This window comes from Strongylocentrotus purpuratus, unplaced genomic scaffold, assembly GCF_000002235.5.
Source record: "Strongylocentrotus purpuratus isolate Spur 01 unplaced genomic scaffold, Spur_5.0 spur5_scaffold_11, whole genome shotgun sequence".
NCBI classification, from domain to species: domain Eukaryota; kingdom Metazoa; phylum Echinodermata; class Echinoidea; order Camarodonta; family Strongylocentrotidae; genus Strongylocentrotus; species Strongylocentrotus purpuratus.
Genome location: NW_022145596.1, coordinates 31,302,728 through 31,432,491, shown reverse-complemented (window position 1 = coordinate 31,432,491; position 129,764 = coordinate 31,302,728). Strand labels below are relative to the sequence as shown.

General features: G+C 37.9%; 7 protein-coding genes across 8 annotated transcripts; 3 read left to right on the top strand and 4 right to left on the bottom strand.

Moving 5' to 3' along the window:
- Positions 1-924: 924 nt before the first annotated feature.
- LOC587886 (glutamyl-tRNA(Gln) amidotransferase subunit B, mitochondrial) lies at positions 925-10,914 on the bottom strand. Its single transcript, XM_030981163.1, has 12 exons — positions 10,774-10,914; positions 9,484-9,643; positions 8,534-8,647; positions 7,819-8,017; positions 6,752-6,874; positions 6,018-6,131; positions 5,277-5,361; positions 3,983-4,217; positions 3,109-3,245; positions 2,207-2,330; positions 1,830-1,919; positions 925-1,210 (listed from the first exon to the last, which is right to left on the bottom strand). Exons 1-12 carry the CDS (start codon positions 10,911-10,913, stop codon positions 1,079-1,081), a joined length of 1,653 nt encoding a protein of 550 aa, XP_030837023.1. The 5' UTR covers position 10,914; the 3' UTR covers positions 925-1,078.
- Positions 10,915-14,123: 3,209 nt separating this feature from the next.
- LOC100890751 (probable phosphoglycerate kinase) lies at positions 14,124-27,489 on the bottom strand. The gene is made up of 12 exons (XM_011668183.2): positions 27,316-27,489; positions 23,454-23,504; positions 22,642-22,794; positions 21,476-21,620; positions 20,941-21,044; positions 19,806-19,925; positions 19,122-19,236; positions 18,021-18,200; positions 17,467-17,543; positions 16,526-16,626; positions 15,628-15,726; positions 14,124-14,323 (listed from the first exon to the last, which is right to left on the bottom strand). The coding sequence occupies exons 1-12, from the start codon at positions 27,378-27,380 to the stop codon at positions 14,283-14,285; spliced, it is 1,251 nt and encodes a 416-aa protein (XP_011666485.2). The 5' UTR covers positions 27,381-27,489; the 3' UTR covers positions 14,124-14,282.
- Positions 27,490-27,950: 461 nt separating this feature from the next.
- Positions 27,951-32,245, top strand: LOC100890832 (solute carrier family 25 member 43). The gene is made up of 4 exons (XM_003729995.3): positions 27,951-28,635; positions 30,006-30,178; positions 30,929-31,063; positions 31,772-32,245. Exons 1-4 carry the CDS (start codon positions 28,113-28,115, stop codon positions 31,940-31,942), a joined length of 1,002 nt encoding a protein of 333 aa, XP_003730043.3. The 5' UTR covers positions 27,951-28,112; the 3' UTR covers positions 31,943-32,245.
- Positions 32,246-64,022: 31,777 nt separating this feature from the next.
- On the bottom strand, positions 64,023-70,696 carry LOC588631 (iduronate 2-sulfatase). The gene is made up of 7 exons (XM_030981161.1): positions 70,509-70,696; positions 68,595-68,737; positions 67,701-67,878; positions 66,873-66,961; positions 65,936-66,367; positions 65,362-65,488; positions 64,023-64,848 (listed from the first exon to the last, which is right to left on the bottom strand). The coding sequence occupies exons 1-7, from the start codon at positions 70,567-70,569 to the stop codon at positions 64,115-64,117; spliced, it is 1,764 nt and encodes a 587-aa protein (XP_030837021.1). The 5' UTR covers positions 70,570-70,696; the 3' UTR covers positions 64,023-64,114.
- Positions 70,697-72,506: 1,810 nt separating this feature from the next.
- Positions 72,507-87,843, bottom strand: LOC588607 (iduronate 2-sulfatase). Its single transcript, XM_030981160.1, has 7 exons — positions 87,633-87,843; positions 78,692-78,834; positions 77,120-77,297; positions 76,262-76,350; positions 75,334-75,768; positions 74,748-74,874; positions 72,507-74,240 (listed from the first exon to the last, which is right to left on the bottom strand). The coding sequence occupies exons 1-7, from the start codon at positions 87,706-87,708 to the stop codon at positions 73,507-73,509; spliced, it is 1,782 nt and encodes a 593-aa protein (XP_030837020.1). The 5' UTR covers positions 87,709-87,843; the 3' UTR covers positions 72,507-73,506.
- A 5,867-nt stretch (positions 87,844-93,710) lies between these two features.
- On the top strand, positions 93,711-107,645 carry LOC579372 (probable asparagine--tRNA ligase, mitochondrial). Of its 2 annotated transcripts, XM_030981158.1 has the most exons (12): positions 93,713-94,105; positions 96,586-96,701; positions 97,479-97,599; positions 98,029-98,250; positions 98,831-98,925; positions 99,975-100,107; positions 101,413-101,517; positions 102,432-102,469; positions 103,415-103,481; positions 103,976-104,107; positions 105,421-105,545; positions 106,299-107,645. In XM_030981158.1, the coding sequence occupies exons 1-12, from the start codon at positions 93,848-93,850 to the stop codon at positions 106,441-106,443; spliced, it is 1,557 nt and encodes a 518-aa protein (XP_030837018.1). In that variant the 5' UTR covers positions 93,713-93,847; the 3' UTR covers positions 106,444-107,645. The 2 variants fall into 2 exon arrangements, with proteins under 2 accessions (XP_030837019.1, XP_030837018.1); XM_030981159.1 differs by lacking the exons at positions 102,432-102,469; positions 103,415-103,481 and having other exon boundaries at positions 93,711-94,105.
- Positions 107,646-108,740: 1,095 nt separating this feature from the next.
- Positions 108,741-129,240, top strand: LOC584730 (iduronate 2-sulfatase). Its single transcript, XM_030981157.1, has 7 exons — positions 108,741-108,986; positions 121,501-121,643; positions 122,541-122,718; positions 123,445-123,533; positions 124,167-124,598; positions 126,417-126,543; positions 127,374-129,240. The coding sequence occupies exons 2-7, from the start codon at positions 121,635-121,637 to the stop codon at positions 128,105-128,107; spliced, it is 1,569 nt and encodes a 522-aa protein (XP_030837017.1). The 5' UTR covers positions 108,741-108,986; positions 121,501-121,634; the 3' UTR covers positions 128,108-129,240.
- Positions 129,241-129,764: the final 524 nt, after the last annotated feature.

Sequence of the window (129,764 nt, the reverse complement as noted above, 5' to 3'; positions counted from 1 at the left end):
AATATCTTTTATTTTGGAAGCATAGACATTACATGGACACAAAATGGAATTTCCAATGAAAACTGAAATTCAGAGAGAACTGGAATACACATTTTTGCTTGCCTAACTGACTTTATCTCAGAGAAACAGAGCAGGAATACCAACATTTGATCTGTAAGCGAACAGCAATGGCACACTGTACTTCATAGTTCACCACTCGGCTAGGCATGTGTGAACCTAATTTCAATACACATGCATACACATTTGCTGAGCTGAAGAAGAAAGCCGTTCGATTTTAATTATTTTAAAGTATATGTACCGATACTTTTGAATGGCCTGTAGTCATTGAGTTAAAGGTATTACAAAGTTTTGGGAAATTTTGAAAAATGGGTGGATAGTGAATCTTTACAATTTTGATATATTTGGATGCCCCTGTGGATGTATTAAAAGCAATAGAAATTTTAGCCCTTAAAACATTTCTGCTTTCTAGAAAAATTGAATATTAAGATTTACCGGTGCTCCCGGTAAATTTTGATAAATTTCAAATAGCTCCTACGGCCGTAAAATGATAGATGCGACCATGAAAATTTCAGAATATGTAGTTATGGTATATAATTTCCGAACGGGAATGGCTTATCGGTCGATTTTAGTCAAGAAACATTGTTTTATAGCTTAATTAATATCTTGACCTTGAGAGGGAGCTATACAACATGAAGTGTTTATTATTTACAATTTCATAACTTTAGAGTCGATTTCGACTGCGACAACGATCAGTGAATATTGTAGTATCGCATATGCTTCCAATATCTTCATTTGAACCAAATTCACGACCCCATACCAAAACTTTGTATTCCCTTTAAATACATGACATACGTATCTCACATAGAGGATATATCACATGTAGATTGGTGATAGAATATCTTTGAACTCATGACTATTTTCGACTGTTTCAGAGAAATCTATCTTCAGAACCTGTTTCTTTTCTTCATGATGACAGAACTCTTCTGTCTGCCTCAACGGCTTGTTAGCTTATGATACAGCTTGAGGTAGGGTGAGTCATTCCAATCCATTCGGTATGATAGGCTAACTATGCAAGATGTCATCTCGACTCCAGCAGTTGTTTGAATGTTGCCATGGCAATGCCTGGCTCCACCCTTCCCTGTGTCTCTTTCTGAACATCTCCCATCAGCCTGTTGATTGCTTTCTTGTTGCCACGACGATATTCCTCCACCTGTACATAAATAAAGTAGATGAAGTACAAGATTAATTTGTCACGAGCATGACAAATATTATTCCTTCCACTGGAAATGATTTGAGATACTTTTAAAAACATCTATTGTGCTATGTTTGGACCAAACTATGACCAATTATGCGATTAAGGGGAAATAATGCAAAGCAGTTATCATCATAATAGCATTTTACAAATTACCAGAAAATCCAAAGAAAATTAGATTGTCAGATACCCTTGATAAAATACAGCTGATATTTTTTTAAATGAGGCAACACATGATGATTTACAGCATTTATGTGACACCATACTCTTGTTCATTTTGTTTTTGTTTAAACCTTTAAAGGCTCTGGGAAGCGTCTCACGAAACCGTCATAAGTACAAGTTCACCGACATCCCATTGAAATGCGTGTATTAAGTTTAACTTGCATTTCAATGGGATGTCGGTAAACTTGTACTTATGATGGTTTCGTGAAACCCTGCCCATGTTCTTCCACTTGAGTCAGTATTTTCACAAATCCTGAAATAGGTCAACAAATATCCTTCTTAAAATTGAAAGTAATTAAAGTTTACAGATAATCTAGGAATGTATTAAGGTGGCTAGTATTACTAGTGTACTCACTGTGTTTGCGCTGTTCTTTATGATTCCTTCACAGATCTGCCTTATTGCATCTTCATCTGTAATTAATCCCCATCCATTCTCTTCAATAATCTGTCATGAAATAGAAAATGTTAAATTGATAGCTATTAATCACAATGTAGATGAACTATACGTAAAATGACCCTGTCTCACTTCAGCTTAAGTTTGTTTTAAGCATAGAATTTAATTTTTAGTCAGAGAATAGTTGAATTGTATTAAGAGGCCAACATCAATGTCACTTGAATATGCATTAATTAATCACTCAAGATAATATTCTTCACATGGAGCCCTAAAGGATTCTGTACTAATTTATTCCAGCAAAACATACATAAATGTTAAAAGTATGAAAACTGACAAACCTCCATCAAATCCCTCTTGTCCCCATCAAATATCATTGCAGTGAGCGTCTTGCCTGTCTTAGCCGATATGGTCCCTCTCTGCATCAGGTCTATAAGTTCACCAAACAATGATGCACACAATGGGCTGTAAGAACAGAAATGCAGGAAGAAAACGTCCAATCAGTAAATCAGTAGAGGTGACGAAGTCGAGTGGTTTAATCACTCGACTGGAAAAGCAAAGGTCATGGGTTCGAGCCCCGGCATGGCACTTATGTCCTTGAGCAAGGCATTTTATCTGCATTGCTCCTCTCCACCCAGGTGCAAAATGGGTAACCGGTAGGATGCAAACGTCATTGTGGTTGGATTAGCATGTGTTTGCCTGTAGGAAGGCGACTAGCTGGAATGCTACCCAGGGAGTGGAGAATGTACACTTTTATGTGCCGAATAGTTATTGAATCCAGCAACCGGGTTAAGAATAATACTGTAAGCGCTTTGGTCAGTCGTAGCTAGTAAAGAGCTTTACCTGAGTACTAGAGTACTTCAGGCCTAAATTGCAGGATTCCTTTCAAGCAAATTAAATATAAACACAGTTACCTAGAAACCTCTCACGTACATGGCTGATTTGCAAATTTTAGTTTCCTGATCATTTCTGAACTTTTTCTAATCTTTTAAAAACTTTTTACGGTAATCACCCATTTTCTCTGCATTTTCCAATTTTTATTCAAAACGCCTTGGAGATTATTTTATTTCATTTTTATTCAGTATTCCTTACTGTTTTCCTTCATGTAAGTACAGACCACTGTATGGTGTATTCTCATAATATTCAAGGTGCAAGCAAGCCAAGTACAGTGTCTCAATACAAATGACCTACTACAGGGAACTATGCACAGGTTCATGTCTATACACACAAGATAAGGACGTACCTGCTGGACACAGATATGTGATTGAGATTAAGATGTTTGAGAAGCTCTGTCGTCAGCCAGTTCAACACCCTTTTACTGTATCTTGTAGAGTCTTCTTGTAACACAGACTCAAAGTACTCTACCAAGCCAGGCTCATTCTGTTAGGACAAATATCAGGGGAAAGGTGTTATATTTTGTCACGCTACATAGGGAAAGTGTCACATCTGTATTCCTTTTACCTAGTCAAAATTTTCTCAATGTATTTCACATATTTGAATAATAGCAATAAAAACAGACATACTAAAGATTTTTGTCTTGCCCTCATCAGAGTACCTTGCAAGAATCGAAAGAAAGCCAAAGTCAGACAAGATAAGCGGAACTAAAAGCACAAATAACGGGCTGTGATTAGATGCCAGAAAGTAATTGGATGCTAGCAATGATAGCTAGAATTACGCATAACAACATGACTTTAAAAAACTTCGTCTCAGGAAATGTAATTCTATACTACATTGTACATACTGGAACAGTTTATTTCTTACTGTAATTTTTTTTCTTCCTATTGATATTGACAACTTTCGAGTAGAATACTTTCTATTCAATCAGAAAGATAAAATTGTTGCATTCAGCTCTGCAGTTCTGTACAAAACAGTGACGCCTTGATACTTACAACTAGAACATAGGCAACGTCCAGTGACATGCCATACTGGTCTGCTAGTCTTTGTCTCCTAGCCCTTGATACTTACAACTAGAACATAGGCAACGTCCAGTGACATGTCATACTGGTCTGCTAGTCTTTGTCTCCTAGACCTTGATACTTACAACTAGAACATAGGCAACGTCCAGTGACATGCCATACTGGTCTGCTAGTCTTTGTCTCCTAGCCCTTGATACTTACAACTAGAACATAGGCAACGTCCAGCGACATGGCATACTGGTCGGCCAGTCTTTGTCTCCTAGCTCTTGGGAGCTCCGGTAAGCTGTCTCTCAAGGCATCCACATTGATAGCTCTTAGAGGCTGGCAGGATTGATGGATGGTGGTGTTATCATGCAGGATGAGAGGGGGTAGGTTTGGTTCCGCCATGAACCGGTAGTCTATCTTACCCTCCTTATCTCTCATTGGTACCGTGATCCTATGATGAAAGATGATGGCAATATACATGGACAAGTGGACAAGGTTTTGTTCATAAGGTGTCTCATACATTCATTACTAAGTGGATTATGGCATATCAATACAACTTGCCATCAATATGTCATCATACTTGATATCTGGGCTGGTCCATTGTGCATACATTATAATAATAATAATATTCGGTTCTTGCATAGCGCATATCAAATTTGATTTGATTTGATTTATTTATTTCTGTTTGATTTTCTTTTACTTTTGCATTTTTACAAATATATAACAAACAAACATTGCAAATTTACACATGACAAAAGAATATATGTAGAATAAAGTAAGGCTGGCTGTAACTAATCGAAAACATCAAACAGGAGGGTTGACAAAGTAAGCAAAGCTTGGATACATAATAATACAAATATGGAGGAAAAAAAATTTTGGTAAAAGGGGAAAAAGACAGATAAAGACGAAGAAAACAAAGAAAGAGGGGATGCACATCAAGGTTTACAGATGTATGTGGTAGTTAGATTTCAATTTAAACGTCTCTATGCGCTTCTAAATTTTGAAATTATTACCCCGGCCTTAGCTGTGCTGCCATTACGGCGCTCTAGTATTTCAAGGAATTAATTACTGCCAGGTACCCATTTACTTCACCTGGGTCGAGTGTGGCAAATGTAGATTAATGTCTTGCCAAAGGACATTAGTGTCGCGGCGGAACTCCAAACCGGGACTTTGTGATCCATCACAGGGGATGCTCAAGTCACCTACAAAGTATTTTTATTACCCTGGCTTTAGCCTAGCTGCCCTAAGAAACTACAAGTATTCAAGGAATAAATTCCTACCAGATACCCTTTTATGAAATCTGGGTAGAGATTGGCAAATGTAGACCAATATCTCACCAATTTTTTCTCTTGTTTTACAAGAAAGGGCTTTAAACATTTGTGGCTTACACCCAAATAATTAAAATTTCTCCCAGGAAGCATTACATTTATAAAAGAAGGACTTATTTTCAAGTTACAACACCAATCAGATTAACCTCTTTACTGAGTTCTTTGATGTTGTTTTGACTTACCCTAGTGAATTATCAAATGATCTGGTTTCATACTGGATCTTCTCACCCCTTTCCAGTAATTTTATGTGTCTCTTGATTTCAAAATCTGCCAAAGAGTAAAAGAGGAAAATTAGATCACCTTTATATTCATTCATCATTCTATTATCACTTTGTAGCAATTTCATCCAAGAAATAAACAATCTTCTTACAAGTACAATTTATAAATAATAAGTCTAATGATAATAGCTCCTAGAACATTCATATCATGCACATATCTACCAAGGGGTCGTTTCAGGAACCGTTCCAGGCACCTAAACAGTACACTTACCCTGGTGTTAACACCATTGTTTTAAGAAATTTAAAGCATTCTACAAATTACCCATTTAATACCCTGGGTGGGAATGGCAAATGCAGATTAATGTCTATAAAGAATTTTTTTTTTTTTAAAGTCATGCGTTCACTGTGACTTATACAGGGAACCAAAGGATTCAGTCCGCTGACAGTGACAGATCTATCCATGAGACCACAGCACCTCTATGGTTTAATATACAGCACATGGCACATGTAACTGCGACAAATGCTTCCAGACAATTCCTACACTAACCAAATCCCTAACTTCAACCCTGCACCCAACTTGATACCTGACCCTAACTTTGAACCTAACCTAAACCCTAATTACAAACCCAACCCTAACCCTTTTTTTAAACGATATAAAGCCTGGGGCAATTATCATGTTCTGCTGCTTAATGACATTGTACTCACCTACAGCTTGTTTAACAAAGCGGACACTATTGATGTTTTTGACCTCTGACCTCACACCTGGAGGCTGACCTGGTCGACTGACCGACACATTGGCATCAACTCTGAGAGATCCCTCTATTGACCACAACAACAAAAGATGAATTTTGTAAGTGGAAAAATCTACAGTTTAAGATAACTACATCATCTATTTGGAGCCAAGAAGGGATTTAACTCAGATCTTTTTACACAGAAATAACATCCTTTTGATTCCAAAAAGAGGATATAAGAATAAATTTATTCTTTTATCATGATTTTGACCTTTCTAGTAGAAAAAAAGGTTAAATCATATTTGAGGGTGTAAACAGGTATAGTATAAGGTTAGAAGATTGGTTATTTTGTCTAATTGAATGAACTACTACAACTACAGGTATGTTTTTACCGATAATGCCTCATATGAAATAGCAAATTTTTGCTAACTGCTTAAAGTAATATCATTTTGCACATTAAGTCCTACATTTTTAAAGGCAAAACAAGAGTCAGAGAGAGAGAGAGGGGGAGAAAGAGGGAAGAAGGAAATTCAACGTAAACAGGTGATTGCACTCCCCCACACCCTCATCTCACAAGACAGCCTTGTAATTTTGCTTTTCATTCACATCACCAGTCCCTCCCCTCCCCCATGACACCAGTGAGAGCCCCCCCCCCCCTAATAACTGGACCCACACTACACCCCTGTATCTACCCTTGTGTCTACCTACCATCCATCTTGCCGTCACATGTTCCTAGGGCCTGGAAAAGAAGCTGTAGTTCTCTCACCAGAGCTGCTGAGTCAGTACCGTTGGTCAGGTCTGGCTCTGTTACTAACTCCATGAGACCAACTCCTGATATAAAGCAACAAGAGTTACAATATCGAAATTCAAAAATAATATTGCTAGTGACATTCGAGAGGCCGGAACGTTTACTTTGAAAAATTGGAGTGTTCAAAGCAGGCCTCGCGCCTGAACAGCAGATAACGGACAAGACCTATTGGTCGAAGCACACGAAACAGCGGCACATGAAACATCATGATCTTTTAGATCCCTTGTTGACCATACATTGCGAGACAATCGAATGTCACTAGCGATAATATTTTTTATACTATATCCGCAATGAGTAATAAATATATTTAGCATTAAGAGTTATAATCATCGCAGGATTGTTGTGAATGGACAAACTATGATAGCTGAATCAGTCAATAACTCCATGAGACCAACTCCTGATTTAAAGAAACACGAGTTATAATCATTGCAGAAGTGGGGTCGATGGACAACCACCTTTGCATGATACGAACGCACTGCACTATTTGAATAAGAGTAGTGGTCCATCTGTACTTCCCCAATCAGTTATATCAGGAGGAGAGACATCGAGGGTTACAGTGATTAAGATAGCTGGCATAGGTAACGCTAAATATTAAATATTAACAATAACAATAATAATAATAATAATGGTGATGATGATGATTTCATTTATTCAACCAGTATAAAACAATTTACAATGAAAATACAATATACAATATACAATATACAATATAATGGTTAGGACCCCTTAGAAGCAGAAATCTGCTTGTAATCGGGGCCCTGTAACAAACAATAACAAGATAATGCACATACATTACCAATAAAAAGTAAAAGACTTGAATAATACAAGTACGCACATCCATAAAGAAGGTTACAGAAAAAGAATAGAACGGAGCAAAAAATAGGAAAGAAAGAGATATTAGAAGAAAGATGAGAATGATGATGATGATGATAAAGTTGATGATGAAGTTGATGATGATGTGACTAACCTGCTCTGTTGAGGTCAACTAGTGTCTCAGCGTTCTCCTCGTCGTGGAGACTTTTTCCACTGTCCTGCTCCAGCTGGACTTGTTTGATGCGAACAGATCGATAAGACGGAGGCCTCTTCCTTCTCTCATCAAAGATGTTGAAATGCACCTGCCCATCTACAGCCAGGGGAAGTCTCTGCTGGGTAATCTGATAACCTGCCTGCAAAGTGTGAGGGTTTAATCAAAATAATTATAATAAATGAAATGATAATAATAATAATAATGATAATAATATGTTTTTTTTTACCCAGGATAGCCTCATCAGTATCAATACTGTTCTCCCGGAGAGCCCTGGATTCATATTATTACCACGGCTTTAGCACATAACAATAACAATAACAACAACTATAACCACAACAATAATAAAAATGAAAATGAAATAAATATGAAGTCAAGGACCCAAACTGCTCAATCTTCATACAATATAAGTTCCTTGTTTTATTGGACTGAGCATTATTAAAATCTTTACCCCCTATGGTCAAACAAATGTACAAAATATGATCAATGTACATTTACATCAAGATTCCATTAAAATCATTAAATACTTTTTAAATAATTTACATTACTGAGTTACAATGAATTCAGAAACATAATGTCAACATGATTATACTGTCATATATTTTTTATATTTTTTTAAATTTATTGATCATTATCAAGAATACTAAAAGCAATATACCGGTAGATCAGCATAGAAGTAGTGTTTTCGATCAAAGACCGAACGCATGTTGATAGAGCAAGAAAGGGCTAGTGCTGTCAGAACTCCTGCTTCTACACATCTCCTATTCAAGACCTAAAATGAGAAGGAATAAAAGTTGTGAAATAGCTAAATTATGTTTGCATATCTTTTTGTGTGAAATAAATCTTGAAATAAATAAAAAATAATCAACTAACAAAGTCTTACAAGGCACTCTTGAAACATTAAAATGAAACTAAATTAAATTTAAATGAAACATCCAATATTTCCACATTCAAACCTGTGGCGCACCAACCTGCTTACAACAAGCACTGTTACAAGATTTTCATAATAACAAGCAAATTATCATGACATTTGGAGAGGGGAAATGTAAAAACAGTGTCATGTGGTGCAATACAGGGCACTGCAAAGTGCAATGGCATTCTTTTAGTGAGAATTCTGAAAGTTGTTTTTTGTGGAGAATCAAAGCCAAACTTAGACTGAAAAGATCATTCGATAACTTGCAACCAGAGTTCCTTAAAGAGATACTTTACATGTTGATTTAACAACTAAATTATTCATACAATTATGTCATGTGTTTTTTGTAACTTAACAATTAACGGTGGACTGGTGGACTTAAAGCCTTTGTTGAATACTTTTAGATGTAAACTTTAATATGTCACATTCTCAAGAAACATAAATCAGGCCGAATCAACTTTAACATACTTAAGAAACTACAAAACTTGGCAAGGGTATGAAAAATTTAGTTGTTAACTGTATGTATTGATAATAATGCAACTATGTTGGGAAAAGCCAATCTCCTTCTTTTCTCTAACTCTAACTCATCTCACACTCCCCCCCCCCCCCCCTCCACCTCCCATCTCCTCCCCTCCCCCCTCCCCAATCTTTCTCTACTCCACCATCTTCTGGAATTCCAGACATTGCATACTTACTGGTAGAGTTCCAGGTAGTGAGGCATCAAAGAAAGAGACGAGTGAGTTTGGTGGTGCCATGAATTCAGCCTTAGAAGCAGAGAATAGTTTGGTATTGGAGAGTATCTGGGCATGTATCTCAAGACCAACCATACTGGACCAGCCTTCATGTGAAGATGAACTATATACAACAGAAAGGTATTCAAAGTATTTGAAAATATTAATAAATATTTGTATTGTTACCATTACATATATCAAAGCTCACGCTCTCTGCATTTCTTTTTGCTGTTCTTCCCTCCCCATTTATTTGGCACTGACTTTATGATAATAGCAATAAAAAATTCTGTAAGATTTTGAAAATCTGATACTACCAATGGAAAGAAGAACCTATAATTATTATGAGACCAAATGTTTCTTTGAAATCAGGTTTAAAAATGATGAACATATATTGACAAATGATCAGCAAATTTCGCTGTCTTTTGTGTCTGTTTCGAAAATTTTAAACTACCGGTAACCAAAATGGTCTAGGAATCTTCATTTCGAGAGATGTCATCAAAATTGTAAATAAAAAAGTGATAGCAACTACAATTGGGTGATATTTTGCCTTGCAAATTATTGATTATCTTATAATTGATGGATCACCTTTTTTGAAAAATCAGCTGTAAAATCCTGTGCGCGAATTAAATTCTTGTTTTTTTTAATGACTTTTCCATCAGTTGAAGGCTTGAAGTGCATCCAAATCCATAGAAATTTTAGATTATGATGATATCTCCAGAATTCTTTGATGATGAACCTTCTGTTATTAATTATTCAAACTCAAGGTGCAGCACTTTGTAATAAAAAACTTTGCTGCTCTTTGGGAATGATTGAACTAAACAGATTTGGGTAGAATATGAGAATTCATGGATCGGATATCACATTTCCTAATTTTCAAAAATCTCTGTTAACTTCCCCATCATCATTCATAATCAAGCTGGCAACCCAAACAAAATTATATTTACTAAAGTAAGGTATTCTTAGAAGATATAGGTATGCATTAGCATACTGTGACAGTTCTCTAGACCTACTTCTATTATCTATTATCTTCGGAGAAATACCCGGTACACGTAGGCCTACACGAAGTTTGTGCGCTACCCTACGGCTCTAACGAGCGAGAACCTCCGCCTGACTCTGGCGCTGAGCGGCCGCGACGCCTGGCCAGCTCCAGTCCAGCTGGTTGCGGTAGATATGCAACTCCAAGACAAAAGTTGTCTTCAACCTAATTCAACTTATGGGCAAACTTCGTAGCTTCTCATAATTTCCTATACTTACCAATCCGCATTAACCGAATAATGTCTTCTTACGCTTTCCTTCCATCTATTAATCGGTTTCTTTGAACATAGTTTTCTCGGAGAAATTGCAACTGGTTTCCCGACAGCAGACAACCACGATTTGCCTATGTAAGTCGCCATCTTGAATTTGATTACAGTTACACAGCGCCACCTACGATCATAACTGTCTAAGCCTTGTTATCAATCCCCTTATTTTTTCTTAATAATTAGTATTTGATATTGGTTTATTTAAAAATCTCAAAATGAACCTTTCACAGATATACAATTTCAAATCAATTAGCTTACAATAAACTACAAAGCCTCCACCCATTTTTTTTTTAATGGGGGGGGGGGGGGGGGGGGGGGTAGCAAGATAACAAAAAAACTGCAATAACCAAGAATATTTCTCAAGAACTAAAATTTGCAGATGATTATAAACATGTATGATTCGGTGAACAGACAGGAAAAAAACAAAGGCAGGTTCATTTTCTCTTGTCATGCCTCTTTGTTTGATTGGCGTCTTTTACCCCTCTTTCATCGATACATATGAAGAAAAAAAACTCTTTACAAACTACTGGTCATCACTTTTTAGAGCCATCTTCACCTCTTTCTTCTGGTTCCCCCTTTCTCTGCCAACACTCGTCTATATCTCTCAGAGAATACATCTCTCATATACCCACAATCATTCTTTCCTTGTCTATTTGGTCCTATCTCCCTCCTTTTCTCTCTCTCTCTCTCTCTCTCTCTCTCTCTCTCTCTCTCTCCTCACTTGTTTTTTTTTCTCTCCAATCGCTCCACAAAACACTCTACTAGTAATATATCAATGAAAATGTAACACATGGTGTGATTGAATGTCTTCCTTGCACTGAAGCCTGCAAAAACACAAACAAATGTTTCAATTTTCATAATTTCTCCATTTATTCAAATTAGTGTATTATACCTACACCACAGCACATAATTGTATTTTAGCTCAGTATTCACATACATTGATCGGTATTAGCATGCTGTTACATGTTCAAAGACATTTCTACCACCATGGACTTGATTGATCACATTCCTGACTTAGGAGGGAAGTACAGAAGCCCTGTGGTGAATCCAAGATTTGAAGGGTGCTCACCTCCACTGTGTCAAACGTATACTAAGTTACATGATGCTATGGGGAGTTGATAAAACAATTTAGAGGCGAGCACCTTCTCACTCGCTGGATCCACCACAGATACTAAAATGAAATGGATAGGTCCATAATGGAAGAGTGCATACATACAGATGATTGCAATCCATGACCAAAGCCCCTAGCTGCGATAGTAATTGCTAAGCCCTCATAGTGACCGTATGGTAGGAATACTCCCCAGGGAGTGGAGATGGTGCCCATTGTGTGTGTGTGTGTGTGTGAATGAATCCAATGACAGGGGAAATAATATTTTGTATGATGTGCTATATAAAGGCAGATTTATTATAAGACTAGTTACATTTGGCAAATTCCTAAGAAATTTTGTGCTTTGCACAACTAGTGATATCATACATCCTAGATGTATATCCAACACTAAAGTATATCTACCTGAAACAAAAAATCTCACACATATCTAACATAAATGTATGTATCATTCTAGCCTATGTATTCATCAACTCGCAAATAATTATTCTGATGAGAAAAGAAGTTTCTATGTGAGGAGATAGGCAAGATGAAAAGTACATTAATCTCAGGTTCAAATGTACAATTCATGATTGTGTCCAAAAATATTCAAAAATTATCTGCTTTGTACACAAAGAGTCTGAATTTGGCCCAAAAAAGTGATCTGCAGCAAAATTAATTCATGCTTGAGCTTGAATTAAGGATTTCCTTTTGCCTGAAAACATGCATCCCTGATTTATACAGATCCACATCAATTGCAACTCCTCATAAAAGGAAATTGATGGCTTATACTCTGCGACTGATTAGAGGGCATACGATTGAAACTCATTACAAGACAGACATATCAAGTTACCTGAACACACTCAGGACAACTTTTTGTGCCAAATTATAGGAGTGAAGACAAAATACTGGTAGCATAGTTTGGTTGAAGAATGATGACATTTTGGCAAATAATGACATTCTGTGGTTGCCATCCAAAAAATAAAGCCCACTACTATAAAAATCATGACAATTCTGGTAGCAATCTTCTTTTAAAACAATACCCTGCCAAACAGACAAATAGACTTAGCCCCCAGCCCTTTCATGGTGGATATTATAATACATTGAATTAGGAGAAAGATATTAGAAGTGTATGTGATTGAAGATATATCCAAGATGTAGTAACATAATACCTGATTGTCCATGAAGACAAGCTCTTCACATTACTGTTCAGGGCTATAAGAAGTACATCATTTTATTCAATTTAACTCGGTACTTACGAAACCTATTTCCACCTCCAGACTATGTCAAGCTATACAAAAATAACATCTTTGTAGAACAGCTCCCGATTACAAAAAAATAATATATAGTTTATGCTACATTGGTAGTGACTTTAGAGGTCTATTAAATGTAGCTATCAAAAGTCCATTTAATAGTCTAGAATATACACATATCATTTTCCATTGCATGGATAACTTTGGAGATAAATATTAGAATTGTCTTGATTATTTTTTTTTAAACACAAAGTCACATAAGTTTTAAAAAAACTTACAAAACTAGATTATATCTATTAAAGTTTGCTTTACTATTTTTTTTTCAGTACAGAGTACTGCTCGACTAATCACTACCGGTATACAGAAACAAACTGACGGGCTGCATGCCACATGAAGATATTGCAACCACTCTCAGACACTGTGAGAAAAGTGAGAGTCATATGACTTAACTATTTCTTTACAATATTACTAAGAATATGAAGTAAACAAACATTACATGAGTGTAGGCACTCCCATTCGCCCCCAACCCTTCTTGTCAATAATCCTTTCTTTGACTGCTCAAAAAGAAATGAATTAAGCCATTCACTGCTTGATTCTTTCATTCCTATAGGCTTTTATACAGAAGCAACCCAGTCACCATAGGTAATGGGGTAAGATGATATCTCACAGAAATCCTGGCAGTGCTGAGTTTGAAATGAAAAATATCAAAGAACCCGTCGCCTTGGTTGAGAATGGGACAAGGTCAGCCACGAGGTTGGGGCAAAGGTGGGGGCTGCTCTAAAAATAATTGTTTTAATTGCCTTGCATTGCATCAGGTAGATACAATACATGATGGATGGATTGATAGATACAGTCAAACCTGTCTATAGCAACCACCCAAGGGAAACACAAAAAGAGGCCTTTGTAGACAGGTGGTCTTTGTAGACAGGTTCATTTAGTACATGATTCAATGAGAATTCGTTTTCAAGGGAAACAACAAATATGGCCTTTGTAGACAGGTGGTCACTAAAGCAGGTTTAACTGTAGTACATGATTATACATCCCACTCCTGCCACTTATAATATGACCGCTCAAGCCTACAGGATTGGGTCACAGCACACTGCTGGGGATGGGTGATCTGGGTAGTCACGCGTTGGTCAAAGCATCAATACCGGGTAGTACCTTGCCTGTATGAAAAGACGCAGCAAAGAAATCATTAAAATTGTGAGACAATGTACAAACAGAAAGCAAAATATAGAATAATCATAATGATTAAAACATTTAAAGAGAAGGTTGAGTTCTGGGAAGAGGTGAAAAATAATTTGTGAGCATTACTCACTCTTATTATGCAAGTGTGGAAGAACATCAGTTAAGACATGTTCCCTGAAAAGCATGGCTCTTCAAATGCCTTCATATTCTAAATATGCATGTAACATCGTAAAAATCGGGGGGCCGGCTTTTTACGCCACATGTTCGTGTAGTCCCATATACATCTTTCTGTGCAAGTGTTTGTAACTACCAAGACTTGGCCAAATTTCTTATCATTTTGATGATTCCAGAACCTTGCAGTACACACAAATTCTTATATGCTAGATGATCAACCTTTTCTGGTCGGTTCCACACCGTTTCTTTCACAATGCAATCGCATGACCAGAACTCAACTTCATCTTTAAAGGAATGTAAAATTGTACACTATTAGAATAATAATTATTCCTGGATCACATATTTATATAATATTGACTGGCTTTAAGAGCAATACGAGACCATTACATTTGAGTAATAAAATCATCTGATTCAAAGACAAGGGCAATGTGGTAACGCCAAGAGTAAAATTGTCACAGATTACCTCTTAAATGAGCCAGTGAATAATACTGTTATCATTTATCCACTTTTTATGATACTAAACATAACTTTTATCAGATTAAAATTCCCAGAAGTGAGACAAAGAATATTATGCTCTCATACTGCCCATGGTACAACAGTATGCTAATCTATGCACAATAGAAGTTATACACTGTGTCCAAGAAAAAACGTGATTATAACACTAGATTGCCCTCAATTTAATAAACTGGATTGCCCTCTTTTTACTTGGGCAACATGATTTAAATCTAGCAATATAGTCTCATATCCCCCTTAAAGCCAGCAAATACTCTATCATCACTTCAGTATTCTTAAGTATTAGGGATGAGAAAGAGAAATTCCCCAAAAGAAGGAAGATTAAATTGGGGTCTGGGTAAACTTTAGAATGTATTTATGTAAAAGGACACGTTTTCCTTGCATTTAAATTCTAAATTTGAGAAATATTTGTCACCCCATCTTGCTTAAAGGTTCAGATGAGAGAAAAATAATGTTAGATTTACAATTAATGATAATCTGAAAGTTAAATTTTGATTTCTATTTGTTTACTCCCCGTCTTGAAATCTCGTGGATCGGCGGAGGAATCTCATCCCTGAAATAACCAGTATAATACATAATATGACGTAAAACGTACCTTCCAAGAGCTCTAAACTGGCTCCACCTCCAGTACTGACATGACTGACAAGGTCCTCAGTTTTATACTTCGCTGCACACGTTGCTGTATCACCTCCACCTGTCATAAGACAGTGACAAATTTATCCATCAAATATATGCTAGTTAGATCTCCATTTTAAACAGGTTACAATAATTCTTGCGTTGTATATTTGTATTAATCAATTTCATGCCACAGATTTCTTTTTCTAAATGTAACAAATATAATGTAGAGATGGAATTTGAAGCCTTTCCCTGCTTTAATGTATAAAGACATCCAATAAATTCAATGCATAACCTTGTTGATTCAAAATCTGACATAACTTAACATATATATTATACAAATTAACACTACACCAAATTATTTTCCGTGAACTCACAGTACGAATTCCGATAATTTGTAATGTGAGGGCAAAACAAATCATTAATGTGAACAAATTAATTGAAAAGGGAGAGGGGGAGTGTACGTTACCCACAATCCTATAGTCACATGTCAACAGCTTTTCTTGATATTTTCTCTCCAAATACATGTGGTAGGGTTTGGGAAAGGGTTAAGTCTTCACACCTAAGTTATGTCAATGACCTCCTTTTTGTATCGGATCCAGGGCTACCCCCATGGACATAATATTATTAGCAGGGCGCAACACTGATTTTTTTTAAAGGGATCCAGATTTAACTTTTTAGAATTTATACGCATGAGCCCTATATAAAAGTTTGGGAATTCTGGTGGTCCAGACTTAGTTTTTGGGTGCCCATGTGTCCCAGGAGCCCGGTAGTGTTGAGCAAAGTCCTATCATTAGAATCCACTAGCTTCTAAATAAATCAGACTCATAGGTCAAAGAGAAATCAATCAATTTTGTAATATTCAATGAGTAGCTCACCTATGATGGTTGTTGTTCCTTTCTTAGTAGCTTCGACTACAGCATTCATGACAGACTTGGTTCCAGCACTAAACTTCTCAAACTCAAACACACCCACAGGTCTACGGTAGACAATAGAGGAAGGACAAGATAAGATTAATGTGATGGACTCCTGCCATCTTGAACCTCATCAGATATAAAATATATCTCAATGTCTTGTGATTTCGCAAATGCCAAAATTGATTCATTCTTCATCATAATGCCACTTATTAATTCACTATGAATACACTGTGCAAAATACAATGTCACTTCTGTACAATGATCACTAATATCACAGAAATTGTAGAATCCTTTTAAGACTATTTTCATTTCACTGATAGAAATTTGTTTAAATAAATGTAATAGAAAATATATCAAATTGATATATTGGGGAAAATAGGACATTAGGTATTGCAAAAGACTATGCGAACAGGGATACATGTATTTCTAAATCAAACTTAGGAAACGTGACATGCTATAATTATGTCTGGCATATTTACAACTTCCATTTTGGAGCAATTCACTCTATGTGAGTTAATACATTTGTAGCTCCAACCAGACAAAAATAGTCGTTTGTGTTAATGTGTTCAGTTGGAAAAAATGTAATAAGCCTATGGCAGAGAACCGATGGGAGCATGGGAAAATTTCAATGGCAGATCGGTCAAACTTACTTTAGACTACTGATAGTTTCTTGAAAGACCATTGGTTACTTTTATACCCATAACATTCTTGACTAATTTTGCATGGATTCATAATGAATAGATCCCAAAAGCAACAAGTCAACGCAAAGCGTAGCATCCCCTCGCAGGGTACAAATGGCCTATACAGTATGTCAGAACAAGTTACCTCCATTAGACTATACTATTATATTTCTAGGCAAGGAAGTTGACCAAATTTTCACTTATAAAAGCAATAAGACTCACCCATTCCACACAATCAACTTGGCCCTGGCAACTGCCTGGTTGAAGAACTCTACACTCTTTGGCCCACAGTCCAGACCCTTTGATACAAACAGAAAATCATATATCATATTTTAGAGTCGATGCTTACATTTTCCCCTTTCTTAACAGATGATATATCAAACAAACAGACGTTCCTTGTCTAATACATGTAGTATACATCAATATTGAAGCCATCTGCTCTGTTCCCGTTTTTCTCCCTCGCCAGTCTGTTTACCTATCCCCATTCCTCTATACTTCTTTCCCTCTCTCTCTCTCCCTCCATCTCCCCTTTCTCTCTCTCTTTCTCTCTCTCTCTCTCTCTCTCTCTCTTCATCTCTCCCTCTTTTGTCCCCCATTGACTTTCAACTTTTACCATCTTCCTAATTTGTGTAATTTCTTCAGCCCAATTCCACCATAAAACCACCAAAAAGTTGCTCTATGCGATTATAATTAGAGCTCAAAGATGCGGTTGGTCACCATGGTCACATTTAATTTAAGTCTTTGTATTTCCTTTCAAGATCAGACTATCATCTTACCATCCAACCATCAGGGATGCCAGAAGAGACGGTAGCTGTTCCTACGGCAGCATCATCTGCAAACTTATCACCGGTTACAAAGTCTTCTGGTAGATGAATTTTGACACCTTTCTTCTCAGCCTTCTCCATCAACTTGGCGACTATTTTGGATCCCTCCTCATCAAACAGAGAGTTGCCAATCTGGAATTAACAATGACAATGGTCATAAATTATTCAGTTATTTCTGTGGTTCATATCAAACCTATGAATCATACTTCACCATGGCACAAATTTTAGTTGTGCATATCTTCATAAACAATACTGCCATATTAGATTATTATTTTCTCATGATTGAAATAGCTTTCAAAATCAAACTAAGACTAATTTCAAGGCTGTGTTCTTATTATCATGTAATATGACATTGAAATGTTGTCTTACAGCTACAAAGGTGATGCATGATTTGGCCAATGAAACAGCCTATAGATTTTTGTTTTCCTTTTTTAAATCTTAAAGACTATGTTCTTTTTCATCAAAAAAACCCCCAAAATACTGTTAGGTGTTTTTTTGTATTATTTGTTCTTTTCTTTTAACTTCTAATTTTGTATACAAAAGAATATGTTAATAACATATCCATTCATATCACGCAGTTACTATACGAATATACTCTACTGCACTTAAATAATACAAAGTATCACATTGTCCCGTCTGTAACTGAGCTGCCATGATAAGGCGCTAAAGCATTCAAGGAATTTCTTTGTACCGGGTACCATTCACTTCACCTGGGTGGAGAGTGGCAAATGTAGATTACTGTCTGACCAAAGACATTAGTGCCACTGCAGGACTCCAACCTCAAACCATGTGATCCACAGTCTGGCGAGGTATCCACTAGACAACGACACCTCTACATTAGATTCCCATCCTTTCTCCCTAATAGGAGAGCAAATCTGAAGTCGAAGCTGGATTTGTGGATTCTGCACTACAAATAGAAAGCAACTTAACAAATCTTAAAAGGTGGAGATGACAGGTCAATTGATTGTTAACAAACATAAAGAAAGTCATCTTTTTTGCTGGTGGATTTTTTGGAAAATTAAAGTGTCACATCATTTTAAATAATCCCTTTACCTTCATACCCTGTAGTGTCTTGAGGAAGGTGAAAGCCATCCCACCTACTATCGCCATCTCATCCACCTTGTCTAGCAGATTCTCAATCAGTTGGATCTTATCCTTGACCTTGGCTCTGCAGATATAAAGAAGAGAACATCATCTATGATCATCATCTCCTGCACTTTGACTAGGAGATTCCCAATCCATAGTATCTTATCACTAACTTTGGATCTAAGGATAACCAATTACAAAGAAGAATTTGTATAATTCACAACCTATGATCATCATCTCCTGCTCTTTGACTAGGAGATTCCCTATCCATAGTATCTTATCACTAACTTTGGATCTTAAGGATACACAATTACAAAGATGGAGAGTTGATATTATTTGTAACATATGATCATTATCTCCTGCGCATTGATTAGGACATCACAATTCATGGTAACTTATCACTATTAACTTTGGATTTTAAGGATACACAATTACAAAGAAGAAGAGTTGATATTATTATCTGCCCATGCAAATGGTAACCCCTAAAAGTTACTGTTTTTTTAACGCAAATATCTACATTGGGTTCTGGCAATTTATTCCTATATCAAGTTACGATATGCCATCTTTCCACTTCAAAGTAATAGCAGTACCCTACTCATGCTGTTGAATGGCTAATTAGTTACATCATGAAACCTGTGGAAGTCCACTTACCCTCCAAGAATGGCCAAGAATGGTTTCTCTGGGCAATCCAGAGCCTTGGCAAAATAGTTCAGCTCCTTCTCCATTAAGAATCCTGCTGCACGCTGGTTTAGATTCACACCCACCATAGAACTATCATCAAGAAAAAAACACAAAACGATTTCATCAGCACATCAATATCTAACACAACTGAAAGACAGAATATATTGTTATAATGTAAAGGGACAATTTTTTCTATTGGAATTGGAATTTTTAAAATATTTGGAGCTCCCTTGTGATGGTTTTCATATGGTTTTCACAATGGTTTTCATATTCATTACGTTAAATCAGAGGTTCTGGGATAAAATTCAAGCTTTCCTAACAGGGTTCTATGTCAAATGTAATTGTTCTAACTGTTTAAAGTGCAGAAAGTACTATAGCAGAGACTTTAAAATTTGCTTTGAAAGTATGAAAAATTAAAATCATTTACCGGTAGAGAATTCGTGAGACTGTAAAGCTACATAGAGATTTCTTACCGGTGAGCATGTAACCCACTGCAGCTCTACTGAAATGTGACTTAGAACAATATTCTGCTATATCTTGTATTATAGTTCAGTCTAAGTACATTCCATTAGCATATCATTTAGAATAGGAATCCTACACACACAAAGATATACTATGGTATCTGCTCTCAACATTACTTATCCAGATTTCTCCTATACCCCTTTCGTGACAGATCGACAGTCATTCCACATTTTGTGGTTAGACTCTATCCATTTTGATTCAGAGCCCAAACGATTCTACCAGACGCACAAGTTGAAAGGAAAAAATTTCTGCACAAAACTGGGTCAATGTTTGTTGCATGACCACATCGAGTTTGATGTCAGTAATTCTAAAAAGGAAAATATGATTTAAAATCCTCCAAGTGGCAACACATTGAGAGTTTTAAACCATTGCTTTTTTATTTAAATTTGATGTGTTCTTTTAATAACTTTGTCACAAAGTTTCTACAGACATATATCGTTTTCAAAGACTTTACACTTCATTAGAACAATGTTCTAATAATAAAAGAAACATAATTGTTGCCAATTTAAAGAACAAAATGTGACCAACTTTGCCCTTAGAACATTCCTGTCCTGGAAGGGATATATCCCTATCTCCTACATACCTGTGACCCCTATGTGCTGTACCAAATGCATCATTAACATAGATGTCTCCTAGCTTAGAGAGTGAAGCTCTGAATGCTGCAACTGCCTCAGGACTAGCTTTCACCTGTTCATCATAGGGTCAATATACAAACAGAGAATATATATAAAATGAATTTGAAAGCTGATATCTCATTAAGTGATTTTGAATATTAGCAGTCATTTTCCAGCAAAGGGCATAAAATTCTTTCTGAATGTGTATGTCTATGCTGCATTAGCAAATCAAGACTATCTGAGATAGTTTCTAGTACTTTGGCCGCCAAGATATGCAATCTATCATTTCTCATGTGACCATATTCAGACCAATCGTGTTGCAAGATTCTTGGTGTGTGGGATATAATAGATACATGTTTCATTTGCTTAAAACCAGAAGGGTTTTCAATTGCAAATTTTTTCTATTGCAAATGCTTTCCTTTTCGGTCTCAGCAAATGACACTATCATTCAACTTGGTGATGGAGTTGGACAATTTGAAACTAGATAAGAGAAGAAATAGTAACCTTCTGGCCAGACTCATCGACACCTTTGCCCTCTTCCTCGATGTGGAAACGGAGATTCTCCAAGAGGATGACTGTCCCTGGGGCGGGGTCAGCACAAGCAGCTTCTACATCTGCTCCTACACAGTCCGAAAGGAACTTCACCTCCCTGGAAATATACAGTATCATATTCAATTACATGATACTCACTTTTAGTCACTTTAGGAAACTACAGATTGTTCTAAAGTCATCTGATTACTAAATGGATTTTCTCCAAGCGCAAAGATTTCTGATTCGTGATAATAGTGAAGTCATTTATTTCTTCAGAAAATCTTGGTGAATCCTGAAAATACTTGATATCAGAAGGCTAGTACCTTAAAAATAAATTGCAAATTTGTTACACAATCAATGAATTATCAAATATATGGGTTTTGAAATATACGAAGCATAGACTGAATATTTGATTTGTGACAGGGTTTAGCATAATAATAATAATTCTGCTTTCATATACCGGTAGTGCTTAATACATCTATGTCTCTAAGCACTTTACGAATATACTATTACCCCGGTCTTGGATTCAATACTTGCCCACACATACTGTGTGCATAATCTCTACTCCCTGGGCTGCATTCCAGCCAGGCGTTACCTGATGCATACCAGGTTTAACATTCAGCAAAAGACAAGTTAATATTTATTTAATATGAAAGACTTGCAAGTTGCAATAGTTAAAGGGGAATCAAGTTCTAAGAGCAAATACTTTAATAGAAAGCAGAAAAATCATAGAAACACACTAGTAAAAGTTTTAAAAGAAATCAGATAAAAAGTAAGGAAATTATGAATTTTTTGAAAAAATTTCTAATCTGAATCACTATTAATATGGCAATTTCAAATTGGCTAAATCATTATTGTAGAGCGCTTAGAGACTTCTGACAAAGTAAGTGTTAGGCGCTATATAAGCACTGTAATTATTATTATTATCCATGAGGTCACTCTGACATTTGTTTTGACAACACACAAAATGAACAAAATTGGATTTTGCTAAAATTTTCTGATCAGTGATATTTCTCTCATTTTTTGTCCGGCTGCTATCAAAGCTAACTTAATATCGGATTTAACTTCCCCTTTACATACTTTAATATTCCTTATTATTCATTCTACCACTGGGCCTTGTGAAGAAGTAACATACTCACTTGTTCAAGAGTTTCTGTAGCTCCTCTGCTGCTGGTTTGAGGGAGAACTTGTCCTGTCGCCTGCCATCAGGTCTCCCTAGATGGCTCATAAGTACAAGAGACTTGGCACCATGCTCCAAGATATACTTGATACTTAAAAGAGCAGCGGCAATCCTGAGAGTAAAATTCATCCAAAATAATAGATACATGAACAAAAAACATCATCACATTCACAATATCTAAATTTATATTGCAATCTTTTTATCTTTTAAATCTTTGTCAACCACACTTCCTCTATAAAATACATGTCTTCATCCTTTCAGTGACAGAGGACATCATATTCACCTCGATCTACATCATCTTCGTCCTTTCTCATTACCAAATTACAGAATGAAGAAAGTCGCTTCCATTAGAAAAATACATTGACATTATTATCCCACTTTATAATATTTTTGTAGTATAATTCTCTATTGGTTTTTATCTGACACATCTTTATGCCTTACAGATCTAGTACAGCTTTCAAATTGGAATGAAAATAGAAAAATAAAAACAGGGCAATTTTAACTATTTTAAAATAATGTTTTCCTCTCCTACAAGGTTGAATAAAACTGAAAACATTCATTACAATGCAAAGAGATGTGCACATAAATAAAACAATAATGGATCGATGTGAGAACTTAGAGACTAATACAAGTAATAGAGAGGCTCACAGAGGAAATCCTGAAGTTCCTGAACATTAAAATGCAATGCACTACTTCTAGTATTACTATAGAAGGGGGAAAAAAGATAATCTATCAACATCAATATTGCTGATGATCATTGCAAACACTTACCTCTGGTTATTGGTAATCTTCCCATCTTTTAGTGGAACATTGAAATCCACTCTGAAAATTAGAAATTAAATAAAAACTAGCTTTAGACAATCAATATCAATATGATATAAATGAAGTTTGCACTAGTTACCGGTATGTAATGTAGTTTGGGCAAATGATACTGCATTTCATTTAGTACTCACTGCAGAGCAAAATCTCTAAAGGCCTCCAGTGTCATCACAACATTTAGTTCTGCATCCTCTATTAGAAGATTTCACCTCTGAGCTCTGCTTACCTACATGACATTTTTACTTCTTGCATTTGAATCTTACCTCAGTCTCTGCTCTCTAGGGGCGTGTTCATGCTTCACTTTTTCTGGCCAGAATCAGGCATCTGTTACGCGTTTAGTTTAAAACACGGTTGCGTCTTAGCTCACTTTTGTAGAATCACCGAAAAACGGCGATCACGATCGCCGATCGTAAACTCACAAAAAGATGCGTTTACAATTTGTAAACGCGTTTAAATGGAGTCAACGCACTGACCTCTAGTGGGTCTACGTAGCATGCACAGTGAAGGTTTGCGAATCCAGCTGGAAGACCAATTAGGGCCAAACATGGAGAATTGCCTTGAGGAGCCAGAGAAGTTAGCATGAACAGTACACCGTGGAACTGCGATCACGATGAGCGTTTACGATGAGCGTTTCAGATCGCTCATTCTACCTTCAAAATCAAGCATGAACGCAGCCTAGCATATATACTCTGAGCCATATATGTTTGTAGTTATGGATTATGGAATATTGGCTGTACAATTAACACAGCACAGAATGAGCAGTCTGTGCAAGCTCGGAAGGAGATCGAGCATTAAAAAACAAAATTGGTTTTAAAAACATAACAATTAGCAGACTGATTTTTCTGTCTTATAACCTTGCTAAATTTAGATATGCTATAAACAAGTCAATATACTACAAATTACACTACACTAACTAGACAGAAATAACCGTCTAGTATGGGTCATTCGTTAATCAAACGGACATTTGTCAACATTCTCAGAGGTGGTCAGAGGAGCCAGATGTAATCTCAGCAGAACAGCCGTCAATATCAGAGGCTGAAGCTTTCGGTCTATACACTAACTTATTACTATAAATAGTAGTAGTACAGTTGGAAGATGATTAATCATTAAAGGGAAATCCAGCCCAAATCAGTAGGGGTCCGAGAATGAGGATCGTCTTCGTAAGCGCGGACAGACGCGTCCTGAAAAATAAGGATTGTAAGCATTTTTTGCGGAAGATTTTTATTTCCGAACCATGAGTTGGCAATGCGAAAAACGGATTCCGCGATGATGCTCCTTGATGCATTTCACATTGACTTTGTACAGAAACTTTCATGTTATGAGCGATAAATCCTCCGGAAGACAGACACCCATAAAAGTAGACGGTGAACTGGGGGAATTTTATTACGCGGAATCCATTTTTTACATAGCCAGCGCGCAGATTAGGAATCCTACACCCACAGCTGCACAGAGAGCCGAAGAAAAAAAATGTGGACGATCCTTATTTTTTAGATGCGTTTTGTCCAGACCAGCACCCCTATTGCACTGTCAATAGACAACTACTAGATCTAGGCCTACTCTAAAAGAAAGCAGAAATATCAGAGAAGCAAACTAGCTGATGAAAGTTTCAATATTATGATGAAATCTGACTACGTACCGGTAAATTATAAGAAAGTTATGAATGTTTGAAAGTTGTAATCACTATATGTATGGGAACTTCAAATTGGCTGAAGTGGTAATAATAGCAATGTGATGTAGGTTTAGTGCCGGACTACTTTCTCATCTGTTCCAAAATGACTGAAATTTAAATTTTCCCCAATTAATGGCTTAGCTCAGGTAGTCAGGATGGTTTATTCTTTTTAGAATTATAGGACCTAGTAAAACCTTCTTGGTAAAACAGAAATTCATTATATTTTTATACACTGCAAATGGAAGTTATTTATCCACATCACGCCACAATCCACTGACCAAACGTAACTACCAATTTGAGATTCAGACTTTGATTACCAGTAGTGCCTCAAAGGCTATAAGTCCAGATCAAGTCCCGAATCAAGCCTTGAAGTTAGCAGCAGATGAAATTGCTCCTGTATCTATTTCAGCAATCACTCGACCTGGGTGACCTCCCGGAGGATTGGAGGAAAGCAAACATCACACGCATCTACAAGAAAGGGCCCACAACAAATCCAGCGAATTACCATCCGGTCTCTTTAACGTGTGTTTGCTGTAAGCTCCTGGAACATATCATTGATTCGAATCTTATGACCCATTTATCAAAATGGGACATACTCTCTGACAACCAGCATGCTTTCAGAAAGGCAAGATCTTGTGAAACCCAGCTCATCTTGACAACTCATGATCTTACAAAGAGTATTGATACTGGACTGACAACGGATGTAGCTATACTGGATATTTTTAAGGCCTTCGATGAGATGCCGCATCATAGCCTTCTCACTAAACTGGACTTCTACGGGATTAGATCCAAAACCAAAAAGTTAATATCATCCTTCCTTACTAAGAGATCCCAGAGGGTCATGATTAACGGCGAGTGTTCTGACTGGGTTCCCGTCCTTAGTGGGACTCCACAGGGTACGGTCCTCGGGCCTCATCTCTTTCTCCTTCATATCAATGATATTGATAATGGTGTGAAGAGTACTATCAGACTCTATGCGGATGATTGCTTAATGTATAACACCATAAGATCACCCAAAGATGAGGAAATACTGCAAACGGATCTTAACACCTTGGTCAACTGGGCCAATACCTGGGGAATGACTTTCAACCCGAGCAAATGCACAACTATGCGAGTCACAAGGAGCAGGAAACCAAACAGAACATCCTACCAGATGATGGGAGTCAATCTCGAAGAAACCACACACACCAGATACTTGGGTATAATCATACAAAATGATATGAGATGGAACAAGCAGGTTGAAAATTCAAGAAGTAAGGCCATGAAAGTAGTCAACTTCTTGAAAAGGAACTTCTATCAATCTTCAACAAAAACAAAGGAGAAGCTGTATTCTATGCTGGTTAAACCTCATCTTAACTATGCTTCTTCAGCCTGGGATCCATATAAGAGCACCAACATCAGCAACATTGAGAGAGTCCAGAATGCAGCAGCTAGATTCGTCAAAAACACTTATACAAGATATTCAAGTGTCACTGATTTGAAGGACTCAATGGGTTGGATCCCCCTCCAGGAGGAAAGACGGAAGTCTCGTATCACCTGCTTGTACAAAATGATTCACGACTTGATGGACATCAACTACAAGAATTACATCTCACCCAAGGTAGAACGAACAAGACGGGGCCATGACCAACAATTCTATATCAACAAAGTCAGGACGGACGCATACGCTTACTCATTCTTCCCAAGGACAGTTAAGGACTGGAACAGTCTTTCTCCCTCAATTGTAGCCCAACCTTCCTTAAATACTTTGAAATCTGTGCTTAAAACAAACTTAAAACCAGCACCTTAAGTTGGTGGCCGCACACGACGACACACATCCAGTTTAAACACCTTTAAGGCGTCTTTTGGAGGAATCCTACCAAGTACCAAGTACCAAGATCGCGATCTCATCATGATCATAATTTCATTATTTCAAACATTCATAACTTCCTGTCCAATTCATTTAAAACTTTTGCTAGAGTCTATTAAGTTTCTGTTATTTTTTTGCTTTCATTCAAATCAACATAATTATGATTACGACAACAGTCTGTACTCTTTATCATGTTTATCATGTTATTATTACAAGGAAGGGTTGGAATCTTTGAAGTTGGATTGCCATTTAAACACTTTAAATTAATTAAGTTCACTGAAAAGTCTGAAGTTTACCTCATAATAACTCTTTTCCCACTTATATCTGTTGCAGCTAACTTCATCTTCTTGAGTCCCGACATGATTGAACTTGTGTTGAGTTAATTTCTAGTAGATCTAGATGTCAGTATTCAGACAATTTCCACTTCTCTTCGACGATCAGAGCTGAGTTTGCCTACGTGCACAATCCTCGATCCAGGCCAGCCAGGTCAATTCAATCGCTTGTAATTTAATTGTGCGTTCGCAACTTCGCGTGCATGCTGCGTTGGCTCACATGCAACACATGTACCGGTACCTGGCCGGGTCAAAGATTTTGAGCGGCACGGCGCGAGTGGACTACCCGAGAGCTTGGGGCAGATCTTGGTCAGGATCCGTGCTCTGCAGCGCAGAGGGACGGATCGGAGCTATCAGGCTGAAGTCGAAAGGATTGGATATCAGCGTTGCCAAGTTAAAAGGAGAGTCTAAATTACTTTTCAAAATCATATTTTATTTATAATAAATTTCTAATAAAACTTACTTTTTATATCAAATTATCTAGCACTTTATATTTTGAGGGAATATTTGAAATTAAAAACCGAGCAAATATTTACTAATTCTCAAAAGAACACTTTTTAACATGTTGTAAATTGCATATGCTCAATTTTAGTGAGCTAACGTCAGTTCATGAAGTTGCTAGCTAGGAATCCATAATAAAATAAGTAAAACTAAAAGGGAGTGTGAAAATGGCAATTTACAGGAGTTATCTGAGATGAAAATATTTCCTATCAATCCACTAATACTTTGCGGATCAGAATAGGGCATTTATTCTAATCAAGATGGTCAGAGGAGGAAGAGATAACCGACTAACTTACGCACAAAATTTATCATGTGGAGCCGCCGCTGGACTTGTCAGCCGCACACTAACTTCACCGCTCGATGTAGTGAAAATACGGATGCAAGTTGGGACCAAAGAAACGCTTCAGCAAGGTTCCCTACGTAGTTTTGGCAACATTTATACAGCACATGGTGTCAGAGCATTTTGGAAAGGAAATCTTATCGGTTGTTTACGCTTGAGTCCATTCACTGCCGTCCAGTTTTTGGCGTTTTCTCGGTGCAAGGCTTTGCTAGCAGACGACACAGGTCGGCTAACGGCAGCCAGAGCGATGATGGCCGGGGCTCTCGGCGGCATGGCTGCGACCATAGTCACATACCCCACGGACATGGTGAAGACACGCTTGATCGTGCAGCCGACTGCACCAACAAGAAAGAGATACAGGGGCATCATTCATGCATTTAAACTCATTTTAAAAGAAGAGGGATTGCTGGCATTCTACAAAGGAATGCTTACTTCATTGCTAGGCAAGTTTATGTAATTGATCAGACAGAACTCATTCAAAAATGATCTCATAATATGATGCAGTTTGTTATGAAATCAAGAAAAGAGGGAAAGTGGTTTCAACTCTTTGTCCCATCATTTAGCTTTTGGCTCAGCTCCTTGACTTTGTCTATATGATGAGGAAATGTTACTATTTTTTTATTTGACATGCCATTATAATGCAATTTTCTGTTTTGTTTTGTTTTTCTTTCTTTTAAATGCATCAATTTTTAATTTCGGGCCGGGCCCAGAGGATCGTGTTAATTATTGAATTCTAAAGTGGCAATTTTATCACATTTTATTAAATATGAAAAAAAATAATTTGACACCTCTTCATTTTGCAATATGCAGGTCTGGCCTGCTTAATAGTTAGATTTTTTAGAAGCACTTTCAAATTGTTATTTTGAATTGAGTCAAACTCAATCTACTTTTGCACTTTTCATGAATTCAAAGACCGAAAAAAATTTGTCTATTTTATTTTTGTTCAGAGATATGTCTTATGTTCACCTTTCTAACCCCACAGTCCCCACCAAATTTATTGATGAGGAGGAAAGCCCCCAAAATCAAAAGATGTTGAAGTGAACTAAGAAACAAGGAAAGAGAGAGAGAGAGAGAGAGAGAGAGAGAGAGACACACACACACACACACTGGCTGACTGAGATATTTTAGCATTAAAGATGAAGTTGATTTCTGGTCATGCGATTGCAAAAGAAAGAAACGGTGTGGAATCGACCAGAAAAGGTTGATCATCTAGCATATAAGAATTTGTGTGTATTGCAAGGTTCTGGAATCATCAAAATGATAAGAAATTTGGCCAAGTCTTGGTAAAGTTACGAACACTGTACACAGAAAGATGTATAATGGACTACACGAGCACGTGGCGTAAAAATCCTACCCTGGAGTTTTACGATGTTACATGACATATTTAGAATATGAAGGCATTTGAAGAGCCATGCTTTTCAGGGAACATGTATTATCTGATGTTCTTCCACACTTGCATAATAAGAATGATAACGCTCACAAATTATTTTTCACCTCTTCCCAGAACTCAACCTTCTTTTTAAGGGGTATTTTCTTTTTCTTCTCTCTAAATCAAAGGGCTTTTTTTTTTCATTTGTGTTGATTTTCTGATGAGAACTATACTTGTCATTTTCTATATCATTTTTTTAAAACTGAAAACAATTGATAAATATTTGTTAATGACAACTCTATTTTATGTCCAAAAAAAAATCACTCATCTCACACTTTTATTAAGAGATGTAAATGTTGTACAGTACAAGATACCAAATTTTTATTGTGATTTTTTCATTACGCAACTAAGATATAGCATTACTGTTTCCTCTTTCTTTTTCAGGCTCCATCCCATTCTCTGCTGGAACCTTTGCAGCATATGAGCTTTTGGACATGGCTTGGACCAAACCTCGCTACATGTTAACTCCAGTGGAGAACTTTATCAATGGTTGCCTGGCTGGAGCCATAGCTCAAACCATCTCGTATCCATTTGACACAATCAGGAAAAAGCTCCAGGTATATAACAGGCACAAAACTTCACAAAAGAAATGCAATTCTTCTTCTATAAGATACATTTCAATTGAGCTATGTAACAAGCAGCTACATATCTCTATGAGTTTGATGCATGCTTATAATTGTGTTTAATATCCTGTGATGTGCATGTACGCACATGTTACCAGTCCACATGACTGCTACTTTTATCTAAAATGAAAGATTTATGGCCTTGCTGCATTCTAGGGTGTGATGTGGGCAAACTCAAATTTTTAGCAGGTTGCAAGCAGGAAGGTTGCAAGTACACACTGACTTACAATTATGTTACCCTTGTCAGAGAAAATTTACCCTCAGTAATACTGGCACAAAGCAGGGCCCCACACTAACTCTCATTATTTAGGAGGTTTGGATTTAACAGTTTGGTGTTACTGTTTATGAGCCCTTATGTTACGATTTTGAAATTTATGAGATCTGGATATAGGTTTGTACACCAGTGTGTCTCGGCTCCTCTAATCTTAGTGTCGATCCCTGACCAATATCCTGCCATGTACAGGAAGACTAGTACATGATGTATTCTTCAACATCTCTCATCCTATCATTTTGGTTAATAAAACAAAAAATAACCAGATGAATTGAGTCAAGAATCCTAGCTAGAAATATGCAAATTCACAAAGTAAATTGCTGTAGGCTAACCTGCATGTGATATCTTTTGTGATATAGATAATAATAGTGATTGTCTTTTTTTAAATTATTATACATTTGGATGTTTTTTAGGCTCAGAGTCGAGTAATGAAGGATGGTGGAGGAGTGGACATCAAGTTCCAGGGCATGGTCTCAGGCTTCAAGAAGACTGTGGCTCAGTATGGCTGGAAGGGACTTTGGAGAGGCAATCTACCTAATCTATGCAAGGTGAAATTATACCACATTTTATTAAAAGTAATATTAAATAACACATGGTATTTATATAATAATAATAATAATAATAATAGGCATTTGTATAGCGCCGTCTATCTAGACAATGCTGTTCCGAGGCGCACAAGGAAATAGAAATAATGAGAAAGTTTGGACGAGAAAGTTTGGATGAGTGTTATAGTGCCAAGTACATGTATTCTTAAAAAAGATAAGATTTCAGCTTGGATTTAAACATAATGCAGTTTTGACATGCATTTTGAAGCACTTTTCAATTAAGAAAATAATAAAAGAAAAATTATAGAAGACTTTCATCAGCATGGTTTTAATAATGGTTTGAAAGTTCCTCTCATCCAAAAGTAAAAATTACCGATAACAGTTTGATGTCTTGAGTTCAGATGGGGTTAAATATCAGCTGTCCGACATATACGATGCAGTAATTGCCAGAACAACTACTGGCAATCAAAAAATGGGCAGCTAACTTCAGTCTGCCGATTCGCATCTGAGGAAGATGTATTAGACTGTAGTCATAAAAAGTGTTACAGGTAACTTTTACTTTTGACATCTCAGCCATACATTATAACTTTTAGCTGTGGGTGATCACTTTATGATGGGAACTGCTTTGCACAGTAGGCGTGGTCGGAAAGAATGATGCACAATCACATGGTGCCTTTTGACCAATGAGATTACGTTCATTCTTCATTGCAGATTGCTCCATATGCTGGTTTCATGTTCATGACCTATGAAACATGCAAGAAGGTATTCCTATACGAGAACGGGTTCTCAATATCACCTTACGATGACACCCCCATCAGTGGAGTGGATCAGTCCTTGAAACCAGATGAACTCCGGATGTGGAAGGAGAGACATAGTTCATGATGGTCCGTCTCTATTGGAATTTTTCCATCACTACTTTTATGGGTTTCTATATCAGTGCTAATGTAGCCTATATAAGGCAAGTCAGAATCTTGATAAGTTATTGTGACATTGAATTATATACTGAAAGGATAATTATTAATCCAGGATTTTAAATCTTAACGTCTCTATAGATGCAGAATTAAGAAACTCTGTACTTATGTTAAAAGAGCTGCCTGATTTTGTGGAGTTTCCTTGACCCTCTTTCAGATGCTATCTATTCAATCCAAAGTTGCGCAATTTTTTTTTTTTTTCATTTACTCTGGAAATAATGGCGCTGAATGATATTGGTAAATAACTACTTTTTAAATAGTATTTGACCTACCAACTTTCTGAGCTGCGCATTCAAATAGTTAGAGGTTTCCTGATGGAGGCAGATAAACCTTAAACCTTAGTTATTGTAAGTCGGCAGATGGCAACATTGATCTCTTATCATAGAAGTTTTTAAAGCTATGATTGTTGTAAAACAATGTTCACAATGTTTCTCTCGTTTAAATTGTTCTTTATTTCATGCCGTTTCCCCCTGTGCAATCAGTGTCAATGTATTTCAGTTGTAGATTGATGATCGTGTATGTTACTGTTACATATTCTGCTCTTGGGCGATTCCATGCAACGTGTTCATAGCTGTAAGACATTAAGGTGTATCACATTTATCCATTTATTTTATTCCTTAATGAAAAATCTCTTGATATGATAAAATTGATAACGACTTATTGACTAATGCTTCCTGGGAGAAATTTCACATTTTTGGCTTACACCCAGTAAATAAAGATTGCGTCCTTGATCTGTAATTATGAATAAGTGAATAAGTGAGAACCACCATAGTACATGATATCATTCATACTAATGTACAGTGTATGATGACGATGTTGGACAACGTCTAATTTACTCTAATATTGACTGGCATTTCAGCTTCCTACGAAAAGTAATTAGACATTGGTTTTAAGTGAGGAAGTGCGAAGCTGCTGCCATAGCAGCATTATGTGGTGAAATTGAGAGCATTTTGGATTTAAATGTTGGGGTTCCCAAGCTTTCCATAACTATATATTTGTATTCTGTAAATTCCCTCGTATGCACCTTGCATCGTTGTACATGTAGATATATCTATATGTAGGACTAGTTCCATGTCAAATGGACACATTTTGTGCAGCAATATGCACTAGTAGTGGTCACTGATGGCTATTAACATTTGAATTAATATCTATGCCTTCTTTCTGATTTTCCATTGCTGCTCTTTCTTTCTGTGTTCATAAAACGTATGAAGTCTGCATTTGTGGTGATATGTGCTGTAGAATTACGGTTTCTTATCACCATTGGTAGTATTGTTATAATAATTCTTGTTAATAAACATGTGAATGGTATATCGATCCAGACATTGTTTGTTCATTCTTGATACCTCACTATTCTATTATACTTCACACATTTCATCATGAAGACGTCAGTGTAGAACTGGAAATACTATGTTTGTATCTTAACTTAAATGTAGGAAACATTCTTTGGCATATCATTCAAAAGCTGATCAGATTTTAAGTTCATTTATAAACTAGTAATAAAAATGATGATGATGATGATAATCATAATATTTGAAGTCTCGGTTAATTGGGTAGATTATATTAATAAATAAATCTGTTAGAGCATGTGGTAGGCCGATTGTAACCATTATTTTTAATGCAAATCTCAATTTATAATGGTACTTGAATTATATGAAATATGAGTGACTTTATAACGATGGCCTTCAACAATCTTGTTCAGCTTCTTCCAATAAATGTTTTTGCTATCATTTTCAGAGTTTGTTATCAACAAATGATATATCATGATAAGTTTACAAAAATGTTTGTTGGCCCGGTTGATTCGACTTGATATGTTGTTAATATCCTGTGATATATAACATAAACATTGTAAACTGATATCAGCTTTGTTAAAAGGAGAATATATTTGTTAAGTGATTTATGAATTAAATCAAATTTTTATCATGAAACAAATGTCTTGAAATTAATTCTTGTTTAACTGATCAGGAAGTGCTTATGTGGTTGTGAATGATCTATTTCCACTATATTATATCAGTCATACAATGAATAAGTTTAATTTAAAGTCCTGACTCTATCTAGGCTTGTAATATTCTCAGTTTGTGCGGGCAAGCACTGAATCCAATGACCGGGGTAAAAGTATATTTGTAAAGCGCTTAGAGACATTTGTATTAAGCACTATATAAAAATCAAATATTATTATTATTATTAGTTTAGAAGGGTAATATTATTGTAACTAAGTTATTTTATGTCAAGATCTTGTCATGGCTATGTCTTTGATTGTCATTTTGTCCCTCCCATTGTGTCCCATTTTACTTTTTACCATTTTACTTTTTACCGTAATTATTAGTGCATCATACTGCAATATATAAGAAATTTATGTCCCTTTCTCTGTTCCACATTTCACATTTAAACAGGTTAATAGAATGCTGGGAATGGGAAGAGTTACATACTTGTATGTTCATTCATGGGGGATTAAGCCATATGATAAGTACAGAAACTAAAGTGTTTCCACTAATTCCCAGGGACAATGGAATATAGCAAAGGCTTTAATACCAGTAACACTAACACACACGTCTTTATAGCAAAGACAAGATGAATGAAATTTCACTGGTTTATTTCAATTTATTGCAAGTGTTGGCATGACATGAACAGTTACTTTCCCCCAAACCAAAAACAACAAAAAATCTTTTTATCACTTAATATCAGCTATCATATTTCATATGGCACGACATATGTATATACTCTTTGATGCATAAGTCTTTGTAAAGTGCCTCATATAGGACCCCGTTGGAAATAAGCCTTTTCCGGCTTTCATGGGTTATCCTGTCAATGTATCTTCTCGTTCCATTTGCTTTATGTATGCATTCAATGTACTATACTTGACGAATAAAATCAATCAATCAATCAATACAATTCATGTCATTCACCTGATAAGAATAACAATATTTCAATAAACAGAATCCAAACTGCATACATTACAGGGACGGATCCAGAGGGGGGGGGGGGGGGGGGGGGGGGTGGGGGGGGGGGGGGGGGGGGGGGGGGGGGGGGGGGGCACAGGGGCACGTGCCCCCCCCCCCCCGGCCAAAAAAAAAGGTTAAAATCAGCCATAAATTCGCCAAAAATGCACTGAAAAACAAGAACGTGCCCCCCCCCCCTGCCCGCAAAATTCTATAAAAATTTGTATTTAAAAAAAAAAAAAAAAAAAAAAAAAAAAAAATACAAATTGCAGACCTAAAGACATTACCTTACCCCCCAACGGATCAAAATGTCAAATTTACAAATGTCGTGACCCCCCCCCCCCCAAAAAAAAAGTGTCTCCTTACCTCCTTACCTCGTCCCCCCCCCCCCCCCCCATGTGCCCCGGGAAGAAATTCTTGGATCCGCCCTTGCATTAGTTGCTGCCAGGTATGACAGATATTATGTCTTGACCTACCTAGCAACACTTAATATATGCAGTTTGCATTCTGACTATTGAAATACTATTATTCTTATCAGGTGAATGAAATAATTTATATTGAGGCACTTCACAAAGATTTATGTATAATATTTGGTTACATTACGAATATGGCCTATTGTATTTCAAAAGTCAGAATCGGAATTGCAAACATTATGGCTTGTCTTATTTAACAACACGTATTGTATGCAATTCGCGTTCTGACCATTTAAATACAATTATTCGTAACAGGTGGAAACAAAACTTATTATTTGTAACGACTAACGAGGCACTGGACAAAGATTTGTGCACTGAATTTGATTATATTACTCAAATGGGAATTCTTGTAGATTAATAGACAAAAATACAATAAACCACGTACTAAGGTTATTTTGGGGCCGAGGTTTCCTTAAAAGTTCATTGACACGTTATCAAAATAAACCACCTCAATTTACCGCGTGATATGTGAACTTATGATAACTCTGGTTTTATGTCAGGGTATCACTCATATTCGCCATAGCATGTTATTTATTTATTTATATTTAAATTCTTTTATGTGTACTATTAGGTAGTTCTAGACAATATCCCTGTCTACTAAATATTTGATTACATTTCGAACAAAGGTTTATCTTTACAACATAAGCTTGCAAGATGATTGTCTGACGTAGCATCAACTAATGTATGCAAAGTGGATTCCGCCTATATATGCCATTTTATGCATAGCAGGTATTAAAATGAAATGGTAACTAAGGTTCAGGAGAGATTGAAATACATTTAGTAAACGGGTCTATTTTAGCAACAGTTAATTGGACACCCTCTCTCCACGGAGGAGGCCTTTGTATCTGTCCAAATCGCGTTCCAGACAAGGCATGAGATGAGAAGTATGAATTAGGACGGAAGTTTGCACTCTAAACCCTACCAACCCGCGCACGCACTCGCACACACAATGACAAGTCCCACAATGTCACCTCTCGCAGCTCACCTAATAGGCAATTAATCATCCGTTACATATCGTCATCTCATTAATAGACAACACTTTCATAGCCAGGCAACCATGGATATATTAATCATAATATATACGCATGTCTTATAAACGAATTAGTAAATGGGTGTATTTTAAAATAGACCCTTTTACTAATAAGTTTATAATTAGCAACAGTGCATTGGGCGATTTTCTTCACGAGTTGTCATTTTGTTCTGCAATGACCTTTGTCTTCTCATACTGCAACTGTGAACTGGCTTATTTAGGAAAGGATCTGTTTGTTTCTTTCTTTCTTTCTTTTTCATTTTCAGATTAGGTCCTTACTGCTCAATCGAGGGATATATGCCTATACATATTCAGGTTATATTCATCAAATAGGTTTTACTTTCAAATGTAAACTCATGTGACACTAGGCATTGCATAATATCGGTGAGAGTGTGAGACATTTCATCAGAATCCTTAATATAGGATATCAAGGACGTAGTGGTATATCGATAAAATTTTCATTCACTGAACATCAGGAAGTTTTTTGTTTGTTTTGTTTGTGAGTAAGGATATTGTCATAACGAGGTTCGATTATATATATTTATATATACAGGGGCGTCTCCAAAGGGGTGTGGGGCGTGCGACACCCCCTCCCACCTGTCAGGATATTGTCGGTAAAATTGCGCTGCCGTCGGGGAAAAAAAAGAAAAGGGGGAGGGGAAAGAGAGAGGGAAAGGGAAAGAAAAGGAAAAAAGAAAAGGAAAAGAAAAGAAAGGAAAGAAAGGAAAAGAAAGGAAAGAAAAGAGAAGAAAGAAAGAGAGGGAGGAGAGGAAAGAAAGGAAAAGAAAGAAAAGAAAGAAAAGGAAAAGAGAAGAAAAAGAGAAAGGGAAACTAAAGAAACGGAGGATGAAAGAGAGGGGAGGTAAGAGCCTAAGCGAGGAGGAATGGGAGTAAAAGAGAGAGAGGGGGTTGTTGGGTGGAGTCGTCTCGTCGAGGGAGCAAGAAAGACATGGGTAAATATGTTGCTGTGTCGGGTCAGCTGTGTCGGTATTCTTGCTCGATCCTCGTGTACTATATCCAATGCAGAAGTTTGAAGTCGGTGAGATGGATTGTCGGTCGGCCGACAAGTTGTTTTCCCTACGGAGTGTGACTTTTTATCCGCTGCGCACGACTTCGAGAGTGACTACAACCACTGGCGTACCTGAGGGGGGCAAGGGGGGCAGAGTGCCCCCCTGACGGGCTGCAGGGAAAAAAGAAAAAGGGGAAGGGGAAAGGAAAAAAGGGGGAAAGAGAAGAAAAAAAGGAAAGAAAAGAAAGGAAAGGAAAGGGGGAAAAAAGGAAAAGGGGAAAGAAAAAAAGAAAAAAAAGAAAGAAAGAGAAAATAGGAAAAGGAAAGAAAAAAGGAAAAAGAAGAGAAAAGGAAGAAATAGGGAAAAGAAAGGAGAGAAAAAAATGGGGAAATTAAAAAAAAAGACCATGACCGTACGCACCGGGAAGGGGGGCAGTTGACCCCAGACATTTTGAAACGTACAGTGTTTTCCTGAAAATGTTTAACAAAGCTCACAAGTAGTGAAGACCTATACCAAATCATTCAATTCTATGTTTGAAAATGCAAAGGTACCCTCATGACCAGTTCGGTCGCTCGAACTCCCTTCACTCCTTTCGCTTTTGAGTTTCTTCGAAAACTTTTTACGCATCTCTCCCCCTCCCCCACCAGGAAAATATTCCGCATACGGCCTCTGAAAAAGACAAATGAAAATAGGAAAATATAAGTGATATAACAAATTCGACACTCTTCGCTAGCGCATAGCTGCTTGCTAGCCTATTTTGTATTAATTGTTTTCACTTGCTCGTCCCCCTGAAGAAAAAAAGGATTAGCATTGCCTAGAATACAATCGTGCCTACCCCGACTGGCCCCGACCTGCAACCATGGCAACAATAACACCCAATTTATGTACCAAATGTTACTAAAAGAGACTAAGTCATTTTTTTTCTCTCTCGCTACGCTCGCTCGCGAATAAATGGAATAGACATTGCTTTGAAAACAATTGTGCCCACCCTTGACCTGCAACAATATCATTAAAAATGGAAGTGTTTTTTCGCCCTCTCGCCAAAAAGGAATTGATTTCGCGTTAACCGCCATTGCGCCCATCCCGACCTGCACCAATAAAAACAAGTTTATGTATTAATTTCTATTAAAAGAGAATTTTTTTTTTGCTTGCTCGCTATGCTCGCTCGCCAAAATGGAATTGACGCCCCCTTGCCTGTAACAATAATCCCAGTAAATAAGTACCAAACGTTTTTTAAGAGATATTGTTTCCTTGCTCTTCAGAATTGATGTATTTATTGATTTTAGTGATAGATATATGAGTTGATTTTGTTTTTACCCTCTCTTGTTACGCTTTCTTTACAATTAACATCGCTAACATGCTCGCCCCAACCTACAACAAATTACCAGTTAATAATTACGTACCAAACGTTATTAAAAGAAAATTTGGTTTGCTCTCTAGCTACGCTCCCTCGCCAAAATGGAATTAACATCACCTTAAACATGATTGTGTAAGCCCCGACGTGCAACAAAAAACCTGAAAATTATGTACCAATCATCATTAAATTTGTTTTACTCGCTCGCTACGCTCGCTCGCCAAAATAGGAGTAACATTCGCTTTTACTATAAATCACGCTTGTGCCGCCCCGACCAAGTTTATGTACCATGTTCTCACTAAAAGAGAAGTGATTTTTTTTCGCTCGCTCGCCGAAGTGGAATTATGTTTACATTACTAACAAATGTGCCCGCCACTGACCTGCTACAATATCATTAAAAAGTGAAATGTGGGGGGGGGGGGTTGCCTGCCCGCCAAAATGGGATTGACAACTCGATTGTACCCACTCCCGACCTGCAACAATGAAACAAAGTTTATGTACCAATTCATTGAGGACAATTGAACCAAGTTTAATTGGCAATTATTAAAAAAGAAGCGATTTTTTTTTCTTGCCCGCTACTCTCGCTCGCCAAAATGAAATTAATAATTATGTACCAAACGTTATTCAAAGAGGTTTTGGTGTGCTCTCTCGCGAAAACGGAATTAACACCACTTTATACATGATTGTGTAAGCCCTGACCTGCAACCAAAAAAATGAAATTTATGAACCAATTATCATTACACAAATTTTGCTCGCTCGCTACCCTCGCTCGCCAAAATAGAAATAACATCGTTTTTAATAATCACGTCCCTGACATGGAACAATGAACCAAGTTCATGTACCATGTTCGCTCGCTCACTACGCTCGCTAGCTCGTGGAATTATGTGCCCACCACTGACCTGCTACAATATCATTAAAAAGAGAAATGTAGGGGGGTTTGCCTGCCCGCCAATATGAGATTGACATTGCCTGAAACACGATTGTGCCCGCCCCCGACCTGGAACAATGAAACAAATTTGATAGCAATTCATTAAGAGAAATTGTATTTTCGCTCGCTAGCTAAAATGGGTATAAAATCACCCTAAACACAATATTGTTCCCGCACCCGGCATGGGACAATTGAACCAATTATTAAAAAGAAGGGAATTTTTTTCTTGCTCGCTACGCTCGCTTGCAAAAAATGAAATTAATGTCGCTAACAAACGAATGTGCCCACCCCGACTTGCGACAATACCGGTTTATATACCAAACGTTACTTAAAGATATTTTTTGCCCGCTCGCTCACCAGAAGTGAAAACTAACATCGCCTTTTTTTTCTCGATCGCTTGCCCCTCCTGATGGAGTACCCCAGGTACGCCACTGACTACAACTACAATACTTGTATTTTCTCGAAGTTTCACTTTCCTATAACATCAGCTAAAGAAATCAGAGGTTTAAAATTTTCGGGAAAACTAAATTCAAACAAGGATTAAGAGTCAACAACGGTACGACGATTCGTCTTCCTTTCTCTACATTTTTGATGAAACGCCAAAAATTCCGCGCTTTGCGCGGGAGAGGGGAAAACTTCATTTAGACGAGTCGAGAACGGTACAATGAATCGTCTTCTTTCTCTCATAATTTAAGCAAACGTACGTCAAAGCTTCCGGAAACTGAATTCATACAAATTAGGGTTAAGAGTCACGAACGGTACAACGAATCGTCTGCTTTCTCTAATAATTTGAGGAAACGTCAAAACTTTCGCGCTTCTCGCGGGAGGGAGAGAACTGAATTCAGATAAGGATTAAGAGTCGAGAACAGTATACCGAATCGTTTTATTTTTATAATAATTTAATGAAACGTCAACGCTTTTGCGCTTCGCGCGGGAGGGGGGGGGGAACTGAATTCAGACAAGGATTAACAGTCGAGAACGGTACAATAAATCGTCTTCTTTTCCTAATAATTTAAGGAAACTTCTAAGCTTCCACGCTTCGCGCGGGAGGCCTATCACCCACACCCCCCTAATGTTCGCTTGCTCACTACCGCCCCTCCCTAAAATAAGATGGTAGCTCCGCGCCGGCATTTAAATATATAGCTATGATGCTGACTATGTTGACGAAATCATTCATAAATTTATGTCGTCTAGGAAAATGACTATTTGCGCATACGCAAGTACTTTAGATAGTCCATAGGAAAAACAATTTAGCCTTCGGCCCCGGGTTTATACGGTTAAATTTGTAGATATTGGGACATTTAATTTTGTCGGTAATTGGGTGGCTAGTTTTGTCGGTAATCGTTGGCCTCTACACCCCCCCCCCCCCCCCCTCACTGAAAAGGTCTAGCGACGCCCTTGTATATATTATATATAAATTTATTTATATATTATTTTGTAATAATTAGACGGGTGTCTTATTATTATTTAAGGCCTATATCTTATTATTTTATATCTGTGAGTGGTTTGTTTTCAATAAAAAAGGATAGCCTAAAAGTGAAATTGTTGTTTAACTTTTGAAACAATTGTATTTGTTTATATAAAATCTTTCTATTTGTCACGTTCGCGTAGATAGAATATTAATTTAAGCCTGAATATTAGAACTTGAATAGAGAGAGAATATGTAGCCTATATATAACTAGTGGTATGGACGTATAGAGTAGGGGATAGAATACAGCAAGTTGGCAAAATGCATTTTGACCTGTGTATGTAATGTGTAAAAAATCAAATCCCTCAAAAATATTTATGTATTTCATTTCTGTCTGCAGTGTTATCATTTTCGGAAGTATGAGCAATTTTGTAATGAACAATGTTTTCATTTGTTATGAATAGTAAATCCGCATCACCACCACTCCTACATGTTAAGCAGGCCCTGGGAACGTATTTCAAAATGGGGGGGGGGGGCTAAAGTATTAACGATAGGGTAGAGCAAAGCAAAGCAAAGTAGAGCGTAAATTGGCGTGGGGTCCAGGGGCAAAGCCCCGGTGGTGTCAAGGGGCGGAGCTTCATAAAGCTCAGGGGTTTTTAGGCGTTCAGCAAGGTCAGATGAGCATCCTGGGGCGGAGCCCTCCGGAAGCCCAGGGGTTTAAGGCATTTAATTACGGTCAGATGTGCATATTTTGATACCTTATTTGTGACACTGGCATGCAGGTCACTTATTGGAGTGGGGTCCAGGGGCGGAGCCCCCAGAAGCTCAGGGGTTTTAGGCATTAAATTACGATCAGGTGAGCACCCTAGGGCCGCCTTATGGCCCTTGGTGGGGTTCAGGGGGCTGAGCCCCCGGAAGCCCAGGGAAGCTCAGCCATTTCAACAACATTTGTAAATCACTGGTATCGAATGAGAAATAAACCACGTTGGAATCTCATTTGGGGGAACTGCCCCCAAAGCCCCCCCCATCAGTACGCAAGTGCGAGGGAGCATAGTGAATGAGAGGGATGAAGGTGACTGAAGTGACTGCCCCCTCACATGTTTTTGAAGTTTTGTCGCATTATAAAATTACATTCCTTAGCAAAACTATAGTATAAAAACAAGCACTATACTTTCTTCACACTTCAATTTTTTTTCGGTATTTACTTGTAAATTTTGAAGGATAATGCGAGGGAGCGTAGCTACCGAGTAAGAAGATTTTTGCATTTTAATTGGTCTAAACCCCGCCCCCCCCCCTCCCACTCCGGTGTCGGAATGACCGCATGCGTGTTACCAAAATGTCCGGTAAAGGGGTACTTTTCACGCACCAAAGTCCGGCTCGTAGTACACAAACATTGACTTTACACACCGTCCCCCCGTCCCCCGGAATCGCCGCCCCTAACAATGAGACGAATGACTAGACTACCGTAGAATTCTCGTAAAGTTAATTAACTACTTTTATAATAGTGATGACGTATGCCTAATGAATATTATTTAACCTGATCATTAATCATGAATAAAATTTGACTCGACGCCGATATTTGGCTCCCTCTGAGGAGGGTTGGTCCAGGCTTCAAATTTTAATCATAATAAAGGGTTGTTTGATAACCTTGCTATTTACCAATTATTAGTTCGCGGAATTGATCAAGGGAGATCTATCAGCACAGAGTCATTTCTCTTAATGCGATCAATGCTATTCATACCTGACATTAGACCTTCCCATAAAAATGTCAAGATCGTCTCGTTTTTATAAGCTCTCCATTCCTCTCCGATGAAGCTCATCTTTTGACACTCTACCGTCGAGTTTCGGATATTCAATAAATATACATCAACAGACCGTCATTCGGTGCGTGAGTTAAGTCCATGGTGAGGAAATCATTTGTTCAATGTTTCAAAAGACTCGGAGCTGAGTAGAAAGAAGAACAAAACACAATGTTCATCTCCATGAATATGGCCGACTGTACGAAAATATTATTCATCTGCATTTCATTATTCGGTAAGATATATTTCTTCCTCATATAGTGAAGATATTATGGCATTCTTTCCTTCTATTTCCCTTTCAATTCGGGATTATGAACGTGGAGTGTTACTCATGATATCTGTTAGTAATTATAATTTGCATTCCCCCCTTTTTCAAACAAACTTGAATTGTTCTAGTTCCATTTGACTTAAAATTTGGATTAGATTGAAAAAGAAGAAAGAAAATTGCCGAAAGATTTAAGAAAATGATCAAAGTTGTGTTACGGAAAGATCAATGCTCCTATCGTATAGAATGAAATAATCTTACTATGATAAAAGTTTATACAAATTTTCTAAATCATGGGTGATTTCATATTAATATACAAAGGAGCAAGTTCACAATAAATTATATAAAATTAATTCCTCTTTATATACTACTACTACTACTACTACTACTTCTACTACTACTACTACTATCACTACTGTTACTAGTACTAGCGCTACTACTACTAGTACTAAAATTTCGCAACGACTCAGCCAGCCGCTGAATAAGCGGGTAAGGGGGGGGGGGGGGGGGGGGGGGTGGGGGGGGGGGGGGGGGGGGGGGGGGGGGGGGGGGGGGGGGGGGGGGGGGGGGGGGGGGGGGGGGGGGGGGGGGGGTAAGAGCACATTTTTTATTTCATTTTTTGGTCCAGTTTTTGAGGAAAATAAGCGGGGGGGGGGGTAAGAGCGCATTTTTTTTTTTTTTTTTGCCCCCGGATTGGAAAATTACGTCGTCAGATATTTCGTTCAGTGCCTTGGGGGAGGGGGGGGGAACCTTTTTTTGTGCCTCCTTTTTTTTCTCCATTACAAACATTTGAGGGGGGTTAACCCCAACCCCTCCCCCCCCCCTGCGTACGAGCCTGCTACTACTACTACTACTACTACTACTACTACTACTACTACAACTACTACTTTTACTACTACTTGAAACGCAGCGCGCGTAACAGCTGCACTGCTAAAGCCAGGGTAATTATGCTGCATTATTGTAGAGCGCTTCTAAGAGACTTCTGACAAAGTAAGTGTTAGGCGCTATATAAGCACTGTAATTATTATTATTATTACTACTACTAATACTACTTCTAAAAAAAATCTTTGCACATTTCTGAGTCAGATCTAGCATGTAGCATAACGGACGTGGCACACTTTTGTCAGCTATTTATAGACCTGCATAGATACTTTCTTAAATGTTGATTGCGTCATGCGAACCTTTTTCCATTCATATGGTGTGAAAATGTTCCCGAAAGATATAGGATGATTTGACCATGATCGACACCTTCTTTTGCCCTTAAATAAATGTTATTCTTTCTTTTCTTTTTTCTTAGAAATCATGCATTAATCCTAATGCATCCTTTGCTACAACCAAATAAAAGATCCTTTTGGACCTTTTTGTTTGATACTAAATTCATCAGGGTACCCCAATATCGCTAGCGTTATCGCAAAATTTATGATATTTGGCTAGCAAACATATAACGTGGAATTGCCAATTACGGATCCGAGTTGGGCCTAGATATACCCACCGTTGATCGGTCACATTATTACGCTCATCACTACCTGTAGATTATCAGGTGAGTTATGTTTCAAAGGGAAGCCCATCCTGATATTAAGTTGGTTTTAATGAAAAAAAAACAGAAAAATGAGATAAACAGGTAAGTGAAAGTTCGAGCAAATCCGATTAAAAATTACAAAGTTTTGAATTTTGGAAGGTTCGATCAATCAAACACTTATTGGCACTCATACACGTATTTTGCGAGGTTCCATTAAAAAACTTAAGATAATTTGTTGATCATACATTCACCCTGAATATAATTATCGCAAAAGCGTTTTTATACATATCTGACAATTACCCCCTGGACAATCAACTCCGGAAAATTACCCCCCCCCCCCGAAAGGCTACCCCAAGGACAATAACCCCCCGAAAAATTGTCCCCCCGGAAAATTACCCCCTAGGACAATTATTACCCCCCCCCCCACCCCTGGAAATAGCCCCTAGGATAATTACCTCTCCTCCCCGCTCCCCTCCCCATGGCAATTAACCCCCCCCCCCCGTCCATTAAAAGGGAAGTCCACTCTGATACTGATTTGGTTTTAATAGAAGGAGATTATTTTTTTATGTCGGGGGGGGGGTTAATTCTCTTCGTGTGGGGGGCGGTGATTGTCTAAGGGGGTGATTTTCAGATGGAGGGGGTAATTTTCCACGGGGAGAGGGGAGTACTTGTCCCGCTGTTAATTGACGGGGGGTTATTGTCCAGGAGGTAATTGTCCTAGAATCGTTTTTATACAACCAATGTATGAAACAAATCTATTCCGTCATAACTAATAAATGAAAGTTTATGACAATTTCTGGAAAAAAAATTGGAGAGGAGCTCGCAAGATACGTTGAAGTGTTGCATATTTGTGTTTTGACTGATGACAACTTCAAAAATTCATAAATTTCCTATTTCTGATTAACCTTAGCTCAACCAGGGGCGTACGCAGGGGGGGGGGGGGGGTTGGGGTCAAACCCCCCCCCCCCCCCTTTGGTATTTTTATGTATGTAAACCCCCCTAAAAAACCTAAAACCCCCCCCCCCCCCCCCCCCCCCTTTGGTTTTTTTTTTTTTTTTTTTTTTTTTTTTATTATTTAAAAAAAAATAAATAAATAAATTATACCCACGGCTAACCTAAATAAGGTGACCTTACCCCCCCCCCCCCCAACGACAAAAAATGTCAAATTATGAAATTTCGAGACCAAAAAAAAAAAAAAAATGTGTCCGCTTACCCCCCCCCCCCCCCCCCCCCCCCCCACTGAGCGACTTTTCGGCCGGCGCGATTTTCAAATTTTCGGGAGCAAAATATTTTAAAAACCCCCCCCCCCCCTTGAAAAAATCCTGCGTACGCCCCTGGCTCAAACATTCGCTTTATTTGTATCTCTCTTTTTCCCGCTTTATTAAAACCACATTAATATCGTGGTGGACTTCCCCCTTTAATGTAACTTGCATATTCATTAGTGTCGTGCCTTGATCGAAATAATACACAATATGTGTTACAGTGTATATCTCGTACATCTTTTTCTTATCAAGTTATTGTTACTCAAGTAACATCATCCGGAGACTGTCCAAAATTCGTCTGTCCAACTGTTCACGATGATATCGCGGATGATGAGATCCAGTTAGAGGCTGTGCAAATACCTCGTCCACCAATCGTTGATCTGCAGAAATACGGTATCAATGAAGATATTACCCACTGGTCATGTGAAAGACCCCTAGAAGGTAAGTTTAAGAACTTTATGTTCAAGTTAATAATGTTTAGTTTAGTTTCGGTTTTGTTTTCTAGCTTTTTGTTCCATAATTTCACATTTTCACATTTCACATGGTTTTTACAAAATAAATGGTATTAAAAACATGAATTCTATTGTAAAATACACGATCAGAGGAACTGTCTGGAAGCAAAGGGAAAGGGTTTATTTTATATGTCGTAGAGGTGTCGTAGTCGAGTGGTTTAAAGCCCCTCTTGAGTGTTGGGATCGAGCCACAAATTCGCCACACATTTGATGGCAAAATTTGTGTGAAAGAGGACGTCATTTTGAGACACACTTCTGATTTGATTTGATTTCATTTATTGGTTTCTGCATCTTTTTTTTTTCATCATACATTTTCATGAATATAATATGGTTTGATACAATATTTCATATAATTTTATACAGAAAATATACGAAATTAAACAAATATATTGAATGCATAATTAACATATACATTAGATATTGGAGAGCTACAGCATAAGCAAAGATTTCCCCCAAAAAATGCGTTTGAAGACAAATGTTGATAAAAGAATACATAATTTGAGTTTTCTGTTGTACGCAGAAAACCTTAATTTTGTATTCTTCTCATTAACATGCGACTTCAAACACATTTGTGTTGAAAATCCTTGCAGAAATGTTTCTTGAATGACATCCTCTTTCACATTATGATACAATTTAAGTGAAATTTTGCCATCAAATGTTTCGGGCTCCCAACACTTTAGGGAGGCTTTAAGCACTTGGCTTTAAATGCAAAGGCTGTATAGGGTCTATTCTCGACTTGGAACTATTGCCCTTTAGCAAGGCACTAATCTACATTTGCCACTCCATACTCAGGAGAGAAAAAGGTCCCTGCTAGAATGACGAAAGCTTGTGTGTTAGTAATTGCCATATATCCTCACCATGACTATATGGTAGGAATACTCCCCAGGGAGTGAAGATGGTGCACATTGTGTGTGTAAGAATCAGATAACAAAAGCGCTTAGAGATGTTAATTAGTATTAAAGTGATAGTTTAGTTTTGTTTTCAGACCGCAAATGCCTTTAAAGTGCATGGTTAATGTTCTTTTTCTTAACTATGACATTTAGAGTTCTCTTTTAGAACCTAAAATTGCTATGAAGGTGATTTCAGACCCCAAAATGTGTGAAATTTAGCCAATACGATCATACCAATTCAGCTCCACTTTAAAAAAAACACGGTGACCGTTAATTAATTATTTAATCAAAATAACAATACATGAGCCGGCTAATTGTGGGTAATATAAGCAACACGAAAATGCCAACAAAAAAGCCAACATCTGCATCAGGGGCGTACGCAGGGGGGGGGGGGGTTTGGGGTTCAAAACCCCCCCCCCCCCCCCCCCCCCCCTTTGGTATTTTTATGTATGTAAACCCCCCTAAAAATCCTAAACCCCCCCCCCCCCCTTTGTTTGTTTGTTGTTGTTTTTTTTTTATTATTAAAAAAAAAAAAAAAAAAAAAATTATACCCACGGCTAACCTAAATAAGGTGACCTTACCCCCCCCCCCCCCCCCCCAACGACAAAAAATGTCAAATTTTGAAATTTCGAGACCAAAAAAAAAAAAAAAAGTGTCCGCTTGCATGCAGTGTTGAGTGACAAGACCGAACTAAAAGAAGAGTGAAATGGAGCTATATAAGGGTGAAAACTATCGTTGTGGATAATAAGCACCAAAGGCTAGTGAGATGTATATAGTGTTAAAATAAATTGTCTTGTCATTATTCAACAGATGTTCGATTGGAATGGAACGAGAATTCTCACGGCGAGGGACGAGTTGAGATCTTCTATTCCAACCAATGGGGCACAGTATGTAATACGACATGGGACATGACGGTGAGCTGTACATGTCGTCTTACATTCACCTAACTCTTACAATACTCGGCCTCGTTTGATGAACATCTCTTGAATTATTTATGAGATTGGTGTTTGTTTTCATCCCCCTTTTATAAATGAGTTTAGGACCTCATAAAAATGTCACTGGAGGATGTATGACATTGTTAATTGCCTCGTGTAATGCTCCTTTATTGGTGATACAATTAATCAAAAAAACAATTAACGTTGAGTGGTTATTTGTTAGGATATATGGCATTGCAATGACGTAATACCAGGTACTAAAACCTAGGGTTAGTTAATATGATGGGCAAAACTTTTTATAATTTTGATCTGAATTTTTTTCAAAAATTCCTCAATACTCGTTAATTTGTCTGTCTCTCTTTCACCCTTTCAATCGGCCTATATTAGGTATTAACATAGGAAACATAATTTTTAGAAAATAACAAACTTTCCTTGTTTAGAATTATAAATAATTGGAAATCCCTCCGTTTATCTAGGCTGCCAATGTGGTTTGCAGACAGCTTGGTTTCTGGAGGGCCTACGCCTCAGTGGACGGTGGCGTCTTTGGATCTACTACAGGGCCAGTGTGGCTCGACAGAACCGAATGTTCCGGGGACGAGGATTCACTGTACAGATGCAGAAAGGATCGAGTAGGGCAGAACCAATGCCAACATGAAACAGACGCTGCCGTCATCTGTGACCTTACAGGTGCGATACACTATACCTCTTGGTCTGTATGAAGGAACATGCATTGTCAGGTTTATGACATACACACGCACACCATCGCGCGCGCACACTCATTCACCCAAGGTTGTTTTTTAACGACAAAAACAAAAACAAAAACATGAAGCCCAAACGACTTTGTACTATATTCTGTCATTCATCTGCTAGGTATTTTTTCTCCAATGTGTGTTCTGTTTAATGCTGATCCAAAAAATTAGCCATGTGTAAAATAAGCAGAACTCAATACTTTCTTATTTAAAAAAAAAAAAATATATATATATATATATATATATTTATATATATATGTATATACACATTCTATTCTCCTTTTGTTTTCAATAATTTTTTTAATTGATTCCAAACGATACAGATCAATCTTAGAAATAAAAATCAGTTGTTTTTCATCTTCAAAACATTTTCATTACATAGATTGTACGATTGATGAAAACAAAAATGAAATCAGTTGTAACATAAAACAAATAACCCCATCCAACCAAACACCACTACACCACACCACTGCCCTCCCTGCAATATTCTTTTCTTCTTCCCTAAATTCGAACAGTTCTTTTTGAAACTCCCCCAAAGACAATATTACGGACTTTCCCCTGCATCTATATATCCAATATTTCATTGCAAAAATAATTGTATTAAATATCTTTGTGCGGAATTACCGGACAACCCTAAATGAATACCCAGTCGATGGATCCCTTTAGCTCAAACTTAGCTATTACATTCTGCCATAACCTTTGAACATGTACACATTCCCAGAATAAGTGTAAATATGTTTCAACCTTTTGCTTACAAAATGAGCACAAGTTATCTATAACAAAGCCGAATCTGAATAAGTGTTTTTTTACTATATATTGCTCCATGAAGCAGTTTATACTGAATTTCTCTTAGTCTGTTAACAAGAGTAACTTTCCTAGGCCTACTCAATATCTCCCTACATACCTCATTCGAAAAATCTGAAAATTCCCGTCCATCGTGAATCTTCAAGACAAATAAATTGTGTAACTTCTTTATAAAATATTCATAAACCTTCCTCGATAATACATCTCTGAGGAGCTTCACAGTATTGTTAAACTGCATTAAAATACCATACTATTTTACATCCACTAAGCTCCAGTTATCTTTTTTCCGCTTCTCAAAATAGCTTCCCCAATATTCTATACATCAACACTTTCGTTTCCTTTTAACTCCAAATGTTGAAAATGAGATATTGCCCGCATGCCATTTTCAGTAAAAAATATCTTGGACTGAAATTATATTGCGTGTAAACAACTCCTCATCAAAAATCATTTTCTTTTTCAATAAGAAATTTGTATTGCTAAAATTAATTGAATTATTATTGTCTTAAACATTCCTACAACCTTCTAACTCTTCCCATGCTTTGCAGGCGCGGATCCAGGATTTTCCAATAGGGGGGGCCGGAAATTTGAAAATTGCGCAGACCATTTTTTCAACTCAACATACCAATACTGACAAGGTCATATTAGAAGCACGAAACCGGTAGAATTTTTGACATTTTCATCGGGGGGGGGGGCTATAGCCTCTTGCCCGGAAAGTAATTTTCTGGTTTCACAATTCGAAATAGTGAGCGAAGCGAGCGAGCAACAATAATTTGTGGTGAAAGTGTTACTTATCACCAAAATAAACGAGAAAAGATATCAAAACTCATATTCGGGCAGCTTGCTGTCCCCCCCCCCCCCTCCATTACGCGCGAAGCGCGGAAGCTTTGACCCTTCATTAATTGTTACTAGAGAAGGAAGACGATTTGTTGTACCATTCTCGACCCTTAATCCTTCTCTGAACTAAGTTTCCCCCCCCCCCTCCCGCGCGAAGCGCGGAAGCTTTGGTGTTTCATTAAATTATAAGGGAAAGGAGACGATTCTTTGTACTATTCTCGACTCTTTATCCTTGTCTGAATTCAGTTTTTCCCCGCCCGCGCGTAGCGCGTAAGCTTTGACGGTTTATTAAATTATTAGAGGAAGAAGACGAATCGTTGTACCATTCTCGTCTCTTAATTCTTGTTTGAATTCAGTTTTCCGGCCCCTCCCGCGCGAAGCGCGGAAGCTTTAACGTTTCATTAATTATTAGAGAAAGAAGAAGATTTGTTGTACCATTCTCGACTCTTATTACTTGACTGAATTCAGCCCCCCGCCTCCCGCGCGAAGCACGGAAACTTTGGCTTTTCATAGTTTAATGAAATTATTTGAGAACGATGATTCGTTGTTCCATTTTCGACCCTTAATCCTTCTCTGAACTAAGTCCTCCCCCCCCCTCCCGCGCAAAGCGCGGAAGCTTTGGCGTTTCATTAAATTATAAGGGAAAGGAGACGATTCTTTGTACTATTCTCGACTCTTTATCCTTGTCTGAATTCAGTTTTCCCCCGCGTAGCGCGTAAGCTTTGACAGTTTATTAAATTATTAGAGGAAGAAGACGAATCGTTGTACCATTCTCGTCTCTTAATTCTTGTTTGAATTCAGTTTTCCCCCTCCCGCGCGAAGCGCGGAAGCTTTGACGTTTCATTAATTATTAGAGAAAGAAGAAGATTTGTTGTACCATTCTCGACTCTTATTACTTGACTGAATTCAGCCCCCCCCCGCCTCCCGTGCGAAGCACGGAAACTTCGGCCTTTCATAGTTTAATGAAATTATTAGAGAAAGATGATTCGTTGTTCCATTTTCGACTCTTAATCCTTCTCTGAATTGAGTCCCCCCCCCCTTCCGCGCGAACCGCGGAAGCTTTGACGTTTCATTAAATTATTAGAGAAAGAAGACGATTCTTTGTACCGTCCTCGACTTTTTATCCTTGTCTGAATCGAGTGCTCCCTCCCCCCCCCCCCCCTCCCGCGCGAAGCGCGGAAGCTTTGACGTTTCATTAAATTATTAGAGAAAGAAGACAATTCGTAACTCTTAATCCTTGTCTGAATTGAGTTCCGCCCCCCCCCTCCCGCGCGAAGCGCGGAAGCTTTGTCGTTTCATTAAATTATAATGGGAAAGGAGACGATTCTTTGTACCATTCTCGACTCTTAATCCTTGTCTGAATTCAGTTTTTCCCCGCCCGCGCGTAGCGCGTAAGCTTTGACGGTTCATTACATTATTAGAGGAAGAAGACTAATCGTTGTACCATTATCGTCTCTTATCCTTCTTTGATTTCAGTTTTCCCCCTCTCGCGCGAAGCGCGGGAGCTTTGACGTTTCATTGAATTATTAGAGAAAGAAGATGATTCGTTGTTCCATTCTCGACTCTAAATCCTTGGCTGAATTCAGTTTTTCCCCGCCCGCGCGTAGCGCGTAAACTTCTGACGTTTCATTAAATTATTAGACAAAGAAGACGATTCGTTTTACCATTCCTTGTCTGATTTCAGTTGCCCCCCTCCCGAGCGAAGCGCGGAAGCTTTGACATTACATATAATTATTAGAGAAAGAAGACGATTCGTTGTACCGTACTCGACTTGTCAGAATTTTTTTTTTCTTTGTCTGCTCCTTTTTCGTCCTATGTCCTCTTCCTGCCCCTACCGCCCCTGGCTACGCGCCTGCTTTAAAGGGAAAATGAAACAATCATGATTGTGATAGCACACAATTAGGTTAGTAGAAATGAAAGGGAGAAAAGATCTATTACACTAACCATGGATAAATCACGGCCGGGAGCGTCATATCATAGTTTTGTGTTATCGGGCGAGGGCCGGGGCGTAGCAACCAAGCAAGATTATGCAATGTTGAAATTATGCATTCTAGAAAATTCCGCTATATTTCTTTCTAGCTATATTTCTAAATTTCCTGGGGGACGTGTCTCCCTATCGGGCCCAGGATTGCCGCCCCTGTCCATGATTACTACCAACATGAGTTCAAATACAAACACGAGCGAGTTGGTATGAGCTTGAATTCAAATGAAGGGAAAAATAAGAGTAATGAAGCGGCCCAACCGTTAATTTAAAATTTGACTGTTGAGTATATAGCTTCTATTTAAAAGACATCCAAAATATTGTGCCCTTTTCAAATTTCTCACTAAAGAGTGATGACCTTTGTAGCGCAGGGGGCTGTTTTTTACGTTTAACTTTGAATCCGCGGCTCGAGATTTTATGCGGCCGGCCCGGCCCCCTCTATTCAATAACGTTTGCCCAACCTTCTGGAATGACCCCAAATCTCCCGATTACAGTTCTCCCTTATTCGTCGTTACTGTCACTTAGCGCCATTTCCTTGTCTTTCCCCCTTTCTCACCGAATCCCCCCCCCCCCACCCACTTACTATAGGGTACGCACATGTATGTTCCCTCTCTTTGAAAGCACCCCTCTATCTTCGTTGTAAGTCAGTACGGGCCGGATTTTTGTGTATTACGGGCCGGACTTTGTTGCGTGAAAAGTAACTCTTTATCGGAAATTTTGGGAACACAAATTCGGTCCCTCCGACCCCGGAGTGGGAGGGAAGCAAAGGGGGAGGGGGGAGGGGGGGGGGAGGTGGGCTTTCTTCTTTATCTTTTCTTTTCTCTTTTCTCTTCTCTTCCTTTTTCTTTTCCCTTCTCCTTTCTTTTCTCTTCTCCTTTTTTTCGTCTCCTCTTCTCCCTTTTTTTTTCTTTTCTTCCTTTTTTTTGCGCCGCCAATAGGGGGGGCCGCGGCCGTTTCGGCCCCCCCCTGGATCCGCCACTGCTTTGATCATTTCTAAATAGAACTTAGGTTCTTTGAAACTTAATAACTTGGAATCATATTTACACAAAAAAATAATCTACCCCTTACCATCTTGAAGCAGAAATCAAAGTATAGCTTCCATCTCATAGATTTTTCTCCGTACAATATTCTTTTCACCCACATTAGCCGTTGGTTTTTTTGCAAACGAGTCAAAATTAGTCAAACCTCCTTCATTATACAGTGCAACCCAGAAAAACGAAACCGAGAATTATCGATGTTTTATCATAACTTAATCACAATTATAATTAATAAATGACACATATTTCACGCATGAGGGAATAAAAGCAATTTGAAGGAAGGAAACACATTTCTAGAAAGTTCATTTTCTGCTCTTTCATATGACACCTCAATCGGGAAAAATAAGCCAGGAATAACAAAGTTCTGTTTGTTTAAAGTGATGCTTGCATTTCCATAATTTGATTAAACGAATTCGTTTTCACTGGCTGTCTATGTCTGATCGTCAACGAAACGGAGTTAAGTCTTTCGTCAATTCCGTTTGTTGCTACGGCAGGCAGCCAGTGAAAACGAATTCGTTTAATCAAATTATGGAAATACAAGCATCAGAACTTTGTTATTCCTGGCTTATTTTTCCCGATTGAGATGTCATATGAAAGAGCAGAAAATGAAATTTCTAGAAATGTGAATTTTCCTTCGAAATCCAGATACCGCCCGCCAAATGACGTTTTGGTTTCCTTCCTTAAAATTGCTTTTAATCACTCATGCGTGAAATATGCATCATATGAATTGCATCAAATGAAATAGAAGGATCTAAGCTTTACAAATATATGTCATTTATTAATTATAATTGTGATTAAGTTATGTTAAAACATCGATAATTCTCGGTTTCGTTTTTTCTGGGTCGCACTGTATATCCTTGATACAATATTAATCTCTTAATTCGATCTTTCCCATTCCATATGAATTAAAAACATATTTTCTGCATTTTCGATATGACCCACTTCGGAACCACTAGTGAAGGACACACACACACAACGCATACACACAAACACACATATGTTCATGTGAGGGGGGTTGGGCGACTGACTGCCCTTTCCATTTTGCTTACCTGATTTGACTTCAACTAGTGAGACAAAACTTTGAAACATACCCATCGGATGTCCAGGCGTTTTTTCCAATTGATATAACGATGCCATACAGAATTATTTGTTCTCGATATTTGTGCAGGTCAATTAATTGTCAGCACCACCGGCGGAGACAACGGGACACTGTTGTATTCCAACACTTCAGATTCATCTGGGTTCTATGAAGGAGCCCCGGCTAACATCCCTGCGATTACTATGCACTACCATAAAGAAGAAAACACTTTGTACTGGATCCAAGACGTAGAGGGCTCTTCGTCGTGTGAACTGAGACGTATGGTTATGAATGGTAGTAACCAATGGGAAACGTTTGCATCGGTCACTGTGTGCAACGGTTTGTATTTTGACATTCATCTAGAATAAGAGTACAAAATAGCCGAATACAAAAAGATGTGTTTTTTTCTCTCTCTCTCTCTCTCTCTCTCTCTCTCTCTCTCTCTCTCTCTCTTTCCAATTTTAGCAGAGCCATTAATTTGTAGTTTAGATGCTGCTTATAAGTATTGGCTTGCATGGTGATGTAGATATACGGTAGGCTTACAACCCATCCTCTCCATCCGGCGCTATAGTTCTCCTTAGAACTTTAAGCTCAAGAAATCCAACAGTCCTTTTCAGGACCCCCAATCCCCCCCCCCCTCTCATATGGTGCAACCGTAAGCCTACTGTACAGTTGTATTTTGTTAAATTTGTTATTTGTCCGGTGTATCTGTATTCTATTTTTTGTATATTGAGTCAGTAGTTAATTAGGTGAACCTACATGCAACAAGCCAAGATTTTAAGTAGGTTCACATTCCATTTTTATTTATTGATTTACAGAACAGCCTTTCATGTCATTGAAGGGCAATCTAACCCTTGTAATAGGTTGATTTAGCAGAAAAATAACAGAAACAGACAGGCAAAAGTTTGAAATGAATCGGACCAATAGTATATAAGGAAGTTATGAATGTTTGAAAAATATGAGATCACCCAGTCTACGCGAATCTCAAATTGGTAGTTTGGTCAGTGGATTGTGACGTATAGGACGTGGATTACTCTCCCATTTGCCGTGCTACAAAAAATATCACTAATTTCTTTTTATCTCGTAAGCTCCTTTTCCCTTGTGGCACTACTCAAAATATATTATAGATAGCATATTATTATAGGTCCTCAAAAAAGAAAAGACCCTGGCTGAGCCATGGATTTGTGAATTTAGTCATTTTATATGTTGGAACAGATAGGAAAGTAGTCCGACACTACATCGCTTCAGCCAATTTGAAGTGCCCATACGTATAGTGATTACATCTTTCAGAAATTCATAACCCTTTTATATTTAGTCAGATTTAATTGAAACTTTCATCAGTAACTGTTTGCTTCTCTGATTTTCTGTTTTTTGTTATAGTAAAATGTTTATTTGGGTTGGATTTCCCTTTAATTAACCATTTTGATAACCAATTTCACCAATGCTCTTTCAACTTCTAATAGCATAATTATTATACTGTTTCATGCATATAATTTTTTATTTTTCTTGATCTATGAGAGAATGTAAAATACAACCAATTGTTGTCAATGAGAGGAAGAAAAGCTGATTTGTTTAGACCGTTAGAAAACTTTGATCTGCTATGGGTTTACAAATCCTTTAATAATAATAATAATAGCTCGTTCTTATATAGCGCTTTTCAGGACCGGAGGCCCTCACAAAGCGCTTTACAGATAAGTATATTATTACCCCGGTCATTGGATTCAGGCTTACCCGCACACAATGTATGCACATTCTCCAATCCCTGTGGAGCATTCCAGCCAGGCGTCATTTTTTACATGCGCACACTTGCTAATCTATCCACATTAGCTTTCGCATCCTACCGGGTACCCATTTAACACCTGGGTGGAGAGTGGCAAATGTAGATCAATGTCTTGCCAAACGACATTAGTGCTGCGGCGGGACTTGAACCACGGACCTTGTGATCCACAGTCCGGCGACTTATCCACTCGTCCACAACACCTTTACCTATTTACATTGCAGAATATTCATCAGTTACTGTAGATGATGTCAGTGGGCTTGTATTTTGGGTTGAGCCACCATCATCAGGAAGGGTCATGAAGAAAGCTATCATTGGATCTAACCAGGCTGTTACACTGCATACATACAAAACATTGACTCGCTACGCAACAACAATCGCTATCCGCAAGGCCACAAGGTAAAGCAATAGCACGACCAGTCATACACTGGCGGATTTGAGGGACAGGCGGGGCAGGGGCATTCTCGGTACCCCACCCCACCCCATTTTTGAAGCCTAAGTGAAATACCTGTATTTCTAAAGGATCTTTATTTGTTTGTTTTTATTTCCGTAACATTACAAATATTAAAAAATAAAAAATATGCATACTAAATCATAAATACATGGCCGATAGCCCATTTCGTTGGCCTTAAATGCACAATTCTACTGTTCTACGGGATTTTAAGAGTAAATTAAAAAGACAAATATAAAACAATCATAAATAATCGAAAATCAAATAATCAAATTATTAAAAAAATGATTCAACTACCACAAGAATACGAAAACCTGACCAATAAACCAGAAATAAAATTGCAACAAAAGATGAATTATCGAGGTAAGCTAGTAGATTTTAATGACCGACTTGTGGAAATAATACTCAAATGCGATGGTAGTTAATTATATATTGAAGCCCTAAGTAAACGATCTATAAAATGTGGCCCCACCAATGCCCAACCCACCCCTCCGTTTTTCACATTTTCAACCTTCAAATTACACCTGAAAATATCTTTACCCCTCTTTCACATAACTCATCCTTCAGTCAGTGTCAGTCATAATTACTGAATCGACTCCAAACTGATTTCAAACTGACCATTTCTCGGCCATACGGGGTAATCCTTTTCGGTGTTTCGTCAGCCTGGCATCGGTCTCGTCGACATAACTGGGAAACAACACCGAAGCTTGTTCAAAATTATAATCCGTAATCTTTATTTAATGTTTTGTTTCCTCGTGAAAGACAACTGTACATCATAAAGAAAGGTTGGATAACACGAAGCGACATGGATTTCAGGAATTGGGTTGACGTACTTGTGTTCCCTCAATCGACCACCACTGGCAAGTGTCTGACCTTAGACGAACCAGGTGAGTGGTCTTTCGTATTCTTAGAAGCCAGTGTCATTGCTTAGAGGAGTTTGGCCAACCCGGTTCGAGTTATGCACAGTATAGTAAACTTTGCTTTGTTGGGCAAGCAAAGAAAACAACATCAACAAACAAACAAAAGAAATGTGCCATGTCGTGACTGACTGGAATCAGGTTGGCCACAGTGTCTCGTTGGCCAGGCTCTAGTGTGGTTCAGGTTTTCATTTACATGATTGGGGGCATGGAATAGGAAAGGAAATGCGGTATAGATAGAAGAACTCCATGTTTTTATGTTTTTATTTTATTTTGCTACTACCCATCATAATAAAAATTTCATGCAAGGTTTTGTATTTCAGTGCACTGTACGTTCACTCTTTGCAAAAAGTAATACATATATTTATGACAAATATTTACTTTGTATTTTAACATTTCTCTCATCTGAACGAAGTTTTCTTAATATTTTGTGATATATATGTAATTATGCATGTACGGGACCTGGTGTCTAGGTTCATGTATGTATACATTTCTTGAAAGCTTAATCAGTCAAAAATATGACCAGTCCTTCGAGAATGAAAAAAAATATTGGGTTTGAATTGTAAATACATTCTCAAATAAAGTATTTTTGATACGTATCATTGTTAAAGTAGAATTTTAAAATATTTGATACTCTTAAAATTTTGTATGAGGTCTGCCAAAAGACCTCCATATCATTTGCATAAGATATCAATTTTCTATGATCCTACAGTCAGGGACTTGGATAACAACTTTGATTCCAAGTAGGTTAATGTTGATTTAATTGAGATAAAAACGACCACTTCCCCTCTTTTCTTAAAGAAAAGCCTAATTGTTGATATATATTATGGAATTTTCATATTTCAGGGTTAAAGTATACTGACCAATATCGCTGTGAAGGACCAAACGAATAACACACTTAACACGAGCGCAATGACTTTCGAAAAATAATCAGTGGGCAATTCCAAAGCCTTGGACGTCACTTTTTGAAATTTGCAACCATTTCGATTTTTTTTAAAAGGTATAGACTGGTTTTGGAAACGCCCCCCCCCCTCTCAAAAAATGAAATGGAAGCTCTTATTACCAATCATGTGAAAGAATATGTTTTGACTAATACGTGATGATACAAATTTTGCCGGGAAACCGCCTACTAATTGATATATTTGGTAAATTATTATATCTATCCGGACCGGATAGATATCGCACACGTGCCGCGTAGTCCCATATACATCTTTCAGTGTACAGTGCTTGTAACTTACCAAGACTTGGCCAAATTTCTTATCATTTTGATGATTCAAGTACCTTGCAGTACACACCAATACTTATATGTTAGATGATCAACCTTTTCTAATCGATTCCACAACGTTTCTTTCACTATGCAATCGCATGACCATAACTGGTCTATACCTTTAATATCATCATGGTTTTCATGGGATATATAACAAGGTATCAATAGTACCCGTGAGATGATTTCTTGAAAGTCTATGCAATCGTGTACACTTAATTTAAACATTGGTGGCTATTGACATCTATGCACTGTTGACCTTTTTCCTGCTAGGTGGTATGATGTACTTCGTGGATGATCCTGGTGTCATAAAAATGGCGCCTATTGATCGCGGACAGGAGCAGGTAGTCTTTTTGGACATCGGTGAAACACCATCGAGCATGCTGTTTGCATCGGGTTGGCTGGTATGGGTAGAACCAACCAACCGACGGGTTGGTCGCATCGCCTTGAGGGGTAGCTCTCAAGAGATAATATATCAGGGGCTTAATGATGAGGTGGAATCTCCTTCGGGTGTCGCATTCATTCCATAGTCAGGAATGATTCTAGATTATTATTATATATATTTTTTTTTGGGGGGGATAGGTGTTGTTGTTTGTGTTGTTGTTGTTGTTGTTGTTGTTGTTGGATGTGGTGGTATTGATGTTTTTGCTTTGCATTTAAAAGCGCTCGTCATTCAAATGTCAATATTTGGGAGTAGCAATAAAGAAAGACGTGATCAAGTTTAAATTACTGATAAATTAGCATTAATAATTAAATGTACACAAAAAAAGTAATACGTGCATGTAGCTATGGTCACCCAATCTAAACAATGAAAGCGTGAAACTTGTAAGCCCAATAGTAATAGAGAGATAGAGAGAGAGAGAGAGAGGAATGAAAGGCAAAATCTTTTCGTTGCACTTATGCATTTTAAAAGGAATTTTTGAGGTTACGCCTGAATGAATATAGTAAGGGAAGTTTGGTTATGTCCAAACTATTCCAAACCATTGTTATTTACAAAGATTTGTTTGTATGAAATAGTGGTTTGTATTTGCACGAAAATGAGCATAAGATATTTCTTCATGGCTTTTGGGGGGTCGTATTTTCAAGTTGGATTTCATTTTCACTTTAGAACGAATCTCCCTACGCTAGCATTACAAGTATAGTGAAGTATAGTAGCAGTAACGTATTATATAAGGTTCGTAATAATAGATATTTTCCTTGGGGGCAGTAATGTTTAAGTATAATGATGCATGACACCAACATTTCTTGAAAGTAATTTATAAATGAATACACAAAAAATCGGAATGGACTTTCCATTGTGTTTTAATTCATAACCATTCATTAAAAGCTGACCAGGTTATGTATTAACTCATTACTAATAATCATATAATTAGTTTTCCTAAAATTAAGGAACAACTTATTTGCCTGTATCCACTCCCATACGAATTGTAACTTATTATTCAAACCATTAAGAAGATTCTATGGATTATCTTGAGTATATAACATACATGTTTTTGTGTCATCTACAACGAGAACAAATAGAGGAGAATTTTTGAAAATCATCGACATAGAGGATAAACAGAAGAGGACCAAAAAGGGAGCCTTGGGTGTATATTTAGATTATAATCATTAATAGCAACAAATTGACAAATTGAGTCCTATTAGACAGTACTTCTGAACCACCCCAAGGCAAGAATATACAATTTTTTCAATAATTTGGGAAACTGAAGTGAGTGATCCTGGACGATAGTTTCCCAACTCATCCTCTTTCCCTTTTTATGTGAAGGTATTACTTTGACAGTTTAAGTTTGTCACAGACAGCACCATTTTCTAAAAACGAATTAAATAGGCCTATATGAGTTAATGGCAAGACGATAACATGTATAATATTTGTTATTCCAAATTATATCATAACCCGAACTTTTTTCGCCAGTAAGTTGCTAACAATATATATACTTTCTGCTTTAATGACAGTGAAAAGAAGAGGGATTGGGGATTTCGATTTATTAAAAATGAATACATACATACATATTGATATTTATATAGCGCCTTTACATAAACATGATCAAAGCGTTATACATTTTAGTAAATAAAAACAATAATTATTTTGCTCTCCAAGTGCATTACACTGTAAAAAATAAAAAAATTCCAAAGAAAGGTTCATTTGTAGTTATAAGATATTATTTGGGCCAGTAGTTACAAGACATAAATTAAATGCTTTAGGGATATCAAAGGGAACTTTAATTTCGTTTCCTTCATGAATAATTTTATAAATATACTTTTTTCCATCCCTTTTGAGAACACTATTGATAACTTTTCATGTGGACTTGGTCTTATTTGTGAACTTGGAACACAGACGTTAGTACATTGCGATATGAAGAATATTCTGACTATTTTTCCTATTGATTGCTTTGAGTAAGGATCTTGTGATCCAAGGAACCTGAGGTATTGTTTGATATTTTGATCTTGATGATGTTTGCAGTGGAAATAAAATTCCTAAAGGCTAAAGGTAGTATGTTATCCTATTAATTGATTCGAGTAAGGATCTTGTGATCCAAGGAAACTGTGGTATTGTTTGATATCATGATCTTGATGATGTTTGCAGTGGAAATTAAAAAAAACGTATACAGGTAGTAAGTTATCCTATTAATTGATTTTGAGTAAGGATCTTGTGATCCAAGTAACCTGAGGTATTGTTTGATATTTTGATCTTGATGATGTTTGCAGTGGAAATAAAATTCGTTTAAAGGTAATACTTGTTAGTTATCCTACTAATTGATTTGAGTAAGGATCTTGCGATCCAAGGAACCTGAGGTATTGTTTGATATCATGATCTTGATGATGTTTGCAGTGGAAATAAAAAAAAACGTATACAGGTAGCAAGTTATCCTATTAATTGATTTTGAGTAAGGATCTTGTGATCCAAGTAATCTGTTGAACTGTTTGATATTATGATCTTGATGATGTTTGCAGTGGAAATAAAATTCGTTTAAAGGTAGTAAGTTATCCTATCAATTGATTTGAGTGAGGATCCTGTGATCCAAAGAACCTGTGGTATTGTTTGATATTTTGATCTTGATAATGTTTGCAGTGGAAATAAAATTCGAAAAAAGTTATTGAATGCGTGATTTGCTTTAGTAGCATTGAGACATACAGACCACTCAACAAGATACTATCTGTCGATGTTTTTTTCAAGCATTATACGTTAACCCCACACATTAAAACTTTTAATAAAATGAGGGGTGGAGACAAAAATGGGAAAATGGTCTTATATATCAGACACGACAATACCTTCATCTAAATTGTAGTGAACATTTAGTAAATACGTTATCGATAAGTTTTTGTGTGACATCGGAATGTATAGTTTCAACTATTTCCCAAGGACCATTTTGACATATAGTATGCACAATCTTGTATACCAATAGCTCACAAGCGTTTATAAAAAAGACAATATGAACTAACTTTCAATGGTTTATTTCAATTTATTGCAAGTGTTGTCAATACATGAACAGTGACTTTCCAAAAAAAAATCAAAAAACAAACCTTTTTTATCACTTAATATCAGCTATCATATTTCATATGGCGCCAAATTTGTATATAAACTTTGAAAGGTGAAAGATAGAAAACAAATATATAGAAATGAAAGCACAGTTTATAAAGTTTGAAAAGAAGCAAACCATTACATGGCACCTTATAAACATAGGGACTCACTCATGAAGGCGATTACTCAATTATTAATCAATCAATAGCAAAATTTAAAAATTGCCTTCAACATGTAACAATATATATCTAAATAAAGAATATATACACCTTTTACATATATAATTGTAAAGAAATGACAAATATAAAAAACATTGCAAACTCTCTTGAAATATTTTCATTGTGAAATTAAATGAGAAAATAATTTGTAATTTCTAAACACAATTCACAACACTTTTTTTAAATTCAATAATTACATTTATAGTTCCACCATCCATTACAAAAAAGGCTTGTATATTGTCAATAATTCAAAAAAATATGGCTCGTTGATTTCAACATAATGCAGGTGCACTATACTTGTAACATAGATGAATAGTATATCAGTAAGTCTTCATTTCAGTATTACAGTATTCATAAATCCATTATAGTGTCATCCTCATTGTCTGGGTTCACGTTTCACAAAACTCGATCTGAATATCGATTGTCACAATCCCATAACAAATCATGTAACACAATCGGTTGCAGTAGCTTTTTATATCAGTGACTTTAACTTGTTATGGAAAAGAAAGTGACGCTCCTTCTCTATTCATATGAAGTTGAAGAAAGACAAAATGACATTTGTTTGCAGAGCATTATGATATAACTCCGTTCAATTCAATCCATTAAGGGTTTTATTATTTGTTTGTATATATTGTGCAACTGTGAGCAGTGCAGGTATCAACAGATAATTGTTGACAGCTGGTCACAGCAGTCCCTGTAATTTGAAAGCTAAATGTTGCATGTTTACAACAATTTTCAATTTCATTTCAAATTACACTGTCGCTCATACAGTTGGCATATTTTTTTTTTTTTACCCCAATTTATTCCTAATAGATCTAGATAATAGTATACATTCTCAGATTTGTGACAAATTGGGGTTTAAAAAAATATTCCAACTATATGAGCGACAGTGTACATATTGTACCATTGAACATTTATTCAAAATCTAATGACAACTAAGAATACATTGCTTGAGAAACTGTACAATGTCTTCTTTGTTTCGGTTAAATCTTTGCATTTTGTTTAGTAGAAATTTCTTACGATGGGTAAGTTATTTTTTAATCATTTTCTGGTTTTGACTTTTAATTTTTGTTGGAGTTCTGATAACTTCTTGACTTCAAGATGAAGGGTGATACATGCATTCCATTGGGATTTATGCAGGGACAGGTAAGCTTTCGCGCCAGCCCATCTGTAACTGATAGCTGAGTTGCTTGACGATGTCCTTAAACTGTGGATCAGCAGCAACATTTTGGTTTTGGTCGTAGTCCAAGCCATTAATGTAAAGTTCTGTAGCCTTTACATCGGTCCAGTTACCTTGGAAGGTTTTTGGATTGAATCCTATCCATTCGGTGTAATGGTGATCATTGGTCCTCATGGAGTACCCCATGACAGTAATGTCACCCAGACTAGGGAGATCAGTCTTTTTGTTTGGGGTTACCCCTGGACGAGGATACTGACTGAATGTGGCATTTTTCCATCTGCTGTACCGGTTTGAAGTCAACTTCTCCATGCCATCTTTCTGCAGAATGGCGTTGGAGCCTTGGACTGGCTCCAGGAGAGGGGCGAAACTGTAGCCCTCCGAACATAAGGTGACATTGAAAGGCTCTGGAGGACATACAGGTGGAACAGTGATGCCAGCGAGATCAGAGAGTGTGGGGAACAGATCAACAAGTTCTACAAACTCGGTAACAACCATTCCACTGTCAGCAGATGGTTCTACATTGTCTTGAGATTGAATCATCTTCAGAGAATTTTGAAGTTGATTTTTGATTGGCGATGACCTTGGCTTGTCTGTAACACCAGGAATGTGAACGATCAAAGGAACTCTTGTTGCCAGTTCATAGTTAGAGTACTTGCACCATTCTGCGTGCTCACCTAATTGCCATCCTAAGAGGTAGAAAAACAAAAGGTTATTTTCAATCCGGGAGGAGTACATGAACACAGGCGAAGAAGATATGTAATTTCCAGAAATCTCTGCCTTTGCAATAATTTAATAAGTGTATGAATTATGACTACACTTTGGAAGATAATAGGGGTGTCGTATACCGCCTCTGTATCATTCAGGGTTATTTACTCCACTAAAAAAAAAAAATCTGCTTTAGTCATTATCCTTACGTATGTCAACGTAGCTCTGAATTAAAAAAAGGGTTATCTAATGAAAATTATATATGCCATCAAAAGTACTACATGTATTAGAAACAACAATAATGATACGGTTTATGCAAGGTCGAGAAATGAAGCCATCATGCACACCATAAACATGTTTTATTAATAACTTATCTAATACCAACAAATTACAAAAGAGTATTTTTAAAAGAAAGGCAAAAGGGGTAAATGAAATAGAGACTGAGAGTTGGAGAACGGGGGAGGGATCAGGGAATTTTGAAGAAATTAACAAACCATGATCGCCAAAGAGAACGACGATGGTATTGTTTGAGAAGCCAGTTTCATTCAGGGTTTGAAGTAGTTTTCCCACCAAGGAATCTGTGTAGGATGCAGCAGCATAGTAGCTCTGCCTCATCGGAGCCTGTCCGGGAAACAACAAAGATGCTCATTAATTGATAAATAAACATGACAAATACAGGGTTACCAAAAATGATGACTGAATTAAGTTTCTTTCACAGGACCATGATTTCGGCAATGCCGAAAATATATAGACCCACTGACCAAATTATATATTAAAATGAGCTCATTACATTTCTTCTTTTCAAATATCAAATTTTTGGACCACTTATAAATGACAACGCTATCTTTCTTCTTTCTTTCTGTATTATTTCTTTCTTTTTTGTTTGTCTTGTTCATGCTTCTCTCTCTCTAAACGGTTGGGTTGGGCAGTCTAATGCAGTCAGTCCCCCTAATTCACCAATTGAAATAAAACAATTTGGACTATTTCATTCATTGCCAAGTAATGCTATTAAAGAACTACATCTAAAATTAAATACAATGTTCTTGTTAGATCAGGGTATTATCTTACATGGAATTTAAGTGGTATCGTTCCAAAGGGGAAGCTCATGTTTAAAACTTTCACATCCTCTCTCATTCTCAAAGTGGAATAATCCTCATAGGCGACATCCGGCTGGGTCGAAGATCGGTGTGGATTGGTTGCAATGGAAACCGACTCGATCGGGTACAGCGATTTGAATTCCTCTGGGTACTTCCACGGAATGTGCGGTTTGTGAAATCCAACGGCCAAGAAAAAAGGCGGTTGCATGTCGGGAGATGACTGACCGGTTTCAATCGGTTTTCCTTGCTTTTTTGTTGGATGTAGGACTACGGATAGGTTCTTCAGGATAGATGATGAGAATTCTAGAGACTGGATATCCGGGAGTGATTTTTGTGGCATGTCACTTACGTTGACTGGACACTTTACGTTATTGTGAAGCGTGCCATCCAAATTGGGACACACCTATAAAAAGAAAATAGAATAATATAGGAGAGTATATATATATATATATATATACATATATATACATGGATATATATATATATATATATATATATATATATATATATATATATAATTATTGTCTGCATAAATAGATATGTATATATATATATATATATATATATATATAGGCCCTATAATAAATAATGGTTTTGGTAACACTGAAATTGCGCGCGGTATAGAGATATTAATACTATTGTATAATAATAATACTATTCTGATCACCCATTAAATTGCCATCCCTGATGAAGGGGAAGGGCCCCGAAAATTTGAAAAGAATATAATGAAATGGGCATAAAATGTATTTCTTCAAAGTGTGATCTCTATACTTTTTTTTTATTACGGTATATCGGCTATGCCACTGCCCACCGTAGGTATAGGCCAATATATAAAACTTTCTTCTCACACTCAAACTCGATAATTTGGCCATAAAATGGCGTACCTCAATTTAACAAGATCTACTAACCTTGTCCGCCTGGAATTGTTGTGTCGGTGGATGGTAAGCCGGAACAGACCAGCTGTATGGATAGTCGTCGTGACCACCACTGGTTACGCCTTGTCAAACCAAACAGAAATTATCCAAGGTCATATTATGAATCTTGAACACATTGTCCGATATAAAATAGTATTGGAATTACAAAGAAGGAAAAAAAAAATCAATTTATTAAAAGAAATGAGTTAAATTGTGCTTAATTTACACGTCGTATAGCATGACTCCATACGAATGTTTGAAATTTAGGCCTACATTATTAAAAGATGAAGTAATAATTTTCAAATCCTTACTAAACCTGTAGTTCCGCTTTTATATCATATGCCATATTTTACTTTGTATCACGTTAGTTACTACGTCTCGGTAATAATGTTGTTTACTATGATGTCTTCAATTATTTCCCCTAATGTACCGCGCAAAGAGAAGGAAAAAATGCTTCAGTGATGCTTGCTATGTACTTTATAGATTTGTAATAATCTTCTTCTTCATCATCTTCTTCATCCTGTTCTTTTCATCATCTTCTTCATACATCTTCTTTACTTCTTCTTCTTCTTCTTCTTCTTCTTCTTCTTCTTCTTCTAATCATTACCATTATCATCATCATCATCATCATCATTATTGTTGATATCATTTTTGTTATTTTTAATTTCATCATCATCATCATAATGTTAGTTGTTAATTGTTACTATCTTTGCGATTTCTGTTTGTGGAGGAAAAGTACCAGCCAGCATAAGCCAATTTGTAAAACCTCCGGTAAAGGTATTCTAATATGTATGTGTTATGAGGCTTATTTATTGACGATACCTGGATGAAAAACCTTTCCTACTGACGCTGTGAAGTATCCGTTCTCTTTGAAGTGCTGTGGTAGGGTTGTATAGTTGCCTGCATGTGTCCTCCAGTAAGAACCGAAGTCATAGAGCCGAGTGGTGTCGGGTCGACGCCCCGTCAAGAATGATGTACGACTGGGGGCACACACCGATTGCTAGAGAGGGTGTTGAGGGTGAAAAATGAAAAACAACGTCTTAAGGGCATGGAAAGGGCAGGCGGGACTGTAATTTTCAGGGAAATTTATTCAATTTTTTTCCTTTAGTACCTCCCCCACCATACTCCTCATAAGATGATCTGTCATCAAGTCGATAGCAAGTTGTTTAGGTTGACAACTCTCGATTTTCAAAGCTTCGATTTTGAGTTTCCAGAGAACTAATACTCCTCTGATGACAGACACTAAAATGGCATATAATTGATGTATTATTCATCCATTTCATTTTTGAGTTCGGATATGGTCTTTAACAAAATATCAAACCCTATTGATTTTAAGGTATAGACCGGTAAGAGTACAATTGCAGTTCAAGGGTTTTGGGTGCAAAATATCCATTCAATTTTTGCCTGTTTAAATATTGCCTTCAGAGGTTTAGATGGCAATACTTCAACCTAAATTCGCAAAAAAAAAGCAGAAATATATGCCTAGATGTTCAATGTTGAAGTGCATTTGCAATAGGCTATATCTATTCAGGCTGGATCGATGTGATATTTACCAAATATATCAATTAGTAGGCGGTTTCCCGGCAAAATTTGTGTCGTCACGTATTAGTCAAAACATATTCTTTCACATGATTGGTAATAAGAGCTTCCATTTCATTTTTTGAGAGGGGGGCATTTACAAAACTGGTGTATACCTTTAAACCCCCTTGTCCTTACCTGCACCATGGCGTTGGTGAAGAGAGCAGATTTGGATGCAAGTTGATCGATGTTTGGTGATATGATGGGACCCCCATAGCATCCAAGGGACGCTCGTAAATCATCTATCACGATGAACAGAACATTCGGTTTCTCTGACAAAGCTGTAAACATAGCAAAAAAATAAAATATAAAAATAAGGATTGGCCTGATTGATTTGGTGATAATTAAATCAGAGGCCTAATGTGTTAAGTCTGTTAGAAATGATGGGTATTGTCTAAGGCTGGGATTGTACTAGTGTGTTACTTCAAATGATAACAAGAATAATAATAACAGCCATTAAAATACTACTACTAATAATAATAACAATAATAATAATAAAAAATATTACAAAAACAATGATGAAAATAAAAATGATGGTAATGGTAATAATAATGCTAAGTTGCTTCATGTATAGCATCAAACTAGCTTGACAGCATTGCGCTCTACACTTCATAATCCCGAATTTAAAGGTATAGACCAGTTCTGGTCATCCGATTGCATTGTGAAAGAAACATGTGGAATCGATCAGAAAAGGTTGATTATCTAGCATGTAAGTATTATTTTTTACTGCAAGGTTCTGGAACCATCAAAATGATAAGAAATTTGACCCAGTCTAAGTAAAGTTACAATTAAGCGCTGTCAGGGGCGGATCAGTAGGGGGGTTTCGGCGGTTTAATCCTCCTCCCCCCCCCCCCCTTTGGGCAGCCAAGTGAAGAAAGAAAAAAAAGGGAGGGGAAGAAGAAGAAAAAAATTCAAAAACAGTAAAACGGCGCGATTTTCGGAACCCCCCCCCCCCCCCCCTTTGGCAAAAGAACTAGATCCGCCCCTGACTGTACACAGAAAGATGTATATGGGACTACCCTATATCTGTCCAGTCCGGATGGATATAATAATTTACCAAATTTATCAATAAGTAGGCTCTGTCTGCTTGGTGAAAAACTTGTTGGTAAAATCGGTCCGACAACTTCGAATCTGATCAATTCAAAGATCAATTTTAAGGCATGATGAAACATCCTATGGCAGTATGGGGACCTATCCATTCCGGCCGAGATCCCTTCATGATGGCAATTTTTTCATTTGTTTATATTTTGTAATGATTCATTTATTTCATTGCTTGAGAGAAGAAAATAATGGGAAAAGCTTGTTGGAATGCAAAGTGGGTCCGACACACTATATTATCCCTTTCCCATCAAATTGTCCATGACTTGTGTTAGCCAGTGATTTGAGTTTCCCTTGTTTAGTCTGTGCTGAAACAACTATTTTAAGGTATGACATCATGACGATAATTATAAGCTCGGATATCATAATGATAATAAGTCAGTCATGTGATAACATGTATAAACGGTTGCGTTGTTACGAGTGGCTAGTGGAGGCCATTGACAATGAGTGTATACTCTCTCTCTCTCTCTCTCTCTCTCTACCATCAACCCACACACACACACACACACACACCCCTCGATCTCTTTCCTAGTCTCTCTCCAGCTCTCTCTACTCCTCTCTCTCTCTAGCTCTCTCTACTCCTCTCTCTCTCTCTCTCTCTACTCATCTCTCTCTCTCTCTCTCTCTACTCATCTCTCTCTCTCTCTCTCTCTCTACTCATCTCTCTCTCTCTCTCTCTCTCTCTCTACATCAAGGCTTTATCTCTCTATCTATTTCTCTCACACTCACTGTATAATCACACACTCTATCCTTCCATTCCTTCTACGTCTTTTCTTTGCCCACACTACACGGTTTCAGGTCACAGGTATTCACACCAAAACACAACGACCAAAGTCCAAAGAACAAAAATGCATTCATCTACTGCTTGTCTGCTTATCATTCGATATTTTCGATATGACATTTCCGGCTATGGTATAAATCATAAACGAGATACTGAAAATACATGATTCCTACCTGAGGCTGAGTTGGAAGAGACGTGCAGCAGAACACACAAAATAGCCACGATATTCTTCATGATTCCTTCAACAATTAGCCTATAACCGCACACAGAACCGTTTGTAGTTGGAGCAGGCTATATTTATTATGGAGCGCCGCGCCAGGAACTCTGACAGACGAGAACCCACTATCATTTATTGCCTGCTCAGTGTGTATACAATCTACCGTATGTGTTTGCAGCTTGTTATAAATATGAAGTAGACCTACTTGATACGCTCTTGACTTTTTTCTCCATGGTTGAGTGGTTCAGAAAGAGCGAACGAAAATCAATTTTCGAAGCGTCTGTACTGTTGAATGTACAATTTTTTTCAATAATTCGGGAACCTGAGTGAGTGATCCTGGACGATATAGTTTCCCAACTCATCCTCTTTCCCTTTTTATTTAAAGGTATTACTTTGACAGTTTAAGTTTGTCACAGACGGCACTATATATATATATATATATATATATGTATAATATTTGTTATTCCAAATCATATCTTAACCCGAACCTTTTTTCGCCAGTTAGTTGCTAACAAATTTGTATAATATCTGCTCTAATGACCGTGAAAAGGAAGAGGGATTGGGGATTTCGATTTATTAAACATGAATGGAAATGTTCATTTGTAGTTAAGATATAATTTTGGCCAGTAGTTACACGATTAAAACGAAATGTAGGGATACCTAGGTGAACCTTAAATTTCGTTTCATTCATGAATAATTTGATGAATATACTTTTTTCCATCTAAAGTTATAAATAGTGTTCTTAACTAATAGCCTGCCATGAGGCTGCATGCACGCTATTGTTACTTTGCTTCTTGCATGCTAGCACGCATTCGTAATAGCAGTTATTGTTCATGCCCATTGGACTGTGCCTAGTGTTTTGCACGCTCTATTGTTAGTACCATCGCGTTAATCCGATTATCTCGTTATAAATCTGGCACTGGGGGATTAGCCCTGTGGCAGGATAAGAGTTAAAAGTTTTAAGAACACTATTTATAACTTTCCATGTGGACTTGGTCTTTTTGGTGAACTTGGAACACAGACGTTTAACATTGCGATACGTAGAATATTCTGACTATTTTTCCTATTAATTAATTCGAGTAAGGATCTTGTGACCCAAGGAACCTGTGGTATTGTTTGCTATTTTGATCTTAATGATGTTTGCAGTGGAAATAAAATTCATATAGGCTAAAGGTAGTATACCGTATGTTATCCTATTAATTGCTTTGAGTAAGGATCTTGTGATCCAAAGAACCTGTGGTATTGTTTGATATTTTGATCTTGATGATGTGTGCAGTGAAAATAAAATTTGTATAAAGGTATTTAATGCGTGATTTGCTTCAGTAGCATTGAGACATATACAGACCACTCAACAAGATAATATCTGTCGATGTTTTTGAAGTTTGAAGAAGTTTATTTATTCCACATTTATATTGAAAAACAGTTTTTTTTTTATACAAGCGTATAGATTTCACCGAAAAAATAAAAATGAATAAATAAATACAAATTTCAAATTAAGTATAATGCACGGAAAATAAGTACGAGGTTTCGAAATATATAGAAATGACAAGCAAGGTAAAAAAACAACAAAACAATGTAAAATGTGGGGAGCCTAAATAAAAAAAATAGCTTGTATGTGAATAGGCTCCCGTACTGAGTAACACAATAGAGCAGGTCTGAATTAAAAAAGGTATTATAGGAGGCGAAAACGGAGTATTATAGCATTATACGTAAATCCCACATATTATGTCTATCTGGTTTAAAACTCTTTATTAAATAAGGGGTGGAGACAAAAATGGGAGAATGGTCTGATATATCGGACACGATAATACCTACACCTAAATTGTAGTGAACATTAGAAAATACGTTATCGATAAGCATTTTGTGTGACGGAATGTAGTGTTTCAACTATTTCCCAAGGGACATTGTGAGATATAGCATGTACAACCTTACCAATAGCTCACAAGCGTTTATAAAAAGACAATATGAATGAACTTTCAATAGTTTATTTCAATTTATTGCAAGTGTTGACATTACATGAACATTGACTTTCCAACAAAAAGAACCCCCCAAACCAACCTTTTTGTCATTTAATATCAGCTTTCATATTTCATATGGCGCCAAATATGTATATACACTTTGGAAGATGAAAGATAGAAGAACAAAATATAGAAATGAGAGCATAGTTTATACAATTTGAAAAGTGGTCACACCATTTAATGACACCTTATAAACACGGGAAAACACTTATGAAGTTGATTACTCAATTATTAATAAACAATAGTAAAATTACCTCATACAAATAACAATATATGTATATCTAGATTAATAATATATACACCTTGCACGTATATAAAATTGTAAAGAAATAAAAATATAAACAACATTGCCAACTCTCCTGACATATTTTCATTGTGAAATTAAATGAGAAAATAATATGTAACGCCTACAAGGCATTCTGTAATATCTAAACACAATTCACTACACTTTTTTTTATTCATTAATTTACATTCATAGTTCCACAATCAATTAAATTGAATATATTAATTGTTTTATTATTTTTGGTTGTTTACATTGTGCAACTGTGAACAATAGCTAGTTCAGGTCTCAACAGATAATTGTTGACAGCTGGTTACACTAGAAGTCCCTGTAATCATGGAATACCATGCTTTAATCCAAAGGCTGAAGTTTGCATGTTTACAACCATTTCTCAATATCATTTCGCATTACATTGTATTCAAAATCAAATGCCAACTTATATTTACTTACAAATACATTGTTTGAGAAATTGTAATTGAAATTGTCTTCTTTGTTTCGGTTACATAAATGTATTGGCATTTTGTTAAGTGGAATATTTTTTAGAATGGGTTTTAAAAAAAGAAAGACATTCTGGCTTTTACTTTTAAATGTTGTTGTAGTTCTGACAACTTCTTGGCTTTTTAAGATGAAGGGCGATAAATGCATTCCATCGAGATTTATGCAGGGACAGGTAAGCTTTCGCGCCAGCCCATCTGTAACTGATAGCTGAGTTGCTTGACGATGTCCTTAAACTGTGGATCAGCAGCAACATTTTGGTTTTGGTCGTAGTCCAAGCCATTCATGTAAAGTTCTGTAGCCTTTACATCGGTCCAGTTACCTTGGAAGGTTTTTGGATTGAATCCTATCCATTCGGTGTAATGGTGATCCTTGGTCCTCATGGAGTACCCCATGATAGTAATGTCAACCAGACTAGGGAGATCCGTTTCATAGTTTGGGGTTACCCCTGGACGAGGATACTGACTGAATGTGGCATTCTTCCATCTGCTGTACCGCTTTGAAGTCAACTTCTCCATGCCATCTTTCTGCAGAATGGTGTTGGAGCCTTGGACTGGCTCCAGGAGAGGGGCGAAACTGTACCCCTCGGAACATAAGGTGACATTGAAAGGCTCTGGAGGACATACAGGTGGAACAGTGATGCCAGCGAGCTCAGAGAGTGTGGGGAACAGATCAACAAGTTCTACTAACTCGGTAACAACCATTCCACTGTCAGCAGATGATTTTACATTGCCTTGAGATTGATTCATCTTTAGAGAATTTTGAAGTTCATTTTTGATTGGCGATGACCTTGGCTTGTCTGTAACACCAGGAATGTGAACGATCAAAGGAACTCTTGTTGCCAGTTCATAGTTAGAGTACTTGCACCATTCTGCATGCTCACCTAATTGCCATCCTAAGAGGTAGAAAAACAAAAGGTTATTTTCAATCCGGGAGGAGTACATGAACACAGGCGAAGAAGATATGTTCCCAGAAATCTCTGCCTTTGCAACAATTTAATAATTGTATGAATTATGACTACACTTTGGAAGGTAATAGGGGTGTGGTACCCCGCCTCTGTATCATTCAGGGTTATTTTCTCCACTAAAAATAATATTCTAATAGTCATTATCCTCACGTATATCAACGTAGCTCTGAATTTAAAAAAGGGTTATGTAATCGAAATTATATATGCCATCAAAGTACTACATGTATTAGAAACAACAATAATGATACGGTTTATGCAAGGTCGAGAAATGAAGCCATCATGCACACCATAAACATGTTTTATTAATAACTTATCTAATACCAACAAATTACAAAAGAGTATTTTTTAAAAGAAAGGAAAAAGGGGTACATGAAATAGAGACTGAGAGTGGAAGAAAGGGGGAGGGATCAGGGAATTTTGAAGAAATTAACAAACCATGATCCCCAAAGAGAACGACGATGGTATTGTTTGAGAAGCCAGTTTCATTAAGGGTTTGAAGAAGTTTTCCCACCATGGAATCCATGTAGGATGCAGCAGCATAGTAGCTCTGTCTCATCGGAGCCTGTCCGAAAATTAAAGGGGAAACAATGCTCATTGATCGATAAGTGAACATGACAAATACAAGATTATCATAAAAAGGTGGCCATGTTAAGTTTTCCTTTCAATGCAGGACCATGATTTCGGGAATTTAGAAAATGTAGACCCACTGACCAAATTTAATTTGAAAATGAGCTCATAACTTTTCTCCTTTTCAAATATTAAATGTTTTGACCACTACTTATAACACTGTCTTTATTCTTTCTTGTTTTGTTTTGTTCATGCCTCTCTCTCTCTCTCTCTCTCTCTCTGAATGTCGGGGATAGGCTGTCTGTTTCATGCAGTCCCCCTAGCTCACCAATTGAAAATTAGTGTAAACTCATTAATTCAACCCAAATGTCATGCATTGCTGCTAAGTAATTTTATAGAGAACTAAATCTAAAATTAAATACAATGTTCTTGTTAGATCAAGTCATTATCTTACATGGAATTGAAGTGGTATCGTTCCAAAGGGGAAGCTCGTATTCATAGCTGCCACATCTTCCCTATAAGTTCTCATATTGTAATAATCCTCATAGGCGACATCCGGCTGGGTCGGAGGTCGGTATGGATTGGTTGCAATGGAAACCGACTCGATCGGGTACAATGATTTGAATTCCTCTGGGTACTTCCACGGAATGTGTGGTTTGTGAAATCCAACGGCCAAGAAAAAAGGCGGTTGCATGTCGGGAGATGACTGACCGGTTTCAGTCGGTTTTCCTTGCTTGTGTGTTGGATGTAGGGCTACGGATAGGTTCTTCAGGATAGATGATGAGACTTCTAGAGACTGGATATCCGGGAGTGATTTTTGTGGCATGTCACTTACCTTGACTGGACAAATTACGTTATTGTGAAGCGTGCCATCCAAATTGGGACACAACTATAAAAAGAAGATAGAGAAATATAGGAGATTATACACGAGTATATACATGTTTCGAAATATATATAAATATATATATATATATATATACAATAATACATATACATAGATAGTTATTGATTAATTATTGTTTCAGTAACACTGAAATTGAGCGGCTATAAATTATTATTGTAAATATTCTGATCACCCGCAAGCATTAATGTCATCCCTGAGGAAGGGGGAGGGCCCCGAAAGTTTGGAAAGAATGTTACAAAGTTGGCATAAAAAGTTATTTCTTCAAAGTGTGATCTCTATACACTTTTGAACACTGCCAATTCGTGGAAGAATCAACACATCTGGCCTACCCCGCCTCCCCCTTTTTTACGACGGTATATCGGCAGCGCCACTGCCCTCCAAAGGTAGGCCTATATACAAAACTTTCTTCTTTTCTCACATCCAAATCGACAATTTGGCCATGAAATGGCATACCTTGATCTAAACAAGATCTACTAACCTTGTTCGCCTGGTATTGTTGTGTCGGTGGATGGTAAGCCGGAACAGACCAGCTGTATGGATAGTCGTCGTTACCACCACTCGCAATGCCTTGTCAAACCAAACAGAAATTATCCAAGGTCAGTATCAATCTTGAACATTGTTTAAATAGCATTGGAATTACAAAACAAATCAACTTATTAAAAGAAAGGAAATCTAAATTGTGCTTAACGCACACGTATCACAAATGTTTGAACATAAGCCTACATTATTATAGTAAAAGATGAAGACATTATTTTCAAATCTTTACTAAACCAGTAGTTCAACTTTTTAAATCATAATAGACGTATTTGTCCTTGTATCAGGTAGGTATAAATCTTGATTTTCATTACGTTTTACTACTATAGCATGCCTTCAATATTATTATTAACTAAAAAGAGAAAATTAATCATTCAATGACGTGTGCTATGTATTTTATATATTTATAATTCATCTTTTTATCATTATTGTTATTCTTATTATTCTAACTATTATTATTATTATAATTTACTATTATAATTGTTATCATTCTCATTATTGTTATTAGTATTATTATCATCATTATAATTATTCTTTTTATTCTTCTTTTGATTTTGATTTTTTTTTCTTCTCCTTCTTCCGGATCATCATCTTCTTATTATCATTATTATTATTATTATTTTCATCAATATCATCATCAATTATTATAATTATAATAGTAGTAGTTGCGATTGCCATTCGTGAAGGAAAAATACAGACCAGTAGGCCTAAATATAAGTCGATTAGTCAAAACTCCGGTAGTAAAACGAACTTTAGAATGAATTAGGTATATGTTATGACACATATTTAATTGACGATATACCTGGATGAAAAACCTTTCCTACTGACGCTGTGAAGTATCCGTTCTCTTTGAAGTGCTGTGGTAGGGTTGTATAGTTGCCTGCATGTGTCCTCCAGTAAGACCCGAAGTCATAGAGCCTAGTGGTGTCGGGTCGACGCCCCGTCAAGAACGATGTACGGCTGGGGCCACACACCGCTTGCTAGAGAGAAAAAAAGAGAGAAATTTGAAATGAAGATTGGTCATAAGTCTTCCCTCAAATTATCAAGAAACTAAAAAGCATGGATATCAAGGGGCAATTGGCTGCACCCCCCCCCCCCCTGTTCTGTTAAGGGAAAATGAAATACAACGTCTTAAGTTAGCCCTCCGATGAAAGGGCTTGGAAAAGGCAGGCGGGACTGTAATTTTCAGGGAAATTTATTAAATTTGTTATCCTTTAGTACTAGCTCCCCCACCTTCCCCACCCTTTTATCCTTGAAAGAACTTAAAATAAGGGCCGGCGAGATTCTCGAAATCATTATGTTTTCAGGCAATACAAACTTTATGGGGGTGGGAGGATTGGCCCTACCCCGAATATGTTATCAGGTAATAAAAAAAATAGGGGGATTAGCCCTACCTCTTTCAGATTAGTCAGATCCGCCCCTATAATGATTGAAAATAGGCTCGCATAATTTACTTCATGTATTTAACATATATTCACGGGCATATGTATTATGTTATGAGTTGCAATTAATTGTAACTTATTTGTGATTGATATCAATCGCAACTGTGTACATAAATGATAGGAGACTGCAAATTTGCGATTAATTGGAGGATTTGTGATGAATTCGGTTCAATCACAACTCTTTACTCAGTGTATGATGGGACCCAGATTGAAATGAGCAACAGTCCGACCTATCCTCAACTTTTGTTAACCTTAAAGACCCTTTCCAATGAAAAAAGACCTTCATAAAAAAAATTAAAAATGAATGTAGAATACAAATATAAAGAAATTATAGATATTTACCCTTTCATTATATTGCACAAAAGCAAATCAAAACCTCATTTTCTGCACCCCTCCAAATCACAGGTCAACAGGGGTCAAATTTGCCAAATTTACAAAGACAACATATTAATATGTGGACTCCAACGGTTCATCTATATAGCTAGCTGAGGCGACGAATGATTAATACAAAGTCATTGTGAATAGCGTACTCCACAAGTCGATAGCAAGATTTTTAGGTCAACAACTTCTCACTTTCAAAGCTTTAGATTTTGAGTTTTCAGAGAGGTAATACTCCGATGACACACACTAAAATGGCATATAATTGATATTATTATAATCCATGACTTATCAGTTTTCCGTTGATATATTATCATTCATCCATTTCATTTTTCAGTTAGGATATGGTCTTTAACAAAATATTATTGGCCAGGGGGTTAGACCTCCCTGCGAGGTCACTGACAGGTGGTTATCTTATCAAAGCAGCTCTCAATTAACATAAGAAAAAGAGGACCATGGGGGACCAAAAGGCACTGTTTAGGCATTGTTTGCTATATAGAGGGTGCAAGTAGCTATAAGGTAGTGCAGCAGGGCTTAAACCCCATTGACCTTACCTGCACCATGGTGTTGGTGAAGAGAGCAGATTTGGATGCAAGTTGATCGATGTTTGGTGATATGATGGGACCCCCATAGCATCCAAGGGATGCTCGTAAATCATCTATCACGATGAACAGAACATTCGGTTTCTCTGACAAAGCTGTAACCATAGCAAAAAAATAAAATATAAATATAAAGATTGGCCTCATTGATTTGGTGATAACCTGTTGGAAATGACAGGTATTGTCTAAGGCTAAGATTATACTAGTATGTTACTTCAAATGACAAAATGATATAATCATAACAATAACAATAATAATTATAATAATAATAACAATAAAAATACTACACTAATAATGTTAACGATAATAATAATAATAATAATAATAATAATAATAATAATAATAATAATAATAACAACTAGAAATGCAATCGTGTCACAACGATGTGCGTGCAATGACGCCATGTTTCTACGTGTCAAACGAAAGAGCTTCTCTCGCCCTATCCAGAGCAATTTGTACGAAGTCTGTAGCTTCTGTGATATTGGAGATAGGTAGGGCGAAAGAAAGGCCTCAACAGTGACCTTGATGGGATGGTAGTGACTATGCCTACGAAGTTTGAAAGAAATTGGGATATGGGAAAGGACGTGGAAAGGGCTCGCAAGCACTGCGTGCAAAAACCAAGGGGATTTGGTGCATGTTCGTCATTGCAATAAAGATCGTTCTGGGGGTCAAAAGCGTGAACCCGATATGCCCCATAGACAATGCGTGTAATGCATGAGCGGAAAACGTACAGGATCTGTATTATGACCGGAGTTAAATTGTTTTTTCTCTCTCTCTTTATGTCTCTTTATGAGCCGTATTTGGTATCATTAGAAAGAGAATTTCATGAATGTTATTGTAAACCACTCTCTTTTTTCCCATGATAATCCTATCGAAACATGTGATGTAAAATAGATTTATAGGACAAAATGGCGTCTTAAATAGCCACATTGACCAATTTTAAAAATCCGGCCATGAGGTGCCCTGCGTATTGGAACTCGGCATGTCACTGCAAATTTTCAAGGAAAAAAAAGGACGTTTAAGGGGCGAAAAGCAGTCTGAAAAAATGACGTCATAGCCGATACGTGTTAGATTCGGGCGGAAACTCGGCGGAATTCGTGTAGTGATCTTTGTTCAAATGCGATTTATTCACAATTTTCTGTGTGAACATATACTATACTTGGTATCATTCGAAAGGGCACTTCATTGCGGTCAGTTTGACACCATTGTTATCTTCGGGCAATGTATTTAACGCATTTAACGCGCTATCACGCAATGCATAGTAAATACATCATTTTTTGAGATAACTTTGCGCTGACATATTCGAATTTTACCAAACTTTGCGGACAGTTGTCACGTATATAAATACATGTGTGTGCCAAGTTTTATTGACGTAGGTCAAAGGATCGTAATTTTAGAGCAAGTTGAAGTTATTTTGGAATTTTCTTGAAAATGGCGAATTTGGAGGGCAATTTTCTCAAATTTGGTCAGTGATAGGGTATATAATTTTGTATATGGCTGGAAAGGGCATATCTTCAAGTATCTAAATCCAAAAAAGGGTACGGGTTTGCCAAGCCATTATGGAGATACGGCCACAGAGAGAAAGCCAATTCCCAGAACTTTAGAGGGCGCTATTTATGTTGTGCAAAGTTATTGGAGCGTGAAATTTGGCATGGCTATGTGCAATTATGAGATAAGGATACTGTGAGATTTAAATACAAAACGGAATTTATATGAGAAAGTTATGGCAGTTTTAGATTATTTAGGTGTCAATTTTTCAAGAATTTGAGAGATAGTTGACGGAGTCGGTTTCAGATTTGAATTTTGAGTATGAAGATGGCATTTTGAAGGGCAGGTTATACGTCGCAGATAAAAGAACATCTCTTAGACTATCTAGAGGAATTTGTTAGAAATGTGTAGGATCTAGGATAGTGGAGATAGGAAGGAAGAAAGAAAGGCCTTAAAATGGACCATAAACGGACAAAATGGCGCCTGGACGGTTATGCATGAGTGATTTCGAAAATCGAAGAATGTAGTGACCTTGAAGGGATGTTAGAGACTATGCCTATGAAATGTGAAAGGAAAAGGACATGAGAAAAGCACCTAACTAGGAATAACAAACATTACGTGCAAAACGAATGCGATTTCCTGACGATAAGGATAAGGAAAAGGAAAAGGAGGAAAAGGAGAATATTAATGGGGCAGAATGTGAACGAAAACAAGGCAATGACGAAGGTCGTCATTGCAATAACTAGAAATGCAATCGTGTCACAACGATGTGCGTGCAATGACGCCATGTTTCTACGTGTCAAACGAAAGAGCTTCTCTCGCCCTATCCAGAGCAATTTGTACGAAGTCTGTAGCTTCTGTGATATTGGAGATAGGTAGGGCGAAAGAAAGGCCTCAACAGTGACCTTGATGGGATGGTAGTGACTATGCCTACGAAGTTTGAAAGAAATTGGGATATGGGAAAGGACGTAGAAAGGGCTCGCAAGCACTGCGTGCAAAAACCAAGGGGATTTGGTGCATGTTCTTCATTGCAATAAAGATCGTCCTGGGGGTCAAAAGCGTGAACCCGATATGCCCCATAGACAATGCGTGTAATGCATGAGCGGAAAACGTACAGGATCTGTATTATGACCGGAGTTAAATTGTTTTTTCTCTCTCTCTTTATGTCTCTTTATGGGCCGTATTTGGTATCATTAGAAAGAGAATTTCATGGTTGTTATTGTAAACCACTCTCTTTTTTTCTATGATAATCCTATCGAAACACGTGATGTAAAATAGATTTATAGGACAAAATGGCGTCTTAAATGGCCCCATTGACCAATTTCAAAAATCCGGCCAAGAGGTGCCCTGCGTATTGGAACTCGGCATGTCACTGCAAATTTTCAAGGAAAAAAAAGGACGTTTAAGGGGCGAAAAGCAGTCTGAAAAATTACGTCATAGCCGACACGTGTTAGATTCGTGCAAAAACTCGGCGGAATTCGTGTAGTGACCTTTGTTCAAATGCGATTTACTCACAATTTTCTGTGTGAACATATACTATACTTGGTATCATTCGAAAGGGCACTTCATTGCGGTCAGTTTGACACCATTATTATCTGCGCGCAATGTATTGCACGCATTAAACGCGCTATTATGTAATGCTTAGTAAATTCATCATTTTTGGCGATTACTTTGCGCTGACATATTTGAATTTTACCAAACTTGGCGGACAGTTGTCACGTATATGGATACATATGTCTGCCAAGTTTCATTGATGTAGGTATAACGATCGCCATTTTAGAGCAAGTTGAAGTTATTTCGGAATTTTCTTGAAAATGGCGAATTTGGAGGGCAATTTTCTCAAATTTGGTCAGTGATAGGGTATATAATTTTGTATATGGCTGGAAAGAGCATATCTTCAAGTATCTAAATCCAAAAAAGGGTACGGATTTGCCAAGCCATTATGGAGATACGGCCACAGAGAGAAAGCCAATTCCCAGAACTTTAGAGGGCGCTATTTATGTTGTGCAAAGCCAATGGAGCGTGAAATTTGGCATGGCTATGTGCAATTATGAGATAAAGATATTGTGAGATTTAAATACAAAACGGAATTTATATGAGAAAGTTATGGCAGTTTTAGATTATTTAGGGGTCCATTTTTCAAGAACTTGAGATTTTTTTGACGGAGTCGGTTTACGATTTGAATTTCGAGTACGAAGATGGCATTTTGAAGGTCAAGTCATATGTCGCAGATGAAAGAACATCTCTTAGACTATCTAGAGGAATTTGTTAGAAGTTTGTAGGATCTAGGATAGTGGAGATGGGAAGGAAGAAAGAAAGGCCTTAAAATGGACCAGAAACGGACAAAATGGCGCCTGGACGGTTATGCATGAGTAATTTCGAAAATCGAAGAATGTAGTGACCTTGATGAGATGTTAGAGACTATGCCTATGAAATTTGAAAGGAAAAGGACATGAGGAAAGCACCTAACTAGGAATAACAAGCACTACGTGCAAAACGAATGGGATTCCGGACGACAAGAAGAAGAGGACTAGAAATGCAATCGTGTCACAACGATGTGCGTGCAATGACGCCATGTTTCTACGTGTCAAACGAAGGAGCTACTCTCGGACTATCCAGAGCAATATGTAAGAAGTATGTAGCTTCTGTGATAGTGGAGATAGTTAGGGCGAAAGAAAGGTCACCAAAACGGCCCGAAACGGAAAAAATGGTGCCTGGACGGTCACGCATGAGGGTTTCCGGAGAACGAAGAATTCAGTGACCTTGAAGGAATGCTAGAGACTATCTCTACGAATTTTGAAGGGAATTGGAGTAGAGGAAGGGATCTAGAAAGGGCTCGAAAGCACTGCGTGCAAAACCAATAGCATTTGGTGCATGATGAACATGTTGCGACGCGTGCTTTGGCACGAACGGCCGCCCATACTAACACAACCAAATAACAGTCTTAAAAAATGACGTCATAGCCGAAACGTGTTATAATAGGGCGGAAACTCGGCGGAATTTGTATAGTGACCCTTGTTCAAATGTGATTTACTCACAATTTTCTGTGTGAACATATACCATACTTGGTATCATTCGAAAGGACACTTCATTGCGGTCAGTTTGACACCATTGTCATTTGCGCGCAACGTACTGCACGCATCAAACGCGCTATTACATAATGCATAGTAAATTCATCATTTTTGACGATAACTTTGCGACGAGGGCATTAGAATTTACTAAACTTGGCGGACAGTTGTCACGTATATGAATACATGTGTCTGTCAAGTTTCATTGATGTAGGTATAAAGATCGCTATTTTAGAGCAAGTTGAAGTTATTTCGGAATTTTCTTGAAAATGGCGAATTTGGAGGACAATTTTCTCAAATTTGGTCAGTGATAGGGTATATAATTTTGTATATGGCTGGAAAGGGCATATCCTCAAGTATCTAAATCCAAAAAAGAGTACGGGTCTGCCAAGCCATAATGGAGATACGGCCACAGAAAGAAAGCCAATTCCCAGAACTTTAGAGGGCGCTATTTATGTTTTGCAAAGCCATTGGAGCATGAGATTCGGCATGGCTATGTGCAATTATGAAATAAAGATACTGTGAGAATTAAAAACAAAACGATATTTATATGAGAAAGTTATGGCAGTTTTAGATTTTTTAGGGGTCAACTTTTCAAGAATTTGAGAGACTTTTGACGGAGTCGGTTTCAGATTTGAATTTTGAGTACGAAGAATGCATTTTGAAGGGCAGGTTATACGTCGCAGATTAAAGAACATCTCTTAGACTATCTAGAGGAATTTGTTAGAAATGTGTAGGATCTAGGATAATGGAGATAGGAAGGAAGATAGAAAGGCCTTAACATGGACCAGAAACGGACAAAATGGCGCCTGGATGGTTATGCATATATGATTTCGAAAATCGAAGAATGTAGTGACCTTGAGGAGATGCTAGAGAAGATGCCTACGAAATTTGAAAGGAAAAGGACATGAGGAAAGCACCTAACTAGGAATAACAAGCACTACATGCAAAGCGAATGGAATTTCTGGACGATAAGGAAAACAAGGAAAAGGAGGAGAATATTAATGGGGCAGAATGTGAACGAAAACAAGGCAATGACGAAGGTCGTCATTGCAAAGAAGAAGTAAGAATATTAATAAGAAGAATGTGAACGAAAACAAGGCAATGACGAAGGTTCGTCATTGCAAAAATACTACACTGCTACTAATAAGGATAATTATTATTTAAAAAACAATGATGAAAATAATAATAACTAGAAATGCAATCGTGTCACAACGATGTGCGTGCAATGACGCCATGTTTCTACGTGTCAAACGAAGGAGCTACTCTCGGACTATCCAGAGCAATATGAAAGAAGTCTGTAGCTTCTGTGATAGTGGAGATAGTTAGGGCGAAAGAAAGGTCACCAAAACGGCCCGAAACGGAAAAATTGGTGCCTGGACGGTCATGCATGAGGGTTTCCGGAGAACGAAGAATTTAGTGATCTTGAAGGAATGCTAGAGACTACGCCTACGAATTTTGAAGGGAATTGGAGTAGAGGAAGGGATCTAGAAAGGGCTCGCAAGCACTGCGTGCAAAACCAATATGACTTGGTGCATGATGAACATGTTACGACGCGTGCTTTGGCACGAACGGCCGCCCATACTAACACAACCGAATAACAGTCTTAACAAATGACGTCATGGAAACTCGGCGGAATTCGTACTTGTTCAAATGTGATTTACTCACAATTTTGTGCGTGAACATATACCATACTTGGTATCATTCGAAAGGGCACTTCAGTGCGGTCAGTTTGACACCATTGTCATCTGCGCAAAACGTACTGCACGCATCAAACGCGCTAATACGTAAAGCATAGTAAATTCATCATTTTTGGCGATAACTTGGCGAATAGGGCATTACAATTTACCAAACTTAGCAGACAGTTGTCACGTATATGGATACATGTGTCTGCCAAGTTTCATTGATGTAGGTATAAAGATCGCCGGTTTAGAGCAAGTTGAAGTTATTTCTCAATTTTCTTGAAAATGGCGAATTTGGAGGGCAATTTTCTCATATTTGGTCAGTTATAGGGTATATAATTTTGTATATGGCTGGAAAGGGCATATCTTCAAGTATCTAAATCCAAAAAAGAGTACGGGTTTGCCAAGCCATTATGGAGATACGGCCACAGAGAGAAAGCCAATTCCCAGAACTTTAGAGGGCGCTATTTATGTTTTGCATAGTCATTGGAGCATGAAATTTGGCATGGCTATGTGCAATTATGAGATAAGGATAATGTGAGATTTAAACACAAAACGGAATTTATATGAGAAAGTTATGGCAGTTTTAGATTTTTAGGGGTCCATTTTTTAAGAATTTGAGAGATTTTTGACGCAGTCAGTTTCAGATTTGAATTTTGAGTACGAAGATGGCATTTTGAAGGTCAGGTTATACGTCGCAGATGAAAGAACATCTCTTAGACTATCTAGGGGAATTTATTAGAAATGTGTAGGATCTAGAATAGTGGAGATAGGAAGGAAGAAAGAGAGGCCTTAAAATGGACCAGAAACGGACAAAATGGCGCCTGCACGGTTATGCATGAGTGATTTCGAGAATCGAAGAATGTAGTGACCTTGATGAGATGTTAGAGACTATGCCTATGAAATTTGAAAGGAAAAGGACATGAGGAAAGTACCTAACTAGGAATAACAAGCACTACGTGCAAAACGAATGCGATTTCCTGACGATAAGGAAGAAAACGAAAACAAGGAGGAGAATATTAATGCAGAATGGGGCAGAATGTGAACGAAAACAAGGCAATGACGAAGGTTCGTCATTGCAATGATGATAGTAATAATAATGATGATAGTAATAATAATAATAATGGTAAGAGGCTTCTTGTATAGCGTCAAACTAGCTTCACATCCTTGAGCTCTACACTTCATAATGGCAAGGCTATAGCATTTAAAGAAATATAATGAGCTTGTAAAATGTGCAAGTTACATTAAAAAGAGGCTGAGACAAGGATATGTTGGTGGGTGGGTGGGGTTGGTGTGACACTGCCCCCTCTACCCGCCATCCATTATTTTTTATGTTATTTTTTTACCCGGGAGCTCCTAAAATAACAGTTCTAGTTTTCTTTTAGTTCTTTTTTCTTTCTTTCTTTACAAAAAAAATTTTTAAACTCGATCTTTGGGCCTTTTCAGGTCTGAGAACCCGAGAACCTGCTTCTTTTCTCTCAAAAATGTGAACATTAAAATTTTGTGTTATGTACTCTGTATGCTAAGTGCATGGAAAACTTGTTGGTGAAACCGGTCCGACAACTTCTTATCTGATCAATTTTAAGGAATGTTGAAACATCCGCTGTTTTTTTTTTCATGATTAATTTATTTAATTGCTCGATAGAAGGAAAAAATGGGAGAAGCTTGTTGGCGAAGTCAGTCCTACACTCCATGGCTTGACCCCTTTCCCACCAAATTGCCCTTGACATGAGTCTAGCCAGGGATGTGAGATTCCCTTGTTTAGCCTGTGCTGGGTATGACATCAGTCATGACGGTATAAGCTCGGACAGGCGCGTACGCAGCGAGGGGGTTGACCCCTCCCCCCCCCCCTCAATTTTTGTTATGTATGTGATTTTTGATGATTTTTTTTATTATTATTATTTTTTTTAAGGATGGCCCCCAAATACCCCCCCCCCCCCCCTGAGTCATTGCGTAATTTTTTGAGTCGTTGCGAAATTTTTGGGACAAAAAACGGCTCTTACGCCCCCCCCCCCCCCCCCCCCCCCCTTGAAAAAATCCTGCTTTCGGCACTGAGCTCGGATATCACATGATAATAAATCAGTCACGTGATAACATGTATACACGGTTGTGTTGTTACGAGTGGCTAGTGGAAGCCATTGACAATGTGTCTATACTCTCTCTCTCTCTCTCTCTCTGTCACCAACCCACACACACCCCTCGCTCGATCTCTTTCCCGCTCTCGCTCTCTCTCTCTCTCTCTCTCTCTCTACCATCAACCAACACACACACACACACACACACCCCTCGATCTCTTTCCTAGTCTCTCTCCAGCTCTCTCTACTCCTCTCTCTCTCTCTCTCTCTCTCTCTCTCTTTCTCTACTCATCTCTATCTCTCTACTCATCTCTATCTCTCTACATCAAGGCTCTATTTCTCTCACACTCACTGTATACTCACACACTCGATCCTAATTCCATTCCTTCCACTCCTTTTCCCTGCCCACACTACTAGGCCTACACGGTTTCAGGTCACAGGTATTCACACCAAAACACAACGACCAAAGTCCAAACAACAAAAAATGCATTCATCTACTGCTTGTCTGCTTATCATTTTCGATATGACATTTCCGGCTATGGTATATATCATAAACGAGATACTGAAAATACATGATTCCTACCTGAGTTGGAAGAGACGTGCAGCAGAACACACAAAATAGCCACGATATTCTTCATAATTTCTTCAACAATTAGCATATATGACCGCAAACAGAACCGTTTGGAGCAGGCTAATATATTTAATATGGAGCGCCGCGCCAGGAAATCTGACACTCTAACACACAAGAACCCACTATTATTTATTGCCTGTTCAGTATACAATCTACCGGCCGTATGTATTTGCAGCATGAATTGTATATGAAATCATAATGCGCTCGTGAATACTTTTGTCTCCATGGTTGAGTGATTCAGAAAGAGCAAACAGAAATCAATTTTCGAAGCGTCTGATGCAGGGGCGGATCCAGTGGGGCGTAAAATATCCACAAAAAATATTCAGTTTACTCATTTAGGAATGCCTCAGAATGTAAAAAAAAAAAGGGGGAAAGGGGGAAGGGGGAAAGAAAAAGGGAGAAAAGTAGAAAAGGGAGAGGGAAAGAAAAAGGGGGAAAAGGGAAAGAAGAGGGAAGATCGAGAGAAAGAAGAAGAAAAGATGGAGGAGAGAAAGGAGAGAGGAGAGAAAAGGCGGAAAAGGAAGAAAGGGGAAAGACGGAGAAGAGAAAGGGTGGGGGGGGGGGAAGGATAATAATGAGATGGGAAAAGAAAGAAATGGGGATGATATTATACGAAGGTGTTCTTTAACCGGAAAAGGGGCGGGGGATGCAATTTTGCAGTGTGCATAATATAGGGTCCCTCTTGCCAGGCGTGTAGCCCCCCCCCCCCCCCCAACAAAAAAAGGACCAGAAGAACCCCCCAAAAAAGAGATGAAAAAAGGGGGAAAGAGAGAATTTTTGTTTGTCAAAGGAGAAAGAAAAAAATGAAAGAGCACTAAACAAAGATAGAAGGCGAGGTGCGAGAGCATGAGGAATAATGGGATAACAGCCAGGGGCAACCCCCCCCCCCCCAGACGCGGATCCAGGTTTCTTAGGGGTGGGGCCCTATTATTTTCTTTTGCTCCCGATCGCGCCGGTCGAAATGCGTTCAGTGGGGGAGGGGGGTATGGAGCACTAATTTTTTTTTTTTTTTGCTCCCGAAAATTTGAAAATCGCGCCGGCCGCAAATTCGCTCGGTGGGGAGGGGGGGGGGGTAGTGAGCACGTCTCGCGACCTGACGGATCACTTTTCTCTAACTTCTAACCAATCAGAAGGCCTCGTTTTTTTCCAGGAAGTGCAGGTGAACATTAATGCGCCAAATGTGGTTCTCAAATTGCAAAAGATTTCTACTCTTGGAGGGGGAACGAGTCAGTGGCGGATCCAGGGGGGGGGGGCGAGCCCGGCACCTCCCCCCCCCCCACGTTAATTTTACCTTTCTTGGGAGACGCCCCTGACGCTCAAGGGGGGGGGGGGGGGGTTGGGTAAAATTTTTCAAATTTTCGAGGACCAAAAACAAAATGTGCTCACTACCCCCCCCCCCCCCAACCCCCCAACTAAGCGAATTTTCAAATTTTCAGGAGCAAAAAAAAATAAAATTGGGCCCCCATCCCTAAGAAATCCTGGATCCGCGCCTAGTAGGAGCAGGCGCGCCGGAAACAGTTTGGGATTGGGGAAGAGGGGTAAACATTCCAGGGGCCTCACCTTCCAGGGGCAGTGGCGTAATGAGCAAAAACGTTTGGAAGGGAGGGGGGAGAAGAAAAATCTGCACTACCACCACTCGTACACGTTACATGTAGGCCCCGCGGAACATTTTTCAAAGGGGAGTATTAACGATCAGGTAGAGCTTAAATTTGCGTGGGGTCCAGGGCCTGAGCCCCGGCATGGGGTCGAGGGGTCGAGGGGCTGAGCCCCCGAAAGCTCAGGGTTTTTAGGCATTAAATTACGGTCAGATGAACATCCAGGGGCCCGCCTTCGGGCCCTTGGTGGGGTCCAGTGGGCAGAGCTCCCGGAAGCTCAGAGGTTTTAGGTATTTAATTACGGTCAGATGACCATCCAGGGGCCCAGGGGGCAGAGTCCCAGGAAGCTCAAAAGTTTTTAGATATTTAACTACGGTCAGATGATAATTTAATGTATAAAACCCCTGAGCTTCTTGGGCTCCACTGCGCGCCCCTGGACCCAACACAGTCCTGCCAGTATCACAAATAAGGTATAACAATATGCTCATCTGACGGTTATTTATTGCCCAAAACCCTTTAGCTTCCGGGGGCTCCGCCCAGTTAATTCGTGACCTGCCAGTGCCACAAATTAGGTATAAAATCATGCTCATCTGATAGTAATTTATTGCCCAAAACCCCTGAGCTTCTGGGGGCTCCGCCCCCTGGACCCCACGTCAATTCGTGACCTGCCAGTGTCACAAATTAGGTATAAAAATATGCTCATCTGACGGTTGTTTATTACCCAAAACTCCTGAGCTTCCGGGGGCTCCGCCCCCTGCACCCCACGTCAATTCGGGACCTGCCAGTGTCACAAATTAGGTATAAAAATATGCTCATCTGACGGTTGTTTATTGCCCGGACCCCTGAGCTTCCGGGGGCCCGCCCACTGCACCCCACGTCAATTCGTGACCTGCCAGTGTCACAAATTATAGGTATAAAAAAATATGCTCATCTGACGGTTGTTTATTGCCCGGACCCCTGAGCTTCCGGGGGCCCGCCCACTGCACCCCACGTCAACTCGTGACCTGCCAGTGTCACAAATTAGGTATAAAAAATATGCTCATCTGACGGTTGTTTATTGCCCGGACCCCTGAGCTTCCGGGGGCCCGCCCCCTGGACCCCACGCTAATTCGTGACCTGCCAGTGTCACAAAATATTAGGTATAAAATTATGCTCATCCGACGATTATTTGATGAATAAAACCCCATAGCCTCCGGGGGCTCCGTCTCCTGGACCCCACGCCAATTCGTGACCTGCCAGTGTCACAAATAAGGTATATAAGTATGCTCATCCGACGATGATTTGATGTATAAAATCCCTGGGCTGGAAAAAATACGTAAATTTTACCTATTTGGGAGATAGGCCCCCCCCCCCCTCCCTGGCGTCCAATGAGCGAAATATTGGCCGGCACGATTTTTCAGATTTCAGCACACTAAATTTCAAATTGATTTCAAATTTGGGCCCCCACCCCTAAGAAATCCTGGATCCGCGTCTGTAGAATTAACAACCACTGACCAATTTAAATTTCAAGATAGCAGTTTTGTTAGTTCCTCAATGGCCATGTTCCTTCAAACATCAAATTAGGGGGCTAGAAAACTTGTTTCATGATAATAGCAGTCAAAATACAACTTTTAGGTGATTTTGACTGGTTTTGAGACAGAAATTTGCTTATTAAATATATGCAAATTTATGACGTCATTAATAATTGAAGACAACAAAATAAATTAAAATGATTTTGTTTACCTGTTGTTGTATGATTTAAAAATAGTGTTTATTACTTTGATGGAGATTAGACCTATATCTGATGAGAAACAGGTTAAAGTGTAAGCACATAATTCACAAACCTTAAGAAAATGTACAATACACTGAAAACTGATATGTTTACATACAAAATAATGGAGAAAAAAACAATATCTACATGAGTTGATTGAATTTTTTTTGCAGGAAACATCAGATAACATATCAATGAACAATTTTACACCAAATTAGGGGGTTTGAAAACTTATTTCATGATAATAGCAGACAAAATACAACTTTCAGGTGATTTTGACATGTTTTGAGACAGAAATTTGCATATCAAAATATATGCAAATTTATGACGTCATTAGTAATTGAAGACAATAAAATAAAATAAAATAATTTTGTCTACCTATTGTTGTATAGTTTACAAAGATTGTTTATAAATTTGGTTGAGATTAGAGTTATATCTGCTGAGAAACAGGGCAAAATGTAAGCACATAATTCATAAACCCTAAGAAAGTGTGCAAAACACGAAAAACTGACATTTTTACATATTTTCAAATAAGGAGCAAAAAAACAGTGTCCAAATGAGTTTTTTTCTTGGGAACGTCTTTTTTCTGATATTATGGATCCCTATGAACAAAATGACACCCAAAAAGTAGGATCATAGGGGGGGGGTGCACGGTAGCCCCCTCTGGCCCACGGACTAATACGCCACAAGTGTCATTTCTGAAATTTGATTGAATGTTAAAATTAGCAGGATTTTGACTTTTTTATTTACGTAATTTTTGACATTTAATTGCCAGGGTAATAATTTATATCTAGCCTGATCTAGTCTTCCACGATCGAAGCCTAAATGTCACGCTATGCAAAAAAAAATCACTATTACAATCAGTACAGTGCATGTGAAACATAACCATAGTTAAAGAATAGAATAGAATAGAATAGAATAGAATAGAATTTATTGACTCATTCGACCCCCTTCTGGGGTATGAGAGTACAACACATGTACATGTCATGATAATGATACATAATAAAGAATACAAACATAGCTTAATAATACAAAGAATACAGAATACAACAAAACAACAATATAAAAGTATAACGATAAATAGGAATGATCTAAACCTAGCCTATGCTAAACATAAATACAATATTATACAATATGGCAAGCATACATGAAAAGTGGAAAATACCACATGAACAATCTAAATACAAACACAAAGAAAAAGAAAGATAAAAACAAAAAATAATTTTACAAATTTTGTTTTTGTTTAAATACATTATTGTCTTAACTAAAAAAAGAAATTATAAGTTTCATTTTTGTACATGTAAGTGAGTTGTGATTGGATTGTTAAGATATATGCAGACTAACAAAATACGCCATAATCGTCCATTGGACAAACAAAAACATAATGGAATATAATGTAATAAGACAAACAAAACAAAAAGTATACTAACAAAAAAAAAAAAAAAAAAAAATGAACAAAAGAACAAACAAACCATCAAAACTATACTTGACCTAAAGAAAGACTGTACTACAGATCAAGAATTGTTGGTTGCTTAATTAACCTACCACTTCGGGTTGTAACATTTCTTTTTATGGGCGACATTATGATTGGATTGTTCAGATTTACATGTATATAGACGAGCAAAATATGACATTATTATCCTTAAGAAGAGTATTAATTTCTTCAGCTGTCCTATACCGGAACATGAAAATAAATTCAACATGTGTGATGTGCAAGGGCGTTTAACTATTACTTTGTGACCTAAATATAACTCTCTTTCCTTTCTGAAAAAAGGGCATACAAAAACATAATGGAATTCATCACCAGACTCATGCATATCACAACATGGGCATTCAATACTAATTTCATTAACAGCTTCTTTGAATCTGTTATTATTAATTGGTAAACGGTGTGACCTACATCTAAAACGGCTCAGTGTTATTCTATCTTTTTTACTCAGCAAAACTAAATACCTTTCAAAGAGACAATCCTCTTTAAAGATCCTATAATTTAGGCACACACTGTTTGTCCAAATTGTTGCCATCACATCTTGTTTTGAAATATCGTTTAATCTCAACTTCAGAGTGCTCAGTATCCAACTATTGCTAAATCCTTCCCCTTGCTTTAGCCAAACAATACCAAGACCAGCATGGTTCAATATTTTTTCAATACAAGATAACCACTTGAAAGAAGTAGACATATCTACATTCTGACTAATTAACCTTTGCAAAAAATAAAATTTGACTGAATATTTAGAGGGAGAACCTTTTACTATTCTTAACCAGAAACTAACCATTCGATGTTTGATACTGTTAGCTAGCCATGCCCTCCCAGTTTCTCCATATATCATACAATCTGGTGTAAATTTATTTACACATAACGCTGACCTGAGAAATTTTCTATGGAATATTTCAATTTGACTCAGATCTTCATATCCCCACACTTCGCATCCATAAATGAGTATTGGTAATACAAGTTGGTCAAACAATTCACATTGAATATCCAGTGGCAGTTTGAGTCTTTGAACCTTTAATGACATAGAGAAGAGGGCTTAAAAGACCCTTGCTTACATTAGTTTTTATCACCTGACGAAGTGTTGCAGATAGCGCACGAAACGTCGTGATCTTTTAGATTCCTTATTGACCACATTGCGAGACAGACGAATATCACTAGCGATATTATTTTCGATACTACATCCGCAATGAGTAATATATTTAGCACAACCATAGTTCACAATTTAAAATACAGATGCGTTTCTAACTTGATTATGATTGTATTTCGTGAGGTGTTATATAAAACAGCAATGAGGTGAGGAATTCAAAGGATTAGATGAACTCCAAACATGATCACAATTACACCTTTACAGAGGCAGAGGTCGCCTGAAAATCCCTTTTGCTCCCTTTCTCAAAGATACCTTAGGATAAAATCCAAGATGGCAGCGCCCATGGTTTGCAACCACCGTGGACATTTTTTGAAGATATTACATCTTTTGCATGGCAGACCACCATTCAGCAGAGCATTTTGTGACTCGTTTATTGCTAAGAGTGTCAAAGATTTGATCGGTGTTGTGGAAAACGTCGGAAAAGATTTTGAAGCAAAGGTAAGTGAACATGCATCAAAGTTTATCGTCGCGACGGCCGTCATGCCAGGGCTTACGTTCCAGCACAAAGCCAGCACAGTTTCTCGGTAATGCGCTGGGGCAGTCGGTCATCCCTTTCCGTTGTACTATTTAGAAGGAGAAGGAGGGGCTGGCCCTGGCCTGGGGGCAGCCAACTTGGCCAAGCCAAGATCAAGAGCCACCAAACGCAAGCAGTGCAAGGGAGTTTAAAGCAAGGGTGGGACCGAGGCGAGGGAGGGAGGGGAGGGGGGGTGGATGCGATGAAGGGATCGTTTAACAATGTTAATTCTTGAGATACACGTGTGAAGTTATCTACCGTAATGTCTCAGATCCTCATTACGGTAGATAACTTCACACAGGCACGCGCCTGCCCGCAACCCACCATCGGTATGCACTTGGTACTTGGTTGTTGTTCCTCCAAAAGATTCCTAGTGGAATTTAAACTTGTATTGTGCAGCGGTTTGACGTGAAATCTGTGAAAAAGTGTAAATTAATATCAATGTTTTTCCGAAAAATACTCCAAAAAATAACAAGGAAATTGACACGAAACAGGTAATAAACATAACAACTTTTAACTCATGATCTTTATTTGGACATTTAATAAATATTTACTTCATGTTGGGTATGTTTTAGTAGGGTATGGCCACGCCAGAGTTACGGGTAAAATTTTGGATAGATCATAGGCCTCTGAACAAGCGCCGCATTTTCTACTTCTTGGCCTAAGTGGTAGGCCTATAATGATTATATTATTAGACTATTATCTGTATCCATATGTTTTGGACAGCGAAATGTCCTCTTCAGACACATCCACGCTAACTTTGCGATGATAGAAGCGCATTGCGTGTGGAAACTGGAAAGACTTATCTATTTTGTTTAAGTTTAACTTTAAATGTTTACAGGGATGGGCTATTAACAATTGAAGAAGGAAGGTTGTTTCTAATTCCAGTCCCTAACAAGTAACAGTATTAACAAAGAATGAGTCCTGGAATACCCTGGCCCCTATGCCTGACTGGAGAAACTTCTGGTCATTCCCTTTAGTAGCTCTTGGGTTACGTTGAATAAATTCATCCAAATGGATATTAACTAAGCCATTCTTTATCTTAGATGATGTTTGAAGGTTTTTTTTTCGGACAGGTTGACTGTCTTCACTCCTGAAGACGGACAGTCAACCTGTCCGAAACGTCGAGTCTACTCTCCTGCTCCTGCTCTGCAACTCTACTCGCCGACTCAAGCCAGCTTCTCTCATCTACTCAACTCTCCAACTCAATCCAGTCTTCTACTCAAACCTCTCATCCTGTCTACAACTTTCTGGTTTACAGTCCTTTTCAGGACTATACTCACTTCCGAAAGATACTCTTCCTTCCAACCTCCACTTTCTCGCCTTTCCATTTCACTTCTATTTCTATCCACTTTCCTTAGTCCTTCTAGGACTTTACACATGGTGTACCGTAAACCTCTTCCGCGATTATTCTTTATCTTATATAACATGGAAAGTCTTTGATTCCTCCTTCGTGTCTGAAGGAAAGGGATTCCCAGCCAAGATATTTCAGGGCCTTGGTAAAAGTGCCCTCTTCCCTCCGGTAGTTATTAGTACACAATATTGCTTATCAATATCATCTTCTCATTATCATTAGTATTCTCATCATTATTGACATTATCATGACATTGGAGTAACTTTAACTTACAGTGTAGTTTAGATTCTTTAGAAAGTTGTTATCATTATTAATATGAATTATTATTATTTATTTTTGAAATACTATTAATGTTATTATTTTACTTATCGTTATCATTATTATTTAACCAACATTGGGTAAATAATTTACCCAAAATGAGATAGAAATAATTCAAATAACTGATACTGATACTAGGTCTCAATCTAGACTCTGTGAATTGTACTAAATAGTAGAGGAGTTTTCAATTAAAAATAATGGCGGTGCAAATAATGACCGATATTTCGATAGTGATATGATACTATCTCAAATCTAGGCCATATATTTGTCCCAATTGTTCTTTCTTTAATTAATACAATTACACTTACTACTTCGTTTTTATAATATAAGACCAAAAAGTAAAAGACAATAACTTGCATACAATGTGCCACACTGTAGCAAGATGAGACCGCTCAGACTGGCTGTCCTGACTTTGGGGGTAGCAGTCGTCTGCAGTGTCTTTGCTATAATGCTAAAGCGTTTGATGAAATTTTAGAAATCAATAATGGATTTTTATTCAGTTGTGAACATGGTAAATAAAAATGGCACAGCAAAAATAGTGTGTTAGTCCTTGCCATTCTAATTGAGGATGGTAATGCTCAGCTCTTCTTCTTCTTCTTCTTCCAGTGCAAGTACAGTCCTCTGGGTAATAATACACAAAAGTCCTTATGAATTTGCCAACACTGAGTTGCCAACTAAGGATCTTCTTTTTGGGTCATTTAAGAGTATTCTGTCTACTGTATTTTATTGCAGGCATGGATCAGAGGTTTGAGACAACACAAAGGAGTTACATTTCTGGATGTTAATGATGGTTCATGTGCTCAGGATCTACAAGTTGTAGTCAAACCCCAAACTGTCCATAATAACAGGCAAGTGATATTAAGACAGATAAAAGCAGAGACTGATTCAGTTGCTATGGATTCTGGGAGCACTGTAGTGCTTTGTCCACCATGGCTGGACTGGGGGCATCCAATAGCCTTACAAGCAATGATACTGGATGATACAATGTCTTATCTAATCAGACAGGTCCATGGCCATCCCTGAACTAAAGCAGGAATATTTTAATTGTTATTTAGCATACTTGATGGCCCCCAGTAATAGCGGTTGATACTTTCATATTCAAGTCTTTAAATCAGTGTATAATGGTTTATCAACTTCAATGTAGATATGGACAGGTCATAAGTGTTAATGCTTGCCAGCTTCATGTATCCTTAGCTGGGTATTTTATTTAAAGTTGTCTCTGGCAACCCAGGAGTATTGATGGGACCTTGTATATGTGTATGACTTAGTTCTGGTAACACTCCACCTAAAATAGTAGCTGGAGTATATGTGAGTAAATCAGTAAAAACAAAACAAACAAAAAAGGCATTAAGTCGGTCATTATTTATAAACGTTCATAGAGATGTTGTTGACATTTGTTTTATTAGAAAAATGTGTTATAAAATAGGGTAATTTTTTTAATTATAAGTGAAGTCTTGGGCTGCTACTGTTTACACAAACAAAAGCTTGTGATTACTAATTGATGATAATCATGATTGTAATAAAAAAGTAATGTCCAATACAATTGTTTCACTTTAAAAAAATATTAGATTGCATTGTTTTCACAGTATTCAAGCCTTTTTTCCTTCATGTTTAATTACATACAGTGAATTTACATTTGGTGGTGCTATAGAGGTCAAAGGTCAGATTGTGAAGAGTCAATCTAAAGGTCAACCAATCGAACTGCTTGCATCTTCCATTCATGTTACAGGGGCATGTGAAGCAGAGGTGAGAATTCTTCTTTTTCTTGTGTTTCATTGTATTTCTTTAGTGTAGAAAGATGGTACAGTACTTGTAAATGTGATTGACAATAAGTATTTGTAATGATTATTGAACCAAACTCCACATAACTAATATCATCAAGGTGTAATGAATAGGAAATTTAAGAACATCTGCATTTGATAATTATTCTTAAAATCTTGTGGTAAACGCTTCCTTAATGAAAGGTCCAGCATTTGCAAATTACTGACCTCGCCCCCCCCCCCCACCCTCCATGAAATTTTAATTTTAGGAACATCATGCAAAATAGAAGTAGATTATCTTAATCATGTGAGAGGACTGTAAGGCAACAAATTAGCTATGTCTTCCAGCAAATGTACGATGAACCCATTCTAACAAATGAAACAATGAATTCCTCCCTCTCTCCTCTCCGTGCAGGCTTACCCCTTCAAAGCCAAGGTGAGGCATCCCCTGAAGTACACAAGACAATATCCCCATCTGAGATCCCGCACACCCATCAATGGTGCCCTCATGAGGGTACGAAGCTCCGCAACCCTTGCTGTTCACAACTTCTTTCAAGATGAGGGATACGTCAATGTCCATACACCGGTGTTGACCTCCAGTGACTGTGAAGGAGGAGGAAACCTTTTCAGAGTTCAAGTAAGTCTTTGGAGTCTTTAGATAACTCATATTATTATTATTTTGGTGGGGGGAGGGATTAATCAAAAAGGTCCTTGTGATTTTTTTCTACCTTCATGACGATAAAAGACATAGCCAAACTTAATTGTACAAAAACATAATTATTAAGTTGTACAATCATAATAGAGCTATTATGGTCCCAAAATCAAAAAATACATTCAATGAGCTTCCTCTAAAAGGAAAAACTATGCATTTTTTTTCATCTCTTCGACGGTACAAAGTACATATGAAATCAACTTGTTTTTTTTTTTTAATATTGAAACTTTTAAAATCAGTTATTTGAAGAAAAATTGTAAGGTATACAAAATTTTAGGCTTGAAATATCATTACTGTGATCCTTGTATCTTGCCTTGTATTAAATCTGAGTTAGACTTTGGTACTGTAACAATAATAACAATGGTATTGATATGGTTTTATTAATGCAGGTTACCATTGTCAGTATTGATACCATTCCTTCTGAGCGTATTATTCTGTTATGGAATTGATTCTAACAAGAAGTTATCGCAGAGCAAGTACTAACTACTTCACTTGTCATTTCAAGCCTTCAGATGATGAGAAAGACGATGATGATCATTTCTTTGGAACTCCTGTCTACCTCTTAGTGTCTGGACAACTCCAGCTGGAAACGATAGCATGGTATGGGTCAAGTCACCTATCTAGCTTAAGGCTTGCTCAGATATGGCCTGGTGAACCAGGTTTTTTTACGAGTAAATGAATTGTAATTGCACGCGAGAAGGAACCTGCATGTATTCACTGAGCTCTGTGTTGTTAGACTCAGAAATGTGACGCATGTTACACTTTACGTCATCATGAATAAACCGCTGCAGTTTTGCTGTGTAATATCTGAACAAGCCTTAACCAGTTACCACAACAAGAAAATGATCCCATATCATTTGATGGATGTCTCATAGGCCTGCAATTTTATGGAATGGTTTAATTAATATGATCATACTATAACAAACCAAAAAATGATTACGAAACAAGGTTTGCTACACATTATTCCCAAAAAAGATTTTGCGTATACATGGTTTCTATCATTAAATTACTTTTTTTATTTAACAGTTGTTTGTTTGTTTGATCATGATATGCACATTAACAAAATTTCAGACAAATAGTACATTCATTTCAAAATGTTACACTGTTTACCGCGTTTCATCATAGTACAATAAAATATTACACTTTATCTGCACTTACTGTTTGAGATATTCCTTTATTCCTTGCTCCATTGAGGACTGGAACTCCTGTCTTGTAAAGAGTTGCGATTAATTGCAACTTATGTGTGATTAACATCAATCGCAACTATGTAAGAGAAAGGAGGCTGTAAACTTGCGATTAATTTACATCATTCGCAACTCTTTACAAGACGGGGCCCTAGAGTACAGCAGACTATAATGCATTCAAACTCCAAGCAACGTTCAACTTCTTTTGAAACTGCAATAAAAGCAACTAGGACTAACTGAACAAAAATGGGCACTCCCCACCCTTCTTCCTTGATTCCCCATTGGACGTTGAGAATTATCGTCGAGAAGAACACATTCTATTTCAAGTAGTCACATTATAGATGGAACGAATTCGTTGAGCATGATGCAGTTCAGCATCATATACTTCACCTCTACTAACATTTATCCTTTATATATCAAATAATTCATAATATTATCCCTGTTTTTCTTTACACTTGCCCCTAGTTCCCATACTAAGGCCTACACGTTTGGCCCCACCTTCAGGGCAGAGAACTCAAGGACAAGACGTCACTTAGCAGAGTTCTACATGGTCGAGGGAGAGATTGCTTTCACTAAATCATTACAGGATGTAACTGAGGTAATCTTCCCCATTCTTTGTCATTTTCTTTATTTTTATTTTTTGGTTCAGGTCATCTAGGCATTGTTTCACAAAACCTTCATAAGTAGAAGTTTACAGACATCCCATTGAAACACTCTTAAAGTTTGATACACGCATTACAATGTGTTGTCGGCGAACATATGCTTATGATGGTTTCGTGAAACACTGCCCTGTATTCTTTTTTAGTCTTGCCATTACTGTCAATCCCAAGTTTTTAAGTGACGTGAAACATTCATAAATTGTAAACGACAGTCATTTTCGTGGCAACAAACTTTTTGTGTAGTGCACATTAATTCTTTTTTTGGTTTCAATATTTTGTGATTCAATTTTTTTGTGGCATGAGACACCAGTCATGAAAATTATTGAACATATCATGCATGAAATATTCTGGTTTTGCAGTATGCTTCTCACAGATTCTGGCATAAAAGCAAAGAACTTGGCATTGTAATAACAATTTAATCACAATTATTGATGATGTTATACTGTATGATGTTATTTCAGAGCTTTACTACAATGATATAGGTGGCACTTGACCCAGTTACTCTGTAGTAATCCACATTGCCCTTTCCATTCATAGCTGGAGCTTTACACTCTCTAGATGAAACTAATTATCATAATCTTGTTCTTCTGAATGCTGTTAAGTTGTTAGGACCTTCATACATATGGTAAACAATTGCAAGAAATGTGAAGATTTCTACACCTATGAAATTAACTCCTTTTCTTTTGCCTTTATTCTCTAAAGGCTGATGTTGGAACACAGAACATTTGATGTAAGTTAGTTTTTTTAGAATGATATGATGCTTTTGAAGGGAGAGATGATAGCGAGAGTGATTCATTAGTTAAATTTGGTTCTAGGACACCTATCCCCTGGACATCCATCCCCCGGATAACCACCCCCAGTCAACTACCCCCTAGGACAACTTACCCCTAGGACAACTACCTCCTAGGGCAACCACCTTCTAGGACGACTACCCCCCCCTCCCCCCCCCCCAGGACAGCTACCCCCGGACAACTACCCCCCAGACAACAACCCCTAGGACAAATACCCCCCGACAAATACCCCCCGACAAATACCCCCCCCCCCCCCCTAGGATAGTCCTGGAAGGTAGTTGTCCTAGGGGGTATTTGACTGGGGGTGGTTATCCGGGGAGGGGGGGGGAGATGTTGTTCAGGGAGTAGGTGTCCGGATACCATTAAATTTATCTACATGGAACGGATACTATTCTTTTACTTCTATGAAATGAAAATGATTTGAAAACCACAATGTAACAATGTTTTTTCTAGGTAATGGAACAATTTGTGAAATCTGTTGCCAGTGCTGTGTATACCAAGTGCTCAGAAGATGTTCAGTTCATCAGTGAACGAACCATGGAAGGCACCAGAAACATGGTAAGTTGTAGTTTAGCAGATCTTCTTTAGCAGAAACTTATCAACTTAACGTTGAGTGGAGTACTGGTCATGTGATCACATTCTGAAAGGAATGGATGCGATTTGAATTGCTTGATTATGTAGTACAGGTACATAGAAATTGATGTATACTGAGAACTTTTGAAAAGATCAAAATTGCATAGATTTTTATCAATCTTGCTGCAAATTACGTGCACTGCCGCAGAAATTGGTATATGGGACTACACAAAGATCTCTGTTAAAAACTAATCATTTATTTATTCCCATAGTTTGCATATGAGGGCATGTTAACTGCAATTCTATCAGGGGACATGGTATTCTTCTAAATGTGATCTACGAAGAATGCGAAAGCTCGCAAATTATCGTTTATCTTTACCAAAACTCATCCTCAACCTGTCTGTCGACAGATGAGCGATCCATATGAATATGTGTAGGTAGGGTGAATGTGGTGAAATGTATAAGTCCAGGGAGGTGTTTAACAAAGATCCTAAATCGAAATAAACTCTAAGTTGGACCTCAACATTATGGATAGCCATTTGTAGCCTTAAAATTAAATATATTCAAAAGCAAAAATTCAAGTATTTTTGACTTTTTATAAATTCCACATCCAGAACATGAAATCTCTTTGATATTTGAAAATATGAATGATTTGAATCAACCTTGTATGCCTTTTAAAATAACTTATATGAAATATTTCATAGATGCTAATGGCTATCCATAATTGTTAAGTCCAACTTAAAGATAAGTTCAACTTAGGATCTTTGTGAAACACCCCCCCCCCCCCCCTGAGTGTGCAATAAGCCACGTAAGAGAGAGCATGTGTAGCATGGTTGCTACTTGTTCATGTAGCCGTCCTTGTCCATAGAGAATTCATATTCTGCTTTTTCACTTTGCAGGAAGAAGTACAAACTGCATTGCAGAAACCATTTATGACGTAAGTGTAAAGAATTTGAATATTGTAGTTTAAGAGAATTTGAATGTAAAATAAAGCATTTGAATTTAGCATACAGATTTTAAATTTGAAGTTAGCCACCTCTCTCATCACCCTCTACATCATATTTTATTATAAAAGCATTATCATGAAATGTCAATTTAAGAAATGATATGACATGAATCACGTCATTTAGAGGTGTTTTGGTCTAGTGAATAAGTCTGTGCACTGTGAACCTGAAGGTACAGGGTTCGAATCCCTGCTACATCACTAACGTCCTTTGGCGAGACAGTGATCTACATTTGCCCCACTCGACCCTGGTGAGGTAAATGGGTACCTGGCAGAAATTCATTCCTTAACATGCTAGAGTGCTCTAAGACAAGCCATGCTGAAATCCGGATGAAATAATTGTTGACCGCTAGGCATGTCAAGTCTGACAGATATGAGCGCTATACAAGAACCCACTTATATTATAACTTTTATCATTATATTTTTTGTCATGACATTTCATGATAATGTGACATGTACATAAATATGACAGATTGTAGATCGTAATTAATGTCTAGGTCAATAGGGCAGTATGTTAGATTTGGATAGATATTTTTATGATTGGAAGAGTACACGAAAAGCTCTTTATTCATGAGAAGATTTTTGTTCATATTACTGAGCATAGCTTCATGATTTACAACAAACTGCATAACAGTTTTTGTCATCTATTCCCTCGTCCTCTTGTCTTAAAACCATCTCTCTCTACCTTTATCTTCCTCTTTCTTTCTCTCTCTCTCCCTCTCTCTCCCTCCCTCCCCCTCTCTCTCTCCCTTCCTTTCTATCTCTTTCTCTCTCTCTCTCTCTCTCTCTCTCTCTCTCTCTCTCTCTCTCTCCCCCTCCTCTCTCTCTCTCTATCTCTCCCCCTCTCTATCGCTCTCTCTCTCATTTTCTTTGTTATAGACTGCCCTATACAGAAGCCATCTCAATATTGGAAAGACATAAAGATCAATTTGAATTCACGCCATCAGTAAGTATAATTACACAATCAAACCTGTCCCAGCGGACATCTCTCTATAAAGACCACCTTTGTAATATCATCAATGTATTTTGTCTCCCTCAAGAAAGAAAATTGTGTGTTGTTGAACCTGTCTACAGAGGCCACCTGTCAATAGTGGCAGTTTTTTCTGATGCCCTTGGGTAACCTTAATAGACAGGTCGACTGTACGATATGATCAGGTTGCTTTCTAGTCCTTTATATCGCTTCATAACAGTGGACTATTTTTTTCTTTCTTTCTTTATAGCTTTAAAATCTGCCTCTGACTCATTCTTCCAGTCTGTCGCTAGATTTCTCAGTTCTTGTTGTAACATATTTTCTTAACTTTTTATTCTTCCATTTCCCCCTCTCTCTCTATTTGCTCACATGCCTATAATTCAAATGAATAATCTTGGTTTTAGTGCTTCTTCAAAGCAAAGCAATTGTCAACCATCATCTCTTCTTCATTACATTTTTCTCCTTGTCAGTGGGGCATTGACCTGCATTCTGAACATGAAACCTTCTTAGTTCATCACTGTGGAAACATCCCAGTCTTTGTAGTAGACTATCCCAAAGACATTAAACCCTTCTATGCCAGGCAGAATGGCGATGATAAAACGGTAAGTACACTGTGAAAGCATTCCGTTTCACAAACATCCTAAGTCGAACTGAACTGTAAGTTGGACTTAAAAACATTATGGAGAGCCATTTGTAGCCTTAAAATAAAATATATTCAAAGGCAAAAAATCAAGTATTTTAGACTTTTCATAAATTCCACATCAAGAACATGAAATCTCCTTGATAATAGAAATTATGAATGATTTGAATCAACATTTTATGCCTTTTTAAATAACTTTTACAAAATATTTTCAGAGATGCTAACGGCTTTCCATAATTGTTAAGTCCAATTAACGCGCTCATCCCGTGCAGGGCTCCAGTTTCCAGTGGGACGTGTTCATCCCACATTTGAACACGTCCCGATGAACACGTCCCACTGGAAACTGGAGCCCTGCACGGGATGAGCGCGTTAATTGGACTTAACAATTATGGAAAGCCGTTAGCATCTTTGAAAATATTTTGTTCTTTTATGATGCAGTACGCTTCACGTTTCTGTATCTTATAACACAGAGCGCAGTGAATATGCGCAAGTCCTTTGCTGCATGCATTTCCCATTCATTAACACGTAAATGAAAGCTGTGGCTTTTTGCGGAGGTTTACCACACCATATCTGAACGAGCCTTCAGGGATATTAACCCTACTATTGTAAGAATAATATTTATTAATTTTGTTATTATTTTACCGAGTGAGCTCATGGAAAGGTTGGGTCTGGAAACTGTGGTGGAAGTGGTAAAATATATATTGATTGAGATGGATGGGTCTGTGTAACATTGCATTCTTTGTGGTAGACTACCATAGGATATTCAACCGTTTTACATGAATGCTAAAAAGAAAGGCAGTGATAAAACAGTGAGGACATTCATTTTAAGGAGAAAGGACAAAAAGTAAATGATCTAGAAGTGATTATGAACTGTTGGTCACAGGTATTTCCAATTTCTTGTAAATAGAGTAGGTTATGCATTATAATCATGATTGGATGTCTTTCTTACCCCAAAATGATAGAAAATAAAAATTAATTTTGCAATATCATGATGATATTGAAAATAGGTTCTTAGGGTTCATCTTTGTTGACCTTGCTTTTAGCAAAGGAAATTTGTGATATTTATTAAGGATACAATATACATATAGACATACATGGTTATACATTCATATGAAGGAGGCAAAGTCAATTGGGGTATAGACATAACATGCATTGAAAAACAAAATATGAAAAGTCATATATCTCTCTTCAAAATTGCCTTCTCTATGCATTTTTTATAGAAAACTGATAGAGTTATCATGAATGTCGAAGATGGTTTATGTTTTACTCTAACAGGCAGCAGCTGTAGATCTGTTAGTACCGAGGATAGGAGAGCTGATAGGTGGTAGTTTAAGGGAGGAACGCCTAGATGTACTCCAGCGTAGAATACAACACTCAGGACTACAGGATGATTACCAATGGTATGTAGAACCTTTTTGCTGGTTCCAGTATTAATCAAAATAGGAAAAAAAAAACAGATATATGTAGATCAGTAGATTGAATGAAAGTGTCCTATATTAAACAAGGTTTGTTGTGACAAATATAGATAAAAACAATTATATTTGCTTATATGGCGCCTAACACTTACTTTATCAGAAGTGTCTAAGCGCTCTACAATAATGCAGCATAATTACTCTGGCTTTGGTAGAGCAGCTGTCATGCGCTTTGCGTTTCAAGGAATAAATTCCTACCAGGTCCCCATTTACTTCACCTGGGTGGAGTGTGGCAAATGTAGATCAATGTCTTGGCAAAGGACCAGAGATAGCAAGGTTGTGTTTCCACTGTTCAGAGCCAGAATGGCATTAACTCTGTGTATGAGTAAACACCCTTCTCGTTCCATACGGAACATCTGCTGATATTTTATTGTTTATATGACACATTCTTCAATGTTTTGTGTAGTGCTTTGGATTTTGAGTTGACCTCCTTTATAAAAATAGAGAGCAAATGAAATTAAGAGATATACAGTCAAACCTGTCTATAGCAACAACCCACGAGAAACACAAACGGTTTTTGTAGACAAGTGGTCTTTGTAGACAGGTTCCTTAAGTACATGTTTCCATGAGAAACCATTTTCAAGGGACAAACAATGTGGTCTTTGTAGACATGTCGTCATTAAAGCAGGTTTGACTTAATTAGGAGGAGATATTATATTATTTTCCCTTTTACTTTGACAGGTATCTAGATTTAAGGCGATTTGGAACTGTTCCCCACGGTGGTTTCGGACTTGGCTTTGAGCGTCTGCTACAATTCTTGCTTGGCGTGGACCACATACGAGACGTCATTCCCTTTCCACGATTCCCCGGCTCTTGTCTTCTCTGATGGTGGTAGTACGCACAAGTTAAACTGGTATCTTGGGCCATATTCAATTCAGAATGGGGATTAATTCAGTATTTTACTTAGTATGTGGCTTAGCTCAGTAAAACGTTTTTCATGTATTCAGATCACATCTAAGTACTATACTTTAGAAAGCCGGCTTTAGGCAAAATACAGATTGCCCAAGCATTGTGACGTCACATAGTTATTCCAAAGTAATGTGCAATTAACTAAATAATTGTGTATAGAAACCACGGACCTGCCAATCAAGGCCTCCAAAATAATATGCTCAAGTCTGCTTGATGGCCGTCTTCAGTTTAAGGTACGATACTCAGCCAAAAGCTTTAACCGAATACCAAAGTTGGCTAAGTATTTGAGCTAAGCTGAAAACTTAGTAAAAAACTATATTTTGAAGATAATCAGTGAATTAAATACTGGCCCAGAATCTTAACAGAACCAAGCAGAATACCAATGAACTGGCCTGAGTCAGACTACTAGCTATATTGGAATGTTTGAAACACATGTCTAGCTTAATGACTAAACTGCATGGGGCAAGGGTACTGAAAGCTTTCTTTCCCTTTTTGAATAAGGAAAGTGATGTGTATGTAGTGCATGAGAATCCTTTGCAAATATTGAGGCATCATCTAATTTCATGAAAGTTTGAATATCATTGTTTTGTCAAGGCTTTCCCCTCAAAGATTCAGTTTTAGGCTCAGATAGTGTCAAGTTTCAACAGAATTTGAGGAAACACTTTTATTTATTATCCATACAATGTGAAATGTATGCCACAAATTATAGCCTTCTAAATACCTCCTTGAAATTGATCATGAGAGGAGAATGTAAACCACAAAGATTTATTCTGAAATGCTTGTGTATTTGAAAAATGACAAATTTGGTACTAAAAGTGCTAAAAACACTGTACTGATTGTAATACTAGTAATCGATTTAAAGGCAGGACAAAATGTCTACCTTGTCATTTTGAACAAGAAAGATGGGTAATTTACTTTAAAAACACATACTTCTGCTTGAAATTTCATAGAAGGAATATAAGCAAGACTGACCCATTTCTGCAAACCTGTTATGTTTTATAACAAGTAAGCCATCAGAATAAAATATAATGAGATTTGTTATGCCAAGAGAATAATTATGTGAAGTCTTCTTAAGACGTTTCTATGGCACATAGATTAAAATATATGTATAAAATATGATTTTCAGTGTATTTCAGCATTTTGTCCTAAATGTTTGATGCTTTTGAGATGAATTACATGACAAAGAGATACAAATGATAGGACAAAGATATATACAGATGCTGAATAGGGAGAGAGACAGAGAGAGAGAGAGATACATAGAGAGAGGGAGGTGGAGAGAAAGAAAAAAACATATAGAGGAAGAGACAAAGAGAGAGGTAGAGGGAGAAATAGAAAGAAACATTATATAGGTCAGGAAGAGACATAGAGAGATATGGAGAGCGAGAAAGAGAGAAAGAAAGACATTTAAACAGGGATCGAGCAAGAGAGACAGAGAGGGAGAGAAAGAAAGAAATATATATGGGGAGAGAGCAATCTGATGCAGCTTGACCTTTCGTGTATTATATTCTTGAATTAATTACTATATCCATACGTCAGCCTTGCTAACCAATTTGCATGGCTGACTAATACGCATTTTAACCAGGTGACTCTAGGTATTGGTGCTAACGTATTTGTATACAAATGTCCTCATTCCATTGTGTTAAAATTAAATTAAATCTAAGTTACATCTCTCCCTGCTGCCTCGATCTACTGCTACAGTTTCATCTACTTATCAGGAACCTATAATATACAAGCACCGCTTTTTCAATATAGGTTCCTCACATTTTACTTAATCTGACATGTGGATTGAGTATCATTGTAACGTACATGTATGTCTTCTATTTCATATGTCTATCTTTATTTTCGGTAAAATATGGAGGGGAAAACTTGAAATGCAGGAAAACCCCATGTTTTTAAAAGCTAGGATATCAAAATTCACAACGATGGGTGGAATAACCCCCTCCCACCCCCTCTCCTTTTTGGTTGCTTCGCTACCTAGCTCGCGGGGTCACATTATAATGATGCCGTCCAATTTTATATTATGTAGCACCCTCTTGAAAAACTCCTGCGTACGCCATTGGACACACTATTATTTTCAAGTACACGCGTGTACAACAGTTTAAAATACCGAATCACAGGATTATTATCAATCAATCTATTTTGTTTCTAATCATGGCCATCCGTCCCGGGACAATCACCCCGACAATTATATCGGACGCTCCGAAAAAATGGACGCTCAAAAAAATGGTTTTAGACCAATTCGCTCTTTCTGAATCACTCAACCATGGAGACAAATTGCAGTCTGTCAAGATCTACTGCTTACAATTCAAGCTGAGAACACACACGGTCTGCACCCTGATCATATAACCTGCTCCAAACGGTTCTGTTTGCGGTCATAGATATAGGCTAATTGTTGAAGGAATTATGAAGAATATCGTGGCTATTTTGTGTGTTCTGCTGCGCACGTCTCTTCCAACTCAGGTAGGAATTTAGGATCTCTTATGTTTTATACCGTTGGGCATTTCATTTGGCAACAATAATGATAAGCCGTTGGTGAATGTATTGGGGGGGGGGGGTGATACTACCTGTGATCTGAAACATTATTCAATTCAATTCAATTCAATTCATTTATTTTTCCTCTTTCAATCGTTCATATTTACAATGATGGTACATTTTAACATATTCACATATTTATATACATATAGATCAATTTGCACAATACAATACATTAAAAAAAATCAACATGAAATTGAAAGGGAAGGAGGGCAAACTAAAAAGCAGAGCTTGTAGGGTGTAAGCCCCCCTGTAAAAGTTATCATCATGAATTATTGAATCCTTGCATGTAATTATATAGCTCTACACGGCAGAGCAATTAAGCAGGCCGTAGCCAGAGTTTGATGGGTTTTTTTTTTTTTTTGGGGGGGGGGGGGGGCACATACAGTACACGCGAAAATCTCCAACTATGAATATGAATGACAAAGAAAGCGGACAAAATATACAGTTCCTCAGGTAGACAAAGGAACATCCCTTCACTGCTATTATGTAAAAATGTGCATGTAGAACAGGTGTCACATGCATATTCACCTTTTTACATAATAGCAGTGAAGGGATGTTCCTTTATGTACCTGAGAAACTGTATATTTTGTCCGCTTTCTTTGTCATTCATGTTCATAGTGACGATTACACGATATATTTTTTGGATTACACGGTTTACACGATTCACCTGAATCGTGTAACTGTGTAATCGTGTAGATTTACACGATTGAAGAATGTCGCTCTGAATCGTGTAATCGTGCAGCTAAGTGCATTGGTGGGATGATTCGACCAGATGTAACAATCGTGTGACTGTGTAATCGTGTAAATTTACACGATTGAAGAATGTCGCTCTGAATCGTGTAATCGTGTAAATAGCTAAGTGCATTGGTGGAATGATTCGACCAGATGCAACAAACGTGTAACCGTGTAATCGTGTAAATATGGTTATGAGGGCATTGGTAGGATGATTCGACCAGCTGCACAATCGTTTAATCGTGTCTTGTTTACATCGATTGCTTTCTTCACCACTTACCTTCAGTATTCATCGGGTAATTACAGTACTTTATATTCGTGTATAAACCTCATCACTTTCTAGTATCGTATACTGACCCGTGAGACGAGGTAGTGAAACGTCAGAAAGAGGAAGACATGATAGATGAAATAGTAAAGGAAAAAAGATGGCTACGAGGAGAAGGGAACATTTTAAAGGGAAATGAGGCTTGAAAGGGCATGATAAAGATAAGAAGGAAAAAAAACTATGCAAGAGAGAAATAGGGAGGACGAAAGCAAAAAAAGGTGTCCGAAAAAAAGAGATAATGAAATAGAGTGATAGAAATACAGAAGGGCAAAACAAAGTGAAAAATAGACATGATAAGTAGAAAGGCTGTGAAACGGAGAGGAAAGGTAAACAATAAGGTGAGAGTGAAACATAATGACAGCAAGAGGGAGTAAGATAAAAGGGCAGTGGATGAAAGTGAGAGCGAGAGAGAGAGAGTGTGAGAGAGAGATAGCTAAATAGGAAGAAAAAAAATGATCGCGCGATGGGGATTTTATCTAAGTAGAGAGAAAATCTATTTATCTTTATTTCTCTACTCTGTTAATAATTTGTCATTGTAGTTGACTGTTTTTCAGGAAGCTGTTTGAGGGCTTATTATAGTATTTTTCTTCACCGTTGCATTATCATTGTCATTATTATTATTGTTACTATTTGTCTAATTCTTATTAATGGTATTATCATCGTAATTATAATTATAATATTTTCTTTGTATGTCCACACAAACACTCTATTTTACTCTTTTTTTAATATACTGTACATATCTCACTTTTCTCCCCCCCCCCCCCCACTCTCTCTCTCTCTCTCTCTCTCTCTAAATATATATATATATATTTCTTACCCTCCCAATCTCTCTTTACTCTCTGGAAATCTCCTCGAGTTGCAAACATTCTAAACATGTATTGTATATAGTAAATGAAATACATGTACGTACAAAAATAACACAACATAAAATACAGACTTTGAGTTATGTTCAATTTCCAGCGATTTATTCACACTTAGATAACATTATTTCAAACATATAGAATCGAATTTAAAATGTACATATCAGTTTGCCAGACGCGATACTGAATCATGTTGAACATTTATCAATGATACAACAATTTTAAAAGAATATGACTGAAAACGAGTTAATTTCCTTTTTTTTTTAATCGAAGAAAGAAGTACTGAAAGCATTTTTACATACAAATTGATTGTTAAAATAATAGTACCAGGATAATGTTACATGTATATACCACTTGGATTACGCAACACTTTACTGCTCATTAGAATTAGAATTCCTCCATGAAACTTTCGCCAAATACAGGCCTAACATCTTGGGGTTTTTTGGACCTAAATAAAAAATGAAAATCAAGCTCTTATTGGTCTAGATTTTTTCTTAAAGGTAATTCAAGATTTTACTTCCGATGTTTTTGGCTGTAAAAAGTTCCTCGATATATTGACCTGCCCATGGACCTGTCTAAATTCCCTTAGGACAGATGTGGGGCAACGAAATGTGTATGGTCGGTGGTAGAGCGTGTTCCTAATATAGGGATGCATGGAGCATATAGCTCCGTTACCTAGCTCTGCAACGTGTTACTTTTGTCCCCGGTTTCAACATACATGTAGGATCATCCCTGAACGATAGGTGTTATGTAAGGATCTACTCCGTGGCCTTGTAGCTAGGGCAACGCCCTTTGTCCCCGGCGAGGATCAATATATATCAGGCCACATTCAGATTAAGCTTCGTTTGTATGTGACAGGAAGTGTCTTGACCCGGCGTAGTTCTTCATACATGTAGCTGAATGCAATGTTGTAAAAGTTAATTTACGAAAATGAGGAAATCCAAAATAACACTGAACATGACATAAAAGGGATAGGGCACTTTTTACAAAGTTAAAGTGGCACTCTTTCTTTGTAACCAGGGGCATTTTAGGGGTAATTGAAAAAAGTTCAAGGGTGGGGGGCACTGTACCGCTAGCTAAACTTGACACAAAGATAGTTGGCAATTCACTAACTCTATATTTATTCTCGGTTTGCTACTGTTCCCTGCATGTAGCCATGTTACAATTGTAAATATTTTTTATAATTCTGACATATCAACTTTATTCTAGTTAAATACTTACTTAAAGGTGCATATATTGGCATGATTTTTTATTATTTTGAAGCCATTATCGTTTCATAACCGGAAGTCAAGTGTTATATTTGCCACACCCATGGGGCAATTGTAATGATATACATTGTACCAACAAATCATATACCTCAGAAATATATATATATATTGTTCTTTGATTATTAAAGGTGGACAGATTTTCAACAATTAAACATCATTTTAAAGAACCCCAATAAGATAATTTTAATCAAAAACTATGACAAATGCTTGACACATTGCCATTATATTTAGTTCCAGTTAATTGTGGGGAAAATTATACTAGTTCCTACGTTGTTACATTTGCACCCGAGGTGGGCGGCCAGATTTGTTTTTTATCTTTTTTCTTAGCATTTGAAATCGTCCTTGAAACTTTCGCCGAATACCGGCCTAACATCTTGGGGATTTTTGGACCTAAATAAAAATGAAAACCAAGCTCATAATTGTCCAGAATTTTGTTTGAAGGTAATTAAAGATTCAATTCAAGGTTTTATTTCGAAAAACATAGAGTAGGATGCACATGTTGTAGCCAGTGCAGCTCAGTAAAAAGCTGAAATGTATATGTTTACAAGTATTGAGGATACATATAAATAGGAAAGAATATCTATTCATGAAACATATCAACATAATCGTACAAAACCATGACAGATAAAATAATGGTCTGGTTAAAAAGACAACTGCTCAAATATAGAAATAAAAAAGATTGGGTTTTTAAAGAAAAACTTAAAACAATCAGCGATGATTAAGAAGATCAATACAATTTGGTATTGCACTTTGTTTAAAACGAGAGGTTCTGCATTTATATTGACTAAGTGAATAAATGAAAATACAAATATAAAAACAAATGCTACTTACATGTATAAGAAAACGAAATCCAAGACAGCGTATATTAAAAAAAACGCATTTTTGCCCCCCCCCCCCCAAAAAAAAAAAACGCCCCCCCCCCCCTCCAAAAAAAAAAAAAACAGTAAAGGAGTAAACATGGTTTGTATTTTTAATCCAAAAGAACGTAACAATAATAAAAACCTGAATTAAATCACATATACAATTCCACTCAAAGAAAAAGGAAAGTTCACAGGAATTAAATTTCATAAACATTGCGCGTGCCACCTATACGGTATTTTAAATTGAGTCTCTATAATAGCGATACGCGCATATCGTTGGCGTACTGATAGGGGGGGGGGGGTAATGTATTTCTTATTCGAAACAGGTGATTTATAAATGTTGATGTTGTGACATGATTTTCCGGCATTTTTCTCCATTTTTTTTGTAAGTCATACCTTTTTATGCGTTTGTTGGAATATAAGAAATTCCCACATTACAGTCAGGCGAAATACGCTTAGGCCTAAAAAAAAAAATTGATGACTTGGCGTAACGGGTCACTGAAAATTAGGGTAGGTAGGGCGATTTTTTTTTTTTTTTTTTTTTTTTTTGCTTATTCATACACATACATACATACATACAGTGGCGTAGATAGGTCCTCAGACCTTGGGGATGATCTGATGTATGGAGCGCCAAAGGGGCCAATATCAACAGTCACAAAAACAAACAAAGATGCATACAAACAAACAAAGAAGCATACAAACAAACAAAGGACAGAGCAAAATAGACAAAGTACCCAGAAGAAAGGACCAATTAACAAAGAATAAATCAAAGGTCAGAGCAAAATAGACAAAGTACAGGTCAGAAGAAACAGAGGGCGTTTTGGTTTACGGTAAGCAAATAGACATCAAGCACGAAAACGAGAAAGGACAAACTCAAAAGGACATCAGCTCAGCTACGAAGTGACCCTCAAAGGACAACAGAGGGCGTTTTGGTTTACGGTAAGCAAATAGACATCAAGCACGAAAACGAGAAAGGACAAACTCAAAAGGACATCAGCTCAGCTACGAAGTGACCCTCAAAGGACAACAGAGGGCGTTTTGGTTTACGGTAAGCAAATAGACATCAAGCACGAAAACGAGAAAGGACAAACTCAAAAGGACATCAGCTCAGCTACGAAGTGACCCTCAAAGGACAACAGAGGGCGTCCTCGAGGTTTTTTTCTTTTTAATCTAGGGCCTACTCCAATATAATACGCTGTAGGTCAATACAACAAATATGGGCTTTCATCGAAAGGGTGCGGTGCGGTGCGGTGTGGTGTGCTCAACGCACCCATTCGATAAAAGAGGGGGGCCTTTTCTCGAAAGGGTGCGTTGAGAGCGGAGTACCATTTTAACACACCCTTTCGATGAAAGCGGGGGGGGGGGGGGGGGGGGGCTTTTCTCGAAAGGGTGCGTCGACTAGTCTTTCGCATCAGTCGTTTAAAATGAGGATCTCGGACAGAAGGTAATAGTTACCAATTTAAGTATATCGAAAATGTATTAAATGAAATGGAATGGTCTTGATTACAGAGTGGTCTCTTTGATGGGGGAGACAGAGAGAAGGAAAAAAGGGAAAGGGAAGATAAAAGGAAAGAAAGAAGAATAAGAAGAGAAGAGGGAATAAGGTGGGGGGCGAAGGACTCTTGCCCCCCCCCCCCCCCCCGCCAAAAAATAAATCAGAGAGAGAGAGAAAGAGAAGGGAAAGGGAAAGAAAGAAGAAGAAGAAGAAGAAAAGAGGTAAACGGGGGCAAAGGGCTTTTGCCTCTCCCCCCCCCCCCCCCCCGCCAAACAAATAAATAGGAGAGAGAGAGAAGGGAAAGGGAAAAGGAAAGAGAAGATAAAAGGAAAGAAAGAAGAGGAAAAAGAAAAAAAGAGGGACACGGGGGCGAAGGGCTCTTGCCCTCCCCCACCCAGAAAAAAAAATAAGAGAGAGAGAGAGAGAGAGAGAAGGGAAAGGGAAAGGGAAAGAGAATATAAAAGGAAAGAAAGAAGCATAAGAAGAAAAGAGGGAAAGGGGCGAAGGGCTCTTGCCAACAAAATAAATAAGAGAGAGAGAGAAGGGAAAGGGAAAGGGAAGATAAAAGGAAAGAAAGAAGAATAAGAAGAGAAGAGGGAATAAGGTGGGGGCGAAGGACTCTTGCCCCCCCCCCCCCCCGCCAAAAAATAAATCAGAGAGAGAGAGAAAGAGAAGGGAAAGGGAAAGAAGATAAAAGGAAAGAAAGAAGAAGAAGAAGAAGAAAAGAGGTAAACGGGGGCAAAGGGCTTTTGCCTCTCCCCCCCCCCCCCCCGCCAACAAATAAATAGGAGAGAGAGAGAAGGGAAAGGGAAAAGGAAAGAGAAGATAAAAGGAAAGAAAGAAGAGGAAAAAGAAAAAAAGAGGGACACGGGGGCGAAGGGCTCTTGCCCTCCCCCACCCAGAAAAAAAAATAAGAGAGAGAGAGAGAGAGAGAGAAGGGAAAGGGAAAGGGAAAGAGAATATAAAAGGAAAGAAAGAAGCATAAGAAGAAAAGAGGGAAAGGGGGCGAAGGGCTCTTGCCAACAAAATAAATAAGAGAGAGAGAGAAGGGAAAGGGAAAGAGGAGATAAAAGGAAAGAAAGAAGAGGAAGAAGAAGAAGAAAAGAGGGAAACGGGGGCGAAGGGCTCTTGCCCTCCCCCCCCCCCCCCCCCGCCAAAAATAAATAAGAGAGAGAGAAGGGAGAGGGAAAGAAAATATAAGAGGAAAGTAAGAAGAGGAATAAGAAGGAAAGAGGGAAACGGGGGAAGGGCGAAGGGCTCTTGCCCCCCCCCTGCCAACAAAATAAATAAGAGAGAGAAACAGAGTGAAGGGAAAGGGAAAGAAAATATAAAAGGAAAGAAAGAAGAGGAAAAAGAATAAGAAAAGAGGGAAACAGGGGCGAAGTGCTCTTGCCTCCTCCCTCCCCCCCCCCCCCCGCCAAAAAATAAATAAGAGAGAGAGAGAGAATCTGTTCTGATCCTGGTCCTGATCCTCAAGAGGGATATAAAGATGACCAATAAGAACGTTATCGTTCGAGAGAGAGTGTTTGTTGCTTCTAGAACATTTTAGAATAAAGTCCCATCACATTGCAGTTGTGGGGAGGGACTATGATTATATTACCCCCTTGGATGGCTTCCCATAAGAGTCCGGCTTTGAAGGTTTCGACTGCGTCGCAGGCAAAGATGCTGGGGGGGGGGGGGAAAGTAAATTCCAGGCCCGTATGGTTCTTGGAAAGAAGGTGAGTCGATATATATCCGTCTTGCATCTTATGTTGGAGAAGGAGAGGGAAAGAGAAGATAAAAGGAAAGAAAGAAGAGGAAGAGGAAGAAGAATTTGTGTTCTGCCAGTGTCACAAATAGATATAAAAATATGCTCATCTGACCGTTATTTATTGCCCAAAACCCCTGAGCTTCTGGGTGCTCCACCCCCTGGACCCCACGCCAATTCGTGACCCCTGTGTCACAAATAAGGTATAAAATAATAATTATTTAATGGACAAAACTCCTGAGCTTCTGGGGGCTCCGCCCCCTGGACCCAACACCAAATTGTGTCCTGCCACTGTCACAAATAAGGTATAAAATTATGCTCATCCGACGTTAATTTTGATGTTTAATACCCCTGAGCTTCTGAGGGCTCCGCCCTGTGAAAAAAACGTGTAAAAAAAACACGTTAATTTTTACCGTTTTTGGGAGATACCCCCCCCCCCCTGGCGTTCAAGGGGGGGGGGGGTACGATTTTTCAAATTTTTGAGGGCCCCAAAAAAGATTAGTGCTCTCTAGTAATTTCGCGACTACTCCGGAACCGCGGCAGTTTTTCTTTCATGACTTTTTTCTTTCGAGTCTTACGCATCTTTTGAAACATATTTTTGTTGAAAATCGGACGTATAATTGCGGAGTCACGTGACCTTTTGTTTTTGCATGTCAAAAAAATCTAAAATCGCTCATTTTTGTGATTTATGTACCAAACATATGGAAATACCATTTATTCTTTTAAAATAGAGAAAACATTGGTTATTTGGTCTTGTTTCAAGTAAATTTGTTTGATTTGGGGTAAAAATAGTTGAACTGTGGTTAGAAATGAAATGAAATAACAAAATAATATAATACATAAATACAAATAATCAAAACAAGAGATAACATAGGGATAAACTGGCTCTTCCAACTTTGTTGTCGTATTATTATTCTAACGAATATATGAAGTGAAAAAGAACGCTCGAATATGAATTATATATGATTTATGGGTAAAAATGTGAATTCTCTGACCTTGTTTGCATAAATTACCATAAATATGCATTTTCGCGGCGATCGGCTGTGAAACGGCCGAGATCTTAGGAGGTCCCCCCCCCCCCACCCTCAAGTCCACTCCAATCACATTGAAAAAAAGTATGACTTAAATCATCTCTCTCATCATTATACCGCTATAGTATTCATGTTTTTAATATTATTTATTTTCCATTAAACAAGTTCATAGAGAAAATACTTATCTCTCTGCAACATTAAAAAAGAATCTTCATTAATATGTCTTAATTTGTATTGATAGCCTTGTGGTCGCCAACAGTGGCGAAGGCAGGGGCGTCTCCAAAGGGGGTGTGGGGGTGCGACACCCCCCCCCCCCCACCTGTCAGGATATTGTCGGTAAAATTGCGCTGCCGTCGGGAAAAAGAGAAAAGGGGGAGGGGGAAAAAGAGAGTAAAAGGGAAAGAAAAGAAAAAAAGAAAAAGAAAAGAAAAAAAGAAAAGAAAGGAAAGAAAAGAGAAGAAAGAAAAGAAAGAAAGAGAAAAACGAAAAAGCGGGAGAATAGGAAAGAAAGGAGGCAAGAGCCCTTTGCCCCCGTTACCCTCTTTTCTTCTTCTTCCTCTTCTTTCTTTCCTTTTATCTTCTCTTTCCCTTTCCCTTCTCTCTCTCTCTTATTTATTTTTTTGGCGGGGGGGGGGGGGAGGAGGGGAAGAAGGGCTAGGAGGCAAGAGCCCTTCGCCTCCGTTTCCTTCTTTTTCCTCTTCTTTCTTTCCTTTTATCTTCTCTTTCCCTTTCCCTTTCCCTTCTCTCTCTTACTTATCTTTTGGCGGGGGGAGGAGGAGGAGGCAAGAGCCCCTCTTTTCTTCATATTCTTCTTCCTTTCCTTTTTTATTCTCTTTCCCTTTCCCTTTCCCTTCTCTCTTTCTCTCTTATTTATTTTTTGGCGGGGGGGAGGCAAGAGCCTTTCGCCCCCGTTTCCCTCTTTTCTTCTTCTTCTTCCTCTTCTTTCTTTCCTTTTATCTTCCCTTTCCCTTTTTTCCTTCTCTCTGTCTCCCCCATCAAAGAGACCACTCTGTAATCAAGACCATTCCATTTCATTTAATACATTTTCGATATACTTAAATTGGCAACTATTACCTTCTGTCCGAGATCCTCATTTTAAACGACTGATGCGAAAGACTAGTCGACGCACCCTTTCGAGAAAAGCCCCCCCCCCCCCCGCTTTCATCGAAAGGGTGTGTTAAAATGGTACTCCGCTCTCAACGCACCCTTTCGAGAAAAGGCCCCCCTCTTTTATCGAATGGGTGCGTTGAGCACACCACACCGCACCGCACCGCACCCTTTCGATGAAAGCCCATATTTGTTGTATTGACCTACAGCGTATTATATTGGAGTAGGCCCTAGATTAAAAAGAAAAAAACCTCGAGGACGCCCTCTGTTGTCCTTTGAGGGTCACTTCGTAGCTGAGCTGATGTCCTTTTGAGTTTGTCCTTTCTCGTTTTCGTGCTTGATGTCTATTTGCTTACCGTAAACCAAAACGCCCTCTGTTGTCCTTTGAGGGTCACTTCGTAGCTGAGCTGATGTCCTTTTGAGTTTGTCCTTTCTCGTTTTCGTGCTTGATGTCTATTTGCTTACCGTAAACCAAAACGCCCTCTGTTGTCCTTTGAGGGTCACTTCGTAGCTGAGCTGATGTCCTTTTGAGTTTGTCCTTTCTCGTTTTCGTGCTTGATGTCTATTTGCTTACCGTAAACCAAAACGCCCTCTGTTTCTTCTGACCTGTACTTTGTCTATTTTGCTCTGACCTTTGATTTATTCTTTGTTAATTGGTCCTTTCTTCTGGGTACTTTGTCTATTTTGCTCTGTCCTTTGTTTGTTTGTATGCTTCTTTGTTTGTTTGTATGCATCTTTGTTTGTTTTTGTGACTGTTGATATTGGCCCCTTTGGCGCTCCATACTGATGAGAGGGGTAGACCACAATATGTTCAAATAACTCCACGCACACACACACACACATATATGGACACACACATATATGGACACACACATATATGGACACACACACTGTGTGAGCAAAGTGAGCAAGAAATTGTTGAAATCTTGATCACCTTGGGACCTGGGGGATGCATACATACACCTGCCCCCCCCCCCTGCATACATACATGTACATGTACATACACCCTCATGCACATAAAATGCAAACATACGAACGCATTAATAGGTTTCCAACAGACCCCAGCCTGAGATATCTCAGACACTGTCTTCAACAGGATAAACAGGTGAATATGTAGGTTTAGAAGGGGCTGTTCACAAATATTAGTATTTTCACAATGTATTGACTAGCATTTTTATAACTTGTCTAGAGGTTAACATGTTAACATGTTAACATGTATCCAAAATCTTGAAGAATGAGGGTTGAAAAGAGTAGCCAATTACAACTTGTGAAAATATTTACAATTGTGAATGGCTCTGTAATAACAAACAGTTAAAAAATGTCTCCAGTATTTCAGAATCCTTTATCCAAAAAAAAATAAAAAATAAAATAAAAATAAAAAATAAAATTTAAAAAAAAATAAATAAAAATAAATAAATAAAAAAAAAGCGTAGGGTCGGCGATAAAAATAGGGTCGGGCGGGTTACGCCAAGTCATCAATTTTTTTTTTAGGCCTTATTTAGAAGCCTTTATGTCATGGTGTGCAAAGTGGCTGGGCTCGATCCCCCCCCCCCCCTCCTTTTTTAAAAAGTATGTTAAAGAGAAAAAGAAAGAAAGACGGAGAAAAAAATAAGTGACCTGCCAATGTCACAAATAAGGTATAAAAAATGCTCATCTGACCGTAATTAAATGCTTAAAACCCCAGAGCTTACGGGAGCTCCACCCCGGACCCCACCTAAGGCGGGCCCCTGGATGCTCATCTGACCATAGTTAATTATTAAAACCTCTGAGCTTCTGGGGGCTCTCCCCCCCCCCTGGAACACGTCAATTGCCTTACAGAGGGCCCCTGGATGCTCATCTAATCGTAATTAAATACCTAAAACCCCTGAGCTTCCGGGGGCTCAGCCCCTTGACCCCCTGCCGAGGCTCATGCCCTGGACCCCACGCCAATTTACGCTCTACCTGATCGATAATACTCCACTTTGAAAAACGTTCCGCGGGACCTGCATGTAACGTGTAAGACTGGTGGTGATGCAGATTTTTCGTCTGCCCCCCCCCTTCCGAACTTTTTTTCTCATTACGTCACTGCCCCTGGAATTTTTGCTCCCCCCCCCCCCCCATCCCAAAATGCTTCAGGCCCCCTCCCGGGCCCCGTTGCATAAAACCTACAATTTATGGTAACTTTACCCTCAATGGCAACTACCATGGCAACCGGGCTCAACAGCCAATCAAAATCAAGGTTCCCATGGTAGTTACCATCAATGGTAAGTTTTTGTGCAATGGGTTCGGGGGGGGGGGGGGGGTCATCATGTCTTAAAAATGATCGGATTAGAAGTTGTCAGACCGATTTTACCAACAAGTTTATAGAGTATTTTGTTTACCCTCAAGAAAAGGAACAGGTTCTCAGACTTGAAAAGGCCGAAAGGAGTTTTTATTAAAAAAGTATCAACAACAAAAAAGAAAAGAAAAATAAACCCATTATATTAGGAGATCCCGGGTAAAAATGTATGGGTGGGGAGAGAGGGGGCAGTGTCACGCACCCCCTCTGGAAACTGCCCCCTGTCTCAGCCGCTAGATAAGGTAACTTGCATATGCTACACGCACATCATATGAAACGTGGAGCGCCAGGATGACAAGTTTGCCATACATGAGCGCTATAATATTATATACAAGAAATCATTTGGCACTTGTAGTAGTATAGTAGTAGTAGTAGTAGTAGTAGTAGTAGTAGTAGTATTAGTAGTATTAGTAGTATTAGTAGTAGTAGTAGTAGTAGTAGTAGTAGTAGTAGTAGTAGTAGTAGTAGTACTAGCAGTAGACGTAGTAGAAGTAGTATAGTATTAATATCATTATTATTATTATTATTATTATTATTATTATTATTATTATTATTATTATTGTCATTTGTTTTTATTATCATTATTTTTTTAATTATTATTATTATCATCAATTAACATACTTTAGGCCTATGATAATTATGATTATCACCAAATCAATCAGGCCAATTTTATTTTAATTTTTTGCTATGGTTACAGCTTTGTCAGAGAAACCGAATGTTCTGTTCATCGTGATAGATGATTTACGAGCATCCCTTGGATGCTATGGGGGTCCCATCATATCACCAAACATCGATCAACTTGCATCCAGATCTGCTCTCTTCACCAACGCCATGGTGCAGGTAACGACAACGGGGTTTAAGCCCTGCTGTACTACTTATAGCTACTTGTACCCTCTATATAGCAAACAATGCCTAAACAGTGCCTGTTGGTCCCCCATGATCCTCTTTTTCTTATGTTAATATTGAGAGCTGATTTGATGAGATAACCACCTGTCAGTGACCTTGCAGAAGGTCTAATCCCCTGGCCAAACTAGTACAGATGGCTTTTCAATTAATGGGGTTTAATATTTTTTAAAGACCGTATCCGAACTGAAAAATGAAATGGATGAATGATTATATCAACGGAAAACTGATAAGCCATAGATTATAATAATATCAATTATATGCCAGTTTAGTATCTGTCATCGAAGTATTTATTTAGCTCTCTGAAAACTCAAAATCCAAAGCTTTGAAAGTCAGAAGTTGTTGACCTAAAAATCGTGCTATCGACTTGTGGAGTACGCTATTCACAATGAATATGCATCAATTATGGTGCAGGTAAGGACAAGGGGGTTCATTTCTACAACTTATAATCAACTTTGATGTATACCAGAATGTGATGTGAACTTAACCTTTGAACGGTGCCTCAAAGACTCCCAACATAATACATGTATAGCAATCAATATTTCATCAATACAAATTATAATGGTTTGTGTTGATGTTTATATCATATCAGTGGCGTAATGAGCAAAATCTTCTCTCTTTTTTTTGAGGGGGAAGAAGAAAGGAACTATAATTTACAAATAAGTGAAGAAAAAAAGAAACCCGGAAAATCATGTTATTTCACCAACATTTGTAAATCATGAGTGCTATTTTGGCCATTATTATGTTTTAAAAAAGTAGAATCCTTGCGAGTTTCTTATATTGTATTCGGCCGTTTTGTCCTTGACACTCATGCTTTTTATTATCTCTCTCTAGCAATCAGTGTGTGCCCCCAGTCGCGTATCGTTCTTGACGGGGCGTCGACCCGACACCACTCGGCTCTATGACTTCGGGTCTTACTGGAGGACACATGCAGGCAACTACACTACCATACCACAACACTTCAAAGATAACGGATACTTCACAGCGTCAGTAGGAAAGGTTTTTCATCCAGGTATCGTCATAACTTATACATTCATTCTAATACGGTTTATTGCCGAAATTTTTACAAATCGGCTTAGACTGGCTGGTATTTTTTCTTCATAAATGGAAATCGCAATGATAGTAACGATAACTCCTATTATGATGATGATGATTATGTTTATATTGATAACAGTAATAATGATGAAAACAATGACGATGATAATAATAATAATAATAATAGTAATAATAATAATAATAATGATAGGCCTACATGCAATGATAATAATAATAATGATAAGAAGAAGAAAATCTAGAAGGAAAAGAAGATGATGATGAAGGAGAAGTAGAAGAAGAGTAAAAAGGAGAAGAAAAAGATTAATACAAAAATTCATAAAGTATATATCAGGCATCACTGAAGCATTTCTTTCTCTTTGCGCGGTACCGTAGGGAAATAGTTGAAGACATACTAGTTAAACGAAATCAAGACGTAATAACTATCGTGATACAAGGTAAAAATTAATATGGCATATGATTTATAAAGCGGAAGCACAGCTTGGTAAAGATTTTTCACCTTTTAAAAACGCAGGCCTATAAATTGTGTTCGAAACATTCGCAGGGACTCATGATACGACGCATAATACGTAAAGCACAATGTAACTCCTTTCTTTTAATAAATTGATTTGTTTTATAATTCCAACGCCATTTAATATCGGACAAAGATTCATGACCTTGGATAATTTCTGTTTGGTTTGACAAGGCAAAACGGGTGGTGGTCAAGATGACTATCCATACAGCTGGTCTGTTCCGCCTTACCATCCACCGACAATACAATACAAGGCAGCCAAGGTTAGTAGATCTTGTTTAGATTAAGATACGCCTTTCTTGGCCAAAATATCGATTTTGGTGTGAGAAAAGAAGAAAGTTTTGTGTATAGGCCTACCGTCGGAGGACAGTTGCGCTGCCGATATACCGTAATTAAAACAGGGGGAGGCGGGGTAGGCTAGATGGGTATATAGGCTATATCTTAGGGCCTATATGTTGATTAATTCATCCATGTATTGGCAGTGTTCGAAAGTATAGAGATCACACTTTGAAGAAATACATCTTGTGCCAACTTCATAATATTCTTTCTAAATTTTCGGTGCGCTCCCCCTTCCTCAGGGATGACATTAATGCTTGCGGGTGATCAGAACATTTACAATAATAATTTATAGCGGGCGCAATTTCAGCGTTACCCCAAAATAATTGATCAAGGACTAGATATATATATATATATATATATGCTATTACCCTCGGCACGCCTCGGGCAATAGCACGATGTAACCTCCCTGAGAGAGTATAAAAACAACTATGCCTCTAATATTAAAACAGTCATTATATAACTTTTATATACTGAAAAAAGACATATATATATAATTATGATGTATATACTTGTGTATATATAATACTATCCTATATTTCGCTATTTTCTTTTTATAGGTGTGTCCCAATTTGGATGGCACTCTTCATTATAACGTAATGTGTCCAGTCAACGTAAGTGACATGCCACAAAAATCACTCCCGGATATCCAGTCTCTAGAATTCTCATCATCTATCCTGAAGAACCTATCCATAGCCCTACATCCAACAAACAAGCAAGGAAAACCGACTGAAACCGGTCAGTCATCTCAGGACATGCAACCGCCTTTTTTCTTGGCCGTTGGATTTCACAAACCGCACATTCCGTGGAAGTACCCAGAGGAATTCAAATCATTGTACCCGATCGAGTCGGTTTCTATTGCAACCAATCCATTCCGGTCTCCAACCCAGCCGGATGTCGCCTATGAAGATTATTACAATATGAGAACGTCAGAGGATGTGACAGCTATGAATATGAGCTTCCCCTTAGGAACGATACCACTTCAATTCCATGTAAGATAATGCCTTGATCTAACAAAAACTATGTATTTAATTTTAGATTTTGTTCTTTGACATTACTTGACAGCAATGCATGAAATGGGCCGAATTGATGAATTTACACTCAAACGTATACAAATGTGTTTTATTTTCAATTGGTTAATTAGGAGGACTGCATCAGATGGCTAACCCCCCCCCCCCCCCCAATCATTTAGAGCACTAGCGTAATGAGAGAAAACATTTGGGGGCGCAATATTTGCGAGGAAACGTAGCGACCGAGCGGGAGGAGGGTGTGTGAAGGCGGTGTCCCCCCTCCCACGGTAGGGAGCTTTTTCATTTTTCTATTGGAAAATGTGCAATCTGGGGCATACCTAAGAAGGAAATTTTGACTTGACAATATGTACTAAATGGATAAGTGTGTCACGATTCGACCGACCGAGATTTTTTTTTTGGGGGGGGGGACCCGCAGGGGAGGGTGTGGGAGGGGGTGTCCCCCTCCCACGATAGGGAGCTTTTTAATTTTTCGATTTGAAAATGTGCAATCTGGGCATACCTAAGAAGGAAATTTTGATTTGACGACATGTACTAAATGGGTAAGCGTGTTACGATTCGACCAACCGAGAATTTTTTTTTCTTCATGAACTCGGAAAGATAATTATGCAAATATGCACCCCAAATAACCTTCACAAAACTACATTGCTTACAATATATTAATATGAACGAGCAGTGGATTCGCAGGATTCAAGGGGGGTGTTTTACAATTTGAAAATCGTGCCGAAAATTACGCAACGACTCAGCCAGCCGCTGAATAAGCGGGGGGGGGGGGGAAGCACATTTTTTGTTTGTGCCCCGGAAATTGGAAAATTACGTCGTCAGATATTTCGTTCAGTGGCTTGGGGGGGGGGGATACTTTTTGTTTGTTTACCCCCCCCCCCCCTGCGTACGGGCCTGTAAATGAGGTACCCAGACGTATAAACGAGGGAACGAAACGAACGAGCATTGAGAGGATGTGATGCAGTGGATGTCATTCCCACGATTATGGACTTAGCTTTTTCAATATTGAGAGTTGGCATCTCTTTAAACGGTATCTGGTATTAGGCCTATATGTTGTTTGTATTATGATGAGGCTCTTCATCCACCCACAATAATACGTTATCACTGCTATAAAACGAAATCAGTTGAATGGCAACTATCTACTTTACCAATCAATTGTATCGATCAAAGTGTAACATACAAGAAATCATTATACAAACCAGCAAATCCTTTAATCTGTTCTCGACATATTTCTGTTAAATTAGAGTCTCCCTGATCAAACCAGAGAGCCGTCCGACAAACACGATGGTGTTCTGCACCATGCTTTAATGGGATGCATTCATAATTTGCCTACAATGTCATAATGAGGACAAGTCCATGAAAACAGTTACACATTAAGGTACTAGTGTTACTGTTATTGGCCACTGAGGCCAATTAGTGACTATAAAAACATATGCTCTTCCTGGCTATTTGGGAATGTGTCAGTTTGCAACAGAAATGGAGAAACGCGCATTTTATTGAAAATCATGTGATATCACTTGTATGGAATTGAAAATAGGCCATGGTTTAATTTTATGGGGGGGGGGGGGCTAGCGCCCCAAGCTCCCAACCAGTACGCCAGTGATTCACACACAGAGAGAGAAGCATGAACAAAACATAACAAAAAGAAAGAAATAAAGCAGAAAGAAAGACAGTGTTATAAGTAAAACAAAACTTAATTCAGCCACCCTTTTTCTGATAATCCTGTATTTGTCATGTTTATTTATTAATCACTGAGCATTTTTGTTATTTCCCGGACAGGCTCCGATGAGACAGAGCTACTATGCTGCTGCATCCTACATGGATTCCTTGGTCGGAAAACTACTTCAAACCCTTAATGAAACTGGCTTCTCAAACAATACCATCGTCGTTCTCTTTGGGGATCATGGTTTGTTAATTTCCTCAAATTTCCCAACCACCCCTCCCCCTCTCAGTCTCTATTTCACGTACCCCTTTCGCCTTTAAAAAAAAAAACTCTTTTGTAATTTATTTGTGGAAAAGTTATAAATATACTTCAGATTATACATATTTATGGTGTGTATGATGGCTTCATTTCTCGACCTTGCATATACCGTACCATTATTGTTGTTTCTAATAGTACTTTTGATGGCTTATATACTTTCCATTAGTGATGAGTTTTTTTTAAATTCAGAGCTATGTGGATACACCTAAGCAGGGGCGGTGATTTCTGTTAATGACCGGGGGGACGAAATGCGATTTTTTTTTTTTTACGAGGATGTTATGCGAGGGAGCGTAGCGACCGAGCGAGATTTTTTTTGCAATTTTATTAGTCTAAACGCTGCACTCTTGGGCCTTCCAGAGCCTAAAAGTGTGTTGCAGTCATTATTCAGTATATGCTATACAATTTGTTTTTCACTTTTTCAAATTTCCAGGGGGGACGATCCCCCCCTAAAAAAATTGAGGGCGTCCCCCCGGGATCACCGCCCCTGCACCTAAGGATAGTGATTAAAGCAGAATAATGTTTGTCGGGAGTAAATAACCCTGAATGATACAAAGACGGCATACCACGCAACTAATTTCTTCCGAAATGTGATCATGATTCATTAAATTATTAAATCCATGCAAAGGCAGAGATTTCTGGGAATATATTTCTTCACCTGGATGCATACAACATGGCAAAGCTTGAGGGGCCTGGCACATGTGTTCATAATGTACTCATCCGGTATTAAAAATAACCTTTTGCTTTCTACTTCTTAGGGTGGCAATTAGGTGAGCACGCAGAATGGTGCAAGTTCTCTAACTATGAACTGGCGACAAGAGTTCCTTTGATCGTTCACATTCCTGGTGTTACAGACAAGCCAAGGTCATCGCCAATCAAAAATCAACTTCAAAATTCTCTAAAGATGATTCAATCTCAAGACACTGTAAAATCATCTGCTGACAGTGGGATGGTTGTTACTGAGTTTGTAGAACTTGTTGATCTGTTCCCCACACTCTCTGATCTCGCTGGCATCACTGTTCCACCTGTATGTCCTCCAGAGCCTTTCAATGTCACCTTATGTTCAGAGGGGTACAGTTTCGCCCCTCTCCTAGAGCCAGTCCAAGGCTCCAACGCCATTCTGCAGAAAGATGGCATGAAGAAGTTGACTTCAAAGCGGTACAGCAGATGGAAGAATGCCACATTCAGTCAGTATCCTCGTCCAGGGGTAACCCCAAACAAAAAGACTGATGTCCCTAGTCTGGGTGACATTACTGTCATGGGGTACTCCATGAGGACCAAGGATCACCATTACACCGAATGGATAGGATTCAATCCAAAAACCTTCCAAGGTAACTGGACCGATGTAAAGGCTACAGAACTTTACATCAATGGCTTTGACTATGATCAAAACCAAAATGTTGCTGCTGATCCAAAGTTTAAGGACATCGTTAAGCAACTCAGCTATCAGTTACAGATGGGCTGGCGCGAAAGCTTACCCGTCCCTGCATGAAGCCCAATGGAATCGCCCTTCATCTTAAAGCCAAGAGGTTGTTCAAACTACAACAACAATTAAAAGTGAAAGCCAGATTTTTTATTTTATTTTTTATTCATTCTAAGAAATTTCCACTGAACAAAATTCCAATGCATCTTAGTCATGTAGAAATACTGTAAGCATGCGTGACCACCAGGTTTTCTAGACACCCCTAAAGGCTTAACGAGGATTTCTTCTGAAGCCAAAGTACACCCTAAATGAGGATTTCGCGTGGTTCCCCCCCCCCCCCCCGAATTCACACCCTAAACGGGTATTTCACAAAAGTGTACTCTTAATATTGTAACCCCTTGAACATTTTGAAGTGCGATAGGGAATACCATTTAAGTTTTTGACAATGTAAAATAAATCAAATTGCGCTTCTGATGTAAAATTCACAATGTAATCATTTATTTCAATAATGAAGCAATAACATCAACCTGTACACTTCTAAATGTGTTTGTACATTAGCAAGCTAACGTAACCGAAAATTGTAGACAACCAGCTTCTCGACCAGCTTTCAATTCGGAGTCGAGATCTAGAAAAAATGTCTCTGTGATTTGTGTACGCCACCATGTAGTTTGCGTTTAGTACGACTTTCTTTTCCTTGAAAGAAAATATTTTGAGTAATAAGGATATCAGATAGATTTCTATGATGACTACCCTTGTAAACAGATGTGTAATTCTTTTATCTTTACTGGCTTCAGTCATGAGATCATCGAGAAATATGAGTTGTTTTGTTTACGGTCAAACATCGGCTCAGGGTATTATAGCTAATACTGTCTCTTGTACTGGAACTAAGAATATAGATTGTGGGTTAGTGTCAAGCTTTAAGAAGGAATGAAAAGGTCTCCTTGAATTGGGAATTTTACTGGCAAGATTTGGGCCAACGATTGTAAAGTAATTGTTCAGACTTTCCGCTATTTGCAAAGGATCTTGTGTTACAGAGACGACAGTGTTAATTTCTTACATTGGTGATTTGTTGTTATTTTTATTTAGGGCAGAGTTTATGACTTTCTGTGTCAATCATATCTTTTTTGTGGACTTCAAATTGATTAAAGAAGTATTCTTTGTTTGCAAGACGAAGGGTAGTTGTTAAAGGGTTCCTACAATAATTGATGTATTTCTGTTTATTGGGATCCGTTACTTTATATTTAAAGAAGAGTCGGTTTTTCCGATTTATACAGCGTAAGAGTAGCATAGTAATCCATGGAGCGGGTGGTACTTTTTTGTAGCTTGTACGTGCTGAGCGACTTTGTAAAGGGATATATCTGTCGTAATAATGAGTGAATTAGCGTAAAAATAAGTGTGTGCTTTGATTGGGTGAACAATTCGTGTTTTCTAAATGGGTAGAAATGAAAATACAGGAAAGTGGTCACTGACATCAGCTATTATAATACCAGAACAAGTATTAATGTTTATATTTTAGTAGATATTATCGACGAGTGAGGCGGAAGAGTCAGTAACACGTGTAGGAATGATTGCGTTAACATTTTGTCGAGAAAATGTTGGCATTGCTGTTTATGGTCTGCATTCAGCAAGTTTATATTAAAATCTCCCAAATAATACAATTGTTATTGTTAAGTTTATTGGAAGAAAGTACCGCATTTAAGGATGTTACAAATTCTTCGTAATTTGA

What these genes read in the sequence shown, in the direction of transcription:
- LOC587886 (XM_030981163.1), bottom strand. Translation starts at nt 10,913, where the DNA reads ATGGCGACTTACATAGGCAAATCGTGGTTGTCTGCTGTCGGGAAACCA. An exon ending in ACTTCTATGCTGATCTACCG is followed by an intron (nt 8,018 to 8,533) that starts GTATATTGCTTT and finishes CACACTTTGCAG; the next exon opens with GCAGGTTATCAGATTACCCA. An exon ending in AGTTGACCTCAACAGAGCAG is followed by an intron (nt 6,875 to 7,818) that starts GTTAGTCACATC and finishes GCTTTATATCAG; the next exon opens with GAGTTGGTCTCATGGAGTTA.
- LOC100890751 (XM_011668183.2), bottom strand. Translation starts at nt 27,380, where the DNA reads ATGTCGGGACTCAAGAAGATGAAGTTAGCTGCAACAGATATAAGTGGG. An exon ending in TCGATGAGTCTGGCCAGAAG is followed by an intron (nt 21,045 to 21,475) that starts GTTACTATTTCT and finishes TATGATGAACAG; the next exon opens with GTGAAAGCTAGTCCTGAGGC. An exon ending in TTCTTGGCCATTCTTGGAGG is followed by an intron (nt 19,237 to 19,805) that starts GTAAGTGGACTT and finishes TTATATCTGCAG; the next exon opens with AGCCAAGGTCAAGGATAAGA.
- LOC100890832 (XM_003729995.3), top strand. Translation starts at nt 28,113, where the DNA reads ATGGTCAGAGGAGGAAGAGATAACCGACTAACTTACGCACAAAATTTA. An exon ending in CAATCAGGAAAAAGCTCCAG is followed by an intron (nt 30,179 to 30,928) that starts GTATATAACAGG and finishes GATGTTTTTTAG; the next exon opens with GCTCAGAGTCGAGTAATGAA. An exon ending in ATCTACCTAATCTATGCAAG is followed by an intron (nt 31,064 to 31,771) that starts GTGAAATTATAC and finishes TCTTCATTGCAG; the next exon opens with ATTGCTCCATATGCTGGTTT.
- LOC588631 (XM_030981161.1), bottom strand. Translation starts at nt 70,569, where the DNA reads ATGAAGAATATCGTGGCTATTTTGTGTGTTCTGCTGCACGTCTCTTCC. An exon ending in CTCTTCCAACTCAGCCTCAG is followed by an intron (nt 68,738 to 70,508) that starts GTAGGAATCATG and finishes CTATGTTTACAG; the next exon opens with CTTTGTCAGAGAAACCGAAT. An exon ending in CGATACCACTTAAATTCCAT is followed by an intron (nt 65,489 to 65,935) that starts GTAAGATAATAC and finishes TTTCCCGGACAG; the next exon opens with GCTCCGATGAGGCAGAGCTA.
- LOC588607 (XM_030981160.1), bottom strand. Translation starts at nt 87,708, where the DNA reads ATGCTAATTGTTGAAGAAATTATGAAGAATATCGTGGCTATTTTGTGT. An exon ending in AGGAAAGGTTTTTCATCCAG is followed by an intron (nt 76,351 to 77,119) that starts GTATATCGTCAA and finishes TGGTTTGACAAG; the next exon opens with GCATTGCGAGTGGTGGTAAC. An exon ending in CGTTCTCTTTGGGGATCATG is followed by an intron (nt 74,241 to 74,747) that starts GTTTGTTAATTT and finishes TCTACCTCTTAG; the next exon opens with GATGGCAATTAGGTGAGCAT.
- LOC579372 (XM_030981158.1), top strand. Translation starts at nt 93,848, where the DNA reads ATGATCACAATTACACCTTTACAGAGGCAGAGGTCGCCTGAAAATCCC. An exon ending in TGGAAGGCACCAGAAACATG is followed by an intron (nt 101,518 to 102,431) that starts GTAAGTTGTAGT and finishes TTCACTTTGCAG; the next exon opens with GAAGAAGTACAAACTGCATT. An exon ending in AGAATGGCGATGATAAAACG is followed by an intron (nt 104,108 to 105,420) that starts GTAAGTACACTG and finishes TTACTCTAACAG; the next exon opens with GCAGCAGCTGTAGATCTGTT.
- LOC584730 (XM_030981157.1), top strand. An exon ending in CGATACCACTTCAATTCCAT is followed by an intron (nt 124,599 to 126,416) that starts GTAAGATAATGC and finishes TTTCCCGGACAG; the next exon opens with GCTCCGATGAGACAGAGCTA. An exon ending in CGTTCTCTTTGGGGATCATG is followed by an intron (nt 126,544 to 127,373) that starts GTTTGTTAATTT and finishes TCTACTTCTTAG; the next exon opens with GGTGGCAATTAGGTGAGCAC.